Source organism: Hakea prostrata, chromosome 7 (genome assembly GCF_041222555.1).
Source record: "Hakea prostrata isolate BN-2017 chromosome 7, UWA_Hpros_2, whole genome shotgun sequence".
Lineage (NCBI taxonomy): Eukaryota > Viridiplantae > Streptophyta > Magnoliopsida > Proteales > Proteaceae > Hakea > Hakea prostrata.
This window is the reverse complement of record NC_142606.1, coordinates 62,798,341-62,932,577: the sequence shown is the minus strand read 5'-3', so window position 1 is coordinate 62,932,577 and position 134,237 is coordinate 62,798,341. Positions and strand designations below refer to the sequence as shown.

At 37.5% G+C, this 134,237-nt stretch overlaps 3 protein-coding genes, 1 long non-coding RNA gene and 5 pseudogenes across 9 annotated transcripts; 7 read left to right on the top strand and 2 right to left on the bottom strand.

Annotated features, from left to right (window-relative positions):
* The first annotated feature begins 18,140 nt into the window (after positions 1–18,140).
* On the top strand, positions 18,141–19,956 carry LOC149011638 (uncharacterized; annotated as a pseudogene).
* A 26,824-nt stretch (positions 19,957–46,780) lies between these two features.
* On the top strand, positions 46,781–50,043 carry LOC149011637 (uncharacterized). Its single transcript, XR_016174475.1, has 3 exons — positions 46,781–46,864; positions 49,290–49,386; positions 49,968–50,043. It is a non-coding gene; the product is annotated as an uncharacterized LOC149011637 (long non-coding RNA).
* Positions 50,044–52,295: 2,252 nt separating this feature from the next.
* On the top strand, positions 52,296–53,306 carry LOC149011636 (disease resistance protein UNI-like). Its single transcript, XM_089162709.1, has one exon. The coding sequence runs from the start codon at positions 52,296–52,298 to the stop codon at positions 53,304–53,306; it is 1,011 nt and encodes a 336-aa protein (XP_089018835.1).
* Positions 53,307–55,239: 1,933 nt separating this feature from the next.
* LOC149011635 (putative beta-1,3-galactosyltransferase 12) lies at positions 55,240–63,866 on the top strand (annotated as a pseudogene). Its single transcript, XR_016174562.1, has 8 exons — positions 55,240–55,619; positions 56,762–56,913; positions 57,041–57,123; positions 60,442–60,568; positions 60,657–60,770; positions 61,095–61,237; positions 63,112–63,319; positions 63,433–63,866. The product of XR_016174562.1 is annotated as a putative beta-1,3-galactosyltransferase 12 (transcript).
* Positions 63,867–68,517: 4,651 nt separating this feature from the next.
* Positions 68,518–79,302, top strand: LOC149011634 (putative beta-1,3-galactosyltransferase 12; annotated as a pseudogene). The gene is made up of 7 exons (XR_016174329.1): positions 68,518–69,167; positions 70,624–70,776; positions 70,878–70,960; positions 72,437–72,536; positions 72,624–72,737; positions 73,678–73,820; positions 79,213–79,302. The product of XR_016174329.1 is annotated as a putative beta-1,3-galactosyltransferase 12 (transcript).
* An 811-nt stretch (positions 79,303–80,113) lies between these two features.
* LOC149011633 (cardiolipin synthase (CMP-forming) / mitochondrial hydrolase fusion protein-like) lies at positions 80,114–86,319 on the bottom strand. The gene is made up of 5 exons (XM_089162708.1): positions 86,189–86,319; positions 85,886–85,957; positions 84,435–84,627; positions 84,265–84,348; positions 80,114–80,224 (listed from the first exon to the last, which is right to left on the bottom strand). Exons 1-5 carry the CDS (start codon positions 86,317–86,319, stop codon positions 80,114–80,116), a joined length of 591 nt encoding a protein of 196 aa, XP_089018834.1.
* Positions 86,320–86,350: 31 nt separating this feature from the next.
* On the top strand, positions 86,351–94,518 carry LOC149011632 (DNA topoisomerase 6 subunit A pseudogene; annotated as a pseudogene). Its single transcript, XR_016174612.1, has 2 exons — positions 86,351–87,724; positions 92,053–94,518. The product of XR_016174612.1 is annotated as a DNA topoisomerase 6 subunit A pseudogene (transcript).
* LOC149011631 (pentatricopeptide repeat-containing protein At5g02830, chloroplastic-like) lies at positions 88,373–97,666 on the bottom strand (annotated as a pseudogene).
* Positions 97,667–107,932: 10,266 nt separating this feature from the next.
* LOC149011630 (putative beta-1,3-galactosyltransferase 12) lies at positions 107,933–131,344 on the top strand. Of its 3 annotated transcripts, none has more exons than XM_089160741.1 (7): positions 107,933–108,498; positions 110,133–110,285; positions 110,384–110,466; positions 115,243–115,342; positions 115,443–115,556; positions 119,200–119,342; positions 130,706–131,344. In XM_089160741.1, exons 1-7 carry the CDS (start codon positions 108,032–108,034, stop codon positions 130,792–130,794), a joined length of 1,149 nt encoding a protein of 382 aa, XP_089016867.1. In that variant the 5' UTR covers positions 107,933–108,031; the 3' UTR covers positions 130,795–131,344. The 3 variants fall into 3 exon arrangements, with proteins under 3 accessions (XP_089016867.1, XP_089016869.1, XP_089016868.1); XM_089160743.1 differs by having other exon boundaries at positions 129,797–130,788; XM_089160742.1 differs by lacking the exon at positions 130,706–131,344 and adding an exon at positions 119,882–122,017.
* Positions 131,345–134,237: the final 2,893 nt, after the last annotated feature.

Genomic DNA, 134,237 nt, shown 5'->3' with positions numbered 1-134,237 from the left:
CCCAATTTGATGATTAGGGTTACGTATTAGTTGACTAGGTAACTGGCCAACCTCCCTTCTACTAATGGCATTAGCTAGTTGACCAAGTTGGATTTCTAATTTGTTAATGGACTGAGAATGAGAACATAACAATTGAATATTTTGCTCTAGTCCACTAAGCACTTTTAATACCTTATCTTCAAAGGATGAATTTTGTGGGTTGGTTTAAGACAAAAACAACCCATGAAACGTAGTGGCAACCTCGATACCCAAAAAATTATGAAGCGAACCGAGATCCTTTATGGAAAACAGAGTAGCTAATGCAGAAATGAAAGAATCCATAAAGCCCAAATCATTTCCCGTAAGAACAATATCATCAACATACAACAAGAGAAGAACAACACGTCCTTCATGCCGATAGACAAACAAAGAATTGTCAAAAGGGCTGCAAAGAAACCCAAATTCAAGAATTCAAATTGACTAAACCAATAAACCATGGTCACGGACCCAGCTTTAAGCTATAAAGAGAGCGTTGCAACTGACACACAAAGTCAGAGTGAGATGGGTTCACAAAACCTGGGGGTTGCTACATGTAAATTGTGATAACCATGTAAAAAAGCATTTTTTACATCTAATTGCTTGATTGGCCAACATTGTATGGTAGCAATGCTCAACATTAATCGAATAGTACCAGATTTAACAACTGGACTGAAGGTTTCTAAATAATCCACCTCTTCTTGTTGATTAAAACCACGTGCCACCAAGTGGGCTTTAAGTTGTTCTAAAGAACCAAGCCTTTAATTTTGTCTTAAAAATCCAATTACATCCAACTATATTCATATAAGGAGAATAGGGAACAAGAGTCCAAGTCTAATTGGCATACAAAGCTTCCATCTCCTCATGCATGGCATCAGTCCACCCAGGATGCTTGAGAGCCAACTTAACAGTCTTAGGCTCTACAAGAATAAGAGATGCCATAAGCACATATTTTTGGGTTTGCCTTCACATGACCGATTGGTGAAGGCATATTAGAATCCACACTAGGAAGGGCATCATGACTAGATAATCCACCAGGGGAAACACCAGAGTCATCATTTTCCAAAGAAAGTTGGCCAGTTCCTGTCTGTGGGTCACTTAATGATGTAGGAACAAGCAAACTTGAATTTTAAAAATGAGTTCATCACAGTTCCAGAATTAGGTATAGTTTGTGAATTAGGAACAGACCCTAATTTAGTTACAGTCCCAGGATTTGAAAAATTACAATTAACATCAGCTAAAGGATCCAAAACTATAGAAGAACCCTGTAGAACAAGGTTTTGCTTAGCATCATTCTGCACAACCAACACAGGCAAAACAATAGGAGAACTTGCAACAGAGGGAACCACAAGTTGAATAGAAGGCACACTAGGAACAACAACATCTAGGGAGGCTGAAACATCTTACCAGGTGTGAACAGAATAGAAAACTAGAACAGCCACAGGCATAACACCACTTCGGAAGCCGAGTATTCAATCCTCCCACTAAAAGTAGATAAATCCTCAACGGAAACACAATCAAGAGTGGCATGAGAAATAGTTTGCCAAAAAGGAAAAATAGATTCGTCAAAAATAACATCTCTTGTTAAATTGTATTGGGTCGGGTCATAACCCGTACCTAGGTAGAGAGGGTAAAACGGTGAAAATAAGTCTATAAATTGTGGATCATTGCAAAACCCTAAAACTTAATGAAAACAGCAGCCTCCTTTCTCCCGTGGACGTAGGCCTCTGGCCAAACCACGTAATCTCCTCTTGTTCTTTCTAGATCTCAAATCTTCTTCATTGATTTTATATTGATTATACAATTAACATGGTATCAGTCAAGGTTCTCGATCTATCTCTTCTTTAGCTGCTACAATTTTTTTCTGGGTTCATTGTCGAAGACGTCGTGGTTCCTTTGGGGAAGTCGTTGTCGCTCACCAAACAATTTTGCATTTGATCAATGATTCAAAATCATCCTGGGTGATCCATTGCAAAGAATAAAGCACAAAAGGAAAGATTATAATCTTCTATTTTATTCGGTTGAATCCCTTGCAAAGAATAAAAGACAAAAGATCTTCTATTTTATTCGTTGGCGGGAATTGAACCCGAATCTCCTGGGTGAAAGTCAGATATCCTAACCACTGGGTGCACGACTATGGGAGAAATTTCAAGTTCTTTGTTTTTTTACTTTGAAGCTGATTGTAGCCACACTTCTTTTTGGCTAGTTTGTCTTTTTTGGATTTTTTTTTTTTTTTTTGTTGCAAAAGATGAATGCTACTTTGGATGATTCTACATCTGCCATTGAATCCGATGATTATCATTCAACTTATTATCTCCATCCTTTTGATAATCCAGGTATCACTCTGGTCACTCAAATCCTCAATGGTGATAATTATCATACTTGGCGATGGGCTGTGCTGATGGCTCTCTCTGCCAAGAATAAAGTTGGTTTCATTACTGGCACCTTATCTAAACCTTCATCCCCACCTTCTGCAGTTGATGCTTGGATTAGGTGCAATGACATGGTTTTATCTTGGTTACTTAATGTTATTTCTCCAAAGATCTTATCTTCAGTGGCTTTTATTGATACGGCCTATGATCTTTGGAATGATTTGGCGGAGCATTTTACTAAAGGGAATGCCACTTGCATATATCACTTGAAATGGACCATTAGTAACCACACTCAAGGTCAATCTTCTATTTCAGTTTACTTTAATAAATTGAAAGCTCTTTGGGATGAGTTGGCCTCACTTTCTATCATTCCACAATGCTCTTTTGGGGCCTTAAGGGAATTGACAACATTATAGCACGCAGAGAAGGTATTTCAATTCTTGATGGGCCTTAATGATAGTTATTCTATTATTAGCTCCTAGATTTTAACCATAGAACCTTTTCCAAATATCAATAAAGTATTTTCTATGGTTCTTTAAGAAGAGCGACAACGATAATTGAGGATTACTCATTCTGTACCTACTCATCTTGATGTCGCTGCCCTTGCAACTACTCGCAATAATTCTAACCATGTGAGTCATTTTTCTGGCACTCATCGATCAAGGCCTAAATGTGATCATTGTGGACGTAAAGGGCACTTGAAGGCTCGTTGTTATAAACTTCATGGTTTTCCTCATAAAGTGTCAGATCCAGGTTCCTCCTCATCCAAGTCTGCAACTTCTACAGTGGCTCCTAGCTCTAGCCCATCTCTCACTGCCGAACAGTACCAGCAGTTTATGCAATTTGCCAATAATTGAAGCCATGAAAGCCCTCAACCTTCTGCTAATCTATCTGAAGAGTCTATTTGTTGTTCCTTCATTTTTTCATCTCATTGGATCATTGATACAGGTGCCACCAATCAGATAACCCACTCTTTGCATCTTTTAAATAATGTTAAACCTTATACTAATTCTAGACCTATTCGTCTACCCAATGGTACATCTATCCCAGTGACTCACAAAGGGACTGCTCCCTTATCTTCTTCTATTCAACTTCATGATGTGCTTTATGTTCCTGATTTTCATTATAATTTATTATCTGTCAGTCAACTCACCAAATCTCTGCATTGTGCTGCTATTTTCTTTCCTGATTTTTGTGTTTTTCAGGACTTTACCACAAAACGGGTGATTGGGATTGGTGAAAAGCATCTTGGTCTCTACTTTTATCGTGCTCATGGTCACTTTGCTCCCTTTGTTTCCCAAACTTCACATAATTTTGACATGTGGCATTGGCGATTAGGACATCCTTCTCATTTTCCTCACAATTTTTTATCTCAAAATAATTTTGATGTTACCATTTCACCTCAACATTATGATATTTGTCCTCTTGCTAAACAATCACGTTTACCTTTTCCAATGCATGTTGAACGGAGTAATTGTCCTTTTTCTCTTTTACATTGTGACATATGGGGTGATTTTTCTATTGCTTCTTTTTCTGGTGCTCATTACTTTCTTACCATTGTTGATGATTACTCTCGCTGTACTTGGATTTTTCTTATATGTCACAAGTCTAAAACTCAATGTCTTCTTAAAAATTTTATTGCCATGGTAAAAACACAATTTAATTACCTTGTCAAGAAAGTTCGTAATGATAACGGTCTTGAGTTTCTCTCTCTCTCTTCTTACTTTAATGAGTTGGGCATAATTCATAAACGTAGTTGTGTTGCTACTCCTTAACAAAATGGAGTTGTTAAACGTAAACATTGACATATCCTTGAGGTTGCTCGAGCTTTATGTTTTCAAGCACATTTACCTTTAACTTTTTGGGGGGAATGTGTTCAAACTGCAGTTTATCTCATTAATCGTCTTCCTACCCCCTTGTTAAAGGGTAAAACTCCAAATGAGCTTGTGACTGGTGTTTCACCTTAGTATTCTCATCCTCGTGTTTTTGGTTGTTTATGTTATGCTAAGAATTTAACTCCTCATCAATCTAAGTTTTCTCCACATGCTATTCCAGGCATTTTTGTTGGGTATTCATATGAGCAAAAGGCATATCGTATTTACAACCCTGTCACTCGTAAGATATCACTAATAGAAATGTCATATTTCATGAGACGATATTTCCACACCAGCATGCTACCTTCTCTCAATCCATTCCTTCTCCCCACTCCTCTTCCCCACCTATCCTTCCTTGTCCTGCAATTGATGATTCCGTATCACCTCCTTATCCTACTCCACCCCCCTCTTTAATAGAATCACACTCTGAGGATCCTAGAGTCCCTCTTCTTCATAGTACTCGTCCTATTCGCCGCCCTCCTCACCTCCAAGACTTTCAATGCAATGTTGCTTCACTACCTTCTTGTCCTTATCCACTCAATAATTACCTCTCGTATTCGGCTTTTTCTCCTACTCATCGTGATTTCCTTTCTAGTATTTCTACTAATTCTAAACCTCGTTCCTTTGTTGAGGCTTCCCACAATCCCAAATGGTGTGCTGTCATGGCTGATGAGATTAAGGCTCTTAAGCTAAACCATACTTGGAGCTTGCAACCTCTTCCCCCTAGCAAGGTTACTATACAGTGTAAATGGGTAACAAAATTAAATATCGAGCTGATGGTTCTATTGAATGCTACAAGGCTCGCTTGGTTGCCAAAGGATTTACTCAAATTGAAGGTGTTGACTACCAAAAAACATTTTCCCCTGTTGGGGTAAATTAGTCACAGTGCGATGCCTCCTTGGTATTGCTTCAATTAAAGGTTGGCCTCTTTTCAAATGGATGTCAATAATGTTTTTCTTCAAGGTGATCTAGATGAGGAAGTTTACATGTCTTTGCCACCTGGTTTTTCTCGAAAGGGGGAGAATAATTTGGTTTGTCATCTTCATAAGTCCATATATGGTTTAAAACAAGCTTCTCACAATTGGTTCTCCAAGTTCACTTCTACTCTACAACTTGCTGGATTCAAACAATCATTGGCTGATTACTCCTTGTTTGTATCTTCTAGTGGGTCTAGCATCACTATTGTTTTGATGTATGTGGATGATATAATTATTACTGGAAACAATCAAATTGCCATCAATGCTTTGAAATTGTTTCTTCATAGTTGATTTCATATCAAAGACTTAGGCACTCTCAAATTCTTTCTTGGCATTGAGGTTGCTCGATCACCTAAAGATATCTTCCTTTCTCAAAGGAAATATACCTTGGAGATGCTTAATGACACAGGTCTACTTGGATCCAAACCCATTAATTGTCCTATGGAGCTAAACTTAAAATTGAATAGTGTAATGGTGAACTTCTTCCTTCTCCAACAGAATATAGAAGACTTGTTGGAAGATTGATTTATCTCACTGTCACTAGACCTGATATTGTTTATGTTGTGCAAGTTCTCAGTCAATTTATGGAGAAACCCAGAAAGCCTCACTTGGATGCTGCATTTTGAATTTTATGCTATTTAAAATCTTGTCCAAGGAAATGCATTTTGTTATCTTTTGCTAGCGACCTACACATCAATGCTTATTGTGACTCCGATTGGGCAAGTTGTGCCACTTCTCGTCGTTCTACTACTAGCTATTGTGTTTTCATCGGATCAAGTCCTATCTCTTGGAAGAGTAAAAAGTAATCAACTGTTTCCTGATCTTCTGCTAAAGCAGAATACAGATCAATGGTCACCACAACTTGTGAATTGACTTGGTTGCGTTATTTACAGGGCGGGACAGAGCGAGATTTCAAACAGAGATTTCAAACATAGATCAAACAGGAGTTAACTATAAAATTAAATGTTTGGTTGAGAAGAAACGCCCAAAAATATTTGACAACGGATTTTTGTGAATGGCAAATGTAAGCTTTTGAAACGGTTTCCCCCTTACCCATAAATCTCGATTCACGTTTAGTGAAAGGTGAATCTCGATTTCATGAATCTAAAGATTTTTACAACCAAACAGGTATAATTCTTAGATTCATGAATCTAGAGATTTGAAATCTCTGGATTCATGTAACCAAACAGGCCCTTAAGGATTTAGGAGTTTTGCATCCAAAACCTATGGATCTATTTTGTGACAATAAAACAACTATACACATCGCTGCAAATCCAGTCTTCCATGAGCAAACAAAGCATATTGAGATTGATTGTCATGTGATTCGTGAAAAACTTCAGGCTCGGCAAATTCAAACAGTTTATGTTCCTTCTAAGCATCAAGTGGCAGATATTTTTACTAAAGCTTTGAGTCAAGAACAATATCATTTTCTTCTTAGCAAGTTGGGCGTTCATGATGTTCATGCTCCAACTTGAGGGGGAGTGTTAAATTGTATTGGGTCGGATCATAACCCGTACCCAGGTAGAGAGGGTAAGGCGGTGGAAATAAGCCTATAAATTGTGTATCATTGTAAAACCGTAAAACTTAATGAAAACAACAGCCTCCTTTCTCCCGTGGATGTAGGCCTCTGGCCGAACCACGTAATCTCCTCGTTCCTTCTAGATCTCACATCTTCTTCATTTATTTTATATTGATTATACAATTAACATCTCTTGAAATAAAAACTCTACTAGATGGTATATGATAACAATGATACCCCTTGTATCAATCACCATAAGCAAAGAACACACAAGCCAATGATCGTGGATCAAATTTATCATCCATTAAACGACGCAAACATGGGTAGCAAGCAAATCCAAAGACACAAAGAACATGATACTGAGGGGTGTGGCCAAACAGTAAAAATAAGGGAGATTGCATCGCAAGAATATGAGAAGGCAACCTATTAATCAAGAAAACTACAGTGGAAAATGCCTCAACCCAGAATTTCTTAGGTACTCCAATAGAAAACATCATAGCAAGACCCAATTCAACAATATGCCTATGTTTTCTCTTAGCTATTCCATTTTGAGCTGGGGTGTCAGGACAAGATGTATGATGAATAATACCACAATTTTGTAAATGATGCTAAAAAGTAGTTAACTCAAACTCACCACCACCATCAGAGTGAAAAACTTAAATCTTAGAAGACAACTGACATTTCACCAAAACTTGAAATCGTAAGAAATAAGCAAAAAATTCAGATTTCTCCCTCATAGAAATGTTCAACTAAACTGAGAAAAATCATCCACAAACAAGGTACAATATCTAAATAGTTGGACACTTGCAACAGGAGCCCTACCCCACAAATCACAATGAATACACATAATAGAAGCAGTAGAGCATGTGAAATAACTAGTAAAAGGCAAATGCAAACTCTTCTTCATTTGATAACTAGAACACAAAGCTTTACTCTTACAAGTAACATTGATTACAGGGGCGGACCCATGAAGGGCGAGGGGGCCAGGCCCCCCAATTTTAAATTTTGTACAAATGCCCATAACCTTGATTTTCCACTTTTTTCTCTTCCCATATGTGAAATGTCCCTATTTGGCCCCCCCCAAATATTGAGAATCTTTTTTAAAGGTAAAATAATGGGTACAAATGTCATTCCTAATTTTAAAACTATAATTCCCTATTTATTCTCCCCACTCTCTCTCTCATCCTTCCTATTTATTCTCTCGTTTATAAACGTGGTTAAATGAAATTTTAAAAACATCTTATTAGGTATTCAAAAATCAAAATGTCATTTATAATAAGAAACTAATCTCAATCCCTATTTATTATCCTCTATCTCCTCTCTCCTCTTTTCTTCTTCAATCCATATTATCTCTTCTATCTCCTCTCTCCCTTTTCTTCTATTTATTCTCTCTCCTTTCTATAAGCGGAAAAAAATCTACTCCACAATTAAGTACTCTCTTTCTTAATTATTATCGTTTCTTCTCCTTTTTGTTATTCTTTTATTTAAATATATATGTTTCACGAAATTGTTAGATTGTATTGTGAATAAAATGTCTATGGTTAGTAAGTAACTAATTGCCATTGGTTTGCATCTCACCTAAAAGAAAATTTGGTACACACCAAAGAAAACGCACATAACATGGTTGAAGTATTTGTATATATTTTTCTATATTGTTGCTAATACCATATGGTCGGGAAAAATTTCATTATTAATAAAAAAATAAAAATAGGTGGGCCCACAAAATATATTGGGTCTATTATTAATATAATAAAATAATTTAGAAGTAGGACCCAAAGAGCTAAAGGGCCCACAATAGTGTGCCAAACAGGCCCCCGGTCTGCCCCCTTACATCGGGTCCGATTGTTAACCTCGGTTTTTCAAAATTTGAGTTATCGGAGGGGCCCCAAACGCTGGTGCCAAACATATTCAGTAGCAGAATTACATCTAGAAGACAAACAACATGTCTCATGCTGATTTCCTGCTTAAATTTGAAAATCTCTGTGATCAATTGGCATTGATAGGTAAATTGGTTGATGATCAGAGGAAGGTTTTTCTTCTTCTCACCAATCTTGGTAATTCTTATGAGTCCTTTGCTACTTCCATGTTGAAACCCCCTATTCCGACCTTTGCCAAATTGATTCCATTTCTTCATAGCCATGATCTACGTAGTGAAGGAAATTTTCTGGAGTATCATATTCCAACTGTTCCCTTTTATGCTTTTGGCTCTCCTCATGGTGGTCGCAACTTTAATTTTAAGCAATGTGGTGGTTGTTCTGCTAGTCACAGAGGTGGTCATTCTAGCTCCTTCACTTCTTAGGGACGTGAATACCTACCTAATGCTGGCTCATTTGGTTGAAATAAGGAGAATCATTCTCCTAATGTTTCTTCTGTTAATTCGGGTGTTGCTTTGTCTTCTGGATCCAAGGGTGTTGTTTGTTGTCAAGTTTGTCGAAAGCTTTGGACATGAGGCTTTAAATTGTTGGAATCATTTTGATAATGCATATCAAAGTGAACCAATCCCTCAGGCTCTTGCTACTAAGCGACTAGATTCTCCACAGGATCAAACCTAGTTCCCTAATTCTGGTGCATCTTCACATGTTTTTGATGGATCAAATAAATTTTCTTCCCCGAAATCGTATTTTGGTTCTATTGGTATTATGATCGGTAATGGTGAAGCCTTGCCAATTACGCATATTGGTGATTGTTTTGTTTCTGTTGGTTATTCTTCTCTTTCTTTGAAAGATGTTCTCATTGTTCCTTTTATTAAGAAGAACATTTTATCAGTTGGTCAGTAAACTTCTTATATGATTGTATTTTTGAGTTCACTAAGGATGGGTTTGTTGTTAAGGATGCTTAGTCAAAGTAGATATTGGCCTCGAGGACTAAGATTGGTGGCTTGTACATGTTTGCTGATGATGCTTTCTCTACTGTTCATGTTGCTCTGATACCATATGAAAAAGTGATTTTCCTAGATTTTATTATAGAGTATAGTAACATATATATACAATAGATAGAACGTGTAAAATACAGGTATCACTAATCCTTATCAGTGGAATCATCATCGGCAAAAGATATACCTTGCATTCGAAAGTAAGAAATCAATTATAGCAAAACCAAAACTTCTTAAGATCTCTAATTATGTAATCAAACTTATCTTGAAATCACTCTTCTTCATCCTCAGCTTTCTCCATAGGGGGAAGAGGTTGCTCTGGTTCCTAATATTGCCGCACGAACTTTTGAAGTTTATGGTAGCCAACGATGTGACGATCACGATCGTGAATTGTATCGAACTTGTCCTTACAGAAATTCTGGTAAGTACAGGGGAAAGGACCCCCAACTTTTTGCAGTGCCTTTCGCTCGCTCTTGGTAAGACGTTGCATGGAATCATGAAATGATCGGCACAACTATGGAATGAAGTTTCAGGCTTATGTTCAAATCAAAAAAACAATTAAAGAAAAGAAGAAACAACACCTCTGTAAATCCTTAAATAGGGAGGAGTCTAAAGGAGAAGATCTAGTATCAATGTGATCATAGAATCAACTTCATGTTTGTTCTTCGTGGGAGACTAAAGAAAAGATTTTATTGCATTCTATCTTTAATAGATCCTAAATAACGTATATTTCATCATCTTGTATTATTAATATCTTAGGATGTTTTTTTATCAATTTATATGATTCTGGCTAGATTAATCTTGCATGTGATATCAGAGAAAACAAAGAATTAATTAAAGACCCATAAAGATGTTGATTTATGAATTTAGGACTCCAAAATCGAACCTTTGAATTTTGTGAATTTCCCCCCCTGAATTTTCTTTGAAATTGTATTTTTTTTGCCCTAAAACTTTTTTTATACAACAAATCTAAAACAAACACATCCGCCTTTGATGATCCACCTTCAATGGTTTTCGCTTGTATAGATGGTTTATCGTCTTCAACCACATACACAGATATCTATCCATGAGTAAAGCCTCCATCTTTAGCTTCCAAGGTTGTTGTTTGTTGTCAAGTGTGTCACAAGCTCAAACATGAGGCTTTAAAATGTTGGAATCATTTTGATAATGAATATCAAAGTGAACCAATCTCTCAGGCTCTTGCTACTATGCGATTGGGTTCTCCACAGGATCATGCCTAGTTCCCTGATTCTGATGCATTTCACATGTCTTTGATGGTTCAACTAAATTTTCTTCACCGAAACCATATTTTGGTTTTACTGGTGTTATGATCGCTAATGGTGAAGCCTTGCCAATTATGCATGTTGGGGATTATTTTGTTTCTGTTGGTTCTTCTTCTCTTTCTTTGAATGATGTTCTCATTGTTCCTTCTATTAAAAAATATATTTTATCGATTGGTCAATTGACTTCTGATATAAATTGTGTTTTTGAGTTCACTAAGAACGGGTTTGTTGTTAAGGATGCTTAGTCAAAGAAGTTATTGGCCTCGGGGACTAAGACTAGTGGCTTGTACATATTTGCTGATGATGTTTTTTCTACTGTTCATGTTACTCTGATACCATGTGAAAAAATGATTTTCTTTTATTTTATTATAGAGTACAATAACATATATATGCAATAGATAGCACGTGTAAAATACACATATCACTAATTCTTATCATTGGAATCATCATCGGCAGAAAATATACCTTGTGTCCGAAGGTAAAAATTATTAACAACAAAACCAAATTTTTTAAATCTCTAAATATGTAATCAAACTTACCTTGAAATCACTCTTCTTTATCCTCAACTTCCTCCACAGGGGGTGTGAATTTTTTTGAACTTGTCCTTACAGAAATTCTGGTAAGTAGAGGGGAAGGGACCCCTACAGCTAGCATCACACCCAGTTGGACAGTTTAAGGGCAAAGAGAAAGTAGGGAAAGCAGAAAGTAGCATCACACCCAGTTGGACAATCTAAGGGCAAACACAAAGTAGCATCCCTAGCAATAGATTCCCAACCCTTAGATTCAGAAGTTATTGAGAAATACCTAAAACAGATACATAATCTCTTACCCAATGAGAAAATGATCGTCAAGGCCAATTAAAGGCTTCAACCCTTGAGGGCATTACAGGTTAAATTTTAAATCATAAAATTCAATGTTGTATATCTAACATTTTTTGTGCTCACTTACAACAAAAAAAAAATTTGGCAAAAATTGGGATAAAAACAAATGAAGAATGATGGTTCTATTCCCAGAAGGAAAAGAAAAACAAGAGAGAGAACAACAAAGGTCGATGGTTCCGGAAATCCACATATGATATTAAGGTAAAAGAAGCTACAATTGACTACAAGACATCGTACTTCAACAAGAAAAAGACGGGAAGCTATACTTTTTTTTCTTCTTTTGAACAAAGATAAAAGATTCATCAAAAATACTATAAATTCAATAACAATTGCAACCCTCACTTAGAAGGCTGCTACCTTCTTCCACCGGTAATACAGGTAACTCCAAGATCCCGTTTACAATGTTCCACGCATCAAGCCATACATACATCCATCCGACCCGCCAAATCAGCTATGTGAGGGCAAACATTCACTAGATATTGTTTCCTTACTAGCTTCGCCAGTTCTTTATAACATAGAAGAGCAGTGACGCTACCGGACAAAAGAACAACAAACCGAGAGAACTGAATGAATGCATTCACCCACTTACAAAATCTCATATCAGTAGACGTAGGACTTACAACCATATTTCAACCGATCGCAAACAATTTTGCTAAACAAACTAGCCATGAAACTATTGGGACCACTCCCATGTGCCTGACCACTCGTCTTCAAGCCAAGATATAGAGAAGTCCCTATGGCTTCTACAATTTCCGGAGACGCCTTCCCCGATTCGGGGAATAAAAAACCCAAGGACACCATAGTCTGATTAAGACCATCCATGACAAGTCTTTTCCCGACAATCGCTTGGAAACAAAAGTCATGTACCATCATTGTAAGGAAGGGGGTGTATTAGTCAACAGATTATTCAAATGGAGTCGAAATACAGCCAAGTGCTTCGCATGCAAAGTGTAACAACCCCCGTATTTCTAACCCGGGATCCGTATTGCAGGTCCGAGAATCCAAAGGTCTAGCCGGGTAAATTTGTGGAGTGTCCGGATAGAAGTTCATGATCCATACCCTGAACCCATGGATCTGGATTCTCTTGATGAAGAGCCTGCCTTGCTTGGTAGTTGGACTTCTGGAAGGCAAGTGATGTCTAAAGATGTCCGGAATGAAGGTAAGACCTCCCCCATGTGTTCATTAGGGTTAGGTTGTACTTGGACATAAACCCCCTGAGCAAAGCACCCCCAAGTGGCGGTTGATTAGACCAAGCAACCACGACCGTCTAGTCCTGGTTGCGGGGTTTTGCCCTATTTTGCCCCCAGACTTCTATAAATAGTAACTCTCACCTATTTTACGAATATTATATTCGGGATTACTGTTTTTAGATGTTAGACGGCTGTGGAGACGTGTTGAAAGCAGATCTGAAGTGTTGTTAGAGTCCCAGAAGGTTCTACTGTCCTTCATAGTTGATCTGGTTGAGGTAAGTGATTTCCTGTTCACTCATACTTCACCACTTGCTATGATAAAAATATATTAGTGTTCCCCTTTGGTTGTTCTTGATCCTTCTATTGCATTGTTTACCTTTTTGATGATCTTGGTGAGATCAACTCCAAAACGAAACACCTGCTTTCGTAAAAAGGGTTGATCTAATCAAGAGGGAGGATTCTGGATAACCAATTTGATATCATTGGTTAGGTTTAGTATCACCCGTGGTTATGGGAGTGATAGATTTGAAATTCGGACTATGATCATTCAAAATTCGGATTGAAATCGGATGATCAGAAGCCTGAGTATCTGATTGAAACTCTTTGTTTTTGGGGCGGTCACTAGTGGCGGTCGCTCAGCCTAAGCGACCGGCTGGTTTCCAGTGACCAAATGACTTTTGGTTTTGATCCGATTTGATTCATTCGACTTATACCTTATTGTAACCCTATATATAGGTGTTCTCTATTTCAAATAAAAGTCTTATAATAGTTTCTGGATTGCAAGTTAGAGGAATTTTGCATAATTACAAAAAAGGACATACAATCCTATCTTTATGAACTGACTTAAACATGCTAGTCCAGTGTCTGTTATTACTGTTCTTTCATTTCATATGCTGCTGTAACCATGTTTAGTATGTTGATCTTATCATATGCTTGTTATTTGCGCTGTCTTTACTTATACTTTGTTGATCATGAATGTGTTTTGCTAATGTTGGTTGGTTTGTGGTTTTGATGGAAGGGGTATTCCATTGGGATATCCTAGCTTAGGATATCAGAGGGCCGTGGTATGGGACACATGCTCACTGATGTCTCTAGCACTATTATAACTACTAAATGACATACCTAGGTAGAGTCTAGAGTTGCATGGCTAGGTACCTCACATGCTACTACCCTTTCGGTAAGGGGTTTGAAGCCAAATGACCCGTGATGACAGTGATGTGACGATAGTCCACTGTGGCTCATATAAATGGTAGGGTTGCATATGTTAGGGTTGGGCTCATGGACGTCCAAAGAACGGACCGGGTGTCGTGAGAAATCATGAGAGCATTCCGCCCCAACAATATGTGGATGACCATAGGGTTATGGAATGGAGTCCAATAGCGGTAACCAGTCCGTAAGGGTTTTCATTCCTAGGTTGCGAAGGATACTGAACCGAGTTGGTTGGTGCCATAGGGGATGTATCTGGACTTCATGTAGTATGTTACCATTATGACCTGCATTGGATTAGAAACCCCGACATGCGCCAGTACTCATGCCAATGGTCGTGGTGAGAGAGTGTTGACTTAACCCCAGCCATGGTTTGAGAGCCAGGTGTGGACTTTCCATTTTACTTAGGATCCCTACAGAGGTAACCAGTCCTTGCCGGATCAGAGTGACTAGACCTCCCTAGAGGAGGGCTGGTGTATATCTTAAAGCATGTCAACTATTAGAGACTTGCATGGTTAGATCTTAGTGATATTCATACTTTGCATTCATACATATCATATATGCATTTCTGATTATTTTGACATATGGATGGGAATCATTGTTTGTTCTTACTAAGTTCTCCAGAACTCATTCATTTATTTGTCTATGTTTTATTAGCTTGTACAGATGGAGGATATACGCCGGAAGATGGATTGGTTTCTTATGAAGGAACCTTCCCGTATGAAGAAGATGTGGCACCGACAATGGGAAATGAAGATAACCCATGTGGGAGCTCCTGCGAGTGCATGGAATGCGCTTATAGCACCCATTGATGGGCGGAGGAGACAGGTTGCCAGGCAGTTTGCTCACCGAATGGAGAAAAATTGGAGAACCCCTCATCTTGATAAACTTGAGTCTAAGTTTTTAGCTTTAGAAAAAGAAACTGAAAAGAAACTTATTTAAACCTTTTGAATTGCTTCTACTGAACTCGTTTTCATTTTGATTATTTATTCTTTCCTTGATTATTTTATTGGAATAATTGGACTCATGTAATTCTCTTATTTAATTATTGAACCTTTTCTTGCTCATGATTGTCTTTACTTGCATTATTATTATTGATAGACTAGAACCATGGATCTTGTAACGGATCACTCCCACGGGTTGTCGAGCGGGTAATCGAGACCGGCGGGTGGGGTGTGGCACAAAGCCTCAAGGCAACGGCCATCAATTGAAAGGACATATTTCTTCCGTAACATGAGAAACCCAAAGGAGCTCAGAGAATGGTCGTTAAAATCAAAACAAGATGCTTGAATCTGAACAGAAAAGCCGATAGGAGATTGTAGATGGAATCTGAATTTCACCTGGCTCTCCACACTTCACAACAATAACGTCATAAAATTGAAAAGAGTCCATGCATTTTTCTAAATATTTCAAATCACCAGAACTCAACGATAGGACGATATCAACCTCCGAAGGTTGAGGTAAACATAAGGCGATAGACATCGTCAGAGAATATGACGATAGAAAGAACTGACAAGAACTTACAGTATAAAAGACTGATGAAGAATCTAACACAAACAATAACTTAAACAAACTAACGAAATAATCAAAATGAGAGGATAGACACACAATAAATAAACTATCACATAGACATTGTCAGAGAATACGACGACAGAAAGAACTGACAAGAACTTACAGTATAAAAACTGATGAAGAATCTAACACTGACAATAACATAAACAGACTAACAAAATAATCAAAATGAGAGGATAGATACATAATAAATAAACTATCACAACATTACTTATAGAAAAGAAACACACAGTTACGAATGCTAACAGCCTCGAAAAAAATTATTTACAATCAAAACATAAAAGAAAACAATTACTCTAATCATAACTCTAATAAGAATCAACAGAAAAGAAAACAGAAAGGACAATTACAATAGGAAACATATATAAAAAAACATAGTTACTCTAATCAGAACCAACCGCTTTCTACAAAGAACCAATAGTAAGAGTACAGCTAGCCCCTTCTAATGAGAAGACATTGACAGACAAGAAATATAATACAAAATATACACTAGTCTAAAACAGATAACTAACGAAATAATCAAAACAAAACGAGAACTTATTATCATCTTGTATTATTATTATTTTATGGTGTTTTGATCAATCTATGTGATTCTGGCTAGATTTAGGCTCTTTTTGGTATCAATTCTCATTATTTGTTATGAGATTTTTTTTAAAATTGTTTGGCATCTATTATCATTTTTATTTTTATTTAAAATAATAGAACAACCCAAAATCCATAATGGACTAAAAGTCCATTGTGGATTATGGTTGACAATTCATTCTCCTCATTTATTTGGTGGTATACTTGAAATTTAAAAATTAAGATGGGGGTATAATAGTAAAAACACATTATTTTATAAAAGCTCCTCTCAAACCCTAACGCAAGCTCTTACTTCTTCTCAACTCTGAAGTTTGAACAGTGGCTGCTCAAACTCTCTCTCGCCCTATTTCAAGGCTTCTCGCCAATGCTACTTCTCTTTTTCTTCTTTTCCTCCCTTATTCTAACAACAACAACTAGAAAGGAAGAGACATTCTGCTACTGCATTTGCCTGAGGTGTGTGTGTTCATTTCTTCATTGTGTTGTTTCTAATTATGGTTGGGTTTTCATTTTGTTTGTGATTCATCTGTTTTTGTGTGTGTATGTGTGTGTGTGTGAGAGAGAGAGAGAGAGACATGGGTTTTGTAGAGCGAGACGAACGAGGTAACCTCGAGCCAAGAGGTGCCTTAGTATGTGAGAGATCAAGTATGAATTCCCACCTGTGAGATAGACCAGTTTCCTGTCACTCCCCTTCATATTGCAAGCAATAGCATTGAAGCTCCCCCATGGCTTCTGGTTTCCACAGACTGATGATGAAGCTGCGATCGATGTCTCTAGTTTAGTTACCAGCACCGCCTCCCTGCAACTCTCCATTCTCCCCATCTCTCTCTCTATGTGTCGTCAAATTGAGGGAATGAAATGGCAAAGGAACTATTAATAAGAGCACGCGGGGATTAGAGGAGGTTGCTGTTAGGTGCACCGTGCTAAGTATGATGCATTCTTTTCTGTGCCTAAGACTTCAAGAATGTTGCAGAGAATATGATATATACTTAAAAAACTTGAAATATGAAGTGATCAAAATTAAATATAACTAAGGAACATTTTGTGGATCTTTGACGAGGATAAGTACAAGCTATAACTAAGCTACAATTCCAGAGAGAAGGATTGTAGAGCACCGTTCAGATTGTAGATTTAAAAAACTCTAATCTCACCTGACTAATGACTCATGTAAATTGAATTTGTTGTTTGAAACTTCTGAGAAGTATCCTGGAAAGAGTGACAGAACTAAGAAAGGGAAAAATCATTGATTGAGGATCCATTTGATCCAGTTAAAGAAAAAGGACGTGTGACTCTTCAAGGGCTTGCTTTCAAGTTTTTTTGGTGACTCTAAAGATCAATCTTGCAGTTGAACTTCTATTCTTCTATCTTTGTTTCTTATTTTTCAGTTCAATTTTCTCAGTTTCTGGTCAGTCCTATAATCCTCTTTAGTAGCTACCATGACTTGTGTATTCACTTGGTTTTTTTTAATATAGTTTTTAGACAGCTCAATGTGTTTCACTTAGTGATTGGTTGATGATTGCCAGCTACTACTCTGTGATGGCTAAGTGAAGTCAAACATGCATAATCTTATTTGGAAGGTGCTACTCTATTAGGTTTTCCTGGTCTGATAAAGTGTTTTCTTATGTCATGTGATTTGTGGTTGTGTGGATAGGTTTTGTTACTATCTGAAGCAAGTTCCTTACTGTGTTAGGTGCATTTCATATTGACTCTTTTTCTTTCCAACAAAATATTAGTGAGAAAACAAGTGATATCAAACAAAATTTTTATTTCTCGTACTCTGTTTCCATGCTAAATTAAGTAATGGTCTGGGTAATCAATCACTATCTTTAGGAGTCTTTGACTTTAGTTTTGGTTTGACATGATCTCTGGCTTGCTATATCCTGAAGTTCCTAATTTCAAGTAACTTTAGTTGCTATATTTGAAACTATTTGAAGAATCCTATGAGGTTGTATTAAAATGAATTGGTGCAAGCACAATATGTTATATATTAGGCCTAGTTATAAACTCCTATTGGCAATCTGCAGCCTTTAACAAAAACTAAATAGAGGGGGTGTGGGCTTTTCTGAAATATTTAGTATTGTTCATCAATTTAGTGTTGACTGTTCCCACCATGACTCAATAGTCAACTAGGCAATTGGACATCAAGGAAGCAAGCATTCTTACATGGGTATTTGCACACTCCAGTATAAATGAATTAGCCTTTGGGGTTCATTGATAGTTCAGCCCAAGGATGTTTGTAAATTGCATCGGTCATTGTAAGGCTTCTCCAATCACCAAGCCTTGTTCTTTTGGCTTTATGAATGATATGTTGATTTGTGTTGATTAGTTGTGGTATTTTTGTCTTCATATTGTTACTTTTTATTATGTTTTGATGAAGGGTTAATTAAAGTTGCTATGACGAGTGATTCAAAGGGTTTAAGAGAAACATATTGTTGGACTGAAGAAACAACCTATGCACACACGACAATTCACAGGTCATACTTGGATATTTGAAATGTTGAGATCAAATACACATCCTAGAAGGTTTTGAAAATTATTTCGTATGTCTAGAGAGCATTTCATTAAGTTGGTAAATGCACTGAAAGAGAGGTTTGATGGCAGATACAATGAACACCAAAGTAGAGGAACAATTGGCAATGGGAATGTTTGTTATGGTTCATAATGTTATAAATGAAGTTATACAAGAAAGTTTTCAACATTCAAGTGAAACTGTGAGCCGTCATTTCCATAATGTATTGGATGCATTGCGGACATTTTATAGGAAAATGATAAAACCTCCATCATTTGATGAGACAACACCATATATAAAGTCCAATAGAAAGTATTATTCTTTCTTTGCAAATTGCATTGGAGCAATTGATGGAACACACATAAGTGCATCAATTCCAGTTTCGAAACAAATGTCATATAGAGCTGGTAGCAATGTCAAGTTACGCAAAATGTGTGTGTTGTTTGTTCTTTTGATATGTGCTTCACTTTTCTTTAGGCTGGTTGGGAAGGGACAGCACATGATAATCGAATACTATGGAAAGCTATCCACACTCCTCATTTGAACTTCCCACATCCACCACTAGATAACATTTCAAATTTTTTATGATGTATTTATATATATTGTTTAATTTGCTAACATTTTATCATTGATTTTCTTGTAGGAAAATACTATCTTATTGATTCTGGATATACAAATGCACCCAGTTATATGGCTCATTTGAAGAATGTACAATATCATCAACAAGACTTTAGGCGTCGTCAACCTCGAGGACAAGATGAGCTATTTAATTTTACACATTCTTCATTGAGAACCGCTATAGAGAGGTCATTTGGATTGTTGAAGAAACACTTTCCTATTTTAAAGACAATGCCACCATATAAGTCCAAAACTCAAGTTTTGATTGTTATTGCTTGTGCTACTTTACATAAGTTTATTAGAAAACAGGTGGCTTTAAACTAGCTTTTTGAAAAAGCTGAGAAGGGAGAGTTTGATGGTGAATTTGAAAACAGTGATAGCGATGATGATGAGGTCTTGGACATTGCCGATATGATAGGCCGCACAGAACAATTACGATGGGAAGCATATCGAAAGGAAATTGCAAAACGAATCTTGGAAGTTTATTAGGATAGATGATAAATGTATGGATACTTATTTTCCTTATAAGAATTTGATGTAGTTTTAATTTTAGTAGTTGATATAATTTTAATTTTAGTAGATATTACATTGATATTGTAGTTCGTATTATTGTTTTCTTGCAAAACTTATGGTTTATATGAATATTGTTAAGCTAATATTTTGTTTGATACATTTTTTGGTAATTAGTTAATTGTTAATATTTAAATTTATATGATTTTTTTTTTATATTAATTTTAATTATTATTTTCTAACAATTTTTCATTTTGACATATCAAACTTATTTTTCATTCCATAATTTATTCTCGACAAATGTCACCAAACCATTTTTCATTATTTACCAATAATGAATTTTTGTACTTATTTCTTTTAAATAGACGTAATAGATAATGAGAATTGATACAAAAAAGAGTCTAAATCTTGCATGTGGTATCAGAGCAATCGAGAAATAAATATTTTAACAATGTCATTTATATAATTGTCATTTTTTATTATTATTATTTTATGGTGTTTTTGATCAGTTTATATGATTCTGGCAAGATTTAATCTTGCATGTGGTATCAGAGCAAACATAGAATTAATTAAAAACTCATAAAATTATAAGATATATTTCATTGTTTTATATTATTAATATTTTATGATGTTTTTGATCAATTTATGTGATTCTAGCTAGATTTAATCTTGCATGTGGTATCAGAGCAAACATTCACTGGATATTGTTTCCTTAATAGCTTCGTCAATTTTTTATAACATAGAAGAACAGTGACACTACCGGATAAAAGAACAACAGACCAAGAGAATTGAATGAATGCATTCACCCACTTACAAAATCTCATATCAGTAGACGTAGGACTTACAACCATAGTGCAGAGCATCAAAATCTAATTTTACAAAACAAACTAGCCATGAAACTATTGGGACCACTCCCATGTGCTTAACTGCTATTCTTCAAACCAAGATATAGAAAAGTCTCTATGGCTTCTACAATTTTAGGAGATGCCTTCCCCAATTCGGGGAATAAAAAAACTAAGGACATCATAGTCCGATTAATGCCATTCAGGACAGGTCTTTTCCCAACGATCTCTTGGAAACAAAAGTCATATACCATCATTGCAAGGAAAGGGGTGTATCAATCAAAAGGTTATTCAAATGGAGTCAAAATGCAACCGAGTGCTTCGCATGCAAAGCCTTAAAGGCAACGACCATCAATTGAAAGGAAATATTTCTTCCGCGACATGAAAAACCCCAAAGGAGCTCATTGAATGGTCGTTAAAATCAAAACAAAATGTTTGAATCTGAACAAAAAAGTCGATAAGGAGATTGCAAATGGAATTTGAACTTCACCTGATTCTCCACACTTCACAACAATAATGTTATAAAATTAAAAATAGTTCATGCATTTTTCTAAATATTTCAAATCACCAGAACTCTTCGATAAGACGATATCAACCTCCGAAGGTTGAGATAAACGTAAGGCGGTAGACAACATCAAAGAATACGATGATTAAAAGAACTTACAGTATAAAAGACTGATGAATAATCTAACATAGATAATAACTTAAACAGACTAACAAAATAATCAAAATGAGAGGATAGACACAATAAATAAACTATCACAACTACTTATAGGAAAGAAACACACAGTTACGAATGCTAACAGCCTCGAAAAAATTTATTTACAATCAAAACATAAAAGAAAACAGTTACTCTAATCATAACTCTAATAAGAACCAACAGAAAAGAAAACAGAAAGGACAATTATAATAGAAAATGTATAGAAAAAAACACAGTTACTATAATTAGAACCAACCGTTTTCTACAAAAAAACCAATACTAAGTACAGTTACCCTCTTCTAATGAGAAGGCATTGATAGACAAAAAATATAATACAAAATATACACTAGTCTAGAACAAATAACTAATGAAATAATCAAAACAAAATGAGAACTTATTATCATCTTGTATTATTATTATTTTATAGTGTTTTTTTTATCAATATATGTGATTCTAGCTAGATTTAATCTTGCATGTGGTATCAGAGCAATCGAGGAGTAAATACTTTAGTAATGTCATTTACCTCATTGTCATCTTGTATTATTATTATTTTATGGTGTTTTTTATCAATCTATGTGATTCTGACTAGATTTAATCTTGCATGTGGTATCAAAGCAAACATAGAATTAATTAAAGACCCATAAAATTATAAGGTATATTTCATCGTCTTGTATTATTATTATTTTATGGTGTTTTTGATCAATTTATGTGATTCTGACTAGATTTAATATTGCATGTGATATCAAAGCAAACATATAATTATTTAAAGACCTATAAAGAGGTTGATTGACGAGTTTAGGTTTCAAAATTGAAACTATGAATTTTATGAAAATTTTCCCGAATTTTAGTTGAAACTGTATGATTTTTGCCCTATAATTTTTTTTATACAACAAATCTCAAAAGACACATCCGCCTTTGAATGATCCACCTTTAGTTGGTTTTCCTTAGTACAGATGGTTTATCGTTTCAACCACATACACATATCTTTCCATGATTAAGCCTCCGCAAGCTTGGACATGAGGCTTTAAATTGTTGGAATCATCTTGATAATGTATATCAAAGTGAACCAATCCCTCAGGCTCTTGCTGCTATGCGTCTGGATTCTTCACAGAATCACGCATGGTTCCTTGATTCTAGTGCATCTTCACATGTCTCTGATGGATCAGATAAGTTTTCTTCCCTGAAATCGTATTTTGGTTCTACTGGTGTTATGATCGGTAACGGTGAAGCCTTGCCAATTCAAAATTCACCTTTGTTTATTCAAGTTACAAAAGATGAACTAGAGTTGAAACTGATCAGAAATTCAACGGCAGAGAGCAAAAATGTTACTCTATAAACTCTAACTTCAAAGAAGATTCCAAGAGAGAGAGAGAGAGAGAGAGAGAGAGAGAGAATAGGAGAAGTGAGGCTGAGCTATTAAATGAAATTCCAACCTTCTGTAGAGGAGTTGCACGATGCATCATGTTCACGCATGAGAATTCTGGTTCTCACATGCAGAGAGAACGCGCGAACTCCTAGATTTATTCTGGTAATGATTTTTTACAATAAAATCTTTTTTTATTATATTTTCTTTTTTATTGTAATAACCATTCTTAGTAAAATTGATGAAGCTTTCTCAATGTATCAAATAATAATTCATAATATCTAACAAATAATAATAAATTGGTTTTCTAAAAATAATAATAAAATGATTTTCTTATATATATATATATATAGGAGGGAAAATATTTTATATATACAAAACCGAAGGAAAAGACTTACAAATAAGAAGAAACATCCTGTTGAGGTGGTCGATCTCAATCTTGTTGTGTTCTGCATGAATTTTTATTGAAACTTTTATAAGATTAAAATCTTTCATACAAATGCACTTCAAGAATGTTTTCAAGCAAGCATCTAATAAAAAAGTAGGGAGAGTACTATCATTTGTAGATGTTACATGTTGTTTAAACCTAATGTGAAAGAATTTAGTCATTATCTTCCTTAATTACCATGAGTCGCAAAATAAATGCTTCTCTTGAAAATGTGGAGAAACACCATCTTCCAACGAGGGCATTCTTGTCTTTTTTTGCATCACAACCTAGCCTCTTGTGTTGAAACTGTAACTCAATTTTTTTCTTATTTCATTTGTTTTTCCTTTTTGTTATAGAAATTTTCTTTTCCTGTATAACCCCATGCATATTTAGTAGTCATAAATAGTGAAAATGTATAGAAACTGGAAAAGTTATTTCTTAACTAAAAATAAGGAAATGGAACAAAAACATTATCATATAACCCTTAAGTTACCTTTCATTCTATGATCCTAGTTCGCTTGCCTTATGAATCGAACGAGCATTGCATTTCTTCACTTCAGTTATCCCTTAGGTTGTGATGCTTATTGTTTGTTGCCTCCTATGGCTAATGGATCATCTATAATCACTGAATTCTCATTAGGATTGGATAAAGATACACATCCACCTAATGTGTCTGAATATTTTGGATTTGCCACCTCAATATATGTGGATCCAATGGCAAGCCTAGATTAGCAAATTGCTAAGGTGGTTCATATGTAGTATGTAACAAGGTAAATACAAAATTTACTTCCAACCTCAAACGTTTGGCTCGATTGGTAAAAACCAATGCCTTATAGTACGTATTTATGAGGTCAAAAGTTTAGATCTCCTCAAGACCAAGAATGAAAACTTATTGTGCTTAAAATGTAGTTGTATATCCATAAGTTGTCAACGTTGTATCTTGACATTTTGGTCCAAATTCTATTGCATAAAAGGCACTTTGAAATGCTACCCATCATTTTGACCTAAGGTTTTTTTTTTTTTTTTCTTTTTTTCTTTTCCACCACCCTGAGATACCTGAATATCAAACCACCCATTTTAGTTATCATATTATCATACTATCATACTACTATTATAAAAGTATGAACTCAAGGGACCCGGCTACATTTTCTTTTCCTCCAATACCCCTCTGTATCAATCAATTAAACCTTTATATTAGTAATAAATAATGTCTATAATAGTCGATTAAAATTTTAGAAATTTTTTTGAATTAATTTAATTCTCAATTTCTTTCCTCTCATTTTTTGAAAGAAACCATTAAACCCTAGGAATTAGAAAAGTTTTTTCTTAAAAACCAAGAAATGTTAATAGAAAAAGAAGAAGAAGAAAAAAGAAAAAAAAAAAACTGTATTAAAAACCTTAACCAAAATCACCCATCTAAAAGTGGTCCTTTCATCTACGGGGACAATAAAAAAAATTATTCCAAAATAACACCACCAAGAAACCAAATCGCTTGCTTTACCCAAAAAACAAAAACATTTGATCATTAAGAAAAAAGAAAACCAATTATTCATCCTTATAACACCACTAAAAGGCCATATCAATTATCTTGTCCTTTTATATTCTAATAACAGTATAATATTAATTACTTAAAAAAATTAATTGTTTGTTATCTAATAACTCCAATTTTTACGGCCCTCCAAAATAAAAGTCTCTGTTTCCAACTAATTATTAATTGCTAATTAAAACGAACTCTTAATTTGCATTCTCTTACCATAAAAAAAAAAGGTGGTTTGTATTCTTTATTCTTACCCAAAGACCATTTGAATTCTAAAGAAATGTCGAGACCAAAGTCACCAAACCCTACAAGTGACGTTGCGAACATGATAGAAGGCTTCTGCTAGCGATGATTGGCTCTTCACCCGTGACAAATCAGTCTTTGCGACCATGACAATAGGCTTATGTTCGAGATGATGATTGTCTTTTCGTCCATGACAAATCAATTTGGCGTGTACAGTGTCCCTCGTCACTGTCTCAGCGGTCACTCTCACTTCGTCCGAGCTGTGTGCTATCTGCCGATGGTCAGTTTGCTCTTTCTTTCTCCTGGGATGGTAGTTCATGTGTGGTAGCTCCTGTATTCCTCCTCTCTCAAGTTCTCAACTAATATTTCTTCTCTTCTTCCATGGCACCGATTCAATCGCTTCTTGACAAACCTCTACATCTCCACTGTGAGTGTGTTAGCCGTTCAAGCTTCCAAGGTTTTCAATTACATTTGTTAAGAACGATATCTATTGCAAACAGTACCCCCTCCTCCCGCAAGACAATTATTTTGGAACACTCTAAAGTAGAATATTACTTTGCAACAGAGGCTCACCTTTGATCATCTTCACTGCTGCACATAGTCCAGAATAGACGTTTACCAATGTTCCATCAAGGTTCATCTCCCACATCTGTTAAACTTTAGCACATTAGGTCCATTCAAACTGATATTTGTTCTAACATTTATGATCTCTGTGTGCATTTTTTGGAACAAAATAATTTGTATTAGATACTGGAGTCCAGTAAAAATTACAATACCCCCAAAGAAAAATCTAAAATTGAGCTGTTTAGGATCTTTTATAGAACTGGATATTACCTGATTAGAGTTCCATCTGCAACGGGACAACAAATTGATTTGTAGCTCTTGTGAAGTAAGCTTCGGGGTTGGAGAAGCATCCAAGCAAAAATCCTTTGTGTCAATTGTTAACAAATGGAACTTCCCTTGGTACTGCTTCTTGTAGGTTTCCGCTTCACCTCTACATCATCATGATACCATGAAATTCAAATTAATATTATAAGCAATAGTAATCATTTTAAGAAAGCTTCCATACAATGTCAGGGAAGGCTTTTTCTTGTAAACGCAAAGTGGAGGTTGTGTTTCCAGCAGATCTTCTCAATATTTTAATCGATAGCTTCCACTGCCCAACCTTTTGCCTTTGGATTCTTGCAGCTACTAAGACTCAAGACATGTCTATCTAAAGCATTTTCATCTTTCAAATTTCAACATTTGCAATGAAGAACGCATTTACTAGTCTTGAGATATTTCTTTCCGGTTGCATAAGGAAACTAAAACAGAAGAGGTAAACAAGTCATCATTAATTTTTAACTAATTATTCTCTTATGTTCCAGTTTAGTTTCTTGATCTGTTCTTGATCACTAGAATGCTATTTGCACTTTAAGCTGACTCTTCTGGAAAGGGCTAATCTGATAAAGGATAAATAGAATACCCCCATGTTATTTGTGCTAAAAGAATTTATTTTCAATAGCACAGGATTTGTGATAAGATCGTATGTGCTTTTAGCAAGTGCCCTCAGATCTCCTCCGAACATGAGAGGTGACTTGACCATGGACCATAGGTTGCAAATATTGTATCTTCTATATTTAGGGATACAGTTTCCTATCTGGCTCACTAGGGAAGGAGACCCATTGTAAGCATCCTTTTGCTATGGCCTTCCAATTTAATGAAATAACTCTCATCATCCTTCCTTTTGTTTTCTTTTAAACTTAATCCGTGAATGCTTACAGCTCTAGGTGTCTACATTTAATAACACATCATCTTTCATTTGGACTTTAGTAACTTGATGCCTGCATGCTACACTGAGTTCTATTACAAATATGTGTAATGGTAATGGAAAGTGAGTAATTTAGTTTAGGTATTCTGAGCACTGAGATTGTGATTTAATTTAGTCTCTCAAAGGTCTTTCAGTATAAGAGATTTCATATTTTTTATCAAATTGTTTGCAAAAATTGCACCATTGGATTATGTTGCGAGGTGTCCCATACTTATGTTGTACAGTTGGTTGTTAGGCATCTGAATCTCCTACATTTGTATTGTCATTCTCTTCAAAGGCATCCGTTTGCAATTCATTCTATTGAGTTGATTATTTGATATAATAAATTCCCTTTTTTTTTTTTTTTTTACCTAAAGACTAGAAAATTCTTCACTTTTACATCAAATATTATTGATGTTTCAAAAAAAAAAGAAATTCTATTCTTAAAAAAATATAAAAATTTTAAAAAAAAGCCTTTGTTGAAGTCCATGCCAAAACTTCCATTTGGCTTGATAAGAAAGAATCAAAATACAATGCTCTTATCCAATTATCAAGGTAAAACACACATTTGAACAATTCATCCCTCCCACCTCATGTTCATGTTTAATTTTTAATTATGATTTTCAAAGGAGGAAGAACAAAGTAAATCTTTTGATAATAACAAGAAGGAAATTTGAAATCAGATTTACATACTCCATTACATTTTCTTAAAAAACATAAATTCTCACAATTCTCCACTCAAAAGTACGTAACCCATTTGAATTCTTGATGCTCCATTTCTGTCTGTTAAACATTTGATTCCTAAGTCAATAAGTTTTCGAAGAAGTTAAGAAGTTAGATTATTTTGCATTTAAATACCATTATAACTTTCTTGAATCAAGTCATGAATATTCTATAAAAGTTCTCCTAACCTCATTTGGTTCTATAAGCTAGATTTCTATTTTCATCTTTTAGCAATGATAAAATTATTTTAACTGAATGTTCCTAATAATGGATTCAAATTAAAAATCTAGTTCAAACCATGGCTTGCACTCATGAATTTATTAATTTATTTTGTCTAAGATTTCAATATGCTACCATATACATCAGATAGAATAATAAGTTTGTTTATCAAATGTAACTAATTATTTGAAAAAAATATATGTATCTAATTTCATATTGAACATCACAAACCACGTGCATCTGCATGTGCGTTTTTACTAGTTCAATTAATCAAACAAACTCCCTAATACTCATACCGTTAGTCTCAATTAATTTTTACTAATGCATTTTCAATATTACCCCCCACATCTTAAATTTAACAATGCTTTTCATGATGCATATCTCTCAAACTTTATGAGGGTTTAGGATTGAGAAATAGAAAAGTTGTGGATAGAAGAGGGAGACGAAAAATGAGTCAAACATGTGCTTTTGTTCAAGGTTATTACTATCATTTTGAAATATTTAATTTACATACATGAGTACTTAACTATGATTTCTTTGTTGGGTTTGGATGTTTTGTATTCTATGGGTCTATGTAATTATGATTTTGATTGTATTTGTAATTAAAACAATATTTGGGTCAATTACTAATACTGGGGTAAAATTGTAATTACATTGGGATTAAGGTTTTAGGTTTCCCTATAAATAGTCTCTGTGGGATAACCTATAGGCATCGATCTCTGTAAGAGATTGTTGCATCAATTTTTATAAGAGATTGGGAGCAAGTAAATGGTAGCACTTTGTTGGTGTGAGAGTGGTGTGTGGTTTTCTAAAAATAGTGAAACTTATTTTTTCTCTGGTGAACGAAACCAGGGTTTTGCCCGAATGACATTAAATCCCTCTTGTGTGCACTCTTGTGTGTTTGCTTGTGTTTTTCTTTGTTCGTGGTTGCATCCATTATCCCTAACATTCTTAACAGTAGATGTTATTTTTAATGTCTTTTTTATCCTATGGACGGTTTCATTGATCAATCGAATAATTCAAAGGATAACATTAATTTTAGGGTTTCATCATGGGGTTTAACCTAACAGCAAAAATTGTTTTCAACATCTTTTTAGTCCAATGGGGGGGTTGAGATTGATAAATCGAATAATTTGAGGGGTTAACCTAAGGGTGACGCTGAATTTTTCGTGTTATAGGTTTTGAACTTCTGCGATGAATACAGCAGTCTTGGAAATGTTTAAACTTTTGAAGGAAGGCAGAAAAAAAAAATAAAATGGTTAAACTACCAAAACCGACAAACAAAGGATTGGTTTTGTTTCTGTGCCTGAGGACCGAACCCGGTCCGAATATTGAAATAAAATACCGGTCCAAATATAGTCTCAGAACCCAGTAACCAGTTTGAGTCGATTGGACGAACCCTGTTCACTTTCGTCGTCTCGTGTCAAAGACATTTCTAGGGATTTCGTTCCCAAAACACCCTGACGCTTGACGCTTCTTGTGGTAGCGACTGGAGACTCCATTGTTGCACCTTGGAAGGTCTTCATCTGCACATCCGAGTTCTTTCTGACGAAGTTCCCAAGATCATGTACGTTTTCTTCCTCCCTTTTTTATATACTGTAATTAATTTCCGTAGTCCTGGGACGCCTTGTCAAGCTCAAAGTTTTCAAGCCTGGTGACGCCACCTCTGTGTCTTGGCGCTCTCTGGACTAGTATAGGGGTTTCAAAAACCCTAACTCACAATGAGCATCATAGTGTATGCATTGCAAAAAATGGAAGATTTGCGGGTTCAAGTAACGGGTTTGGAAGGCCAAGAACACCACAACAACCACGTACTTACTCTGTTTCCTCTGATTGAGCTAATGAAATGTTGCCCTATGCTTCCATCTCTCTCTGTCAAACCAGATAATGATCCCTTGAAGTCATTCATTAGCCATTTGTGTTCTATATGTGTTGTTACTATAATATTGTTCTTCTTTTGTTGTTCACCCAACCTTGTCCATCAAATTATATTTTCCCCCTTCTGAGGTGCACTTAATGCATACGGAAAATTTGAATCAAATAAGGTTTTGTTGGACACCAGTGTTACGTTTTGAATTGTATGGATCACACACAACATAGTAAAAGTTTTAAGTCCCAGTAGCTAGGATTAGCAGGATTTCTAAGGATTGGGTGTCTTAGATCTGAAGTTTCTTTCTTTTCCGATATGGGAAGTATAATTTTATCCACCCCATTTTCTGGAGCATAGTAATTTGCATTCTTGTGTTGTGCTTGTTGATTTATTTCTCATTGGTTATGCTTGGTAGGGTCTATGTGATTCGTGATGGATGTGGATTCTGAGTGTATGTATCAGCCTTTAGAGTTAAACCCACTTGACCTAGAACTCACAGCTTGTGCTGTGATCCCAGGTAGGCAGCAACCAGTCAGCACCAAAAGACAATGTGGAAGGGCCCAGGAAGGCCGGACAGATCAGCCACGTCGCTCTCAGAGGAAGGGAAAGAGCCCTGCTTACCTGGTAGATTATAACCATTAGAGGACAAGTCACATGAGAGTGCTATTCAGTTTTGCTTTCAGTTATGCATTTCTGTTTTGATTTATTTTCCTTTTTGTTATCCTTTTGATTACTAAATATTCTCTCCTTTTAGGGTTAGCAATCGGATGAAAACCGTCATCTATTGTAAACCGGTGGATCTAGATCACAGCCTGTGCGGATATCCGCGTGAATGCAAACAATGCTTCCACTTCAAGTGGCTGCTGGAGTGATACTTGTCTCCAGCTCAGGGTCAGTATTGGGAATCTCTGGTTAACCTAAAACCCCCCTTATTCTTTTTTTTCTAGAGTCCCAAATTTGGAAAATAATATGTATTTTATGCTTCTAATTACATTGTGACTTTGAAAAATTGGCAATGGTATTAAACTTCTGTTTTGGAAACCTTCCCCCCCCCCCTCTCCCAACCCCCTCTCTCAAAGAATAGCATGAAAACATTGCCAAACATGTTCTTAGAGTCTTATCAGTGATGATCTTTTTGCTTAAGTTTTTGGAAAATAAAAATAAAAATATTAGAGCTCCTGAGGGATTTTAGTGATTATTTATTACTGCATATGAGGTATTTTAGAACATGTATGATCTAGATTTGGGGTCAACCTAATCTATGAATGAAGCTCCATCGTTAGCTGTAACACATGTTTGGGGAATTACTATATATTCATTATGGCCTGAGAGTATATCAATTGGTGCATGCAAGGTCCAACTTTCTTGGTATTTCTTCCCAGGTTCACCTGATGATTTTTTTTTTCTCTTTTCTGCTTTCTCAGATTATGTCAGGTTTATCTCTGTTTCTGGTTGATTAGTGTCATATTTTTGAATTAAAGGCTTAACTGTTTCATGTTTTGCTAGATTTGGATTCAAAATCAGATATGTAAAGTACCAGTACCTCATATTCCATTGAGTTTTATTGAATATCATAAAATGTTTGTGTGTGCTATTTGGCATATTTTAGATGTTTGACTGGCCATGATGATTTATGAATTTAATTTACATCTCTCAATTATATTTACTATGGCCCTGCATTTTCACATAAATGATTACTGATTTATTTAGTATAGTTAACTGTTAATTCTATGGCTTCATAAAAGCACATCTATAGGTGGTAAAGTAAAGGTTTGACACTATGACATGTTGAGGTATTTGAATTGGATTTGCTTCTATCTAAATCTCTCAATTGGATTTTACTTTCAATTGGTACAATTTACAAATCAAACTACGACTGTGTGCATTTGTAGTGTAGCTTTTCTTATTAATTTGAAAAATGGGTTTGAGAGGTGAGTTTATGAAAATTAAATACTGAATGTATTCTCTATCAACTCTATCCAATCTATAGAAATTAATAAAGTATTACCCAATTATTATTGGATCCAGATATGGTATTCCTCATATACCACAAAGAGGAGAAAAAAAACTTCCTCTGTCAAGACGAATCCAAGGGAAATCATTTCTTGAGATTGAAGTGTAGGTCAAAAATTTTGTTTTTAATTTTCCTCATTTACTGATGATGTTTGAATTTAATTTTGTAGCCCTGGGATGCCTTGTCAAGCTTAAAATTTTCAAGCTTGGTGACGCCACCTCTGTGTCTTTGTCGCTGTCTGGAATAGTATTGGGGTTTCAAAAACCTGAACTCTTATGTGTATCATAGTTTATGCATTGCAAAAATTGAAGAGATATCTGTGATTTTACTGTTTCCCTATCCCTCTTTTGGTTTGCTCTGATTTGGGTTGTTAGCCATTTTTAGAATTTCTTTTGTTGAAGATCTGTGGGTTCAAGGAACGGTTTTGGAAGGCCAAGAACACCACAACAACCACATAACTACTCTGTTCCTCTGGTTGAGCTAATGAAGTATTGCCCCATCCCTCCATCTCTCGCTGTCTAATCAGATAATGATCCCTTCAAGTCATTTATTAGTCATTTATGTTCTATATGTGTATTACTATAATATTTTTCTTCTTTTCCCGTTCCCCCAATCTTGTCCATCAAATTATATATTCCCCTTCAAGGTGCAAATAATTCATACGGAAATTTTGAATCAAAGAAGCCTTTGTTATACGGTAGTGTTAATTCTTGAATTGTATGGATCATAGACAACATAGTAGAAGTTTTAACTCATACACCAGTAGCTAGGTTTAGCATGATTCCTAAGGACGGGGTGTCTTAGATGTGAAGTTTTGAATATGGGAAATATAATTTTATCACCCCGTTTTCTGGAGCTTAACAATTTGCATTCTAGTGTCATGCTTGTTGATTTCTTTCTTACTGGCTATGCTTGGTAGGGTTTATGTGATTTGTAATGGATGTGGATTTTGAGTGTTATTTATCAGCATGGTTATCAAAGCGTCCGCCTAGGCGGCAAAGCGGTTTTTGAACCGCTTAAATTGTTGCCGCTTAACTAACGGTCTGATTTCTTGCCGCTTTTTTGCTTAGGCACTACCGCTTTGCCGCCTTTTGCGCCGTATTGCCGCTTAGATGCTAAAGTAACCACTTTTTTTACATTTTGTAATTTGTGCATATTATTTTTTCTTTTTTTTAATCATAATTTATTCTACAATGCCGTATATAAATTTAAATATGTGAGCCATTTCGGAATCGAGGCCCAATTTGCAAATGAACTCCGAGGCCCAAAGTGCCTGTCGGCAACAGAATGTGAAGCATGAGCCATATTCAACATTGATAATCAATGAATCATTAAATAAACAATGACTTGGAAATCGAAATAATGAGATCTAATAATTTATAATGTCGGCACTGTTTGATTAAAAAAAGGGAAAAATTGATACATCAATTCTGATTACTGATCTATGCACAAGAGTACAAGACACTTATTTGGCGTCACACTATCATAGAGGTAAGTAAAAATGTAAAATTACTATTTTCATTTTTCATTTTTCACATTGATTACTGCTATAGTACATACTACATAATTATTGTTATGAATCTTATGATGCTTGATGAGATGAAGTTATGTTTTTAATCTTTTTTTGGATAATTTTTCATAATTGTGATTCTTGAATGTTTTTTTTATTTTTATTTTTATTAATGTGATTGTTAGAATGTTTGTTTAGTACTTTAGTTTATTATAAATTTTAAAATATTTGTATTAAAAAGTAGTTATATTAAAATATTGACTAAACCGCTTTGGGTGCTTTATTGCCGCCTAAGCGCCGCTTAGTCGCCTAATCGCCAAGATGAAGCCCCAATCGCTTTGGTCGCTTTGCCGCTTTAATAACCTTGTCTATCAGCCTTTAGAGTTATACCTACTTGACCTACAAGTCACAGCTTGTTTTTGGTAGACCTTTGAGGATCATGACCATATGTTTCTTGCTCTTACGAGTTTGAAACTGTCACTCAGAGATTTTGTATATTTGCAGGCTATGATCCACATCCTATGGTTTGCAACACATGGGGTGGTTTTCCAAATCCGGCCTTCATCTGTTGTAAATCATGGGATCTAGATCATTTCCGTGTGACTGCAAATAATACTTCCACTTCAAGTGGCATGATAATCATCTCCAGTTCAGGGCCAGTATCGGGGCATCTTTGGTTGACCTAGGACCCTTCTTTTCAGAGTACCAACTTGGGAGAAGAATGTGTATTTAATGCTTCTAATTACATTATGACTTGAAAAATTGCATATTAAATTTCTGTTTCGGAACCCCTTTTTTTTCTTCTTCTCGTAACATCATTTTGCTTAGAAATGATCTTGGGAACAGGTTCAGAACAGGTTTGCCTAACAGCAATGGAAGAAACTTTAAATACAAAAACATAAAAAAGATCATTCCCCATCCCAAAGAATGGCACTCCCAGCATGAAAACATTGTCAAACATGTTCTTAGAGTCTTATCAGTGATGGTCTTTTTGTTTAAGTTTTTGGCAAGTTAAAATTAAAATGTTAGAATTCCTGAGGTATTTAGTGATTGACTATTACTGCATGTGAGGGGTTTCAACTTTCAAAACATGTCATGATCTGGATTCGGGGTTCAGTCTAATCTATATAAATGATGGTTCATTTGTCAGCTCTGACACATGTTTTGATAGGGAATTACTATATATTTGTGATGGCCTGAGGGTATATCAATTGGTGCATGCAAGGTGCAACTTTCTTGGTTTTTCCTTGTCGGGTCAAGCTGATGAATTTGTTTTCTGCTTCCTCAAATTAGGCCAGGTTTCTCTCTGTTTCTGGCTGATTATTGTCATATATTGGATTCTGTTGCTATTTTTTGGTAATTCCTGTGTTGGAAAGATGTGGTTAGATACAGCCAAAGCTCCCCAGATGAGAGTGGTATTTTGGAATTTAGTTCTTAATCCTAGTGTGACCTGAATTGTAGAATCAGAGGCTTAACAGTTTCTTGTGTTGATAGATTTGACTTGAAGTTCAGATATGATCATAAAAGTACGATCACGTTATATTGAGTTTCACTTGAATTTCATGATATTGTTTGTGCGCTATTCGGCATATTTCAGATGTTTGTGGTTAGCGCCATACATCTTAAATATCAAGTTGTTTGGGTCATGTTAAGTTGCTTTAAATTATTTTTGAATCGCTACTGTTCTTCTGTTCACAAGGCTCTCTATTCTGGAAGTAGTTTCTTATTAGTGGTTATCAGACCTTTGCTCACAGTTTGGTGTCATTGTTGCCATTGGCTGTCTTGGGAAAGTTTAGTTACTTGAAAATTCCAGATTTGAAGCTTGAAGATGTATATCTAAAAAAGTGGGAATCTAATGTAGTCCAGATCAATAGATGGTCAACTGGGATTCAGTTCTACCAAGATCCTGACCAGAACCAACTTATGGGGCAAAATAGGTTAAAGTGCAGGTAGGTTCAGTTATGGTGTATGGGATGGCTTTCTTTTGCTATGGTTTCAAGTAAGATCTTGTGAAGTCTAAATACATTGAAGGGGTAGTTTAGGTTAGGTTTTATAGGTTGAAGGGAGGTTTCTTGAAATAGGGAGAGATAGGGAAAACTTAAGTCATGTGTTTTGGTGACCTAGAGGTTTCAGAAACTGATGAAATTTGGATAGAGTGTAATTGATGCTCTTAAAGGTTGATAGAGTTTGGATGGCAGGTTATGAAATTGTGTGATTTCTCATCTTGGGTTCAGATATTAGGGTTTCTAGTAAAAACTGATGGATTCTACTGTTAGGGATGTTACAATGGGATGTAACTTGGAGGGGAATGTGGAGAATGATATAGGCATGATTTGGTTGGATTCGGATGGCTAAATTGAAAAATATGGAGTTTCTTGTTTTTGGGCTTCTATGGAGTCGGAAAATTTAACAAAATAAAAAAAAAAAGCAAGTGATGAGGTGTATGCCTCACGCTTACTTGTACGTGACTGTTGAGGAGCTGGAGTGGAGATTTGAAGGCTGAATCCTTAGCCCCGGCAGGAACATGGATGCTACCCACCAAGAACCTGAACAGAAATCACCTTGGATTTACTCGGTAAGGATTTAAGACTTTGGATTTTACTCACTAGAGAATCAATCCAACCTATTTCTGATCAGCCAATTTCAAAGAGAAAACACCTCAGAGCTGAAGCAACTCAAGATTCGATTTGAAATCTTCCCATTCGGTGGTATAACTTCACATTTGAATTTCTCCTTGGTCTAGAAGTTGAATACCACCTGAAACTAAGACGTACAACTGTGGACCAGAAGTTGGACACTTTAAAGATTGACTGGGCCTCTTAAATCAAAGAGGCTGAACTAAGGCCTGACATAATTACAAAAAAGATTGAAAATACCAGGAAGACATTTCTGTGCCTGATTTTAAGGTGGGTAAAATTACAATATATGCTGCTAGCCAAAATTACTAGTGGACTGAAAAGACTAGGGTATAAGAAAGACTCTACTGACTTGAAGTGATGCTTGGCTGTGCAAGCGCTTCACCTGGGCAGCAAATCCAAGAGTTTTAATCTGGTACTGGATTTATTTTCAGTTATGTCTGTGAATCCTTGCCCGTTATCTTTACCTTAAATAACATCATCTTGAGCACAATGGGTACATTCTAAGATGCTGTTCTTTTTTTTTTCAGACCCTCAATCTGATGCTTGCAGTAGTGCAATTAAACCATTGCACCGAGGCTTGCTGACTAAAATTTCAAACTATCTAAAACATTACAATGTAGAAACTAAGTCTAGAATTCAGGGAACTTGTCCAGCCCTTCTAGAGTGCCGTTAAAGTGTGTATATATATATCGGAAGCTTTAGAGATATCGCCAGCGTCATGACCAACATGATGCAACAGCAGGCTGCCCAATTTAATCAAATGATGACTGGTTTTGCTACCCTTCGCAATGAGAACCGTGCCGGAATTGGAACTTCTGGAGCCGCAGTCCCTCTTATGGGAAGATTCACTGGGACACCCCACACCTGTGAATTCATGTGCCCATTGCCTGGTTCGGCACACATTTGTTGAACCAGTACAGAAAAGTCGAATCGGTTTACCATACAAGATTCTGGTCACTTCTGTGCCAAAACGGGCAAATGGCACAGAATAAGTGTGCCAAAATCATTACCATACAACCCCTAATCGTCTTCACTCGTGTTTGTCTTCCTCATTCATGTAAGCTCTCTCTCTCTCCACCCACTGCAAGTAACATGTCTGGCAATGTCTATGGAGAAATTGCAGATAATCAAGTTTCAGAGGAGGCCGAGCTTAGCGAACTGGGTAAGGTTTGCCATCTTTATTCTTCTTCTCCTTTCCGAAGCAATTGGGGAAACTCGCACTGTACCGATACACCTAAGCAACCCACTGAAGATCCTCTTTTTGATCTGACCTCTCTCTTGGGGTATCCAAACTTGTTCATTATTCTTGGATTTGGCATGACTTGCGTACAACATTCTCGTGAATTGGATGAGAATTAGAGGAAGAAAAAATAGAGCAGAAACCCAAATAACTCTGAAACAGAACAGAGTAGAGTAGGTGATGACTAAGAAGGAGAAAATACAAAACAACCAATCGTTTAACCACATTATCTAAAACAATTGTAATAACATTCGTCTTAAATTACTTGACTTCACATGCTTCAATCTGAGAACATAATTTCTGGCTTTAATCTGAGTAGTAGACAGAAAGGAGGAAAAACGATTTGCAAACATAATGCAGAAGTGAATCAGTTGTGTCACATTAGATGAGAGAATCTACGGTTCCTGTCCTCAATTTTTATTTTCAGTTTTTACTGCCACCAAGTTTCAGTCTGATGTGAGTTTTGAGTTGGTACAAATGTAGGATTTTTCCCTTGAATCGATATCCATGGTATTGTAAAGAAAACAAGGGCCATTTTCTTGAATATATTTCCTAATATGAACTATTAGAGGGAAAGCATCAATGTAGCATACCCCAATTAGAGAATTCTCCAGACTCGTTGGGCTGTTATGCTCATTTTTTTTTTGGTAATGATGCTCATATTGTTTTCAGTTTCTCTGTGTGAGGACACCGAGAGCTTGACATCACAGGATTTCATCCATTTAATTTAGGGTTTAATTGGGGTTCCCATCAATCTCAAATAGAGCTGATTGGAGGGAAGGTATCCATGTAGCTGACCCATTTAGTTGGAGAAGGCTGAATTGCTTTTGGTTAGCAGGCCATAGATCTACGAGGTCTACAACTGAAAGATTGATACATTCTCGGAAAACATTGGCTGAATTGTTTTTGGTTTGGATAGTAAGTTTACTGCTGTTGGTTGATTGCACCATATTTCCTTGATGGTGATCTGTAGCTTTTTTGCTTGTTGTAATCCATACCAAATTGCCATGAGTGGTGCCTCTAATTCATCACCTTTAGTTGTTCTTCTATCACCTAAACTTAAGGTGTCCACTTCAGTAGCAACCCCCACACTCCAGCCAACCTTTTTTAAGAGATTGGTGATATACCCCTGCACACAATAAGACACAATAAGGTTGGTAAGTTAAAATTGTAATTCACATATAAATCATTACTATCTTCAGTAATAGAGAAGTGTTCAGAATTTGTTTCTTCTACCATCTCTAACAATCCTTTTCCCAATTTCAAACCAGTTATCCATGTACTAATATTGTTGAGAATCCTACAGGGATTTGGTTGCTGTTTTTTGAAAATTGAATTATTCATTTCTACCCAAATAAAATAGCATGTAATGATGAAATTGGACAAGCAACCGTTTTGTTTTGTAATTTAGTTGTGCATGATTTAGACCCATATTGCATTAGTGGGTGAGTGAACTTTGTGCTAAGAATTTTGTTTTCAGTCCTAGCTGTCCTGCCGCCCAGATCTTTTTGGTCCACTCGCAAAAAATAAATACATGCCATGTGGTTTCTTTTGATTTCCCACAAAGCTCATAGGTAGGGTCCATCGCCATCCATTGTGATAAAACAGCCTTAATTGGTACACCTGCATTCAGTAGATGCTGAAAGAAGGATTTAAATTTAGGATAGATGGGCAATTTCCAAAAGAATTCCACCATGTTGAGAACTTTGATAATATCATGGGTTGTTTTTGTTTAATCAACTTTGCCTTCCAGTTTGGCAGAGAATTCGCCTGTTGATGAAATCATTGGTACCCACTTGTCATCTGTGGAGGAAAGAGTGAAGTTACTAAAAATTGAATTGTAGTTTTGAAGAGAAGAGAGACACTCCCTGTTTGTCTAGACATTTTGGAGCATTTGTGCAATAGTAACATTGGTGTCCCATCTGTCCTTGTTAGGGTTTTGGTCTATAATAGTTGTGGAATGTGGTAGCCATGGATCATACTAGAAAGATGTATTTTTACCATTTCCAATTTGACGTCTTACCATTTATTGCAAAGGTGGGAAAAATACTACAAATGCTCTTCCAAGGCCATGATCCCCCCCCCTTTTTTTTTTCTAACCTTTGGGTGAAAGATACTTGTGTTGGAGAAGTATCTAGCTTTAAGAGTTGTAGCCCATAAAGAATGTGGTTCAGATAGAAGTCTCCATCCTTGTTTCAACAGTAGCTAAATATTTACATTCTCCATTCATTTGAATCCAAGTACTCCCACTTCTTTCGGTTGACAACATATATCCCATGACACCAAGGTTAGCTTTTTCATTTTGGTTGGGTGCCCTAGCCATAATTTTTTGCAAACTGAATCAATTTGCTTGCTACTAGATTTTGGGAATCTAAAACACTAGATGTGGTAAAGTGACATTGGTTGTAGGACTGACCTGATGAGCACCTCCCTTTTGGACAAAGAAAGGCTGTAGGTTTTCCATGTTGCAAATCTTGACTTGATTTTGCGCAAGATGAAATTGAGGTTCTTGGTCTTTGCTTTGCCTTGCAGCAGATTGGTACATAGACACAATGTTTCGTTTTTTTCATTTCATTGACTCCTAAAGACAGTAATTGGGATCGATTTTGCTGTCTGACGTTCTGACTAGAAAAACGCCACTTTTCTCAAGGTTAATCTGTTGCCTTGTGATGTTAGAGAAAAGTTCAAGAGCAACTTAATAGTCAAGATATCATCTTTTTTTTGCTCTGCAAAAAGGAAACGTAGCATCCGCAACAAAGAAATGCGAGATCTCCGAGGCTTGTCTTGCCACTTTAATACCTTTGAAAAGGTCTAGGCTTTTGTATCCTTGAGGAGTCTAGAAAGTATTTCCATGATTAAAAGGAAGAGATAAGGGCTTAGCGGGCATCCTTGTTGAAGGCCCCTAGTTCCTGAAAACCATAGGTGAGGATTTCCATTTAATTTAATTGAGAATGAAGCAGTCGACATTAGCTTATTCACCAAGCTACACCACTTTTGGTCAAAGCCTAAAAAAGAAAAAATATTACCAATGACCTGTCATTTGACATGGTCATAAGCTATTTTTTTGACATATCAAGCTTCAAGGCTACATAGCCTATCTTACCTTTGGTATGTGACATAAATGAAAGATTTTGTGTGCCAGGAAAATATTATCATATATTTGCCTCCTTGGAATGAACGCCCCTTGTAGTGGAGATATAAAGAGGGGTATGGCAGTGGTTTTAATCTCTGCTAAGATTTTGTAACTACGTTACAAAGGCTAATAGGTCTGAAGTCAGAGACTGATGTATTATCTTTCTTTGGGATAAAATAGATGAGGGTATGATTAATTCCCCCCCCCCCCTTCCATAACAAATTAAAAAGAATTGAAAAAGTGAATGATGTCATCATAAATCAAATCCTAGTGTTTCTAATAAAAGCATGCATTGAAATCATTAACCCTTGGGGCTTTGTATGGCCCAAAAGAAAACACTACTTTCTTAATTTCATCCTCATAAGGTGGATCAGCCATATTCTCAAGCCCCAAAGAAACAAGGGGTGGGAAAAGGCTTTCAACAAAGTTGGCATCAAGAGGATTAAAGGTAGTGTAAAGTTCTTTCATGTAATCAGTGAAAACTTGAGCAATTTCATGGGGTTGGGAGAGGATTAACCCATTGGATCCAATGAAAGTAATCCTTCTTCTAGAAGAAGGAATTTTGGAGGTCAAGTGATAGAAACGGGTATTTTTATCCCCCTCCGAAATATAGGAGTTTTCAGATTTTTTGATCCAAAAGAGTTCTTTAGCATTAAGAGCCCATGAGAGAGTTTCATTTTCTCCCTAATAGCATCCTAATTGGGGTCGAGCCCGATCCCATCAAATCAATTTCCTTTGACAAATTCCAAAATAACTGTGAAATGTTCCCAAGCTTTGTTTTATTCCAGTTTTGAAGAAAGTGAGAAAGATTAGCCAACTCACCTTCAAAAGATTCGCCATTGTTGGCCTCCCACGCCTTGTAAACAACCCCAGGAAAAAGTGGATGCAAATGCCATGCAATCTGATAATGTAAGAGTTTTTTTTTCCAGTAGAGTTTGGGGTAGCAATTGAATGTAGAAGGGGGTAATGATTGGAGCAGGTTGTGAGTAATTTTCTAACCCGCGCTTGAGAAAACAAAGTGACCCGATATGAATTTCCAAAGATATAATCTAGTTTTTCTTTTACAAGGGTGGGAGGTTTTGGCTTAGTACTCCAAGTAAAATAGGTGCTCGGTGCATATAAACTATTAGAGGTAATACAACGAGCATATGTGGTTAGCAGGAAAAATAACAAAGAACTCTAAGATGAGAAACGATTACTTCATTTTTTACTCACTTTTTTGTACCAACTAAAAATGATAGCCACGATTGAAATGAAATAGATAATACACAAGTCAAAGAATTCACTGAGTGATGGTAAGGAAAGACCTGGTGAAAGTGGTAGTTCTCAAATTATCAGCCTGAAAGGTTGGAGCAAACATTGGTTCCGCTGGTGTGTATCCGAAGAAGTTGTAGAAGATTAAGAATTGGGCTACAAGGTCAAGTGATGCTGCAAGGAGAGAGTTCAAAGCTAATTGGAATTAATCAAGAAGGTAGGGATGTCCTGAGGTGGAGCCAGTCTTGGGCATTTGCAACTATGGGTGTTGCCATCCTCCATTCCCAACGAGAAAATACCACCAGTAGCCCCACCGTTTAAGTCACCCACATTAGCATTTTCATCGCTTATGTCTTTCTCCATGCTTCTACCATTGTTCATGTTTATAGCCTGAATATTAAAAATTTGCGCATTACCATTGTCGCCTCCTTTTTTATTTTTCAGCAGCCCCAATAGTTTCATAATAGAGGGGTTAGCAAGGATCTCCACCTTTAGGTCTTTAGTTATCCTTTCATTGGGACCTCCTTTAACCTGGTTATTCCAAACCTGGTTGTGGTCCATCATCACTGTTGGTACCTTTGACTGTAGCAGTATTGTCTTCAAATTCAAGAACATCAGGAACGGGTTGGTCAAGAATTGTCGGGACCAAACACCTCTCTTGCACATTTGCAAGATCTTCATGACGTTGCAAAGCTTTTGCAACTCTACTTCGTAGTCGTCAACTTCCACAACTTGTTTCTCTTTCTCCTTGTTACGAACCAAGCAAGTATCCGAATCCTGTTCTGCAGGCATCTCATTGTTTTTTTCCAACTCAACATTTTCAACACTTTCACCATGGTTAGTGTTAACTTCAAAGTTAAGAGTACCCAAGTTTTCTTCTTGGGAATTTTCTTGTGATTCATATGAGAGGGACTTTCCAGTTTAGGTGAAGTCCCAAAAAAAGCATCCACAAATTCTACGTTGAAAATCTGAAGTGGTCCCGTCGGGGATTGAGGAAATCCACCTTGGGTTGGGAATGACACCGGCATAGGTTCCAGGAACCTTCATCCTCCCAATACCGGAGCACCCTTTGTATGGGATCAATGATAACATTTTTGTAAAACTCAGCTGAGTTAAATCCAAGGTTGATAGAGGGACACCTCTCATACAAGCTACAAAATTCAGCTTCGTGAGTGATTTTCCCACAATTGGTGCAAATAAACAGCAACTCGTAGAGTACACTCAGGCTAAACCATTCACCTTTCATGTTTTTAATAGAGGCAATAATTTTCATAGGTTGATTGATATCCATTAGCACTTTTATCCTTGCTCAGTTGATTAGCAAACCCAAGTCATGGAAATTCAGCTGAACATCCAACACGTTTCCAATCGCCAAAGCCGCGTTAAAATTAACACTGTTCAAAAGCGAAACAATCAAGCCTAACATCGCAAAGTTGTATCCAAACGACAATTGGGAGCAACTTTGCCTTCTTCCTATTCTTAAGAAAAGGTTCAATAGAGGTGCATGAGGTGGTTCTCAACCCACCAAGGAGACAAGAACAACACCTTGCTTCTAAGTTTATGAGTGGAGAAGGTAGCACGTACATTATCATGTCCTCCACATACAACAGTAAAAGCACCCATTTCCTTCCAAAACTCAACAAGGCTATCGCAGAGAAATGCCATAGTGATGGGTGGAAAGCCCAGTGCATATCCAAACAAGTTTTTTTTGAAGCAAGCCTTTGTGACTCCCTCCAGGAAGGTGCCTGACCCCTTTCAATCACTTTTGGCAATATACTGAGCCCAATAGAGCAAGACACCCTAGGCTGCGGTTGTCTCACTACTTTCGGTCGAGGAGAAGAGGATAGCTGATGCCCCATCATGCTTATGTTTGGATGGAAAAAACAAAGCAAAGCAGGAAAAAGCACAAAGGAAGGAGAATTGCTTATTAACGTAAAGACCAAAAACGGCAAAAAGAAAACAGCAGGTAAAGGAAAAGCAGAGATCAACAAGGTCAAGAAAATAAACAGAGCTTCATTCAGAGCTCAAAAAGTACAGTAAAAGTCAAAAGGAATGAGAAGCGGGTTGGGTAGGAGTGATAATAAATGCCATAAATGGCAAGATATGTGGATCTCACAGTAGGTAGGGCTTTAAATGGAAAATTTTGGAAACTTACCAAGAGCTAGCTGGAGACGAAAGATCTTACCTCTTCGTCAACACACTAGGTGCCCGAATGCTCTTCCCTTTCAACCAAAATGATGGTTCTTACATACATGCCCACTAGGTAGGGGACTAGCAGTGGAGGCAGAGAGGATTGATACGGGTAGGGAAAGTAAACGAGAGCACCGAAGAGAGAAGGAAGAGTGGGGATCTGCGAGTTAGAATCATTTCTCTGCAGAGGGGAAAAGACAGAAACCCTATTTCTGGTCTTAGCCTTCAGCAACTGAGCTGCTTGCTTAAGGACTATGAGGTTGATAAGCCAATTCCCCCCCCCCCCGCCCCAAAAAAATAATAATAAAAAAAAAAAAAAATGAAACACAAAGTTTGCAGTTCAGGTTCATAGAGCTCCAAATGAATTGGGGACTACTTATTCAACCATTAAGTATTGAAAAAAACTGTCTCCAATAAGTTACTATTTCATCCAAAAGAATTGAGTCTCATTAGAAGCTTCATAGGCTAATCTTACATAACCATTGAAACCCATCTATAGACACAAACAGTTTGGCATACACCTACCAAATCCAAGTTCAGTTCTCTATCTTAACATTATCCTAACATATATGAGCATATTTTGTCAGCGTTCAGACACCTCCCTCTTGAATGTGTGGTGGAGAGACATCAAGTAGCAGAGTCCTATAGCTACTAACCAATTCACCGGACCACGATTGAGAGCCAGGCATGCTCAATGGAGTTACTGTTACGGGTCACTATCAAATCTCAGTGATCACTGTTCAGGCTTTGGTAATCCTGCATCAACCCTGCTAATGTGGCCATCCCAGATTTTAAAGTACATGGCCAAGGGAAGAAAAAGGAACAGTACCCAAATGGTTGGAAGAAGCCAGCATTTTCTCCCTATTTTATGGCAATTATTATGTAACGTTATTTTTTGTGGTGTAAGCTTCTCTCCTTTAGCTTTAGGTTTATTAGTCACGAAATTCCTTACCACCTCCAGTAGTGGCAGGGGTTAGGAGAATGCTTCACCTGTCTTCTAGGCATCCGCACCAGTTCAATTGTATGTCATCTTCTTCTTCTTACCTCACCTCCAGCAGTTCCTTAATCATCGACATCAATGAAATGCTTACTAGGCGAAGCATTGGTGACTGGAGACAAGAAGTTGTCCGTCATAGTCATAGTCAAAAGCATCAATAGCTTCAAACTTCTTGGAAAATGGCTGCTTTAATTTACGGCTTGATCAAAAACATCCCAAATTTCATTGAAGATCTGCTGTTAACACACATTCCCTCTCCCTTCATTAATCCTCGTGAAATCTGATTACAAGAAGCTAAACGGTTCCTTATCGTGTTTGTGCTTATCTCAATCCCTCAGAACCCAAACACGCCCTTCTGAAACGCTTCTTCTTCTTCTCTATCCTCACATCTCGTTATAAGATATTCATTCCGGAGTTTAGCACTGTCCGATGAGCTGGTCTAACGGCTACAAGATGGAGAGTTCGACTGACGAGAACAAGCAATGTTCAGGGAAGGATCTAGTGATTTTTATGTCGAGACTCATGCTTTTAAAGTTCTTCTTTCGTTACAAAACCTTCACTGTTTAAGGGTTATCGTGTTGTTATTTGTGATTATCTGTTAGTTGACTTCAATTGTCCGATGACATCGCATTACTTTTTTTTAATTTTAACAAAAAATAAACTCTTTATTTTCGTTTTTTTGATTTTCGAAGTTTTTTGTTTACATTCTAAAATGAGAAATACGGAAGAGATTTTAGAATTTGGATCTTCAATCGGATGGTTAGGGCTGTGCTCCTTTCACATCTCAAAAGACTAGAAGACTAAAGTAAACCAAAATTTGAACTCATTAGCCTGAACCAAATCCAAAACTGAACCCAACATGAAAAAGAGAAAGAAAAAAACTTGACGGAGGGTGTTTGGTTTTCGGTGATTTCAACGAAAACCGAAAAACTTAAATGAAAATTGGCTCAAACCGATCAATTTACATCCTTAGATCAATTATAAGAAGGTGATATAATACTCTCCATATTTCTCAAGATTCGAAGCAAATTTAGGATCCATTTCATAACTCACCAAGTGTTTCTATTTTGAGAAACACCATAAATAATTTGAAGTGTTTCTACAAGTAGCAACATATTTTTAGGTGTTCGATAAAACTTGTTTCCGGAAGTAGAAACAATACTTGTAGATGTTTGATTAAATCAATTTCTTGAAACAAATTTAAAAATTGTAATAAAATTTATAAAATTTGCCATTGTTCTGGTTAGGGGGCTAACTTCTATAACACCTCTTCCAAAAGTGTTTCACTTAAACCCAACTTGCACCCAATTTTTTTCCTTTGAGAAATTTGTTGTTGCGTCGAAAGTGTTTTTCGAAGCAAGTATTTTCATAAATTTCTATTGGTGTTTCAAAACTCATGGAAACAAAACAGTTTTCAGCCAATTTTTCTGCTTCTTGAAGCAAGAAACACCATAAACTATTTTTTGATGGGTTATCAAACGGGTCCTTAACCTTCCCCCACCTTTAAAAAAAGCACAAAAAACTTTAGGGAAGTTGGTTAAACACCTCGGATTCCTAGGGTTTGCCACATGCATGTGTTTGGTTTGGTCAAGTCTAATTATGTTTTTACCAAAAAAAAAAGTCTAATTATGTTTCATCTTATCACATTCTCTCTATTAAATAATATTAATAAGAAAACAAATCCAACAAGTGAGAATGAATATCCATGTGTAATGCAAAAGGGTTCGATCTATACTTTGACATTAAAAAAAAAAAAAATTATATATATATATATATATATATATATATATATATATATATATATATATATATATATATATATATAAAAGAGAGAGAGAGAGAGATTGATTGGCTTCACAACCTTGATTATTCTTTACTCTTCTAGCCAAAGGAACAAGGCATCTCTTTTAGACAAGTCCAAAAGCAATCCATGAAATCCAAGCAAAGCATATTGAAGCCAATTTATTCCTTTGAAACAAAATAAGTAATGCATTGCTTGACATGGTTGAAAGCCATCCATGAGAATCCAAGCTAAGCATATTCAAATTGTTGGCCCATATGGTTATGAAAGACGACGAGAAAGAAATCACATGTCCCTGGAAGTTTATGAATCCCTTGCTAAATTGATGTCTCCCTACGAAAACCCATTGCTCCATTTTCCCTCTAGCAATTCAAACTACTTCACCATTGGCAACAGGTAATTCTTTTTTCTTCTCATCTATCACTTCACTTTTACTTCTTTGTATGATGAAGCTAAAAAATTTTGATAAGGTTTTCGGCATCGGTTTGTTTTTAGCAAGGCATTTGTATTGACTGGTTTTCTTATTTGAACATTGCTATTGGGAAGGCATGACATATATATTGATTTCCAAGACTTTGTGAGCGAGTTGCCACACTTAATCTTACTTGCATCTTCCTTTCTTCCATACTTAAATTGCTTTTTCAAAGACTTTCTTAATCATCATACTTAATTTTTTTCCTTCCATTGTTTGTTTCCTACTTCATTACAATCATAAATTGTTAGGTATTTTCTATTAGCAAGGTTCATGACATTTTTTTTTAATTTAATTTTAATTGTTTTTTTTTAATATTTCATTTCACATAACAACTCACTTAGCTATGTTACTTAATTGATCACCACTTGTATGTGTAGACTTCTTCACAACCAACAAATGCTTAAAGAAACAACTTTTTTAAGGGGTAGGATTTAGGAATTTTTAATTTTGAAATGGATCATTTCCTTACATGGGAAACTTCATGCATGTTTCACTTGTATAGAAGTTTTTACTTCCTCATATTAATGTTGTACCTTTTCTTTGCATTTTGTTCTTTACATTGATGGTGATAGTTGATCATATTCTTTAGCATAAATTGCATAATTCATGTTAATTTGTATTATTTTCTTAGTGTAAGATTTTGTAATTTCTATTAAGGTCATTTGAGCCCATTTGGCTCCTCTCCTTGGGGGGGGGGTCTCCCAGTGAATGCCCAGTAAATTATTGGATTCAACCACATGTAATATTCTAATCCAAGGAACTCATTGGATTTACCATAACCCTTGGATTAAAATATTCAACATGGTTGCATCCTAGAATTCATTGGGCACTCATTGGGAGAGCCTCTTCTAGGAGCATCCAACTCTTAAGATTCTGCATGCCAACAAACTAAAAAAAATTGATCATTGTCTATCTTTGTCTTCTTCTTTTGGAATAACATTTTTTTGACAATTTTCACGACCCAGAGCCCATGAGTTTTGATTGAAATCAAATTTTAATAAAATATATCATACTATCATACTACTATTTATAAAAGTATGAACTCAAGGGACATAGCTACATTTCGTTTTCCTCCAATACCCCTCTGTATTCAATCAATTAGACCTTTATATTAGTAACAAATGATGTCTATAATGATCAATTAAAATTCTTGAAATTATTTATTCAATTTCTCCCCTTCTCATTTTTCAAATAATCCATAAACAACCAAAGGAATATGAAGAGTTTCTCTCGAAAATCAAGAAATATTAATTGAAGAAAAAGAAACTACATTAAAAACGTTTAATCAAACTCATGCATCTAAAAGATAAACTTATTCTAAATTTTAACCTTAGTTGTTGTTAATAGGTTCACTTATGCATAGGCCATTCAACTTCCATGGCCAATACATAGTGATTGATAAATACCTCGTGCATTTGCACGTGGCACTTTTACTAGTGTATCTACATGTACATCTATATATATACATATACCGAAACAATATGGCCCTACCAAAAATGACAAATGTAAATAAACTAATACTAAACAGATGAAACCATTTTAGGGCACATGCGTTGCCCAAAAGGTTAATCTAGCAATCGATGACAAGCAAATTTGAGATACTGCCTCTCCTATGGTATCCAAAAAAGACCAATGAAAGGTTCATCTTCATACCCTTTTGAATTCTTTTTTCTTTAACTTACCAAATCTTGAACAGAGGTATAGGGTATCTACAATTCAGTTACTCCAATATCAAATTGTTGATACCGCATACCCCTTTTCAAGATTTGGGTAAGTTGAAAGGAAATCGAAATGGGATAAAGGAATTTTGATCATAAAAAAGACAGTTATCTTATTAGTTGGTCTTTTAGGATACCATAAGAGAGGCAAATGCAAAATATGAATTTTTTTTCTCCCTTTTTATAAAAAATGACTTAGGTCAAAGCTCAGGGGGTCCAATTGAAAACTACACCAGATTTTTCACCCCTCAAAGAGAGAGAGAGAGAGAGAGAGAGAGAGAGAATGTTACCCTAACAGTTAAACCTTGAGGAGGTATGACATTACCTATCTGGTTTTTCCCATTCAAAGGTTCATTGCTCTAAACCTTCAAGATTATGGAATCCCCTACTAAATTGGTTTGTCCCTATGACAATCCATTCCTCTCTTTTCGCTCCACCAATTCAAACATGTTCACCATTGGCATAGGTAATTCTTTTTTATACTCATTTATCATTTCACTTTCACTTCTTTATATGATGAAGCTAAAAAAATTATAAGGTTCTATGTCTGGTTTCTCTTTAGTTTTGTGCCTATTTTTCGTCCAAGTAGGTTTAGGCATTTCAATTTAACAAGTATATTTTCTTGAAGGTTTACCTCTGGCAAGGACCAACATATGGCAAGGCATTCTTGTTGACTGGTTACCCTATCTTGAAAAACTATCAGTTCAATACTTTCTTTTTTTTGGGTAAGAAGTCACCATATTTAATTCTTTCTTCCATTGTTTATGTTTTCTCCTTAATTTCAATCATAAATTGTTAGGCATTTTTTACTAACAAGGTTCATGACATGATTTTTGTCTCTTTTTTTTATTTATTTATTTTTCGCTAAAAGTGTCATTTTATAAAGCGAAGAAGAAAAAGAAAAAAAAAATACAGCAATTAGAACCTTAAGAGGAACCAACCTCGCTCACCCGCAACAACAGTTGCCCCTAATACACTTTTCCTCACTGATTTCTACTCACATTTGATAACAATTAACCCATTAGAATTGGGCACTTACTGACATCCACTTTTGGTTCAGTAACACACAAAATGTTTAGTTGATGAGTCATTAACAAAAGTTTAAAAGCCCTTCTCTCAGACGCATTAAATATTCTAAAAGAAAAGCTTCATAGTAACAGTTAAATAGCAACATTGTCTTCTCCCAATGAGAGGCTCTTATTTACTGTAGATACTTTCTCTAAAGTTGCATCTACTTTCTTGAATTCCTTTGCCATAGAACCTTTTTTACTTGTTAACACTTTCTTCACTGCATGAACCTTCTTAGGACGACCAGGCTTTCGACGAGGAACAACTACTTCCGATTGCAGCGTTCCATCACTTTCCAGCTTGGCCGAACTCTGATGGGTCCCACTAGATTCCAAATCATCCTCCTTATTTGCCACATCAGCCCCCATTGAGCTCCCTCTTAAACACTTTCCTTCATTGGCAGAATTTCTAATTACCTTCTTAGCTTTGGGTCCCATCAATAAACAACCCAAAGAAAGGTTTTCAATTTGATAAGAACTCTTACTCGCAGCAAGGACTTTTTGAAATTCAAATGAATTGGTTGAACCACAAATTTCATTCTTATTTGCGGGTCCCACTAGTGAATTCTCCAAAAGAAAGTCACCAACTGATTTAAAATTCTTAGCCACATCTAAGGATTTTTCAAATTCAAAAATGTTGGCCGAACCACTAACCTCAAATTCATCGTCGAGGGCCCACATGAGAACTCCCCAAATGAAGGTTACCAATGTGAGTAGAACTCTTACCGCATCAAGGACTTTTTGAAATTCACATGTATTTGCTGAACCACAAACTTCATTCTTATTTGCAGGTCCCACTAGTGAACTCCCCAGAGGAAAGTTACCAATTGATTTAGAACTCTTAGCCGCATCTAAGAATTTTTTAAATTCAAAATTGTTGGCCGAACCACTAACCCCCAATTCATCTTCGGGGCCCACTTGATAACTCCTCAAATTAGTGATTTATATGTCACATTGACAACTCGCTTTTTGTTTCAAGAAAGAAAACATGGAGGTTAACATTGCCACATAATTATGTTATTTTCCCCCCCCTAAAAGGTCATTTTATTAAATTAAGAACGGGAAAAAGAAAACAAGAAAAAAGGGGGGAAAATCACTAAAAATTTACATTTCAAGAGCATGATCCTGCCTTCTACCTCACACTCTTGATATTCCAAAAGAATATCATCAAAAAAAACTTTATGATAGGGAAACCCCTTTCGTATCAGAAGAGCAAATGACCTAAGTTTGATTGTTTTATCCCACTATTTTCTTTGTCCGACAAGAGTCAATCAATTTTTGTCATTGCTTCAAAAGCTATCTCCCTTAGCCTACTTTTTGAGATCTCCATTTTTTCCTCTAGACCCGTATACATTGAGTGATGTTGCTTCATTGCTCCTTGCCCACCATGTTGCATTGTTTTCCCCCCACCAGTTAATCCTATAATTTGTACTAGAACGTCATGGCCTTGTTCCAACACTACCGAACCGTTGGGTCAACCCTTAAGTCATCAGACACTTTATCAATGGCCAACTCACCCTCCATGTGCACCCCCCCCCCCCAATTGAATGCTCCAAGTTCTCTTCATAAACTAAATTTTGAGAATCCTCCTCTCATGCAAATTGCTTTATGGGTCCCCTCTTTTGGTACTGTATCTACCACTCTATCATTTTCAAAATTTTCTGCATTTTCAAAATTTAAAACTTTGGAGTCCACTTTATAATCCTTCTCTTCCTGTGAATTATTAGAGTCCATCTCAACTAAATTAACATCTTCCCTTGGATTAGGTGATAAGGGAATCGAGGTTTTCTGTAGAGGATGAACTATGACGCCCCCTTATCCTGAGGAGTGTGGACCCCCTTAGTAAGCAACAACTCACCCACCTCTGCACTTTCCACCTTATTTAAAATTTTAAAATTTGACTCACTTGAATCCACTTCATCCACAAACTCCTCTTCCTGGGACCCAACCAAATTAGATGTCTTCAGTGCATCAAAAGATTTTGAAATAATTGGAGTTTCCACCAAATTCTCCTCAGTTAATTAATTGAAACTTGTATGTGTAGGTTTTTTTCACAAGTGTTATACCTTACTTATGTTTGAATATAGGCCATTGGATTTGTTATGATCCAACGATGTAATGGGCCTTATGGAAGAAACTCTAGACCTAGTTTTGTCTATAAACTAGTTGGAATCAACAATCTTGGTTCCAACTACTATTCAGGGTGTAATATTTTAAGCAAACCTTGTGCTTAAATTCAAACCCTTAACACGACCAAGGTCACTATTACCAGAGAATTGCACTCTAGACTCTTATTTTTATTCACAAGCGTTTGTTAGTTAACTTTTCTTACTTGCTTTGTCCATGTAGGGTGTAATATTTTAAGCAAACCTTGTGCTTAAATTCTAACCCTTAACACCACCAAGGTCACTATTACTAGAGAATCGCACTCTAGACTCTTATTTTTATTCGCAAGTGTTTGTTTGTTAACTTTTCTTACTTGCTTTGTCCATGCAGGGTTGATGTAAGTTGCGAGCTTGATTCAGATTTCAAAGTTCAAACTCATTATCTGAATCATGAACATAATAATGGAAGCTGCCATTGGACTGGTCAAGCTTTTAGTTCCTCCATTTCTGCTTCATCTTGGTTATCTTGTTCACCACAGGAGAAACATCAAAGAAGAGGTGAAAATTTGGTTAGCTAGAGTTGATGCCGGACAACGTGAGGTATCAGCGATGTATGAAGAACTTGAAGCAAACAAGGGATGTCTCGCTTGGAATGTTCATTATCAAGTGGGCAAGGAATCAAAAAGCAAGATCGATATAGTCAACAATCTCCAAAGAGAAGGTCAATTTGATTTCGTCTTGATTCCTCCTCCACCTCTTCTTGGTATTAAATCCATGGACAATCCTAATTTTCAGCTTTATGCACCCACCAAATCGGACATGAAGCAAATCTTGGAGGCATTGGAGGACAAAAGGCTAAAGTTGATCTATGGAATGGGAGGGGTAGGAAAAACAACCTTGGTCCAAGAAACCACTAAACAACTGAAAAACAAGGGGGTCTTTGATCGAGTTGTGGTGGCCATCGAGTCTCAAAAGTGCATTTTGACAAAGATTCAACGTGAAATTGTAGAGAAATTAGGATTCGAACTTAAGGAAGGGAACAAATCTGCAAGAGCAAGCCGTTTGTTAGAAGAACTGGATAAAGCAGAGACACAAAGTCTCACAATCTTGGACGATCTATGGGAACCACTGGAATTAACCAAAGTTGGAATTTCTTATACTCATGGGGTCAGATTAGATGGCAAAGGCCACGATGGAAGGGAATGCAACTGCAACATCATTATCACAACAAGGAGCCAAGAAGTCCAAGAAGTCTGCAATCAAATGGGGACCCAATCCAATATGGAAGTAAAGGTGTTGCCCAAAGCAGATGCATGGAACTTATTCAAAAGGAGTGCAGGTAGTCATGTCGATTCTTTAGAACTGTATGTGGTGGCTAGGGAAGTGGTTAGAGGATGTGGGGGTTTGCCAATGGCACTCGTTACAATTGTAAGGTCATTGCAAAATAAGGACCTAGTGATATGCAGAATGTAGCTTCGCAACAGAAGACATCGACAGTCTCACCCTCAACAATTCTAGGAATGGAACAAAGAATATTTTCCTCCATAAAATTGAGCTATGATTATCTTGGAAGCAAAGAATCACAATTTTGTTTATTGTTATGTTGTTTATTTCTGGAAGATCATGACATTCAGGAAGATAAATTGTTTCCTTTTGTGTGGGCTGAAGAGGTATTTGAACACATTGAAACCCTGAGAGAAGCGAGGGATAGATTACATACAATGCTTGATAAGCACATTTATGTGTGAAATCTTATAGCATAAAGTATACATTTTACACACTTAGAGTGAAGCTACCTTGGGTTTTATGTTGTTTTTGTATATTTTAGGATTTTTTAGGATTTGAGGAAATATTTAGAGTTTTGGGTATATGAAACATGCAATTTTACATGTCAAGAGGTCCATTCAAATTCTCAAGTGCGAAATGGGCTTGATTTGGAGCATGATGTGTCACACCACCCATTTCAACAACATAAAGAAATCAAACCATTTCGATTGACTATTTCTTAGGACTCAATTGCTACTAGGAATGGCATGGAACCTCATTATCTCGCATTGCTATGGAAGAAATCAACCTCATTATCTTGCCTTGCTATGGAAGAAACCATGGGTCACGACATTTGAATTTCACCTTAACTGGATCAAAAAGCAACAAATTGTAGACAAACTAAGGAAAGGGAAGCTAACAATTTCTTGAACATTTATCTCACCCTAGCTTTCTAGAATACTAGTATATTTAGTTGGGATTCCTCTCGATATCGAGGGTTCATCCAAGTACTCGAGATTCCTCTCGGCGTTGGATTGTCAAGATGTGATTCCTTGACCTAGCACTATACCTCGAGCAGTGAGTTAGGATTTGCACTTTGGTATAGAGCTTGTAACATCAACCTGCACAGTTGCCCATCGACATCCGACATGTCAGGCTAGTTGCCATTGACGTCCAACTTGTCAATTAGAGTGAAGATTGGGACTAGCAGGGAAGATTTGATGGTCCTCAAACCTCAAGTCATGCTATAAATACTCTCTAGCTAGCTCATCTAATACTAATGCTCTATCACCCTTCCTATTCGTTTTAGCTATTCAGTTTAGACCTTTAAACACCCAAATTTGAAGGTGATGGTGTTATCCAATCGACTTGAACAACTGGAGGCAAGCTTTCGACTACCTTTGTTGGTCCACTCTAGTTGTTTGCTCTTGTGGACAAGTTTAGCCCTTCAAGTCAACATTGAACTATGATTCAACCAAGGGTTACTTTGATTGCAACAACCCCCATCTTAGCCTACATTCCAATAAAATTAGGATTTATCCCCCAAACTTTTTTTTTATATTTTTAGGTTCATTTGGGTCAGTTGCGCGCACCTTGACTACATCCTCAAGAGAGAACACAAGTAAGGGCATTTCCATGTTCTCCCATGGAGAGGCAAGTCTATAAGCCGTACATCAACTGTGCATTATTTGCCATAAAAGATTCTATTCTAGTGGTTACACAACCAGGTTATACAAAATTGTTTTTTTATCAACAAGATCTGTAGCAACTAACGGGACATCCGCTTGGGCGTCGCCGCCATTCTGTATGACTTGGATATGAAAATATCCCAATTAAGTGCTTTTTGCGTTTTCGGACAACTCAAAATCTCTCTCTCTCCACCCCATTATCTGTGGATCTTTGTGGGTCCGACCAGAGCTCAGGTGGGGTAGGGTGACTGGTGACGTGGATCCAAATTCCAGATTTGTGGCAGTATTTCTCACTTGCCGCCACACGCCTTTCATTTCCATTCCATTCCTCGTAGCTCCTCCAGTGTCCTCTCTCTGGTCTCTACACGAATAGATTTCTTTTCTTTTCTTGTGACTGACTAGATAGATTCTTCAAAGGAGGAGCAGATCCAAGAAACTCTCACCAGCTCGAAATGACGATGCGAAAGAGAGGAGAAGCTTTTCTTGTAATGCCGGATCTTGAAATGCAGCTCGGCTACGATGCTCCTAGTTCTTACCCCCAAGACGGCATTCAATATGCCATGTCTTGCATTACTTGTCTACTTCTCGCCTTCTCCGCCTTCTCCGTCGGATTCCTTTTGGCCATGATCTTTGGCGTATTTGATTCTGAACAAGACACATACCTGAGTCTTCCTCACAATTTCTCCAATAGTACTTCACTACCATTGTATCCCCAAACCGGAAGCCACAAACTCCTCGGATTCGTTGGGGTTCAGACTAGCTTCTCTTCTGTCGATCGCCGAGCTGCTCTGCGCTCCACTTGGTTCCCTTCCAACAGCGACACCCATCTCAGGTAATTAATTAATCCCAATCGTTTTATACTCATTCTTGCCAAGTTTCAGAAGCAACACTATGTTAAGTTCTAATTTAGTTTTGGATTGATTCAATGCTGGAAGCACGTCATCGTGTTAACACAGTATTTGCGCTCTTGTCAAATTAATCAATATTCTGAATTGAAAGAAAATCTAAGCAATGTTCATCAAGACCTGCTACTCAGTTCTTGTAAATCGCCCATATCGATAACATAGCTCGTTTTCTAACTAACGAATTTTTTTTTAATAATAGTTGTTAGAGGTCCCCACGACTTTTCTTTTGTTTTTCGGTTAAACGTCAGAAGTCCCCCGTTATTGAAACTGATTTTACCACGTGTACCCTTCAATAGAGCGCCCTTTTTTCTTTTCTTTTTTTTTTTTTTTTTTTTTTTTTCGTTTTCGTTTTCGTTTTCTTTTTCTTGATGGTTATTGCTTTTCTTGGTAGTATCGATCTCTGATTCTGCATCTCCTTCCTTAGTTAGTTTCCATCACTTTTTTGGTCATCGAAGTTCTTGCCTTTCTTTTCTTTTTTCTTCTTTTGGATCCTCTCATGGCTTCCTCACCTACACGATCTCTGGTTCTGCATCTCCTTCCTCACCTATGGTGGCTCGGCAGCAGCTTTAACTTCATATTGCAAATTTGGATTGCCAGTGTGTGAAAAATAGAACTGAAACATGATTACTTGCCAAATTAAATCAAGATGCTTCGTATCGGAGTGTCAACACCTTTACTTAAGAGCACATACAGTACAACAGAATATTGTAGGAGTCATTACCTCTACGGAGGTTTGGCAGCACCTTGCTCTGCTTTTATGTTAATGTGTAAATATATTACTCAGTTACTCTGCTTAATGATCGGGCAACTAAATTTCTTTTCTATGCTGAATCATCTCCTGGAAGCAGCTGAGTTTCGCGAACTTTTATGGCTGGCAGTGTGAAACTCAGCCAGATCAATTTAATACTTACCTTGAAGTTGGATATTTCATGATTATTGATTTGAGGGCCTCAGTGCTCAAAGACTGATGTCCTTGACGCTTGTTACAGAATATCTGTTTGTTTTTTCTACTCATAGCACTCTTTTCGTCTAAAGTTATTGCATATTAACTTGATCTCAACCTATGCAGTTTGGAGCAGGATACTAGATTAGCTTTCCGTTTTGTCATTGACGATCGAAAGATGCAAAAGAGATGGCAGATCTTGAGGAGGAGATAAAAAGATACAGTGATTTTCTGCTTATAGATGTTAAAGAAGATTACTTAAATCTGCCAAAACAAACGTGAGACTTGAAACTCTGTGAGGCTGCTCTTAGTTTTTCAAATTTGTTGCTTGCGATCTTTTTTTTTTTTTTTTTCTTAATATATTTTATTCTAATTTTTCGTCTTCTCATTTCATATTTATTGAAGATTGGCATTTTTCAAAGCAGCCTATGATCAATTTGAAGCAGATTATTATGTCAAAGTTTGTGATAACATCTATTTACGACCAGGTAAGTGCCACTTTTGCATTGCAGATTGCATTTAACTGATTAGTTTGTTCATTAAGTTTTTGTTGAGGTCTATGCCTAGTAAGTTGCATATCTCAAAAGAATCACAGTGGCTTTAACTTCTTTTTCATTTACCCTCACCTTGTCCGTGATAGGCAATGCATATAGGTGTGCTATAATTTGCATGGTGTAAAGAAATAAACATATAGGTGTTACTTTGAAGGAGTATTAGTTGTGCTTACTATACAAGATGCTTAAATTGGTGTAGGTTTGGAATGATTGCTTGGCTGATTGAGTAGTAAGTTTTACTTATATTTGAGTATTAATTCCACCTAAAAAATGGGATCCTTTGCTTATAATTGGGGAGTATTAATTCTATTTTAATGATATCGCTTAGTTGCATCAGTCAAAGAGTAAGGAGCATTTGTTAATTCATCTAAGATTTGATCGGTAATGTTGAAGCATTGCGCTTTATATGCCAGCTCATCAGTTACCACAACAACAGACAGCTGGTTGCAGCCTGAAGAGTGTCCCTTAGCTGTTTGGGTTATCTACAGCTCGGTGTGGTTGTTTTCTTTATCTGAAACTCCTAATAATTCTCTGTACCCTACAGTTCCATCTTATCTCAACTACTTTACTCAAATGAACCATATACGTGTATATATATATATATATATATATATATATATATGAAGTGATAAATCTCTTCTACAGGACTTGAGAAGCCTTTCAACATTTTTAGAGTTTTTACTTTATTTCCAAGTGATGTAGCCTCAATTGAATGAGGGCAGAACTGTCAAGATCTTCAGGTCAGGCATTATTTTTAGGCTCAAAATAAAGGGTTGGGGTGAACTTGTTTATAGCCTCTGGGATGTCCTCTGGATGGTGATCCTTCTTGGGTTTGAACTAAAAGAATTTCTGAATCCCCTGATTGGGACACGGAGGTTGTCATGGTTTGCATGGGGTGATTTTGAATGGGTTTGAAGGGTTTAGGGGATGTTTCAAGAAGCACCAAAATAGGGTAAAGGGGGAATTTCAGATAGGTTTAGGGGACTTAATGGTAATGGATTGGGATGAAACACGGATTATACCTAGTGCTGTTACCAAAGAGATGGCTTTCCAGGTTCCATCAAATTTGGATGGTGGGATCTCAAGTTATGGAGATTCTTGACTTTGGAGGAAAAAGAGTGCCAAAATCAGGAAAATACTGATCTGTGGATTGGTAGCATGTTTTGGGGCTGCATGGGGGTTGAAGGTAAAGGGTATGGTGGTGTTATGGTGTTTAGAGTTTGGTTAAATTTTGATGCAGCATTGCAAAGATCTCATTATTCTTGATTGGTGGAGAAAAGAAGGGATCAAGCCTGGGGATGAGGTATTAAATGGAAAATAGAAGGAAATGAGAAAGGGGACAAGGTAGGCTACCAGATTCCTGGACAGGGTCAGATAGAAGTTTGACTTGAGTGGAGATGAAGTTGTAGAACACTGTTCTTCAGCCACAGCAAGAAGCCTGGCTTGACTTCACCTTGAACTTTCCAAATTGATTAAACTCAATTGCAGCAGCAATACTGACAAAGGGGGACTTGAACTGAGAGTACTTTATTGATAATCTGAATTCTGAATTAATACCTATTAATGCTTCCCATTGAGTTTGTGTGTAAGATTTTTTTTTTTGGTTTTTATTTGTAACAATAAACTGAAGTTGTTCAGTAGAACTTCTAACTAGCCTGTAACTGAAAATAGAAACGAATCTGACTCAAAGTAGGAAAAGAGAAACTACCTTGCTGGCTAATTTGGTCTTTATAAGTCAGACCAGTAGATGGTCACAAATTGTGGGATTTTAATGACACATAAATTAATTTAAATAATAACCAAAACACCCTCTGATTGGCAGAATTACTGAACTGGCTTTTCCCAATTGAACAAGCTAAAAGCATGAAAAAATATGTTTGTGCTGCTGAGCAGCAAGCCTTGGGGCTTCTTGGCCTTTCAGTTGGTGTGGGGAGCCTTGGCTCTGCATTACCTGGCCTGGGACTTCACAGCGTTCTACTTGATCCCAACCTTCGCAATTCCCTCTTGATGTAACCCTAGGTCAAGGACCAGTCTTCAGGATCAATTCAATCGAATTAACAATAAAATTAAGGTTCCTCAAACCCTGTGGTTATGGTGATGTGGCTGATTAGGGTTGTTAGGGTTTAGGGGATATGGGGATCCTTTGTGATATGGATTGTGAAGTGATGATGTCTTAAGGGGAAAGGTGGTTAGGTTAATGTTCTGTAATCAAATATATTCTAAGGATCTCAAGGATACATAACCCATCCTATGGGAGTTATTGGATAAATTCCCTGAGATGGGAAACTGAGGACTACAGGTGTCACAACAGGTTGAAACTTGGAGGAATTAGATATAAGGATATGATCCCCCAAGTTTGGTGGGGTTTGGATAGCTAAGTTAAAAGATATTGAACTTCTTGCTTTTGGGGTTTTGGGAAATACAAATATTCAAGAAAATAATTACATCTTGGATTCAGACTGCCAAAATGGGATTGGGATTTGAGGTCACTAGAGTTGGGGAGGGACGAGGTTCCTAAAGTTTGGGACAGATCTAATGGTTAGATTGGTGTAGATGTGACCTTGAATTTTGGGTCTCTAGAAAAATCTTAAAATTCAAGAAAATAAAAAAGAAGGGTGCGACTTAGGGAAAAGGGAAGGCTAGGGATGTCTGCTTTACTAGTTTAGGAGGCTGTTAGGGATGCTAACTTACTGTTTTTTCGAGGACTAGAATACTGAATTTGTGAAACTTAAGGCCTTGTACTAGGTCTGGTCCAAATTGGAATCTGTGTTGCTGCTCTCACTCATACATATACCATGCAGACATGTCTTCAATTATCTGCACTCAGAAAAGGACACATCTCTGCAGCAATTACCTTGGGCAAGACTCTTGTTAACTCATCTGCTGCTATTGGTTAGCCTCTTGCCGATGATGAACTGATTGGCTGCATTCTATGTGGGTGTTCAATCCTATTACCTTGAATGACCCCTCATTTATGGAATACTTGTAGTCATTCCTTAGTAGTCATCTCTTAAAACTAGGTTTCATGGTGTTGAGAGCTGATACATCCCTGTTTTCCAGTTGTATAATTTATGAGACTTTCTGCTTTGTACAGTACCTTATACCACCCCTTTGAAATCTGTTACAAACTGTCCGGACAGCTGTTCTGAAATGGATGAATTTTCATTTTCTTCTTATATTATGAATTAGTTAAGTATGCAATTGTCCCTGTACCTAGCAATTTGAATAAATGATTCATCCTTCATTTTTCAGATCGACTTGCAACACTTCTAGCTAAGGAACGGACTGATCCAATGACTTACATTGGCTGCATTGATCCAATGACTTACATTGGCAGCATGAAGAGAGGGCAAGTGATTACTGACCCAAAGATGATATGGTAAAGACCTTGTGTCATATAGTTTATGATGAAATTTGTTGGTTTTATATTCAATTTGTCATGGGACTTTTTCATCTGGAACTTTCAGGTTTGAGAAGTCAAGAGGTTCAATGGCAACTGAGAATTTCCTTTATGGTTATGGTTCGATATATGTTCTCTCAAAAGAGATTGTGGCAGCATTGGCAGTTGCAAAAAATAATAGGTCTGCATTCTTAATTTATTGCACTTACAATTTTGATAGCCAGATGACTTATGGTTTTCATTCTTTCTTAAAATTAAGAAAGAATTAAAAGAAAGCATTTTTCACTTAAAATTCTTTGTATGATTTTCATTAGAATGTTGGCTCTTTCTTTAAATATATTAAATGATCCTATTGCTGCAGTAGTCACTAAAATCAGTCTCTTTGACGACTTTTTATGATTAATTATGAAAGATGTCATCGCTGAACATTATGGTCAAATTTCAAACTGTATCTTATTTTAATCCTAAAGTTGTTTATTGTTTAAATGCCATATTCCTTTTTCAGTCTGAGAATGTTTAGCAATGAGGACGTCTCTGTTGGATTATGGATGCTAGCCATGAATGTCAACCATGAAGACAACCAAGCATTATGTGATCCTCAATGTACACCTACATCTATTGCTATCGGGGATTTTCTAGGATGTTCAGGTATACAAATTTATTGATAGTTTCCTTCTCTTATTTCAGTTATTGTTTCTCGTTAAGGCAGCTACGGTTTAGAAGTGCATCAAAGGAAATTTGGGGCAAAATATCAAGTGCATAAAAGCGAGGCAGTAAAAGTTAAATTTCGGTTACTTAACCAAAAAAATTAAAAAAAGTTTAATTTCGAAGGTTTTATCTTTAATAACTTCTTACTGGATTCAGAATCTAAGAGATCAATTTGAAATTGCATTTCTTATTTTACATTCCTGATGGGGTCATATCAAAAGGCTGGTAAGTAGCAGGTCTTAGACCTAAGATAAACTCTGTCAGCAGTATGCATCTTGACTTATGCTTTTATCATTATTAAAAGATCCTGGTTTTCAAGATGAGGTCCCAGGGTGTATGTTCTTTGCCAAATGATATCATATTGGCGCCCTGATGGATAAGACAAGCAGGAATTAAGCAGAGTTAGAGATTTGGAGATCATCCTTGGAAACAAGAGGCTCTAAGATTAGTAGAATAAAGACAAAGTATATAATGATCTTAGGCATGCTGCAATTGATGCTGACATGGTGCAAATTGAGGAAATAGAGATGCCACAAAGTCACTATTTTTAATATTCCAGGGCAATTATAAATAAAGGTGATATAGAGGATGATGTTTGACAAAGGATTAAAGTGGGATTGATTAATTCGGAAGGTGTATCTAGAGTGTTGTGGTATTCCTTAAAAGGAAAAAGGAAAATTCCATAGGGCTGCTGTGCAACCGGCTGTGATGTATGGGCAATTAAAAAATGTAATATGCAGAAGCTATGCAAGATGAAGATGTTAAGATGGCTGTGGGGCAATACTTGGAAGGATAAAATAATGAATGAATGTAAGATCTGACTCGGGAGTTGCCTCAATCAAAGACAAGCTCTGAGAATCCCTTTAGGTAGTTGTATGGACATTGCTCATCGAAGGCCTAGGGACACTATAGTGAGGAATGACATAATCCCTACTGAAGCATCTGACAGAGCTACAGGCGGGCCTAGAATGACCATGAAAGAAATTCTGAGAAAGCACATGCATGATCTAGGTCTTTTTCCTAATATGACCTATTAGAGGGCAAGCATCCATGTGGCATACCCCAATTAGAGAATTCTCCTGACTTGTTGGGCTTTTATACCCCTCTTATTTTCAGTTTCTCTGTGTGAGCTGGAGTGAAGCCATTAAGGTAGGGGTGTGTGGAGTGGTGCTTCCATGAAACCAAAGAGGACACCAAGAGCTAGTCGCAGGGATTTCATCCATTTAATTTGGGTTCAACTGGGGGTTTCCATCAATCTCAAGTAGAGCTTTGATTGGAGGGAAGGTATCCATGTAGCTGACCCATTTAGTTGGTAGAAGTCTGAATTGCTTTTGGTTAGCAGGCCATAGATCTACAAGGTCTACAACTGAAACATTGGTACCTTCTCAGAAAAGATTATCCCGAAGAGAGGTTCCAAAAAATTATCCACTAGGAAGTTATTGACAAATAAATATCCTTTCTTTTAATACTTAATTTGCAAATCTCCAGCAATAATGTAATTTTTGGTTTGTGATGATTATATCCTATATTGGGACTCTGAATTTACTCTGTAGATATCTAGTGCTGCTCATCTAAATGGATTCCAGATCCTCTACACCACATGAAGGTGGGGTTCCCACCTTTGAGATCTGATAATCCCCACTCATTGTGTGGTGTTGTAGTTGTCTCCCCTCCTCCCCCACAGGGTAGGTGATCCAAACTCATGATCCTCCTTTTGCTCTTCTATGGACTATAGTGCCCACTACCTCCTGAGTGATTAATATGATTAGTTGATCTGTAAAATGCTTTACACTGAACTCTGGAAAATTTCTCAGGTTTATGGAACCCAGTTAATAGGCTGAAGGAGCTGCACAACATCAGTATGTGCTCCAAAAGTCCAACGCTGCCATCTGATGACAGGAAGCATTTGCGTGGGATGCTACCTGATATTAAGAGAGCAAGTAAAAATGGAAGAGAACGAGTCAATTCCTACAATTGGTTTCTGAATCCACTATGATAACATGCAACTTGTTAACAAGGCAAGTATGTATCCTTTCCCTTCTCTTCCCCCCCCCCCCCGATATTTTGTCTGCATTTTTGGTTTAGCTTTAGGAATTTGAGCTCTTGAGTCTGTAGCATTTGATGATGACAGGCAGCATCTGTATGGCTTCTCACCTGACATTCAGAGCAAGCGAGATGAATTTGTCCTCATTTTGTTATGGAGAAATTCTGTTGCTGGTTTTACCAAAAGAAAGAATAGAACGACTTCCATTCCTGGGGACTACAATCAGTTTCTGAATCTACTACCGAAGAATGGAACAACTTCTATTCCTTGGGACTACAATCAGTTTCTGAATCTACTACCGAAGAATAGAACAACTTCTGTTCCTGGGGACTAGTATCATTTTCTGAATCAACTACTTTCATGTGCCTAATATTTTCCACATGCAACTTGTTAACAAGGCTAGTATGTATATTTTCTTGCCAAACATTTTGTCTGATTTTTGGTTTAGCTGCAGGGATTTGAACTCCTAAGTCTGTAAACAGTACCAATACGTACAATTTTTATCCAATACTTCTCAGTTTTTACTGCCACCGAGTTTCAGTCTGATGTGAGTTTTGAGTTGGAACCATCAACCATGTAGGACTTTTCCGTCTTGAAGCATCCAAATCCTCTGCACCCAATTTTCCCTCTCATGCTGGCCTATATCAGGTGGACACTGAGAGGAAAAGTTTGGGTGCACCCGGGTGGAGGAAACCCAAATCCAATCTTGAATCGATGTCCATGATACTATAAAGAAAACAAGGCAAGATTAAAGGAACAAGCATATGAATCTACAAAAGGGTAAAATTTGGCGCGTTTGATAACATTCTTAAAAACCATTTTTTGTGTTATTCTATTCTTTGGGAACGGAAGAACGGGTTAGAGGCGTTTGATAAAACGGTTCGTTCTTCTGTTCTTTAAGAATGGACTGGTCAGAAAAGTGTTCTAAAGAACGTTTTTTGCAGAACATAAAAAATATGTTTTTACCAAAGAACAGAAACAGAAATGATAAAATTGGTTCAAATTGAAGCCTTAGAACAAGTTTATCAAACACCAACTTATTTTTCAAAACCAAAAAAAGAAGAAAAAAAAAACACCGAGATATTCTATTTATTGTTCTAAAAATATTTTCAAAACGGATTTATCAAACGCCTATTTTCAAGCAAAGAACAGTCTTTTAGCACGGAAACATTAAAAAACGGTTTTGCATAAGAACTGGTTTCTTAGAACGGAGCGTTACTAAACGCATACGGATTTTACAAGCCTAAAGGGCGAAAAATGAAACATACGGATTTTGAGTCTTTTTTACCCATGGCCACTTAACAAATTGGCTTAACCACACTTAACAAATTGGCCTTGATTTTGTTAGGGGCTGTTTGGCTACATGAGTCTGGAGATTTCAAATATCTAGAGATTTCAAATCTATGGAGTCATAATTTATGAAATTAACTGTTAGGTTAATAATTTGTTATTTTTGTGAATGTACAAATGTTTAGTATTTTTATAGTAGGAACCATACCCATAAATCTACAGATTCATGTTTTTAGTGTAAAAAGATGAATATCTAGATTTCATGAATCTAAAGATTTTTACAATCAAACAGGTTATAAATCTCGCATTCATGAATCCAAAGATTTCAAATGCCTTAATTCGTGTAACCAAACAGGCCCTTAAGTAATCTAAATTTTAAAAGTGAAATGACAAAAACACCCTAAAGTGTTGTGTTTATGGCTAAATTACCCCCTAATTGTCATTCACACTCTCCCTTTGGATGAAGAGAAAATTTCCCTTCACCCATCTCCTTCCTTTATTTTACTTGCTAAAAATCACCTACCACTATTGGAACCACCACCACCACAACCCCTAGCAGGAAACCACCCACCGAAGGAATGGATCCTGAAAAACCATTGTTGAATAAATCAAGGGTTACAAGGTAAGGCAGATTTCAGAAGGAATTGTCCCAGTCAAATTGTTACTAGATAGATTCGTACCCAAAAAAAATAAAAAAAAATTGTTACTAGATAGATCGAGGCTCTAGAGGCTTTGGCATTATTGCAAAGAATCTGGCTTTGGCATTATTGTCATCAATGGGAGAGACAGACCAATGAGGCGATTCTCCCTTTCATTTGAACATGAAACATCAACAAATTTTCAAGTGTAACTTTTGGCATTATTGTCATCAAATGTCTTCTTTTCTTTATCAGAAAGGTTGGGCTCATTAGATTAAAAAAAAAAATTCTCGAGGAAGGCTAATAATCGGATTAGAAAATCTGCAATTAGCAAAATCGAATATTTTATAATTCATCCCACACCAGCATATGGATTTATGGTTTTTTTTAGTATATAGAGCCAAACAGTTGAGTCTTCAATCCCTGCAGCAGCAACAACAACCTTCAACGTCACATATCGCTTCTCGTCCGATGGTAGAAGGCTCGATGCCTAAAGTTAAAAGATTTCTATGGAGAATATGCTGGGAAGGTCTTGCGATTGGTTCAAACTTTGCGTGCACGACACTTATCGTTCTCAAGTAATTGCCTTCAATGTGGAGAGGAAGAGACTGTTGAACATATTTTTTTGGGATGTCCTTACGCTTGCTTGATTTGGTATGGAAGTGGCATGGGCTTCTCACCGCCAAAGGGTTCATCTCCATGTGTAGCTGATTTTATAGCATTGTGGAAGACCTTTGATAACTTATCAAAACAAGTGAGACATTCTATTTGGATTTTTCCTCCTTTGGCATCTTTGATTGTCTAGGTATGCACTAGTTTTTTCTCACAAGGATATGCAGCCAACAATTGTCATTCAAAAAGCACAAGTGGCATCACATGAGTTCCAAATGGCTTGTGGTCATTCAAGCGTGTTATAGGTTACTTCAGTGGAACCAAGGGAAACTGTGCTTTTGAACTCGAGGACCACACAACCATATGCTTGGAAAGCATATGTGTTTTGTGATGCAAACCCTTAGTCATGGTTCAATTAATGGTGGTGTTGGTTACTTAATTATGGAATTGGATGGTTTGGTTTGTGCATGTTCCTTGTTGTTGAAATTTAGGGATATCCAAATTGGTGAGGCGGTAGCTATCCAAGAGAGTGTTCCTGTTGCCATTGATCGTGGTTATCGACATATTCAAATTGCTTTTAGATAATGCAACTTTTGTATTTCTTAATTCTTACCTCTTAGGGTTGGACAACACTCAATCTTAAGATGCAAATGATATTCTAGATGATGTATTTGTTTTAGGTTATAGGATTGATGTTTGTACTTTTGTAAAAATTTCATCTGGACCCCCTGAGGTTTGGTCTATGTCATTTTTAGTCCAAAAAAATTGAAACTTTGCATCTGCCTCCCCTGTACTATAGAAAAAGTCAATTCAAGGACAAATTATCACTTTCATGACAAATTTACCCTTTTTTAAATTTAAACAAGAACATAGGAAATAAAAATGAAAAAAAATAAAATTTATGTTAATATTCATTTGTGATTCTCGAAATCCAGTTCTTCAGAACTGTAGCGAAACACCACAAAGCAACCGTCTAAGAACATCAAACACTTGAATGTTTCTTCATTCAACTCATTTAACTTTGAATCCCTAGCTTAAAGCTCTCTTGCTTCACCGGACTACTTTGGAAAACTCAGGTAAGTGGAAACAAGATTCAAGGATTTGAAAAAGGTAAATTTTCATTAAGTGACGAAGAAATCCGAAGAGAAATAAAAAGGGAAAAAACCCTAGTTTTGAAAAAAAAATTATCTACGAATTGCAGAAAGGTTGATGGAGCGTCAGATATGAGAAACCATGGCTAAAGTCGAAGATGTTGTGAAGCAATCATTGGGGATTTGGGAGAAGCTGTTGTTGGCATGTGCCATTAACCGTCATGGAACCGAACCAATAGCTGGGACTCTGTGGCTATGGAAATACAGAACCGAAACACTTATCTTCATCTTCGACGCCCGCGCAAACGAATATCATGACCTCAAACACCGGTTCATGGCGAAAGATGATAAGAAGACAAATCTGAAACGTCCGACGATAAGAAAGATGTGATTCCATGACTCGAAGATAAGACTGTGTCGGAGAAGACAAATCTGAAACTTTCGACGATAAGAAATATGTGATTCCATGGCTCGAAGGGTTAAGAAAACTTCAAGTGGCCGAGCTTCGACGCGAGGTTCAAGGGCATGATGTTTCGATTTTAAACAACTCTTTTGATTTCGAATGGCATGATGTTTTGATCTTAAACAACTCTTTTGATTTCGAATGCTAACAATCGTATTTCTCTGGTTCAAATATTTGAATTTGAATTTGAATTTTTATTTTTCATGTTTTGTTTAAATTAAAAAGAAAAGAAAAGAAAGAATAAGGACAAATTTGTCATAGAAGTGATAATTTGTCCTTAAATTGACTTTTTCTTTAGTACAGGGGAGGCAGATGCAAAGTTTCAGTTTTTTTGGACTAAAAATGACATAGACCAAACCTCAGGGGGTCCAGATGAAAATTACCCAAATTTCAAGGGCTTCAAATTCTTCTTTTGATGCTTTGGCTAGAAAGGCCGTGTCCACACTGTGTAGGACATTTTGGTCACGTTCCACTCCCTGGTTGCAGGATCTTCCTCAACTAAGTGTATAATACGACTGGCTTAATATATATTTATGTTTACCAAATAAAATAAAATAAATAGAAAACCCTGTCCCAACAGAGTTTGTGACATTGAGACTCGAAAACTCATGATATGAATTGGAATCCTTTGCCACCTTCATACCCCTCCTAAACCTATCGTAAAAACACTAATGAGGAAGCTCAACCCATAAAGGATCCGGTCGAACTCTATTTGCAGTCAACTAATAACTAGGTGGGGATCCCTTTGCAATTAATAACTCGGTGGGGGTACCCTTTCAAAACTGAGTCATGGTAATCCCCAGTCTGGTCGTCAGGTTTGTGTCAATAATATTATTTTATCACTTAGATTTGGATTTTGTAATTTGGACAACAATCCGTAGGCTGTAGCAAGCAACTAGCGAGCGAGACATCTATCCGCACGGGCGTCGCCGCCATTGTCTGGATTTTTTGTGGGTCCCACCAAAGCCTCAAGTGGTGTGGTGGACTGGTGACGTGGGTTCAAATACCAGAATACTAATATTTATTTCTTGGAGAATCTCTCATTTATAAATTGCTGCCACACGCCTTTCCGTTCCCAGCTCCTCCAGTGTCCAGCCTCTCTCAGGTAGTCTCTGCACGAAGAGATTTCTTTTCTTGTGATTAGATTCTTCAAAGGAGGAGCAGTTCCAAGAAACTCTCTCTAATTGAAATTGGAATTGGAAATGACGACGCGCAAAAGAACAGAAGCTTTTAGAATGCTGTGGAATCTTCATCTTTTCGCCATCGCCAATCTGTTCAATGGCCTCATCAGAAGCCCTCACTTCCAATCCGACGATGCGGTGGTGACTCGCCTACCAATCTTAGTCATCAATCATCAACAAATACCCATCAATCGTCGTCGTCGTGAATCTTCTACTACTATTGCTGCTGCTGCTGCTGCTGCTGCCATGTCTCGCATTCCTCTTCCACTTGTCATCTCATACTCCTTCTTAGCCGGAGTCTTTTTCTGCTTATTTACGGGACTTAGTCTTAAAACACTCCCTGTTTGCCGCTCTGATCGCGCCCAAGAAGACTACTCCATTAATTCAAGAAAGCTTGGCTTTGGCAACAACAACAACAACAACAACGATAGCCAAATCGAAAGCCCCAAATTCGTCGGATTCGTCGGGGTTCAGACTAGTTTCTCTTCTGCCGATCGCCGAGCTGCTCTCCGCTTCACTTGGTTCCCTTCCAATACCGACGCCCTTCGCCGGTAAGTTTAATTCCAATCCAAACTCGTTCTTGCCAACTTTCACAAGAAATATGTAAGTTTTATTCTCATTTCTGGCATTTATTTAAGTTTTAGACTCAATGCTGCTATTTACGCTTTTTGTCAAAAATTAATCTTCCTTTTGAGTTGAAAGAATATCTCATTCCCTCATGCAATACATATGGAGGGATGGGATATCCTGATCGAGCAAGTTCATCAAGACCTGCTGCTCAGTTCTTGTCAATGGTCCAAATCGATATATTGAAAAATTCGTAATTCTTGTTAGAGATTCCACGATATTGAAATTATTTCTATCCATCATTCTATCTTGTGATAGACGTCTGTGATCTCTCAGATGGTATCAGGTTGCTTTAGGTCGTTCTTTCCTGGTTCTGACGCTGGTCTACTGTCTCCTCCTCTTTTCTTTCGTCTTCTTGGTGGTTATTGTTTTTTTTGGTTGTATCGATCTCCTTATTGAGTTTTCATCCCTCTATAAATTAATAATAAACATCCCTGATGACACTGGTCAACTGTCTTCTCTTTCTCGTTTTCTTGGTGGAACTGATCCCACTTGATATTGTAACTATTTTACCACGTGTACTCTTCAATTCTCTATAAAATAGATATCTCTGTTGAGATAAGAGGTTCAGTTCTCTCTTCAGTTCTCACAATACTATCGGTGTTCGCTTTCCAGAGCTGAGGCTTTATATTTTTTCAGTATAGATCATTGTGCTTCTAGTGAAAGTTTAGTAGAAACTGTTGATTTTTAATGCCAGTACGGCATGAAGCTCAAGGAGCATGGTTTTAGAGTACTTGGGTCTAGAAGTAATTACACGATGGCCAGTTGAATATCTATAATTACCCACATTGCGACCAGCGAGATGTGTAAGCTGGACGACTACCTTGTTTCCAGCCAGTGGAGGAACTACTGATTCAATGGTGTATAGTGAATTTTAACTTCATATGGTAAATTTGGAATGCCAGTTTGTGGAAGTAGAACTGAAACATGATTACTTGCCAAATTAACCCTAGATGTTTAGTCTCAGAGTGTTAACTCTGTTCGTTAAGAGCACATACAGTTTTATCTTGATATCACTTTAGCAGAATATTGTACTTACTGTGCACCATTTAAGTTGTTCTTCCCTGCTTTTATGTGAATTTGGAAATATGTTACTCAGTTACTCTGCTCAATGATCGAGCTACTACATTTCTTTATATGTTGAATCATCCCCTGGAAGCAGCTGAGTTTGACAAATTTTTATGGCTAGCAGTATGAATCTCAGCCAGGTTGATGTAATGCTTTCCTGCAAGTTTGATTTTCATCATTATTGAACTGAGGGCCTCAGTGCTCAAAGTCTGATGTCCTTGATCCTTGTTACAGAATATCTATTTGACTTCTCTACTGTTAGCACTTCTCTTCTACAGTTTTTGCATATTTACTTGATCTCAACCTTTGCAGTTTGGAGCTGACTACTGGATTAGCTTTCCGTTTTGTCATTGGACGATCGAAAGATGCAAAAATGATGGCAGATCTTGAGGAGGAGATAAAAAGATACAGTGGTTTTCTGCTTATAGATGTTGAAGAAGAATACTTAAATCGGGCAAATAAAACGTGAGACTTGAAACTCTAAGACGCTGCTCTTAATTTTTCAAATTTGTTACTTTGTGATGATTTTATTTTTTTTGGTCTGTTCATTATCATATCTATTGTAGATTGGCATTTTTCAAAGCAGCCTATGCTCATTTTGAAGCAGATTATTTTGTCAAAGCTGATGATGACATCTATTTACGGCCAGGTAAGTGCCACTTATGCATTGCAGATTGTATTTAAGTGATTAGTTTGTTCATGAAGTTTTTGTAGGGTCTATGCCTAGTAAGTTGCATATCTCGAAAGAATCACAGTGACTCAAAACTTCTTTTTCATTTACCCTCACCTTGTCCGTGATAGACAATGTATATAGTGCACTATAATTTGCAGGGTGTAAAGAAATAAACATATAGGTGTTACTTTGAAGGAGTATTAGTTTTGCTTATTACACAAGATGCTTAAATTGGCCTAGGATTGGAATGGTTGCTAGGCTGATTGACTAGTAAGTTTTATTTATATTTGACTATTAATCCCAATTTGAGGAATATTAATTCTGTTTTAATGATAAGGCTTAGTTGCATCAGTCAAAGACAGAGCAAGGAGCATTTGTTAGTTCTTCTAAGATTTGATTAGAAATGTTGAAGCATGGACCTTTATATGCCAGCTCATCAGTTACCACCACAACAGCTAGCTGGTTGCATCCTGAAGAGTGTCCCTTTGCTGTTTGTGTTATCCACAGCTCCATGTAGTTTGTTTATTTATCTAAAACTGCTAATAATTCTCAACTACTTTACTCAAATAAACCATATATATATATATATATCTATGAATTGATAAATCTCTTCTTGAGTACTTGAGAAGCCTTTCAACATATTTAGAGTCTTTGCTTTATATCCAAGTGATATAGCCTCAATTGAATGGTGGCAAAACTGCCAAGATCTTCAGGTCAGGCATTATTTCCAGGCTCAAAATAAAGGGTTGGGGTGAATTTGGTTATGGCCTCTAGGATGTCCTCTGGATAGTGATCCTTATTAGGTTTGAACTGAAAAAAATTCTAAATCCCCTAATTGGGACAGGGAGGTTGTCATGGTTTGTATGGAGTGATTTTGAATGGGTTTGAGGGGTTCAGGGGATGTTTCAAGAAGTACCAAAAAATAGGGTGAAGGGGGGAATTTTAGTTTAGGGGACTTAATGATAATGGAATGGGATGAAACATGGATTGTACCTACTACCTAGTGCTGTTACCAAAGAGATGGCTCACCAAGTTCCATCAAATTTGGAAGGTGGAATCTCAAGTTATGGAGATTCTTGACTTTGAGGGGAAAAGAGGGTGTGAAAATCAAGAAAGGGCAGCTGTTATTACTTAACTACTGTACTCAAATATGTCTATATCTATCTATCTATAAATACTTTTGGGGTCTTCAACATATTTGGAGTCTCTTCAGTTGACAAAAACTGTATATAGGTTTAAAAAAGATTTTCCAGTTGTATCATTTATGAGACTTCCTGCTTTATACAGTACCTTATACCACCCCTTTGGGATCTGTCACAAACTGTCTGGACAGCTGTATTGTAATGGATGAATTTGCATTTTCTTCTTATATTATGAATTAGTTAAGTATGCAATTATTGTCCCTGTACCTAGCAATTTGAATATATGATTGGTTCATCATTCATTTTTCAGATCGACTTAAAACACTACTTGCTAAGGAACGGACTGATCCAATGACTTACATTGGCTGCATGAAGAGAGGGCGGGTGATTACTGACCCACAGATGACATGGTAGAGACCTTGTCTTATATAGTTTATGATGAAATTGTTGGTTTTATATTCAATTTGTCATGGGACTTTTTCATCTGGAACTTTCAGGTTTGAGAAGTCAAGACATTTAATTGCAAATGAGAATTTCCTTTATGGTTATGGTTCGATATATGTTCTCTCAGAAGAGATTGTGGCAGCATTGGCAGTTGCAAGAAATAATAGGTCTGCATTCTTAATTTATTGCACTTACAATTTTGATAGCCAGATGGTTTGTGGTTTTCATTCTTTCTTTTGGATCAGTAACTATACTGTTCCATGAACATTATATTTAGGGAAAACTACATCTCCCTCCCCTGTACCTTGCCCTAATTAAACTTTGCTACCCTTAACATTCCATCAGTACTCCTGTATCTCCTACAGTTTACAATAAGTTACTATTATGCTCATGCATCAGCTGTAGTATATTTTTAATCCCCAAAATAACCCTGGGTGAGTGTAACATCAACCTACTACCTGTGGCTGGGGGGGGGGGGGAGCATCCAAGCTTCCTGTTCAGAGCCTCATCTTCTCCGGAGGAAGTCACTTCTGACAATGATCTCCCTCCTGCTCTGACTCTGTCGAAACTGAGATCCCTCTGCCTCAATGCCAAGTACGAGAATTCAGGTCACACATAACAGGACATGATCGGGATGCCAGTCAGTCCATCCTCTGAATTTTCTGCCCGATGAGGTTCCAAAGCTGATTTTGATGGAAAATACTTCAGTCGCATTTCTTTTCCATACCACCAGCTGGTACTATCCACAATTGGTAGATCCTCCAGATCTCACACAGAGAAGGGGAATGGCCTGTACACATTGCCAGTCACCATTCTGAATGATCCATGATTGCATTTTTTCCTTGTTTCTACATATGGAGTTCATTGCAGCAAACCTCACCACTGCACCCTCAAATGAATAAAAGAAATAATTTTTCTTTTCAAATTCTTTGTATGATTTTTATTAGAATGTTGGTTCTTTGATGCCATAGTTACTAATCAGTCTCTATGACGACATTTTATGATAAATATGAAATATGCCATCAATAAACATTCTGGTCAAATTTCAACCTGTGTCTTGTTTTAATCCTAAAGTTGTTTATTGTTTAACTGCCATTCCTTGTTCAGTCTGAGAATGTTTAGCAATGAGGACGTCACTATTGGATTATGGATGCTATCCATGAATGTCAACCATGAAGACAACCGAGCATTATGTGATCCTCAATGTACGCCTACATCTATTGCTGTCTGGGATCTTCCAGGATGTCCAGGTATACAAATTTATTGATAGATTCCCCTTATCAGTTCTTATTTCTCATTAAGGCAGCTACAGTCTAGAAGTGCATTAAAGGAAAAGTGGGGCAAAATATAAAGTGCATAAAAGTGAGGCAGTAAGAGTTTAATTTTGATTCTTACCTAAAGAAAAAAAAAATAGTAGAGTTTAATTTCAAAGTTTTTATCTTTAACAACTTCTTACCTGGATTCAGAATCTAAGAGATCAATTGAAATCACATTTATTATTTTACATATCTGACAGGATCATATCAAAAGGCTGATAAGTAGCAGGCCTCAGACCTAAGATAAACTCTGTTAGCAGTATCCATCTTGGATTATGCTTTTGATCATTATTAAAAGAGCTTGGTTTTCAAGATGAGGTCCCAGTATACACTCTTCACCGATGATATCATATTGGCCCCTTCGTGGATAAGACAAGCAAGAATTAACGTGGAGTTAGAGCTTTGGGTCATACTTGGAAATAAGAACATTTAAGATTAGTAGAATAAAGACAATAAGTATATGATTATCTTAGGCATACTATGACTGATGCTGACATGGTACAAATCGAGTGTAGAGAGATACCACAAAGGGTTTGTTCATGACAGTGACTTAGGGTCAAGTTGGAACTGATACATAATCTTGTTTCTCACAAATCTAAGGCCACCAGTGTGTTTTGAAGGCCTAGATAGGTTAAATACCATGAATTCTGCCCAACCTGACTAATAAGGGACAGATAGAGAAGAATGAAGGATAAGAAGATAGGGGAAATAAGGGAAAATCTAAGAAGAATTAGACTTGAAGAAGGGGAAGGAGAAGAACATCTATGAGAAGAGAAGAGGGGGGAGAGAGGGGGCTGCACTAAAGCTTCAACTCATCTTTTTTTTCTTTCTCCAAATGTCTTTTTTTTATTTTTTTTATTGCAATGTAAGGTCTATTTATACCTTGGCTAAAGCTTTACAAGAAATAAAAACCTAGTAGATTGAAAATAGAAACTAATATCCTAGTAACTAATTAAAACTAGAAACTAAACTAAGGTCCTAAATCTCGCAAGAATAAAATCTTCATGCAAATCTGATTTTGGGCTCACAAATCCTCTATGAAATATTCCTAATATGCCAAATAATGGGTTGTGACACTATTCACATGAAAAGTGTTTTGGCTTGTTTTTTGCCTTCTAAAAGACCATCTGAACTGAAGTGGCTGGCTTGAGCTGGCCTGATCCATTGCTGGTTCACTTGGTCTTGGTTTCATGCTGGTTGTCCTGCATCACTGATCCTAAAAAACCCTCGAGATGGACCCTCGAGTTGGCCCCAATTTTTTACCATAACTTGGCCAAGTTTTTGTTCTTCAGATACTGCAAAGAAAGGTCAAGGAGCCAACATATCACTGTTAAACCCAGGTACTTCAAATTTACAAATAGATCTTGCTCAACAGCAGTAGCCCTCTATAATTCCTCACAATATTGCTAAGTGCACTGGAGGAGAGGAAAAGGATCCCAAGGAAAATATGGAAGATCAGATGCCTATTTCAGGAATTAATCTGGCTCAACACCAGGAGTGCAAGAAGGGTTATGATATCATAGCATCTTTACTGACATTTCCATCTTTGGATGAGGAAATTGCAAACAATTCTTTCCCATGGACGACTGTACATGTTGATGGTCTTAATTCACAAGGTAGAAAGAAGGACTCGACTTTCAGTTGGAAGGTGTGATGAAGAAGAACCACAAGTCACCTGCAACAATAGAAAAATTGGAGGATGAGAGTGTTAAAGATGAATTGTTGGACAACCTTGAAGATACAGATGGTAGAGAACCTGAATCAAGTAATTTTAAGTTTAGAGAGGAAGCACTAAAGATTTCTCTAACCAAGCCATATTGCTTGTGCTGTCCCACTTGTAGAGGTCACAATGATGTTCTTGCATATTACCAAGCCGTATTGCTTGTGATGTTCTTGTAGTTTCTGAAGTCCACAAGATCCTTCAAATTGTTGGTGATGCCACTGATTTTCCTGCTTACACTAACATGGGGAAGTTCAAGGAGGGGACAATTCTCAGGAAGTTTGTTGTTGTGGACACTGAATTGGTATGGTTATGCAGCAAGCATGTGAAGATTAAGCTTCCGTCCGGACCTCACCCCAAGGACAATGTTCGATTTCACCTTGAGGGCAAGGGGAAATGAAAGGGGGAGAAAATTGTTTAGACACCAACATTGAAGAAATGTTGAAGGGTGTCAATTCCAAGCATGGTGAATAATGTGTTATTATTATTACTTCTTTTTAATTACTTTCAAAAGTGGACAGCATAGAAGCCAAATAGATTTCTTCCTAACTAGAAGGACTGATAGATTGTTGTGCAAGGATTGCAAGGTGATACCGGGGGAAAGCTTAACTGCACAACATAGACTTGTGGTCTTGGATATGTGCTTAGTCCCAAGAATACATAAAAGGTCCAAGGTAAACTATCCCAGAATAAGATGGTGGAATTTGAAAGGAGAGTACTCTAAATCCTTAGTTAATGAAGTAGTCAAACAAGGAAAATGGGATTTTAAAGGGGATACCAATGCAATGTGGAATGAGATGGCTATGTGTATTAAGAAGGTGGCTAAAGATGTTCTAGGTGAATCAAAAGGAAAGATCCATTCTTATAGAGAGACGTGGTGGTGGGATAGTGAGGTTCAAGCTGCCATTAGGAATAAAAAAGTTAGTTTTAAGACATGGCAAAGAACTAAGGATGTTGAGGATCTTCAAAGGTATAGGTTGGATAGAAATGAAGCTAAGAAAATTGCGGGAAAAGCAAGGGAAAGGAAGTATGAAGAGTTATACAATAAGTTGGGCACAAAGGAAGGGGAAAAATCTATTTATAAGATAGCTAAGATGAGGGATAGGAAGAGTAGAGATCTTAACCATGTTAGATGTATTAAAAATGGAGATGGTAAAGTATTAGTTTGTGAGGAGGATATTAAGAAAAGATGGGAAACATATTTCTCTAGTTTACTAAATGAGCATCCTTCAAGTACTTATGTTTCGGACGATTACACTTTTCACCAAGGCACCAATGTCCGAACTTATATACGTAGAATTTCAATGTCCGAAGTAAAAGAAGCTTTAAGGAGGATGAAACTCGGCAAGACACAAGGTCCTAATGAAATCCCAATTGAAGTATGGAAGAGCTTAGGAACCCATGGACTAGTTTGGTTGACTAAGTTGTTTAATAAGATTATGAGCACTGGGAAAATGCCAGATGATTGGAGGAGAAGTATTGTGGTTCCAATTTACAAAAATAAAGGAAATATTCAAAGTTGTAATAACTATAGGGGCATTAAATTGATGAGCCATACGATGAAATTATGGGAGAGAATAATAGAAACCCGTTTGAGACACTTAACTATAGTTACGGAGAACCAATTTGGGTTTATGCCGGGAAGATCTACAACGGAGGCTATTTACTTAATTAGGAGACTTATGGAAAGGTATAGAGAATGCAGGAAAGATCTTCATATGGTATTTATTGACCTAGAAAAAGCTTATGATAGAGTCCCTAGAGCGTTAATTTGGCAAGTACTAGAGAAAAGAAGTGTTGCAAGTAAATATATAGATATAGTTAAGGATATGTATGATGGTTCAGTGACTAGTGTTGAACAATGGGGGGACAAAGTAATGAATTCCCGATAATAGTTGGGCTACATCAAGGGTCAACTTTAAGCCCATATCTATTTGCACTGGTAATGGATGAATTAACCAAAGACATTCAAGATGAGGTCCCCTGGTGTATGCTTTTTGCGGATGATATTGTGTTGATTGATGAGACCCAAGTGGGGATTAATACCAAATTAAAATCATGGAGATTAGCTTTGGAATCAAAAGGCTTTAAACTTAGTAGATCGAAGATAGAATATTTAGTTTGTAACTTTAGTCATGATCGGGCAGATGATGAGGTGGTGATACTTGACGATAAAGAATTCCTCAGAGTGATTGTTTTAGGTACCTAGGTTCAATCATAAGTAAAAGAGGTGATTTTGAAAATGAGGTTTCCCAAAGAATTAAAATAGGGTGGATGAAGTGGAGAGGTGCGTCCGAGGTCTTATGTGATCGGCGTATTCCATTAAAGCTTAAAGGAAAATTTTATAGGACCGTTGTTCGATCAGCTATGATGTACGGTGCAAAGTGTTGGGCTGTTAAAAAGAATCATATAGATAAACTCAGTGTAGCAGAAATGAGGATGCTAAGATGGATGAGTGGCAAAACTAAGATGGATAAGATAAGAAACGATCATATTAGAGTTGGTTTGGGAGTTGCTCCCATAAGTGATAAGCTTAGAGAAAGTCGTTTGAGGTGGCACGGCCACGTTCAACGGAGACCTATAAATGCTCATGTACGGAGAAGTGATATAATTCATATTGAAGGAACTAGAAGAGCTAGGGGTAGACCTAAGATAACCTTAGGAGAAGTGGTGAGAAAGGATATGTATAGCTTAGGCCTTGTATCTAGCATGGCCTCGAACAGAACTGATTGGAGGGCAAGAATCCATGTAGCCGACCCCATTTAGTTGGGACAAGGCTTATTGTTGTTGTTATTGTTGTAGTTGTTGTAGTTGTTGTTGTATTATTACTTCTTTTTAATGAATAATTTGGTAAGATTGTGCTGGGGCTATATTAAGGGGAAGAGAGGGACTAGGAAGGGGGATCAATTAGTGTTCTGTTTGGGGCAAGCTTGGTTGCTGAGGGGTGAAGACCCTCGGTTGGAGCATCTTGAAGGGTATATTCAGGTTTGGGGAAGATCATTGTAGCAAGGTCTTGCTTAATCAATTACAATGGTTGAGTTTAGTGCATCAATCCTTCACATTTCATCTTCATCCTCTGTATACGCCATTCAGTTGCTTTGTGTGAGTTAGAGTGAAGCCATTAAGGCTGGGTTGTGTGGAGTGGTGTTTGTGTGAAACCAAAGAGGACACCAAGGGCTAGTTGCAGGGATTTCATCCATTTAATTTAGGGTTCAACTGGGGGTTCCTATCCATTTAATAAATATCCTTTCTTTTAATACATAATTTGCAAGTCTCCAGCAATAATGTAATCTTAGGTTGGTGATGATAATATCCATATACTGGAACTCTGAATATAGTCTATATGTGTCTAGTTGTGCTCATCTCAAAGGAGTCAAGATCCTCTACCCCACATACGGGGTGGGGGTCCCACCTCTGAGATCTGATAATTCCCACTCATTGTGTTTTGCGGAGTTGTCTCCCCTCCTCACCTACAGGATAGGTTATCCAAACTCATGATCCTCCTTTTGCTCTTCTATGTACTATAATGCCCTCCAACTCCTGAATAATTAATATTATTAGTTAATCTGTAAAATGCTTTAGATTTAACTCTGCATAAATTTTCAGGTTTATGTAACCCAGTTAATAGGCTGAAGGAGCTGCACAAGATCAGTATCTGCTCCAAAAGTCCAACACTTCCATCCTGATGACATGTAGCATTTGCATGGGATCCTACCTGATATTAAGAGAGCAAGTAAAATGTATTTATCCTCATTTTGTTATGGAGAACTTTTATTGCTGGCTTTACCCAAAAAAGAAGAATAGAACAAGTTGAATTCCTGGGGACTACAATCAGTTTCTGAATCTACTGCCATCAAGGGGGCTATATTTTCCACATGAAACTTGTTAACGAGGCAAGTATACATCCTTCTCTTTTTTGCTTACCCCAATATTTTGTATGCATTTTTGGGCTCCTAAGTCTGTAGAATCTGATGATGACAGGTAGCATTTTTATGGGTTCTCACTTGACATTAAGAGAGCAAGCAAGCTGTTTGCTGGTTTTACCTGAAGAAAGAGTAGAACAACTTGTATTCCTGGGAAGTACAATCAGTTTCCCATCAAGAGGGTTACAGTTTCCACATGCAACTATGTATCCATTCCCTTCTCCCCCCACCCCCTCCAAAACCAAAAAATAAAAAATAAATCTTGTCTGTGAACACAACCTGTGCCAATACGTATTATGTATCATATCAATGTATTGATAAATTAAGGAATTAGATTCTTAATTTAGATTCTATAGAATGTTTTCCCATTATTTTGGAAAGCGCCACTGGGAGATTAGTAACACACAAAGATAAATTTTCTTACAAGATTTCATCAACGCTGCCAGGAAGTCAGCCATGGTGTTAATCTCGGACGAAGGTGCAGTTTCTAAAACTGTCCACAAATGGCTTGTATGGAGACCAAGGAATCTAATTTGATATCGATGTTGGGTAGCTTCAGGGTTCTTGCTTTAAGAAGACCACTTCTAATCACAGTAAACTCCACGCTCTGCCTCCATCAAGATGCACACTCTTGGGAAGGGCAATCTGCTACTATCAGCAAGACATATGGGTTCTCCCAGTTTGCTTGCAATCATCTACAGAGTTTTGGTTCCCCAAAGATGTTGTTTGAGACCATCAAACTTTACCCACGGTGGAATTTGTAAGAATCTCCTCCTTAGTGAGAGAGAGCCCTTCACCCAATACCTTGCGGCTTAACTCTTATCTCTTAGGAACTTGAAAACGAAGATCCTCTTCTCCAATTTGTAAACTTATACTTCACCAGCGTATGCCCATTTCTCCTCCACGAATCGCTTCACTGATAAGTAAGAGGTTCTGTTGTTACCGCTGAAGATGTATCCAGCAAGGCTGACTTCGATCTCTCTATCTCCTCTGCTACGTCTTCTTCTATGATCACCACAACATTCTCGCCATCAATTACTTTGGGTTAGGTGTATGAGAGGCCCATTTCTCCATTGCGAAATTGTTATTTTTACCAGTCACGCACCAATCAGTCCACGACCGAGGAGGGTCTCCATTCCATACAACAAGGATATCAGTCCACCATCAATTGCGTGTAAGGAGCTTCAAATTCTAATTGAATAATTATGTACATTCCCAACATAGAGTAGATGACACCTTCAAGCTTCCAAAGAGATTGTTGACAATGTTAGTAAGGTGTTAGCACCTTCAGTCAATCGGACTTCTTCACTCTTAACAGTTTTCTCTTTATTGACAAAGCATCCTGTGAATCATAACAATGGAGGAAAAATACAAGAACAACCTTGGAAGGTGAACAAAGAATCAGAGTTTAAAAAGGGAGACATGGTTCATGTAGTACATTCCCTTTGCAATATATTGACCTGATGATGGTTGTTAATCGCTTCTTTTCTAATTTACTCGCCCGGGGAACCAACAACTTTATGTGTTCATTCCTAGAAGGAAAACCTAGGCGAGTGCGGATTTAGACCAACGCCCGCAATGAAGCATAAAATTTGGCTAAGGTACTGCCCGAAACCCTCCGCCAAAATAATTTCCCCTCTTCAAGGAGCCTTTGTCCCTCAGAAACAAATCTCGGATAATATTTTCTTGGCACATGAAATATTCCATTTCATGAATAGAACCAAGGGCAAGAGTGGTTTTGTTGCTTTGAAACTTGATATGTCTAAAGCCTATGATAGGGTTGAGTGGTCGGTTATTCGCCACCTTTTCTCGTTCTTGGGATTTGACCAAGCCGGTGCAACCTAGTGGATAGGTTAGTTTCTTCCTCATCATTCTCAATTAAAGTCAATGGCAGCCCTTACCTTAATTTTTCGGAACTAGAGGATTGAGACAGGGGTGCCCCCTTAGCCCTTACCTCTTTCTCCTTGTCATGGAAATCCTTTCCGGACTTCTCAATGAGTATAGGACCTTGAACCTTTTCAAGGGGATCAAAATTGCAAGATATGCACCGAAATCTCTCACTTATTTTTCGCAGATGATACGTTTCTTTTCGCAGAGCGGAGAAGGAGGACATTCTTGCTATTAAATGTGTCGGATCTTTTCTCGATATCACGGGACAAGAAATTAATTTTGAAAAAGTGGGGCTTTTTAGCGAAATGTGGGGCACTGGTTGGAATCAAATTTTACAAATGTTAAAATTTCGAACTGAAAAAGATCTGTATATCCGGGAACCAATCTTTTGCAAGGGAGAGGAAAGGTTAAGAATCTAGCCTTCTTAATCGGAATTTCAAGGCAAGATTTGCATCTTGGAAAGCGAACACCCTTTCCTTTGCGGGGAGGGAAGTTCTCATTAAATCGTACGACCCACTCTCTCGTATCACATGCAGACTTTCCAATTTCCAAGTATTGTTTGCAAAAACTTGGACTCGATGTGTCGAAATTCGGCTGGGAAACCTAATAAGAGTAGACAGCTAACTCTTATATCCTGGGAAAAATGTTGCCAACCTAAGAGTTTAGGAGGACTGGGATTGCGGAAACTTGAGGACATCAATTCTTCTCTTCTTCTTAAGCGAGGATGGCGATTAATCAATGAACCCTCAACACTTTGGGCAGCAACCTTGAAAGCAAATACTTTCCCAAAACTAGTGTATTTGATCCAAGAGTAAGAAAAAGACTGGATCGTGGACATGGAAAAGTATTTGCGTATCTTACCACAATTAGAACAAATGGTTTTGAGAAAGGTGGGAAATGGTAATGACACGCTCTTCGGTTTGACCCATGGAGGCTCACGGCTCGCGCAGATATCTTCAACACACCCTAAAGAAAACTTTTGGTTCCATGATCTTCCGTGCGAAATGGTCGAAATGTTCGGATGAACGAGGAGTATCTCTCACAACTAACAAACTCGAAAACATTTCCTCCGAATTATCCGAATTATCTCTTTCTGTGTTCTGGGATGGGTATCATTACTTGGATCCAATGGCGAGTTCTCTCGCAAGTCGGGCGGGGCAAGCATTGTTGAAACAAAATACCCAACGGTCAAAATGAGTTTACCTCGTGGTGGAGATTTTTCGAAACCGCCGTTACACCCTAAATTTAAAAGCTTTTTGGCGTCTTGTGAATGCGGGGCTACCGAGTTAAGAGTGTTTTATCCAAATGGTCGACACGAATCCTCTCTCGTGAATTTTGCGGCAACAAGGCGAGACGGATTGGCATGTTTTCCTCTCATGTGAATGGACCAAAGGGTTTGGGCGCGGAGCGATTGGATTAAGAACGAACATTTGACCCAATGTTCAATTCACACCTATGCGGAGTATCTGGCTAACACGAGCTAGACAAAAGAATGAAACAGTGGTTCTTTCTGAATTTTATAATACAATGTTATTTTATTTGGAAAGAGAGAAATAGGGTTATTTTCAAAAACAAAATCCTAACCCATACAACATCTTAACCAGTGTTAATAGATGGGTAAATGAATATAAGCTGTGGAACAATAATCTCTATGATGTAGGACGGGATAAGGGGCCCGAGAATTTGCTTATGTCATGCCCACCGATGGAATATGATTTTCGTCTTATATCAAAACTATCCACTTACCCACTTTGTTATGTGCGGGGGTATCTAACAAACTTCGAACAGATCGGGATGGTGTTTGGGGATTGTAGATAGAGGAAATCTTTATCGGTGACAACAAGGAGATTGAAGGCAATGAAGATGAAGGCATTGTTAGGGGCAATTCAAGAAGGCTTATCTATAACCAGATATGGCTATAACACCACACGAAACGTGCAACTTGGAAATGGTGTTTGAATTGTCTGCCTAAACCGTGCCAACAACCCCGGCCAATGCACTTGACATCAAACTTGATTAGTATTTTGACTAACTATCATGGAGCAACTTTTTGTACTTTTAAATCCCATCACTTCTATCAAACTGGACTCGTTAGCATCATGGGCTGCATGTAGCCATAGCAGCACTAATGAATTTAGTAGTGAGCAGACAACTACATATCTATTTTAAGTAATATATTTTCATTCAACAAAAAAAAAAACAAACAAAAAAAAAAAAACCAACAAACAACCAAAAAGACAAAAAAAAAAGGTGCACAGAGAAAAAAAAAAAAAAAAAAAAAAAAAAAAAAAAATTGTGGGGGGCGAAAACAAGCCCACCCCGCCGCGCGCCACCGGCGGCCAGCCCGCCACCCCCGGGCAGTTTTTATATTTTTATTGATTGTATTGCCCCCCCTCCCCCCCCCCCACACACAAAATAAAAAAATAGATGCGCTCATCCCTATCAATATGGAGAAATAAGATGCTTTGAAGCACTAAAAGAAAAAAGGGGGGATGGTACACTGATATGCATAACTTAGGCTGTGTATTTGCCTCAAATAGAGTGAGGTGGGAAAATTGGCATGCCACCTCAGCCAACAGTCTTATTTTTTAACGTATAGCTCGTCAGGTAATTGCCAACCCCAGATAACCAAAAAATCAGGCTCTATGGTTTTCCATGTAAAAGTATCAATTTCTCTCACCCTTTTTTTTCTCCCACACCATTTATCTCTAGCAAACAAATGGTCGGTTAGGTACTTTCAGTTCCATATAGAAAGTTTTCCCCTTCTAATCAAAATTAAAAAAATAAAGAAGAGAAAACACTAACATATTAGCAAATGTATTTGTCATTCATTGAATCAACATACCAGATCTGCCGGAAATTCTGGATGATTTCCCTTGCCCTTAAAAACACCTGTCCTTGTCAGTATAGAAAACCAGGGATGTCCTGCCTGAAAAGCAAATGGTCAAACTTAATCCATCATATAGAGTCAGTAAATAACCATTTGTGACAGAAAGTGTAGTGTGAGGGACACACCTGCTGTGCACCTTTGATGTCAACTGAAGGATTGTCTCCTATCATATACAGAGTTTTGAAAGGATGAGATCCTGTGTTTCCATCATTGACAACATCATAGTTGCAGTGTGATGACAGTATTTCTTCTGCATTCTTGAATACCAAGGGATTTGGTTTACCAAAAGAAGTATACTCCAAAGTTGAAGGGTGAATTCTGCATATATTAGACACAGAATGAGGAAATGGACCGGGCAGTTTAGTTTTTCATACCAAAGCATGCAACATATGCAACTTGTTCCCAACATCAATGCACATTGTAATTTGAAGGCAGAGGGCCTACTCTACAGTTTTCTTCACAGGGAGCTGCAGTAAAATGATGCCTAAGCCATATTCAAATGCATGTCTTTATGAGATCATAATGTGCTGACACAGTTAACTGTTAAGTAAACAAAGCATCTTATGCACCATGAAATAGTAAAGGGGTGTTATTTGATAATCTCAAAGGGGTTTTGTGGTCATACAGAGGCATAGAAACACAAACAGGAGCTGTTGGTCTCACAACTTCACTGACCCTATCAACCTCTATGAATCTGACAATCAAAATGGAACATCATAACTGTTGCAAACTGCACTGCAATGTCAAGTATTGCACCATCTAATGGTGATGAAGGCATGAAAGGTATGTACCCTGTGAAGATCTTATAATAGCTGTTAGCAATTAAACTTTCAAGAGGACGTAATGCTTGTAAATGAATTTGATACTAAAATATATTTTTTTCCTTTCTAACAAAGCCTGTTAACAAGGGTTTTATGGACTTTCATCACTAGGAACTGAGACAATAGCATGAACTTCCAAAAAGTATTGCAGCCTATAGACAAAATTATAAAAGCCACTGGCCTTGAATAATTTTACATATTTGCACACAAGCTACAATCACACAATCCCACATAAACCTTGTAACTTTGCTTTCTGGCAGGAGGAATCCATCATGCCTAGAAAATTGCCATTCATATTTCTTTTGGTCACCCCCCCCCCCCCCCAACCCTTATTGTGTTTCTCCCTTTGTTTAACATTTAGAAAACATCCAACTGAGTCATCTGTATACTTCTTCCAACCCTGGAGAGGGTAGAAGTCTGGTAGATGAGATATGGCTTTGTGATCAGGAAAGAAAAAAACAAGGGAAGGTATAGAAGTTGGAAAGTTACAAATTCAATGCTAGATGATTCTAGGCTCTTATTTATTATTAAAAATTAGGTAACATATCACTCGTCAGGTTTAAGTTAAGATCATCAAATACATGCAAAGTAATTAAGCCATATACGTATTTGACCTGTACATTGGTTGCCAACATGCCTCTCAGTCAACAAAATGGTTAGTCTCTTTGCACTGGTATTCTTTTCTGAATACACAATCGTTTTTTATTGATCAAACCAAAAGAGGTCATCACTGTATGCCCAAGCACAGTGCTTACCTGTTGAAGATGCCTTCTAGTGCAATTCTAAATGCACCCATTCCAAGACGCTCAGAAGGAAATTCAGCCTGCCTGAGTGATCCAAATCAATTGTAGAAACAGGACTACTCACCATAGGAGGTCAGTGGTTCATATTCCTACATGTCTCACCAAAATTAGCAGACCAGATCAAGCAATTAAGGAGAAACTAGGAAGTCCCAGTTTGACACAGTGAAGAGATGTTTAACTACTTCTTAGAATATATGCCCACATTCTTATCATTCAAAGATCTGCAATAATGGCACAGTACTCTATCATATCTACCATCTCCCAGAACAGTATCCCCAGCCAAGGTGGTAAGAAAAATAAAAAGTAAAAAGAAATTTACCGTTACCGTTACCGTTACCGTAACCGTTACCGTTACCCTTACCCTTATACGTGACCACAGGTTCCATGATATTTAGATGCCCTAAATATAACGTTCGCATTTCCCGCCTCGTAGTCTGCCTTCTTCCGCCATTCTTCTTCTTCTGTGTGAGAAGAGATTTTGCAAATGGTGGACAAGAAGAAACGGCAGCGAACTGGTGACAGCTCCGACGAAGAAGATAAAGTCGGAAATGAGACCCTGCCCTTCAAGAATAAATTGAAACCAGACAAGGTCATCCTCTCAAGCCTTGCAAAGCTCACAGAATCTCATCGATCGAATGCTTCCACCTCTCAGAAAACCCTAACCCTCTCGGACCTTGATCTCCCCTTCACCTGCCGTGAAGTTGCAGACCTCGATCTCCCATCCGTTCAAGACGCCATCGAACGCCTCATCCTCCGCATCACGCAATCCATCCTCTCCGGCTCCGGCTTCTCCTTCGACATCCCTGCCCGTGGCAACGCTAACCAATTGTACATTCCTGAGCTTGATCGTATCGTTCTCAAGGACAAGACCTCAATCCGCCCCTATGCGAACGTCTCCACCGTCCGCAAGACCACCATTACGACTCGTATTCTGCAGCTCGTTCATCAGCTCTGCCTCAAGAACATTCATGTCACCAAGCGAGACCTCTTCTATACTGACGTCAAGCTCTTCCAAGACCAAAGCCAGTCTGATGCCGTGCTTGACGATGTTTCTTGCCTGCTTGGATGTACCAGGTCCAGCCTCAATGTGCTCGCTGCAGAGAAGGGTATCGTTGTTGGAAGGATTATTTTTAGCGACAATGGTGATATGATCGATTGCACCAAAATGGGTATGGGCGGAAAGGCTATTCCTCCCAACATCGATCGGGTAGGGGATATGCAGAGTGACGCTCTCTTCATTCTTCTGGTAGAGAAGGATGCTGCTTACATGAGATTGGCTGAGGATCGCTTCTATAATCGATTCCCATGCATCATTGTTACGGCCAAAGGGCAGCCAGATGTGGCAACGAGGTTGTTCTTGAGGAAGATGAAGACGGAACTGAAGCTTCCGGTACTAGCCCTTGTGGATAGTGATCCATATGGATTGAAGATTCTATCTGTGTATGGGTGTGGATCAAAGAACATGTCGTATGATAGTGCGAATCTTACTACACCTGATATCAAGTGGTTAGGAATTAGGCCAAGTGATTTGGACAAGTATAAGATACCAGACCAGTGTAGGTTGCCCATGACAGAGCAGGATATTAAGACGGGTAAGGATATGCTGGAGGAGGATTTCGTGAAGAAGAATCCTGGGTGGGTTGAGGAGTTGTCTTTGATGGTGAAGTCCAAGCAGAAGGCAGAAATTCAGGCACTGAGTACTTTCGGTTTCCAGTACTTATCAGAAGTGTATTTGCCCCTTAAGCTACAACAGGAGGACTGGTTATGAATGAAAAAGGAAAGCGAGAGACAGTAAGTTGTGCTGTATTAAAACAAATTGCCACCCTCTTCTTGTTGGGAATTGATACTGTTTTTGCTCACTTTATACATCTGTGTAATGTAAGAACGACTGAAATACATCAGATTGCATTTTTGGTGTTCCTCTGCTTTTGCTTCCTTACATCATATGATATAGAATTCTGAAATGGTTGTTTAGATTGGAAATCAGAACCAACATGAGTTTTATATATATGCACATTTTGTTTGAGTGAGTTTGAAACAAGAACGGTGGTGCCTAGCATCTCATATTATTAGCATTTTGGCACTCACTGCATGTTTGTGCAGATATTACACCGAAAGCTTCAACTTCAACATTGTAATAGAATATCAGCAAAACTAGATGTATTCAACCTCTCAAACGAAGAAAAATGAAACCTGTACATCTATGAATAATTTAACGAAGAGTAAAGAACAAGCGAAACCGTGGTCTTTTTTCTTTTTGTTCAAGAGCAAAACTGATGGCACACTATGAAGTGATGTTCAGGCTAATGCAATTGTTTTTCAAAACAATTTGAAGCTGCTAAGAGAAGAGAATAAATATTAAATAAAAAAGACCCAAAAAAGAAAAGTCAGTTTTGACTTTTTACTTTGCATCAGCTGTACAAAATATTTCCAATTGACTCATGGCATCTGTACATGTTGTAACAAAAGCACAAATTTACAGGCAAAACTGGTTTTGGAAGCCGTGTGGTACTTATCTTTTAGTGTGACACCCACTCTTCTCTGTAACCATTGATACAATGACTTCCTTGTAACCTTCAGCCTCTGTAAAACTACAGGTCTTCTGGCCAAGGGTTCCAAGTCAATAGGCAGCTTGTCGTTCATGTCTAGGTTGCAAGGGCCTCCAAGAGCATTTCTAGTAAATGGATTTCTTGGTCGTTCCAGGATGACATCTAAGCCCAGTTCATCTTGCAGACGCTTGACCACTGCACTCTGCACCTCATAAACATAGTTTTCGAGACCTGTAGCTTGTCCCTTGTTTCCCAGAATGAGGATCATGTCATCTTTGATTGGATTTCCTACAACCAAAAAAACTGCTTGGTGAAAGAAGATACTAAGATGATAGAACATCAGTACATGGATGATGTTTAATTATGATAAAATTATAAAGCACATAAATCAGTGATACTGTCAAACTTTCTTTAACACAGCGGTCAGGGAAGAAGGGAAGGGTGTTGGGATTTGGGGCCAAAAAAGGTAATGTCACAATCTCCAGACTAACAAGATGCATGCAAAAAGAGGTGCTTTCGGATCATGCACTCATGGAGTCTTTTTGGAATATCCCATCAATATAAGTTCCTGTATGTGAAATCAGATAGGCTCAAAGGTTGTTCCAACACTATACTGATTTACACATAGCCCAGGGTTGATTTGGCATTTTTGCTAGAGTGTTTGATTACATATCACCAATACAACTCGTCACCATGTTCAACAAACTAAATCAGCCTCTGCTTGGATTTAGGTGGTACAACTTACGCGTAAAGAATCCAAGCCTTAGTTTGGCCCAGCTGTGCTACGGTTTGGAAATGCCCGTGAGGCTTTTGTGGGCTAGGGTTGGCCCCAGCTCAGGTTACAGTCCTGTAATCTAATATACATGCATAATACTATAGATGGATAATTGCATGCAAGCAGGCTTATATTGTGATGGTAGAGGCTGCAAATTTGCCATCTAGAGCTGGGGTTAAATGCTGCAGAAATCTCCGCTGCAATATTGGTGCAGGTCCAGGATGGTCTGGGATAAGTGACTAGAGCTGGACTGGGTTTCTTCAAAAATGTCACCTAGCTGCTGAACTGCACTCTTACTTGGATCCAAAATTGACCCACGTAATTTACATTCAATGTCCAGCCAGAGAATATATATTATATCCAACATTAGAAAGCAGGAAGAAGAAATCTACTACCAACAAAACAAGACTTCTTTTTAACTTCTCTTAAAATTTGTCTGCATGATCCTGCTTGTACATATCTAAATGAAAACCCTCACAATATCTGCTTGGGATCAGACCCTTCAGTTCATTACAGACAAAGCAGAAAAAGGGAACTCCATCACTCAAATAGGCCGTGATGACAAATCTAGGCCATAAAAGACTTGGTGTGGTAGCAATTTGAACTGGATTTGCTATATATCCACGAGGTACACAGTGCAGGTTCCATACTTTATATCTATTCAATTCTGTTTTGAGACATTAGATTTCCTTCTTTATGTTCTGTTGTGTTAAGAAATTAAGCATTAATTGGTTAATGCAACCGCATAAGTAATTTAGTCTTACATAATTTCTGTTTCACGTTTATGCTTGATTTTGTATAAGGCAATGGTAGCATAGCCTTTTATAGCAAAAGGATGCTCGATATTATAAATACCTGTATTACTACACAAATACAAGGTGCTTAACCCAGGACAGTATGACTAATTGATACTGTATTTCTTTGATTTAGTTAGCGTAAATGAGTCATGTGACGAATTGTTTGCTCATTCTCTTCTCTCAATCAAGGACAATGTTCTGGGTTTGTGGGAGAGGTGTAGGATGTGGAGCTGGTTGAGGTCACCAAATTGGCCAAGCCTTACAATTGTGTACTCACTGCAACAAGGTCAATCTGATGTTGATAAAAGTGGGATAAAAGATGGCAAACCCCAATGGAGAGAAAGATAATTGGCAAACACTTTCCTGACTGATGGGATTCTAACGCTATGTCGTCTAATGATTACTAATCTAGCTATCTAGCCTGTAGGTATTCAGTCAACTTATGCATCTAGTGATGATCTGGTTAGTCAATTATTGAAACGTCCAACAACTTGAGTCATTCACTTCCTCATTTACTGGTTTGCTGCTATATTGTTCGTTCAGAACTGCTACACTTTTTACCTCTTTATTTCCTACAACTTGGGTTAGTCATTCATGTGCTTTAACAAATGGTTACCAGGTCAAATTTACTTTCTTCCCTTAAAAGTCTCATCATCTTTCTAGAGTCATTTTCACTTATGGATCTTCTACAGTTCTACCACAATCTCTAGTCTTGGTGTTGTGTCTCCTCCTTCCCAACTTCTTCACTTTATCTAGATACTTCATGTACCTTACTTGCCTTTGAATCTTCTCCGCAAGTCAAATAATCAAGAAACCAAATTGTTATATCACCTTGAATCTATCTTCTTGTGTTTTGGGCCTGAGAATCATGGGTTATACTACTTTGAAAGTGATTCCTCCTATGGTTGACACTGCAACTTGTGTTTCTCCTCATTTCACTGACATTATAAATAGGAACGTATTCCTTTAAAAGCTTAAAGGAAAATTCTATGACAACGTTGTACGACCAAGTGCCATGTATGGTGTAGAGCATTCGGCAGTTAAGAAACATCATTTAGTTAAACTCAGTCTAGCAGAACTAGGCAGGATAAGTTAAGATCATATCAGAGCTGGTCTAGGAGTAGCTCCGATAAATGATAAGCTATAAGAAAGTTGATTAAGTTGGCACAGCCATGTTCAATGGAGGTCATTAAATGCCCTTATATAAAGAAGTGATTTAATCCAGATTGACGGAATTAGAAGAACTAGGGCAGACTTAAGATTAACCATAAGAGAAGCGGCGAGAAAGGATATGCATAACTTAGCCTTGTATCTAGTATTGCCTTAAATAGAGCTGATTAGAAGACAGGGTTCCATGTAGCCAATCCCATTTAGTTGGGACAAGGCTCCCCAAACTTCCACATATGGTTCTCAGCTGCAAGTTTCTTGTATTGTGTGTGGGGTGTGTGAGCTTGACAAGCATCATTGCCCTACTTCTCCCTCTCATGATTTCTTAGGAGTCGTTCAACTTTACATTTGGGGGCTGTTTCATATTAAGAGTTACTGGTGTTTTTCTTATTCTGTGACCTGCGCAGATACTCATGTTTATACGAAATGGTATATTTGTTAAGGATAGTTCTGACTATCGGTTAATTTTTATTTTTTTTAAAACAATTTTATAATGAAATGGAAACTCAGCTTGGACACTCAAGTGCAAAATTCCTTATCAGATCAATTGCTGAAATACTGCCATACAGAATGACATTAAGAGCGGAAAAAACAAGCATTTACTGGAAATTGACTCATCTTGAATGTTTGATGAATGTCCTAAGAATTTATCAGGGAGATGTTGTGTTGACTGCTTGCCATCTCATCGAACATATGACATCCTTGGTTCTTCAAAAGTAGTCCCCATTTTCAGCTATTCTCCAAATTCCTAGTTTATATTACCTAAAGTTTTTGGCTGCCCTTGTTTTGTTTGTGTGCTTTGTTATGGACTAGATAAATTTTCTGTTGCAGGTACTTTTCTTTGGTTTTGGTATTCTTCTCCTATAAGCGGTGTTATGATCTACTTAACAACTTATCAGTGATGAAGTATGGATGGCAACTTTTATAAACTACCTCGTATTGTTCTAGAGTCATTGTTGGAAGCTAAATTACATAGTTCTACTCCTAATCCTGCTATATGCCCCTCTTGCTGATTCGTCTGCTCCGTTCTAGTCAGCACCACAATTGCATGAAACCATCAGAAGCTGATTCCACCTGTTGCACTACTCCTGCACTGTCATCCCACTTTCATCTACATAATCAGATTCTTTGCCTAGGGACCCTCCTCTATGTGTTGATCTATCTGTGCTCTCCCAGAAAGTACTTATCTTGTACTCATAAAATCTTTTATCCTATTGCTCTATTTTGTGTTCATCATCTTCCTACTTTGCTTTGCAAATTTATCTTGCCCTTATCTACCCATAGCATACCCAAAAACCAGCACGAAGCATTTCCTCCATTTGGTTGGAAATCAACCAATGGACGATTGATTTTTTGTCCAGGTAAGAAACTTGTGAAATATTGTTGGGTAAATTCCATTGAGTATAATCCTGATGTTTCAGTTGAATGATATACAGCTCACTCGTTTCTAAGGGATACGGGATTTAAGCGGAAAGCCAATTAATTTCAGGGTAGGTGGCATTAAGCAGGTAAGAGGTGGTTATCCTTAAGTTCTATTAATATATTTATTTACTATTCTTTTATCCACTGAACTCTAATTGAATTATTAGCCATATTCTGAAGCATAAAATTTTCTAGTGAGTTACCATCCAAATACTAAACCATAAAATTCATATTCTTATATCTTGCAATTTGAATTTTCCCAACCCTGTACTGGCCTACATCAATCTCCTAAGCCTCTATCATTGACCAAAACAACAAAACCATGGTGGCAAGGTCAAGCTCTGATGCTGAAACAATGTACAAATTGTAGGCGGAAGAGCACACAACATAAAAAATACATATAACTAAAGGAAGCTCAAATTTTGTGACACTGTTGATAAAACACATTCATGCACCCTTCTGTGACATGATTCCAGACCAAGGAGGAGTTGTTAGTATTAATTCATGAAGCATACTAGTTGATTGAGCAATTGAGTAACAAACATTTGTATCTAAGTAACGTGTAATTAAAATAGTTCAGACCTAGAGTGCAGCTCTCTCTGATCATCCACAAAACTGCAAGAACAACAATACGAGCTTCAACCTGTTGACATATGATGCAGGAATAAATAAGAAAATAACAAGAGCATACATCTGCCTCCTTTGGAACAATCATGAAATAAGCTACACACAATTATATAGGTTATTTGGGGGGAAATTGCCAAGATCTACAAGACAAAAAAATGAATCACAAAACAAGTAGGTTTTACTGTGTTGGAAACCTACTTGTTTTGTAGTCCTTTTTAAATCTGAAAATTTGCTCCTTTTATTCTCATCATAGACCAGAAGTGATAATTTTGTCTGATCAAAGAAAAGCTGCTTTGTCCTGTCTGTCTCAGTGGACATAAGTAAGATCCCCAATTTCCTACATCCATGCTGAACCCCTAAATGCATCATTAGTGGTATTTCAACATAGACTGACACAAGATTATTGTCACATTGTTAGTATACTACTTTGTGAAATTTTTATTACACTTATTTTAACAATTTCAGATCACTATTTCAGTAGGCTGTGAATGCTATTTACGGTAATTCAGAATATTACTATTTCAGTAAGAAAATTTTAGTCTAAGATAACCTGGGTCTTAATTTTGTAGTAAGTTAGACTGAAAAAATTTAGCATCCTGTTTTAGGTTGGAGATTTAGCACTAATAGTTTTAGTTGAGGATGGACCTCGGCATTATGGTAAGGTTGCTCCATTGCAGCCTAGAGGTCAGGAAACAACCTCCCCAGAAAGCTGGGGGTAAGGCTGTAGACATCATGAGCCTCCCTAGACCCTACAGTGTCAGGAGTGTCATGCATTGAGACACCCTTTGTTGTTTTAATGCTATTACATTTATCATCAACATGCTGGTATCATCAAGCAGTCTAAGGGGTAACATCTGGAACTTGGATCTGACATTGAAGAACATGGCTTTTCAAATCATGTTTAGAAAACAAGAGTTGGAGATCCATAGTAGGTTCCACTCCAAAAACTGCATTAATTGAATATATTACAGAACTATCATGATCTGCATTTGGCTTGGTTAGCAAACACGTTATGCAGCTACGTTCCATTTTCAACAGTAGTCTAAGATGATGTTTTGGTTGCTTAACTAAGTCTGAGTTTCCCTTGCACTATATATATCAAATGTACCTTGGTAAGGCCCTGAAGATCCATCACAAGATTCTCAGCAATTCCTTTTGCAAGTGACCAGCAACTTTTTCAAGAAGAAAACTCTGAGGTTTCTTTAGATCAGTTCTGATGGAAAAACTTCCTGAGGCCAGGACTCGATTTTGATTACTATTGTGTATTACTCCTTCACACCACTCCTCAATTAATTGCTTGAGGTAATAGTCATTGGAATTGTACCTGCACATGCATGTTTGCATTAACCATTGCAGCTTCAGACAGAGACATTAAGCTATTAAAGGGAGTTGAGACAGAAAAATAAGTGCACATATAGGGTGCTATCAGCAGCTTATTTTCATACACTGCTATTTCCTTTGCTTCCTGTGAAGATCTTGGATCTACATTGAGGATCCCCGGATTACTTTACTATCATGTATCAATTGAAATTTTGTAATGTACCACAGTGGGGTTTCAAAATTTTCAAAGACACCAAATTTTGTTAAAAAGGTTGACCTATAGAGTTTTATTTAGCATATTATCTCATGTATCAAAGTCCAACTGCATTCAATTTGAGAAAGAAGAATATGTCCATTTATTAATCTTATTTTTCTTTAGTTCCAAGAAGACTTTTTTTTCTTCACTGGTTTAAGGGGGTTAGTCAACCCTTTCCTTGCAGAATCATTGACCCAGCCAATCTAGATTGGAAGTTGATTTTCTTCAGTGCAGTAACTGAGGAATTTTTTAGCTGATAAGTCTTGTGAAAGGGTCTTGACATCAGTTATCTTTGAGTTGATTTGCACATTTATCAAGTCCTTCTGAGTTGTATGTTGTACTCCCTGCCACAAGCATTCCTGAACAAATGTTTTGGGTCTGTTGGGCTCTTTTGATTGCATCACATGTTTATTTGCAACTACTGGATGGGACCAAATCAATAGTAACATGAAAAACACATTTAGAGATGCTCAACTCACCCTGCTTTCCTCATATCTTGATATATAGCCAGGCATTGCTGTACTTCGTGTACAGAACCATATCTGCTGCGGGCTCTTAGAAGTGTATTATATGTCACCTGAAATGACAACAGGCATAACTCTTCTCACAATGCTTTTGTTTTGTCTTGTTTTTCTTCCCTAGATGCATCTCAGGAGATGAATAAAATCCGTTTGTGTAATTGTATGTGATAGCATGCAAAAAATAATTACAGTAGCCTCTCCATGCACCTCAACCCACCGGAAAAAGAATGGGGCAAAGAGGAAGAGCATATCATTACTTAGTTTATCACTATTTTGTGTTTGTGAAGGAGATGCATTGGTAATATGGAACTCTTTTTTACATCATAATGTAGAGAGAGTGGGAGCTTCCCTTTTTCTTTTTCTTTTTTGGGGTGGGGAGAGTGCTTCAATCTTTTGACCATATCCAACATAAGATTATGTCTCTTATTTAGAAAGGAATTCAAACATGTAAGTAGCAAATAAAGTATGTGTCTTTAACATATGAAAGAAATGATATGAGGTTAGGAGGCATTTGCAGCTCACCAGATTTGGTTGCACTCTATGTTTTTTCATTTCTTCGAATAATGAAAATGCTTTCTTCAAATTTTTGTTTTCTACACAAGCCTGTGAAAGAAAGAGCAGGTACTGTCAGCTTAAGGAACCAAAGATAGTGACAGAATGTAACAACTTTACACGTTAAGGATGGCCAAACATTGATCAATGAACTGACTTAATTAGTCATTGTCGAGTATGGGGAAAATTAAACCTTGATGGCTGCCGTGTATGCAACAACGTCGGGTCGGGTTCAATTCCGGCATCTTGCATAGTATTCAGAGCCTAAGCAGGAGAAGGTGGGACAATATATCAGTTATGAAAAAGACCCAACATTCATATGCAAACCTTTCAGATGAAGATTATACAACAACATAAAAAATGAAGGGAAAAGAAGTGCAGGAACTAAGTAGGCTACCAAATGCTTGATGATTTAGCCATGTGAAACGACTCTGAAGATTATCAAAAGATAAAGCAAGAATCAAAGATAAGTGTTTAAGTAGTATTATGTTATCATGCATGATGTGTTTAGGCCCACAGGCTGGAGGATGCAATTGTTAAGAAAACGCTTAAATCGAAATGAAACACAGCTGAAAGCCAACTCCTTCAGGAGGAACACAATATATATAGTCACTCCCTGAACAGCATGTGCCACCACTACCTTCAGCCTGGCTAAGGTATGAAGGCTTCTTTGCAAGGCAAGAAAATGCCAGAGTCTTCCATCTAGATATCTGGGCAGCCCAGCCCTCTCATATATAGGAACATCTAAAATTAACTCTACAGTATCATGCCTCAATTTTGCTAGACAAGAGGCTCAGTTAAGCATGGTAACAGAAGTAATTTATTAGTACTTAACTCCAAAGCAGAGAGAGACATTTAGTTTTAAAAGGTATCATCTATATTTTAGAATTTCATAGCACAATCAACAAGAAGTCAAAAACAACAAAGCATGCTCACCTGCATAGCGCCCCCAGCAGTTCCAGTGCTGCTTCCACCAATATTAATCAATATCGACCAGCTAATGTGATTGGGAGAGAGACCTGCTGTCCTCATCTCCTCCATCAAAGCTTTGGCACGGTAGTAATCAGTACCACAGGCCTTCATCAAAATATTATATGTTGAAGTTGTAGGTCTAAAGGGTACCAGTTTAATGAAGTTCGAAGAATGTGGATCAGAGACACCACCTGGCATATCATTATCTTCAGTTGCATGACCTGTCTGCATGGTAACTAGATTGTGTGTCTTTCCATTGCTGCCTTTAAAATCACAAATCTTCCAGACTCCACTCTCCTTCCAAGACTGGAACATACGAAAAGCTCTGTGATACTGACATGCCTCAACACTTTCAGAGCCAAATGCCACATCTTTGCTTCTGCAAAGACCTGGAACTCAATGAAATAATGCATTGAACAAAAGCACCTCCTCAGAAAATGAATCTCAACTTCCACATTGAGATCGAGGGAATAATATAGAAATATTATGATAGTATACTCTCATGCAAAGATGCTTTTGATTATGATTGTAACATCTGACAAAAATATATAAATGCATACCTTAATTATTGTACTGTATGTGATGACATCTAATTTCAGTGCCCCTTTTAATGCCATATGCTTTATTTCTTTGTAAATGTCTTGAGCCAAATCAACCCTCTCAGCAAGAGAGCATGCCTAGCTTTAAGACGATATTATAGGATATATGCCACATCTGGAATAACACCTAGGTTCTGAATATACAGAATTAACGAATCAGATTCACAATATACCATGTGAAATGTACATTAATTTGTTCAATATTCAATAACTGCAATAAAAATAGGCATATGCAGCAGCTTTAAACTAAATGATTAATTGAAGAAGCTTTGTAAAAGATACATCCATTAGTTTAGGGCTTGTATAACAATTCTGCACTTGAGCATACAAGATAAATTAAAGAGGCATAATTATCCAAAGCCAGCTGCTACAAATTAAAGCACCCATAATGTTAAGTTTCTCTAACATGTGGAAGGAAACATCCACAAATAACTTCCTCGAAATTTCTAAAGCATACAAAAAGTTACCTCATAAATGTATATATTGAGATCTCAGAGATTGAGTCACCACAAACATCAATTATAGTGCGACAAACAAACATACATATTAGGCTTGTCTGACTTGCTCCTAGAAGCTTCATATACAACTAAAGCTAGCAGATGCCAGATCCCGTCTCTTTCCAAATTCATGAATGATGGAATTGAACAAATTAAAAAATGTGGATTTGGAAGCAAATCAGTTGTCTGTCGCTGCGGCAAATGTAATCCGAAAGTAAATCAGTTGTCTCTCTCTTTATAGTTTCTGTCGACCTCAATTTTGATCCAATAGATTCTCGATTTTCACTGCCACAAAGTTTCGGTCTGAGGTGAGTTTCGAGATGGTATTACGTAGGATTTTTCTTTCTGGTACTAGTGCATGCTCAGATCTTGAATCGGTGTCCATGGCATTATAAAGAAAACAAAGCGGATTTGAAGTCCTGCGTTTTCTGTAATACATTTCCAACCCAAGTCTTAAATCTTAATAGATTGTAAAGATTGTAGTTTACAGGGAAGACGACATGAAGTTGAACCTGAGGAATTATATTGAACCAGTGAGTACTGCAAATGAGTTCATCGGAAAGGGTTCTAAAAGTCATAAAGCTTCAAATCTGGGAGGTCGAAGCCGCCACTCATTCATTTGTTGATTCATTAACGACGACGACGACGCCGACTCAAAGTTTGAAAGATCTTGTATGACATTTAAATGGCCCCACAATACAGAATATTCCAAGTCGGTTAACTGTTCATTGAGTTGCACTGTGCAAGTGCAAGTGGAAGCGGCTTTTCTTTTATTACATTCAAGTTTATTAGCAGATATTAAGTGTTTAATTGACTTTCTTGCCAAGGGCTCTAGAGTCTGTGTTTATCTCCACTTATTTGTATTGTAAACCCCTCCTTGCTTCTCTCTAATCTTTGATTTGTGAAGTTAATATTATTTCAGCTTTGTTAAAAAAAAAAAATAATATGTCAATGGTGGATTAGTAAAGCGGTTAAAAGCCCAGCCTCCCACGGGGAAGTCATGAGTTCACACCCATTCAGCGGCACCTATATTAGTAGTATTCCCCCACACCCTATATATAAACTCTTCGGCTTAAAAAAAAAATCAAATAAAATCAAATAATAATAATAATAATAATAAATGTGTAATCTAAAATGATATAATGAGATACAGAGAATTGGATCTCGGTAAAGGAGACCACAACTGGCACCATCTGTTGGTCATGTTACTGATGTGCAAGCTTTTGTTGTTTCCAAGTATGTCAAAATGGTAATGCAATAACACGCATTACCAAAGAACATGCAGTGGATGGATCTGTAACTTGAGAACATGACTCGTTTGACGAAACAACATTTTATTATTCTAATATCTCATAGATTAAAATTTTAAGCGAAAATTTCAATAAATCTAACCATAATCAAGGAAAGTCATGGAAGATAGACCTTTAAGAGAATCCAATACCAGACAATTAAGTAGAAAGAATGAATTATTAGAAAGATAAGATCAAAGCAAAGAATGGGATGAATTATTAGAGAGATAAGATCAAAGCAAAGAATGGCACAATATAGGTAAAAGAATTCTAATATGTAATTGAGAGGCGAAGAACAAGATGTAGAAGACAAAAAAGAAATAAGAAGAGAGAAAATCCTCCTTCAAACAGGAGAAGAAAGAAAGAGAGAAGAAGGTAGGAGAAAAGATACGTTTAAAGTCAATTAACGGAAAAAAGTGAAAAATAATCAATTTTCATAAATTAAGTGAGAAAAAAATTTAATGATAATTATTAGATTGGAAAAAAACCAATGGTTGAAAAAAGTAAGGAAAACTAATATTTTATTCTATAAGTATTCAAATTATCATTATAATAAACTTAACCATTCTAATTTTATACAATAAGTTATTATCTAAAAAAGTAAGGAAAACTCTTAGTGAAGAGGTCAACCGTGAAGGTTTATAAAGAGAATCAAGTAAGAAGCAAGTCTGTTTAACTAACATCCAAAAGATTCGAAAGACCAAGCGAGATCTAAACCTTCTCCGCGATTTGAGAGTTCTTCACCACCAACCACATGTACTCTATCTCCCAACCATCCATAGCAACCTCCACAAATAAAATAATATGAAATTAGGTCGTGGATGATTATTCATAGAGAGTCGGGGGTAACTCAGGGTTTAAAACTCGACAAAAAGACCGACCGGTCTCTTGGGGCAGCTGGTTGGGTCAATTAACCACCTTAAGCAACCACCCCTTAGTACTTTTCAATACTTTGGTGATTTTCTTATCTGGTTGATCCCTGACATCAAACTGAATTGAACCAACACGTGGGGAGTCCTTACCTTAATCTCAAACATCCTCAAACTCGACTTGTTTCAAGATAGAGATCTGGCTTCCCAGTCCATCAAGGTTTCCACTGGATCTACTTTGGGTTCCTAGTATGGCAGGTTCTTCATTGGTAGAATCCAAATCCATGGGCTCAGGGTATGGATCATGGGCTTCAATCCGGATAGCCCACAACTTCTTCTAGCTGGAATTTTAGGTACTTGGACCTGCAATACGGATCCTGGGTTAAAATTATGGGGTTTATTACAAAAGCACCAGCATTCAATCCCTCCTCAAGAACCGATTCTCAGTCGGAGTTCAAAAAATCCCCAACATCCTCCACCTTTGGGTCAAGAAAACTGGAAGGCCAACTGCCTTGTCCAGGTGAGGGATCTTCAAATCATCATTGTTTCAATTTCTCCATGTTCAATCCTTGGAACTTTCCAACGATGGTAGAACATGTGTACCGCCAACCATAATTGAAGGTCGAGGTAGCAACTTTTGACATAAAGGTTATGCACTTCGTCGTACTCACCCAATGGCGGATCACCTCGTTTCGGAGTTCATTTGGAATATCTTCAAAGGTGATAGGGGACTTCTGGGCAAGTTGGTCTTTGAGCTTGTTAACCTCTTTCCTCACTGCAGAATTTTGCTTCCACACCGCCTTAGGTTTCTTAATTTTTTCTACCAGGACTTGTTCCTCCTCCTCCAATTGTTGTTGTAGGCTCCCTGCAAGCTTCTCGATGGATTGAGACTCACCCTTAACTTGGCCACCTTGCCGATGAGCTTGACCTCCATACCAACAAGCTGCTCAGTGGTTGACAGCAACCCAACCAACTCTACTTCCTTCTCTTTTAAACTTTTCCTTAGGCAATCCAAGGCTTGAGTTAGCCCACAAAGCAACCTCGAAAGAGGATGGAAGGGTGATTAGATATTATAGCATTGTTACTTATATAAAAAAAGAGGGTGATGAAAGCAAAACACACTCAGTTGGCCATAATGTCATGGGTCCTAAGAGGACCAATCCCATCTGGGAGTTTTTGGTTGGCTAGTAGAAGCACATCGGGAGCCAATCCTTGGCAACGCTGGTACAAGTATATTGGTTGTTGAGCATGTACGACTCTATGTTCAACTACCAAAAAGAATGGAGCAAAGGGGGTTCTAGAGCTGATGAGCTAGGTGGGGCAAATGTGCTCGACAAAGGTCTGGTAGCTCGAGGAGTAATGGGACTTTGTGGCATTTGAGTGGGGGACTCAAACAAATGATCAGGTTTTCTTTCTTGTCAGGCCTTGGAGGAAGTTCGGACAGCACTCTAGATGAGTTGCCCCTCTTAAAAAGGTGCTTTTGAAGGTTGACCAGTAGGAGCACCCTTCCCTTTGCATGACCTTGACCTCTTTGACTTGGTCGGGTATCAGGCCTCAACTTCTTTGATTTCCTCATTCACCTCTCGAGCACATTCAGCTAGATTGAGCAACATTGCAAGGCAAACAAGTCACCAACCAAGGTTAAGTGATATACAAGTAAGAGTAAAAAGACCAAAGATGAAGAAAGGCCACAAGGGGGACTCACCAGGAAGAAAACCCAGTGATAGAATTTTCGAGTACTTAGGGCAGTGGCCATTAACAGCGTACAGGTTCTTGTGTTCGGACATCAACTTGAGGATTGGCCCCTTGGCTCTCTCCTTGGCGTCACTCAAAGTTAGGAACTCATTCAATCCCTTGGCCAGCCCTTGCATCCAAAATATGGGGAAGGTGGGTTGGTCAGATGGACAGACGAACAAAGAAAAATTTTGGACACCAACCTTTTGTGTTCGACAAGAGTGTGCCATTGCCGAAAAGTTCACATCCCAACCACACTCAAAGGGCATGCGCTTTGAAACGTAGAACCACCCATTTTGTTCCTGCTTCTTTGCCATGAAAAAAATGAAGAAAAACTGCTTCGAACAGCCTCACTTTGACATCCTTCCCCTGGCAAAACACCCAAAAGCAAATCACATCTCGCCCAGCTATTCAGTGCCAGAAACCCTAGATGCATTTGGAAATGGTTTAAGATCTCTATGAAGAGGGGTTGTGCGGGAAGTCAGAAACCACTCTTGAAAGCATCTTCATAAATTGCAAACTCTTTTGGTCAAGGGTGTTGGCTCGTTCATCACTGATCTAGATACAAAAGACATATTGGGGGGAGAATCTCGTATTTGTCTCGGATGTACTCTAGTAGGTCATCAGTCATACTAGAAGGTTGAAATTCAAGTTCAAAGGTGGACTAATCAAAGTCATAATATGATCAGGGGTAAGATCCTTTTTTTTTTGGCCAAGTACTCCAAGGGAAAGGCTTTCTCTCCACCGCTTTCTCTTAGCTTTGAATCGAGCTAGGGCACTCATCATAGACTTTCCTCGGCCACAGATAGGCACCATTTGTGGAGGGGACCTGTGGTCAGATTTCTCACTCTCATTACCTAAAGAGTCCCATGCAAATACAAATGTGGTTGGGTGTTCGAACTGGTCACTTACAGTGTCACACCCCACCCGCTAGTCTCGGTTACCCACCCGACAACCCGTGGGAGTGAACCGTCACAGGATCCACTATCTTACCATCAATAATAATAAATGCAAGTAATAGATAATCATGAGCAAGAATAAGTGCAATAATTAATAGAAAGATTACATGAGTCCAAATACTCCAATAAAATAATCAAGGAAAGAAAAAATGATCAAAAGGAATATGAGTTCAGCGGAAGCAAATCAAAATAATTCAAATAATCTTCTTTCCAGTTTCTTTCTCTACAACTAAGAACTGAGACTCAAGTTTAGCAAGGTGAGGGATTCTCCAATTCTTCTCCGACGATCAGCAAAATGTTTGGTAACTTGTCTCCTCCGTCCATCAATGGGTGCTATAAGCGCATTCTATGCACTCATAGGAGCTCCCGCACAGGCTATCTCCATCTCCCATTGCTGGTGCCACATCCTCTTCATACGAGAAGGCTCCTTCATGGGGTACCAATCCAATTTCCGACGCATTTCCTCCATCTGTATAAGATAATATAACATAGAAATAAAGGAATGAGTTCTGACGAACTCAGTAAGAACAACATAATTCTCATCCATATGTCAACACCATCAGAAATGCAAATATGATATGTATGAAGTGCAAAAGTATGAATGCCACTAAGATCTAACTATGCAAGTCTTTAATAGTCGACATGCTTTAAGTTATACACCAGCCCTCCTCTGGGTAGGTCTAGTCATTCTAATCCCGCAAGGACTAGATACCTCTATAGGGATCCTGGGTAAAAGGGTAAGTCCACACCTGGCTCTCAAATCATGGCTGGGGTTAAGTCAACACTCTCTCACCAAGACCATTGGTAATGAGTGCCGGCGCATGTCGGAGTTTCTAATCCAATGCAAGTCATAATAGTAACACACTACATGAAGTCCAGATACTTCCCCTATGGCACCAACAAACTCAGTTCAGTATCCTTCGCAACCTAGGAATGAGAACCCTCACGGACTGGCTACCGCTATTGGACTCCATTCCATAACCCTATGGTCATCCACATATTGTTGGGGCGGACAACTCTCATGACTCTTCACGACACCTAGTCCGCTCCTTGGACGTCCATGAGCCCAACCCTAACATATGCAACCCTACCATTGCATGAACAACAGTGGACCACTGAGTCTCCGCACGGACTAGTTACCGCTGTAGGATGAAACAGAGTCACATCACCATCGTCACGGGTCATCCGGCTTCAATTCCCCTACCAAAAGTGTAGTAGTATGTGGGGTACCTAGCCATGCAACTCTAGACTCTACCTAGGTATGTCATCCAGTAGTTATGATATTGCTGGAGACATCAACGAGCATGTGTCCCATACCACAACCCTCTGATATCTCAAGCCAAGATATCCCAATGGAATACCCTTTCCATCAGAACCACAATACATCAACCATCATCATATCACATTCATAATTAATAAAGTATATGTGAAGACAATACAAACAGCAAGTATATAATAAGATCAGCATGCTATCCACAGTTACAACAGTATATACAATTAAAGAACAGTATTGAAAGACACTGGACTAGCATGCTCAAGTCATTGCATAAAAATAAGATTGTATGTCCTTACCTGTAATTAAGTAGAAGTCTTCTAGAATGCAAACCAGAAACAATTATAAGACTTTTAGTAGAAACAGAGAACACCTATAAATAGGGTTACAAGGTTATATAAGTCAAATGAGTCAAATTGGATCAAAGCCAAAAGCCACATGCTCTCTAGAAACCAGCCGATCACTTGGGCCAGTCGCTTGGCTCAAGTGACCGCCTTGAGCAACCGCCCCAAAAACAGAGAGCTTCCAATCCGAAACTCAAGCTTTTGATCATCCGATTTCAGTCCGATTTTGAGATGATCTCAATCCGAATTTCAAACTAAACACTCCTATAATTGAGGGGTAAAACAAAACCCTAAAAATTAACGCAGACCAGTCACCCAAAATCCTCCCCTTGATTAGATCCATCCTTTTCACGAAAGCAGGGTTTCGTTTTCGAACAAGATCTCATCAAGAACATTAAAAAGGGGAATACCGTAATAAGAGGATCATGAACAACCAAAGAGGGGACACCACTACACTATTCAATAGCTGAAGAAAGGAAATGAGTGAATGGGTATCCACTTACCTCAACCAGATCAACAAGAATAGGAGGGAAAAGATTCCAGATCACCAGCAGCACTTCACTCACCTTCCAGCACAACACGTCTCCACAGCCTCCTAACCACTAAAAACAACAATCTCGAATATAATATTTGTCATGTGGGTGAGGGTTGCTATTTATAGAATTCTGGGAGCAAATTAGAGTATTTTCCCGCAAGCAAAACCAGACGGTAGCTTGGGGTAGTCGCTTGGTTCAATCAACCGCCTCAAGCAACCGCTCCCTAGTATATTGCTATACAAGGGATCTTTGCTCAAGGGGTTGAAACCCAAACACAACCTAACCCTCATTAACACATGGGGGAGGTCTTACCTTCAATCCAAACATCTCCAGACACCACTTGCCTTCCGGAGATCCAACTTCCAAGTAAGGTAGGTTCATCATCAAAAGAACCCAGATCCATGGGTTCAGGGCATATATGGATCATGGACTTCTATCTGAACACTCCACAAATCAACCCGGCTAGACCTTCGAGTTCTGGGACCTGCAATACGGATCCTGAGTTAGAAATACGGGGGTTGTTACATATAGCCTACTCGGCATGCAATAACCTCTCACTTACAGACTCACTAGTTGCCCCTGAATCAGAGTGATTTACTTCAATAAGGGGTTTCCGAGGCATCAAGACCACTATACTAGGGCTGAAGACCAAGGTACAAAGGGTCTATTGGGCTTCTAAGGAGCTCTAAGTCAAGGGCGATAACAACATTAATCCATCCATATCAAGAAGAAAAAGTAACTAAGCCAAGAAAAAAATGAGAATGACAAAAAGGCTATAGTGAGCATTCCAGGTAACAAATGGAAAAATCAATGAGAGTAGTAGGAGTATTCACCAATTTTGGTCATGAAAATAAAAGGGATGTATCCTAAAGACGAGTTCCAGCAAAGCAATGAAGCTCTAAGCATAGGATTCGGTTGAAACTTGCGAAATTTCAACCGAAATTTCCCATTTTGGGAACCTTGAAAAGAAAAACTAAGGGACCGGGAAAAAATCCCAAGTTTTGATCAAATTGCCGAATTTTTGTCGAATACCTGGTTCAACCTAGCTGGACCAGCTATTTCATGAGGAAAAAAATTAGTAAATTTCGTGGGAAACATGGGAAAATTTCTTGGAAACTTGGAAAATTTCGTGGAACCTGATCACAAATCTAAACTGAAATCTTTTCCTCATTTGTCTCTTCAAAATCATATCTTGTATGTACACTCTCATAGCCTTTTTGATATTTTCCAATATGTCCATTTAGATCACCTCCTAAGATAATCTTTTCTCCTTGACAAATTTCTTACATTAATCCATCCATATTTTTTCAAAATTCTAACTTTAGACTTTCATCTTATCCTATTTGAGATGCATATGCAAATTATATTTACATTCTCTTTCTTTACTACAAGTTTAATAGCAATAATCCTATCACCCATTCTTTTAACATCTACTATATCATTTTTAAATATTTATCAATTATTATATCTACTTCAATTTTATTAGTTTTATCCCTAGTATACTAAAGTTTAAAATCATGGAACTCTTTAGATTTTTACCCTTTCATCTTTCTCTTGTTTGCAAGCTATATTAATTATTATTTTCCTCATAACATTTATTAATATTAAGCTCTTACCTGGTAAAGATTATATATTTCAAGTTGCCAATAGTTATCAAATTATTTTTATTTTAAAAAATAAATTCTTATATTTATTTATAAATTAAGTAAATTGATATGTAGAAGCTTGAGAGAGCCTTTGATGGATTCACATCCCGTGTAATTCCTTTACCTACAATTCCCTCTTAGAATTATGCCATGTGACATTAAGTAATCTAACGGTTATCCAATTCAAAATAAATTTGAATTTTATTTAAACCCATATATATATTTGAATTTTATTTAAACTCTAGCTTGAATTATGTGACCTTGATTGCTTATTGCCACATGGCACAATCCTAGGTGGAAATTATGGGAAAATGAATTACACGGCACGTCCATTGTATGTGGATCCGCCTTTGACACGCGCATTTTTATTTGCGGCAGCTGCTGCTGGCAGCTGCCGACGGTCGAGATTCGACCAACTCATCAAAAATATGTTGAACGGTCCAGATTAAAAATAAAAATTATTATATATAAATATGGTTTTCTCTTTTTCATTTTAAGGTTTTAAAAATTTGTTAATTTACAAACTCAGCCCCTGCAACGTAGTAGCCGAATCGGAATCTCTGCCGGCTGATAACCCTCCGTTCACCTCTTCCATCTCTTTCTTAACCTCAAACGCAACGAACTGGAAAAAAAAAAAAAAAAAAAACAGATCTGAGCAAGAAGAGGGTGGATTATTAGCCGTGGGCTTCCGATCCAAGGGAGCTCATACTCATGGGAAGAGGTTTGAGTCCATTGCAAAGAGGAGATGAGGAATATGGAAATCAGTAAGGTGAGTACATGGTTCAGGAATCTGAACATCACGTCTGTGAATGTTCTTCGACGACATCCCAATCACACCACCTGCTATTCCTGTTTGTTTCTGAGAAAATGGGAAAAGAAGAAGAAACCCTAGATTTGCAAGAAACAAGCCTTTTCGCACTTTACAGGAGTGCCTTCGAACCAAGACTGCTCTGCTTGCGATCATTCCTCACACAGTCGCCTCGACGCTGCCTGAATCGTCCCACACAACCTCTGCCGAAACTAAATTTTTATTTGCACCTGAAGGTTGAGTTCGTCACGGGGTTTGGATTCCCCTACCGAGAGGGGCTGAGTTTGCAAATTTATAAATTCTAAACCTTAAAAATGTAAAAGAAAAAATTTATATTTTAATATAATATTTTGGAGTTTTAATCTGGACCGTTCAACATATTTTTGATGAGTTGGTCGAATCTCGACCGTCGGCAGCTGCCAGCAGCAGCTGCCGCAAATAAAAATCCTTGACACGCTTTTACCTTCTTTTACTCCAATGTCGAGTCTCTCACCATGGAAAAGATTTCTTTCCCTGTGAGTGGATTCTTCCGGAAGTAATTCACCAACTGCGAACGCGGAGAGCGAAACTTGACTGAAGCAGAGAAATGCAGCGAACTCTTCGTCTTCTTTCCTTCACGAATCGTTCTGCAGCAACGCCTAACAGTGCCAGCAGCAGCAGCAGCAACAGCCATTACTCCAAGGACGATAAGTTGGTGAAGAAGCACCTACCTGTTCTTCCTCAACCTGCTTCGTCTCGCATTCGTCTTCCACTTCTCATCCTCTCCGCTTTCTGCTTTCTGATTGGAATCGCCGGAATCCTTTTTTCGGTCATTACTTTACTTCGTCCGAAACCACTCCCTGTCTTCCGCTGCGGTCGTGCCCAAGACACATTCCGAAGTCTTCACCATTCCTCTACTAATTCAAGGAAGCTTGGCATTGGCAACAAGGATCCCTTAATCGAGCGCCCCAAACTCCTTGGATTTGTTGGGGTTCAGACTGGTTTCTCTTCTGTCGATCGAAGAGCTGCTCTCCGCTCCACTTGGTTCCCTTCCGACCCCGACGCCCTTCTTCGGTAATTAATCCCAATCAATACTCATTCACGCCGGCTTTCGTAAGAAATATCTAAGTTTCTCATTTCTCTCCTTTCTTTGGATCAGTGTCATTTTAGTTTTGCATCTAGTGTTGGAACTAGCTCGTCACTGTTTTAACCCAGTATATACGTTTTGTCAAATTAATCTTCTGAGTTCAAACAGCTCTCAATTTTATTAGTATGCATCATTCCCTCCTTACATTTGGAGAGATGGGATATCCTGACAAGGTTCATCAAGAACTGCCGCTCAGTCCTTGCCAATGGTCCAAATCGATCGCTTTCTACCGAAAATCTGATATCACTTGTTTTGCTTTTCTATATATATATATATTTTTTTTTCACTATGGACCCGGTGTGCTTCTAGTGAAGGTTTGGTAGATGTCGAATACCAAACGAGGACCTTGGACTCCATACCAACTGGGATTTTCCAATGCCAGGAGCTCAGGCATTAGTAGACCTGTAAATGGATCACATTGGGCTCGGATGCACCAATATCCGAACCCAAATCCGATAAGCAAAACCGCTATTAGTATCTGATCTGATATCCAGAGAAATTGGCCGAAGATATCCGAATTTGAGTCCAGAACTTTATTGAATATCCGTTAATAGTCCTATCTGATAAACTATCCGATTACTGATTTCTTATTTTTCGAATTCCATTATAAGCCCGATTTAGAAGAAAAAGAATTTGTTTAATACTTTACTCTAACTTGATAAATTTTTTATTTGGATATTATCTTATTTGAAAAGCAATAATCCGAGTCGGAATCCGGTTGCTTATCAGATGGATGCGGATATTTTTCGGCAAAAAAAAAATTCCAGATTCAGACAGCCTTAAACGAATACGGATGCAATGCAGATTTGGAGGTGGATTTTAACTATCCGTTTACAGGTCTAGTCATTAGCCCTTTGTGTATCGCATGAAGGTCAAGGAGCATGGTTGAAGTGGACTTGGCCCCATAAGTAATTATATGATGGCGAGTTGAATGTCTATAACTACCTACATGACTACCACTGATGTGTAAACTGGACAATTACCTTGTCTCCAGGCCCGGAGAAGCTGCTGATTTATTGGACAAATAACATTCTGTGCAGAGTATTTAGTGAACTTTTAACTACATATTCTAAATATGGATTTCTGGTTTGTGCAAGTAGAACTGAAACATTGGTAGTTAGCTAAAAATCCAAGATGGTTCCTATCAAGTGTCAAGACCTTTGGTTAAGAGACATGCTGTTATATCTCAATATCACCATAGCATAATATTGTTTAAACACAGCACCATTTAAATTGTTCTTCCCTGGTTTTATTTGAAGGTGTAAATATATTACTGAGTTACTCTGGTCAATGATCGGGCTACTAAATTTTTTTATAAGTTGAATCATCACCTGGAGGCAGTTGAATTTGACAAACTTTTATGGCTGGCAGTGTCAATCACAGCCAGATCGATGTAATGCTTTCCTGCAAGTTTGATTTTCCAGTGATTATTGAACTGAGGGCCTCGGTGCTCAAAGACTGATGTCCTTGACACTTGTTACAGAAAATCTGTTTGACTTCTCTACCCATAACACTTTTCATCTACAGTTATTGCATATTCACTTGATCCCATACCTTGCAGTTTGGAGCAGGCTACTGGTTTAGCGTTCCGTTTTGTCATTGGACGTTCAAAAGATGCAAAAACGATGGCTGAGCTTGAGAAAGAGATCAAAAGATACAGTGATTTTATGCTTATAGATGTTGAAGAAGAATACTTAAAGCTGCCATATAAAACGTGAGACTTGAAACTCTGTGAGACTGCTCTCAAATTTTCAGAATTGTTACTTGTGATCATTTTATTTTTCTGCCCGCTCATTTTCATATTTATTGTAGATTGGCATTTTTCAAAGCAGCCTATGATCTTTTTGAAGCAGATTATTATGTCAAAGCTGATGATGATATCTACTTACGACCAGGTAAGTGCTGCTTATGCATTGCAGATTCTATTAATTGATTAGTTTGTTCATTAAGTTTGTGTTTAGGTCTATGCCTAGTGATTTGCATATCTCAAAAGAATCACAGAGGGTCGTCCTTCTTTTTTCTTTCCTCTCACCTTGTCCATAATAACTGAATGCATGGTGCATATAGTCTGGATGTAATTTGCCTGGTGTAAAGAAATATAAATAAAAAACATGTGTTACTTTTGAGGAGTATCGGTTGTGTTCCTATTCAAGATGCTTAAATTGGCCTAGGAATTGTAATGGTTGTTAGGCTGATTGAGTATTTTATTAAGTTTTAGTTATATTTAAGTATTAATTCCATCTTAAAAATGGAAACTGTTGCTTATATTTGGGGAGGATTAATCCTGTTTCAAAGAGAGAGATAACTCATCAGTTACCACCACAAGTCCACAACAGAAAGCTGGTTGCAGCCTGAAGAGTGTCCCTTAATGTTAGGACCCTAGGATGAGGCCATGTGGAGGAGAGAGAGTATTAGGGTTAGTTGAGGGGTAATAAATAGAGGGAGAATTGAGCAAAGAGGGTATGGAATGTTTTTGGAGAGTTTTCTTGGGCAGCCATAGGCTGAGGGACACCTTTGGGTGTGGGGGTAACTGGCACCATTAAAATCAGTTCTATCTTGTGTCAGTCACCCCCACACCCAAAGGTGTCCCTCAGCCTACAGCTGCCCAAGAAAACTCTCCAAAAACATTCCATACCCTCTTTACTCAATTCTCCCTCTATTTATTACCCCTCAACTAACCCTAATACTCTCTCTCCTCCACATGGCCTCATCCTAGGGTCCTAGCACTTAGCTGTTTGGGTTATCTACTTATCTACAACTCCTTTTTACTTTTTGGTAAAGGTTATCTAGAACTCCTTGTAGTTGTTCTCTTTATCAGTAACTTCTAGTTACTCTCTGTACTATACAGATACATGTTATCAACTACTTAATAAACCATATGCAAATATATATGAAGTGATATATCTCTCCTTGAGGACTTGAGAAGCCTTTCGACATATTTAGTCTCTACTTTATATCCAAGTGATGTAGCCTCAATCGATGAGGTTGAATCTGCTAGGTTAGGCATTATTTCCAGGCAAAATAAAGGGTTGGGGGTGAATTTGTTTATTGCCTCTGGGATGTCCCATGGATGGCGATCCTTTCTGGGTTTGGACTGAAAAAATCTCTCAAACCCCTTATTTGGACAAGGAGGTTGTCATGGGGTCTAAATGGGATGGATTGGAATGTGTTTGAAGGGTTTAGGGATGTTTCAAGAAGTAGCCATAGAAGGGTAGAAGGGGGAATTTTGAGAGAGCTTTCTTGAGATAGGCTAGGGGACCTAGTGATAATTGGAATGGAATGAAACATGGCTTGAACCTAGAGCTGATTACCTAGGAGATGGCTCACCAAGTTTCGTCAAATTTGGATGCTGGACTCTCAAGTTATGGTGATTCTTGATTTAGAGAGAAAAGAGGGCATCAGAATTAGGAAAGGGCAGATCTGTGGATCAGTAGCGTGTTTTGGGGGCTGCAATGGGGATTGAAGGCGAAGGATCTGTAGGTGTTATGGTGACTGGAGTTTGGTTGAAGTGTGATGGAGGGTTGCTGAGATATGATTATTCTTGATAAGTGGTGAAAAGAAGAGAGCCTGGGGATGGGGGCGTTAAATAGAAAATAAAAGCGGATGAGAAGGGGGATGGGACAGGCTATCAGATACCAGGACAGGACCATGTAGAAGTTTGACTTGAGTGAAGATGGAATTGTAGAGCTGCAGCAAGAGTCAAGGCTTGTCGTCTCCTTGGACCTTCCAAATTGAACCAACTCAATTGCAGCGTCAATACACACAAATGGGGGGACACAAAGTCACAAACTGAGAGTACTTTATTGATAATCTGATTTGGTGCCTTCACATTTGAGTTTTTTTTTTTTTTGTTTTTTTTTTTTTTTTTTTTTTTTGGGGGGGGGGTTCATTTGTAACAAGAAAACTGGACTTGTGATGTGAATAGAATTCCTAGCTAACTTCTCACTGAAAATGGAAACTAATCTGACTCAGAATAGGAAACTAGAAACTAACTTGCTAGTATTTGGTCATTGTAAGTCAGACCTGTATGTGGGTTTGGACTCTGGACCTTCAATGACACTTAAATTGATTTAAATAATAACCAAAGTACCCCTCTGGTTGGGCAGAATTACTAAACTGCTTCTGCTTCATTGAAGCTAAAAGGCATGAAAAAAAAATAATAGTGTGCTGCTGGGCAGCAAGTCTAGGGCTCCAAAGCATTCTTCTTGATCCCAACCTTTGCAGTTCCCTCTCTTATTATGACTACTTAGGATGTCATCATTTTTTCTTTTCCTAACCCTCTAAATCCTTTGTACTTCTTTCAAGCTTCCAAGTAAAAAGTGCCCCCTCGTGCACTCCCAATTTCTTCCATTTCTTCGCACATATATTCTGGAAGGTTATATCCCGTCTCCACTGTTTCTTCCAGCATCTGTTGCAGATGGCAGCACTTTTTGTAAGATATCATAAGGTGGGGTCCCCTTGATGTTCAGTTTCTTCCCTCCAAAACCCAGCTTGCTGACACTGTCACAAAGCTGCTGCCTATTGCTCGATTCAGCTACTGCATGACAAGCTCAACATTGGTGACCCTGAGTTTTGCTTGTGGGAGACTGTTGAAGCAACTGCCCTTTATATGCCACCTCATCAGTCGGCACCACAACAGATTGATGGTTATAGCCAAAAGCACATCCTTGTTTGAGTTGTTACTTAGCGTTTTGGTTTATCTCTAACTCTTTGTAATTTTCTGTACTCTCCAATTCCATCTTATCTCTTAACTACTGTACACAAATAAACCATAAACATGCATGTGTATGGTAAATGTATATACATATACATATGCACTAGTAAAGCTCTGATGTATTGTCATTTTTTTAATTATAAATTAAAATATTGATGTATTTTTTGTTATATTAGAATTTATTGAGAAAAAAGTTACAATTTTAAAATTACTACATAATAAAGTTATATTAGAATTATCGAAATATTAGGTTAATAGGATAGTAGGACTCTAATAAATTTAGACAGTTTTTAGTGTTTATTGGCACCTTTTTTTCTATCTGTTTTTAGGTTGAAGAGCCAAAACTGTGTTTTTCTTCCATAGTAGTGTGCAAGTACATTACTCTATCTCCTAGAAAGGTGGAGGAGAGAGAGAGTGACTAATTAATTTATTATGATATAAGGAGTATATCAAGAAATGTTTAGGGTTACCAAAATTATTAGCATATATTCAATTTGAACCTCGAATTAAGGATTATGAGCAAGTGCTTACCTTATCTCCTTACTTGAGGTGGAGTAGAGAAATAACCAATTAATTGAATATAAAGGGAAGAATTAGAAGAAGCATATCCAGAAGCCTCTAGGGATTACTGTAATTAGTTTACATATATTTAATTTTTAACCTAGAAATTAAGGGAAAGGAGATTTTGTGGTTATATATTATCTTAGAATTTGAGACCTTAAACTGATAGAGATGATTAGTATTCATTAAAATTTTAAACTGAAATTTTAAACTGAAATTATATGAAAAGAAAGTCAGTGCTTATCAATTTATTATGAATTCTTGAATATGGGTTGCTATTAGTATTACTTTTTATTATATGATGAAACAACAACAACAACAACAATAAGCCTTGTCCCAACTAAATGGGGTCTGCTACATGGATTCTTGCCCTCCAATCAGTTCTGTTCGAGCCCATGCTAGATACAAGGCCTAAGCTATACATATCCGTACAGGAGCATTTATAGGTCTCCGTTGAACGTGGTCGTACCACCTCAAACGACTTTCTCTAAGCTTATCACTTATGGGAGCAACTCCCAGACCAACTCTAATATGATCGTTTCTTATCTTATCCATCCTAGTTTTGCCACTCATCCATCTTAGCATCCTCATTTCTGCTACACTGAGTTTATCTATATGATTCTTTTTAACAGCCCAACACTTTGCACCGTACATTATAGCTGGTCGAACAACGGTCCTATAAAATTTTCCTTTAAGCTTTAATGGAATACGCCGATCACATAAGACCCCGGACGCACCTCTCCACTTCATCCACCCTATTTTAATTCTTTGGGAAACCTCATCTTCAAAATCACCTCTTTTACTTATGATTGAACCTAGGTACCTAAAACAATTACTCTGAGGAATCTCTTTATCGTCAAGTATCACCACCTCATCATCTGTCCGATCATGACTAAAGTTACAAACTAAATATTCTATCTTCGATCTACTAAGTTTAAAACCTTTTGATTCCAAAGCTAATCTCCATGATTCTAATTTGGTATTAATATTATATGATGAAACAAATTTACAATTTTTGAACAGTGCTTATCAATGTTTACAAATTGAATGATTTAGTATTTTTAAGAAAATGGAAATGTAGCCATGCCTTCTGAGTGTATGCTTATATATACATGAGAAACCATTCATTATATTTGGAGTCTCTTCAGTTAACATAGCTGTATCACTAGTAGGTTTAATCAGCATTTTCCAGTTGTATCATTTATGAGACTTCCTTCTTGGTACAGGACATTCTTCCACCCTCATCCTTTTTGAGATCTGTCACCAACTGTCTGGATGGCTGTTTTGTAATGAATGAATTTGTGTGTTGCTTCTTATATTATTAATTATGTAAATACGTTATTGTCCCTGTGCCTAGCAATATGAGTATATGGTTAGTTCATCATTTATTTTTCAGATCGACTTGCAACCCTTCTGGCTAAGGAACGGACAGATCCAATGACTTACATTGGTTGCATGAAGAAAGGACCAGTGATTACTGACCCAAAGATGAAATGGTAGCTGACATTGTGTTATATAGTTTATTTACTTTATTGAAAATTTGTGTTGTTCTAGCATTCAATTTGTCATTGGACTATGTCATCTGGAACTTTTCAGGTTTGAGAAGTCAGGACATTTAATTGGAAATGAGTATTTCTTGCATGGTTATGGTCCCATATATGTTCTCTCGGCGGAGGTTGTGGCATCATTGGCAATTGCAAGAAATAATAGGTCTGCATTCTTAATTTATTGCACTTACAATTTTGATGATGCTTTATGTTTTCCATTTTTTCTTTTGGGTCAGTAATGACACTGTTCCATGAACATTTATTTAGGGAAAATTACATTCTCCTCCCCTGTGCTTTGCCTAATTAAACTTTGCTCCCCTCTACTTTCCATTATTACTCCCGTGTACCCCAGAGTTTACAATAAATTACAATTATATCCATGCCAGCAGCTGTAGTATTTTCTCCATCCCCAAAATAACCCTGGTTGGGTGTAAAATAACCCTATTAACCTGGGTGATGTATACCAATTTAGGGGCTGAATAAGGGCCTAGGGTAGCTTCCCCAAACCTCACGGCCCTCTAGTACCAGCAGGGGTATTTTGGTAAACTTTCACTTTTCTTTGAGTCCAAATTAGGGTATAGTTGGGTCCATTATGTTTGGGGGGCCCTAGATCTACTTTTGTTTTTGAACTTGAGTCCAAATTTGTCTAATTATTGAAGAGTCCTCATTAGGTTAGGATTCCTAGGTTGTGAAGGGGTCTTCTAGTTTTGTCCTACTTCTTGCAAGGATCCTGTATCTACTCTTAGAATTCAATTTGGACTCTTCTAGAGTGAGATATGAAGGTTCCTTGTGTGAGGAAGAGTATTTTAGTTAAGTAAGAGTTTCAATTTAAGTTGTTTTCTAAATTAGAGCCCTAGTTTGATTTATTTCTGATTTATTTCTTAAAGTTGAGTCCTAATGTGAGATCTCTCATGTAGGCTATAAAAGTATAAATAAGCCTCTCTAGGTTGTTACAGATCCATTTATGATTAATGAAATAAAGCTAAGATTGAAGGAGCAAGGATTAGAGGTCGTGGGTCCCCATGGAGGGAACTTGTAGCAGCTGAATGAAGAATTTTGCAGAATTTGGAAATTCCAGCTTCCTTCTTCTTCTCCATACTAAGCCCCCCCAACCCAACCCAACCCAACCCAACCCAAGCCCTACCCCTTCCTCTTCTTTCTCTCTCAATCCGCAGCCTCCCCTCATCCCCCAAAACCCTAAAATCATAATCCTAATTCCCATATCACCCTCTTTTCTATTTTTCTGGAATTTTCTGGGATTATCGGACTTGTATAGAGACTCAAACTTCAAGGTAGATCTATGGCAATCTAATCGTTATCTTCCCAGCTTTAGAAACATCATTCCCCTAACCTTAGTGAACTTCCTTCCCAATTTCAACCCAATCAGACCATCCCAAACCCCTAGTGTAATCCTAATTCTTTTGCTGCCTAGATTTTTGAAACCCTGGACCCTAACCCTACTTTCATTCATGACTTTCAGACCACTTATTCAAACTCTAATTCCTTTTAGGATTACCTTCACTAATCCCTCCTTGACCTTCGACTATGACCCTAATCCTAGCCATTCCCCTAGAAACACTAGAATTCTCAAAAACCCTAGCCTTCGAATTCCAATCTGAAAATAAAATTACAGCATTGGAACCATGTAGGAATTTCAAAACCCTAGCCAAATCTAACCCTACCCTTCTCCCAATTCTAAAACTCCTTCACCAGCCTATTTTCTTCAACCGTTGGGCATTTTAAACCAAGGTTGTCAAGGTGGCAAGGCGACCAAAGCGATTGGGGCTCTTCCTAGGCGATTAGGCAACAAAGCGGCTCCCAAGCAGCAATAAAGCCACCAAGGGTTGGTTCAAAAATTTTCAATACAACTACTTCCAATAGTCACATTCATCCAAAAAAGAAAGCAATCAAGAATCATAATTATAAAAAATTATCCAAAAAAAGAACACAAACATAAGTTCATCTCATCAAGCATCATAACAATGACTATGTACTAACAGGGCCAACACGATAAATTAATAGATCTCATTATTCCGATTTCCAAGTTATTGTCCATTTAATGATCATTGATTCTCGATGTTGAGTATGGCTCACTTGTCTGAATTCCTTCTGATGGAGCAATTTGCCTTTTGATTGAACTGATTACTCCACTTCTTTTCCTGCATAAGCTATAAGGTGTTACAAATATCATTCCTTAACTCACCTCCGTAGGCTGTTGCTGGATCCACTACAGCTACATTGCAGGCAAAGCCACTATGATCCAACAGTAGGCCCTAGGAATTCTGCAACTACGGGCAGTATGAATGCCATGTTTCTCTGCAGAAAAATCTTCCTTACTATTCCAACCCTCTATAGTGTTTAGGGCTATACACTTGGCCTCAACATCCTCAATGATTGCTGCTACCAGCTGCTCCTTAGCTCTCATTTTATCTCTTAATATTCTGCAATTTCTCTCAGTCCAAAGCTGCTGGATGGTTGCAAAGATGGCTAACTTCCCAATTATCCACATTGCTGCCTCTTGCACCTATGTCATGAGGTTTCTTTCCTCTTTTAGTCTTTCAAATATATCCCCGTATACTGAAGAGCTCAATGTGCACTGGGGAAAACAAGTAATCCCTGTTTTCTATTCCTGCGTAATTGAAAATACAATTTATTGGCTCCTGGTATTCCTTCTGGACAAGTTCTGCCTAGTTGGGAGTGCATCCTAAGACATCTCCAGGTGGTGAATGAATGCCTAGGGAGACATTATCAGGAACCCACTCTGCTGCGCACCAGTCTGTTCTCTGAGATTTATGCCTGATGAAGTCCCAAGCTAATTTGGTGGAAATAGCTCTGTTGCATTCCACCATCTGATACTGTCCACATGTGGTGGATCCCTCTGGATGTCACACAGAGAAAGGGAACATCTTGTACCCAGTTGCCAACTTGCTATTCACCATTCTGAAGGAATGCATGCTTGCATTTGTTCCTTGTTTCTACGTATTGACTTCATTGCAGCAAACCTCATCCGGACTCTACTTGTTTTTCTTACAAAACCTTTCTTTTTTGGGTATGCCACTCTGCTCTCTTGCTTGCATTCATGTACACAGGAAAAGAGTCAAACCATATCTCACTGAAAAATCTGACCGAATGAGGAAGAGCTCTTTATGTGGTCTCACTTTACCACCATCTGAAATGCGCGAAACTTCAATTGGTGGAAGCCTGTTGATGAAGATTCTCCCTTTTCTTACGTTCAATTCCCCTAAGACTATTGAGCCTTTTGGAATTGCAGTCAACGTTTCGATCAATCAATGCTAAACCTTGATGCCTGGGATAATCCAAGCCAAACCTTATGCTCAACCAAGTGTGGATACGCGAAGGAATGGATTTTAACCTGGGACCAGATTGATAGAGCGGCGGGGCAGCTGCTTGCGAGCCAAAGGGTCGCTTTCGCCCAAAAAATGAAACCAGCCGTTGGCAGTGATTGTAGATCACCAGAACAACAAAGACAAGCCCAATATTGAAACAAGACAATTGATTCCTAAAAAAGAGCTCTGTTATGAATTCCAGGTTTATGTAGATGCTTCATAAATAAAAAGAGAGAATGTTCATTTCAATTTCTTTCTATGACTTTCATTAGAATGTCAGGTCCTCCTTTTGATATATGAAATGATCCTTTGCTACCGTAGTTACTAAAATCAGTGTATTTGACGACTTTTGGGATGATTTAAACTATGTCATCAATAAGCATTCTGGGTCATATTTTAACTTGTTTCTCGTTTTAGTTCTAAAGGTTGTTCATTGTTTAAATGTCTTTCTTTTTTCAGTCTTAGAATGTTTAGCAATGAGGACGTCTCTGTTGGATCATGGATGCTAGCCATGAATGTCAACCATGAAGACAACCGAGCAATATGTGATCCTAGATGCACACCTACGTCTATTGCCGTCTGGGACATTCCAAAATGTTCAGGTACACAAATTTATTTATAGTTTCCTACTTTTTTCCGTTTACTTCAATTATTTTCTCTCATTAAGGCAGCTGCAATAGAAGTGTATCAGAGGAAAGTTTTGGGGCATAATATCATGTGCATAATAGTTTGGCAGTAAGACTTTTGACAATTTTCTTCTTACATTGCTTTTCAATGAAGGGTGTCAATTTGGTATGGTATCGGCTACCGTACCGAATAAATTTACCTCATACCATTACTGTATCAATACAAAAAGGTACAAGTATGTCATACATTACTGTTTCCATATTTTTCATTACAAAACAGTTTGATATTTGGTACGGTATTAGTGTTGTATGGTTCATTTGTGTCATGTTGTCCATACCATATCAAACAGTATGACTTTGTCTTACCAATACCATAGTAGAATTATTTAATTCGGTATGGTACATTATAGGTCTTGGTTTCGGTTTTGGTTGGGGCATGGTATGAATTGACACCCTTATTTTATCTGAAAACAGAACCTAACAAATCAATTGAAATTGCATTTATTATTTTACAGTTTTGATCGGGGCACGGCAAAAGGCTGTATAAGTAGAGGTTTCAAGCTTAAGATAAATTTTGTTAGCAGTATGCATCTTGTATTATGCTTTTTATATTATTGAAAGAGCCTAGTTTTCAAGATGAGGTCCTAGGGTGTATGCTATTTGCCGATGACACTGTATTTGCACCTTGGGGAATGAGACAAAAGCGAGAACTAATGCCAAGTAAGAGCTTTGGAGGTCAACCTTGGAAACAAGAGGCTTTAAGATTAGTAGAACAAAGACCGTATGTAATGTGTGATCTTAGGCATACTGTAGATGCTGATGTGGTGTGGGTTGACAAAAGAGAGGTACCACAAAGTGACTACTTTTGACATTTGGGGTCAAACATAAATATAGGTGACATAGAGGATGATGTTTGGCAAAAGATTAAAGTGAGATGGTTTAATTGGGGAAGTGCATATAGAGTGTCGTCTGGCCATCATATTAATTCAAAGGTTAAAAATTCTACTGGACTGCTGTACGATATATGGGGCAGAATATTGGGCAGTGAAAAAATTTTACGTACAGAAGCTATTCATAGCCAAGGATAAGATGCTTAGATGGATGTGGGGCAAAACTAAGAAGAATAAAGTAAGGAATGAATATATTAGAGCTGACTTGGAAGTTTCCCAACGAATGACAAGCTCTGAGAATTATTTGAGGTAGTTTGGGCAGTGTTCATTGGAGGCCTAGGAACACTCCAGTGAGGAGTCATAAAATCTCTATTGAAGCATCTACAAGAGCTACTGGCAGGTCTATAATTACCATTAGAAAAATTGTGAGAAAGCACATGCATGGTCTAGGTCTTGTTCCTAATATGAAATTGGGTCAAGCCTATTGGAGGTTACAAGCATCCATGTAACAAAATCCCATTTAGAGATTCTCCTGACTTGTTGGGCTGTTCTATTCCTCTTCTTTGCATCATTTTTTTGTCCATCTCTTTTTTTTCACTGTCTCACTTACCTGCCCCTCTTTTCCCATTTCTACATCCCTTCATGGTTTATTTTGATCCTTGTAGCTGACCCCATGAAGTTGGACTGTTGTCCATCATAAAAGGACCTAGTTTTCCTTCACCTATGGGTTCAACATTTGAGTGGGCCTCCTAGAGTCGCGGGGAAAGCATTTCAAGAATGTGTCAAGTAGGGAGAGGGGGAGTAATTATTGCACCCTAAAAAGGGCATACCCAGTGCCGAAGCTCCCGCACTGTGGGGTCTGGGGAAGGGACTTTCTAGGCAGCCTTACCCCTGCTTTTTGCAGAGAGGCTGATTCGAACCCGCGACCTCCAGCACACAGTGGAGAGACTCCACCATTGCGCCAGGCCCGCCCTTCTAATTATTGCACCCTATTTGTCACTCTTTCTTCACCTATGGTGAAAGAAACTTTCTCCTTATACTGCAGGATGAAATATGAGAGGCAAGTTTTGTTTTAAGGAAGGTTGGTTCATGGTGTAGCTATATGTATGGCTGTTCGTTTTTTCTTTACACATACTTTGTACATACAGCTCCTTGATACAAGTAATCATCTTTTCTTGATTAAAAAGGCAAATTTTTTTTCTGAAAATCAAATCCCCAGAACAAGAGTGTTATTACATATTATTCCATTTAATGTGAAGATCTGTGGCCACACAATGGTCATTTTAAGTTACAGCTGATAACCTTTGTTAATTTTAATGCATTGAACCTGACTAATTTGGAACTAGAACATAAATAATTTTTCTTTTTAAGTAGGGAGTATCTGTAGAGTCAAGATTCGTTATGTGGGATTTTTTGGCACATCAACCTTTTACTTATACCAGGGTCCTTTTCTTGGCTTGGTTTCTTGTAAAACCCACACTTATTCCTCTAATAAGAATTCCTTAGTGCTTACTATCGGCAAGCTATGACTACATAAAAGTGGTGGTTCGGATTGATAAATAGTTGTGTGTGCTCGAACATGGAGACATCACCATATTGGTTATTTTAATTGGGATAAAATGATTTGAGAAAACTGTGTTCAATTGTTCAAAGTCTTCCGTTGAAGACATGTTGAATTTCTCTAATTTCTCTGCCCGCTTTATATTTCTATACATCATGGGAGTAGTAGTCCGGAGTTTGTTACTACTGGATCATTCTATAGAATGGAGAGGGGGGAAAAAAGGGGTGGGGAGTGGGGAATAGAAGAATAGGTTTGATGTTTTTTCTCTTCTTTTTTAATACTTAGTTGTGGTGTGACATCATTGTCTTTGTTAAGGGAGGAAAGGAAAGGTAATACGGCTTTTCATATATTTGTAATGTCGGATGTTGATGCAACAGGATGGTATTCTTGTTGATGCTCTTGTTCGATGAGTTGTTTTGTTGTCCAAGAATGTTTATAATTTTTTCCTTTGTTAGCCTATGGCATTGGCTGAAGAAGGTGATGTAATCTCTTGCAATTTCATTATTGATTATAGCGGAGGGCTTTAACTGGAATAAGTGACATAGTTTTTCCCTTTCAACTTGAGAAGGTTTTATGTATTCTTTTTGCGGTGTGTTATTCGTATGCATATTTTGTTGGGGTATTGACTCTTTTGCCCTTCCATTACTTTTGATGGCCACAAACACATAAAGTGATAAAAACAATCTACTCATGTGAAAGTTATGAAAGTTTTGATATACTTGGACATATATGGACAAATCTATCCTTTGTGTGCAATGAATGAAACCTATATACATGACAGTTAAGCCTAAGAAAGTGCTACAACCGGATGGATACCTTCCATGATCTTGTCTCACAGGAAGACATCCTTCAAGAGCAAAGAACTGAAGATTTTACAAGCTGCTGAGGCACTGCATTTAGTCCAGGACGCTTGACATGTTGTCATGCATAAAAATGTACTTTCGTTCATGCTTTGAGCATATGTTTGAGCTACCAGTGGGTCTGACCTTAGAATTGTTGACTATTTCGTAAATGTGCATTAAGGACCAGGTTGATAACTCACTGAAAAACAGTTTCTGGTGTTTGTTGCTTCAAGAAACAAAAAAATTTGCCAAACACTGTTTTATAAATCTGTTTTGTTTTTGTGATTTTTGCAACATAAATTGAAATTTATGAAAATTTCTGCTTCAAGAAACACTTATGACGTAACAACAATTTTTTGTTGCGTCTGTTTTTTTAAGCAATAGTAAGGTGTGGACTAGGTTTAAGTAAAATAGTTGTAGAGAGGGTATTCATGGAATTTGGCATCCTAAACATGAGTACCCTGCTAAAACCCTCTCATGTTGCGATAGAACTCTTCTATTCGTTGCTTCTTCAACCCTAACAATGGGGATCATCGGTTCTTCATCTTCTCTATCGCCGATGAAACCCTAACTTTGCCAAAGAGGTCCTTGTCTTCTCTATATCTAGTTACTGTGATAAATGCCTGTTGATACTGTTTTTGCTTCTAGAAGCAAGTTTTATCAAAGGCCTATAAAAGTGTTTCTGCTTCTAGAAACACTCAAAACTGTTTCTGGTGTTTCTCTAAGCAGAAACACTTGGTGGGTTATCAAACAAGTTTTGAATTGCCTAATACAAGTGATGCTCAAAGTGCAGGTCAACCGTGTATTCATTTCGTTGTATCAATAGTCAGAGTTAGTAGCTTGACAATTGCGACCGTCAACCTGACAGTTGATCTACAAATCAATCATCAAGCAATCACTGGCTTATTTAGCTTCTAATGGCTAGTTTTCCTATGGCTAATTGTGTAGGTCAACTAACACATTGTTTAGGTCGACTGTTCGGGCAAAAAAGGTGACTGACTGTTTGATGGAATTCATACCAGTGCCACATTTCTCTTAATGACCCTCTTAAACATCTTTAAAGAAGACACTAGTTAGCCTCTCATTCTTGCTTGTCTCTGTCAAGCTTTTCTCCCTAGGAGTCCCAATTCCGTTGAGTTCAATTGCTTTTAATTAAAGATCTTGATGTCAAGAACTCAGTTGATGAGGCCATTGGTGCATTGCAACATAACTCATATCATCGTGCACCGTCTTCACTCACTCAAAGGGTATGGTGTCACACCCTTTAATAGGTAACATCTTTTACCAATCCTTTCTTCTCTAATTTTTTATTGTATTGAGACTGTATACTCGATTTTAGAGTAAGGGACAAGGACTCTCTCATCCTCAAGAGGTTGATTCCTCTTGTTTGGTATCAAGATTGTATGAAGGTTCTCTTGTCCTTAACAAAATTGTAAAAGTATTATTTCTTCACCTATTGTACTAAAAGGAAATAACTAGTAGAATTCTCTATATAGTTAGAGACGAGTGGACATAGACTCAATTGAGTTGAACCACAATACCTTTGGTTGGAAATGCGCAAAAGAATAGAGAAGGAAAGAGGATGGCAGTAGCTCCGGTGCTATCCCATTGGCAGCCGGTAGCCGAGTCTTCATTTGCACTTCTTTATGATGAGAGAGCTGACCCCGAATTGATCTATTTATCCCCGATCAAATTATATTTCTTCGATACACTATTGTCAAATCTGAATATTGAGTTGTGCTTATCTTTCTTTGTTGAATTGTTTTTAATCCATTAGTTTCTAAAAGAGGTAATGTGTTAAGCCCCTTGTATCTAGGGAAGGAAACGATTGGAAGCAAATCCCTAAAATCTAGGGAAGGAAACGATTGGAAGATCGGAAGAGTTATATTACATTCAGGAAGATGATAATAATAATGGACAGGATTCAAAGAAGCCCTGAGGTGTGAGTTTAGCGACAGGAGACAACCGATATCAAATCTGGAGTTAGACACCAACTAGGTTGGATCATAGTATAGTAGTATCAATGGGACTGAATCGCCAAATCAGGCTGTAGAGATGGTTGAAAGAAGTATCGAATGGAGGATGAAGTATGGCCGGCTACGGAAGTCACGCATCACCAAACGTGGAGCAGACAGATAAAGATAGGATTAAGTGAAGATACCTACCGGACCAGAGTGGAGGAGCAATATTCTGCTATAAAATTGAGATGCAGTGAAGTGAAGAAGCACAGGAGGCCAGGTACAGTCGGCGGCAAGTTGCAGGCGGCGAAGACTTCGGTTTGCAGGAAAGGAAGAAGACGATGGAGTTTTAGGGTTTTTGGGGTTGGTTCAGTTCACCTCAAACCGGTTCGTGGGTTTGGTCCAATCCCTATGAGCCAAAGATTGTGTTAATTGGGCCTCAGTCAGTTATGTTTTGTCTCAAACTTAGGGCCCAAACAAACCCAACACAAAGACTGGGCCGCTAGACCCCCAAAGAAACCCCCTTGGGTCAAGCCCACTCCATTAAACCCCAGCCCATCTTATTTCATTAACCCAATATCCAACCCATATTCCTTAATCCACCATTTTAAGTGCTTAGGCCTAACCCATTTATAAGACCACCCTTGGGCCCAACACATTCCATTAACACCAAGCCCATCTCGTTTCATTAATCCATATTTCCTAACCCGTTCAAAAGAATTATTTTGGGCCCAAAACCCACCTTTTCTCATTATTACTTAGGGCCAAATTACTCACACGAACCAAGCCCCCAACCCAAGACCAAGCCGACTCAACCAAATACCAAAGGAGCGGTCCAACCGAACCAGAAAATGGGGAGCCATCGTCTTCAACCTCTGATGTAGTCCCACTTTCCAGATTTTCACCTTGAGGACAAGGTGAAACTTTTGGAGGGGAGTATTGATAAGCCCCTTGTATCTAGGGAAGGAAACGATTGGAAGATTGGAAGAGTCATATTACATTCAGGTTACTTTTTAAGATTAAGATTTGAAGAGTCATATTACATTCAGGTTATTTTTTAGGATTAGATTTGAAGAGTCCTATTCGAATTGGGATGATTTTGTTGATTAATACTGTAGGAACGTAATTGCTATAAATAGGGGGAAAGAAGAGTAGAAAAAAGGAGGTTTTTGAGTTATTGGGGAAGTTTAGGTGAGAGCTATTGCTCTTGGGTAGCCGTAGGATTCACCTACTGCGAGTAGTGTGTTTTGTTTCTCGTTCAACTTTTATTCAAAGTCCATTATTATTATCATTTTCTTGAGTTATTCAATCTTTGTTAAGTTGCCTCATTCGGGTACTTATCATAATGCCATCTAGTTCAACCTATTCAACCCCCCTTTAGGTTGGTTTTTATATTGTTGGAATTTCAGCACCTGCAATTAGCCTAGGGACTAAATTCAGAGAGAAGAAGAAGACTGAAGAAGAAGAGAAAAGGGAGAGAGCTTGCATGTATATTTTGGCTCTCCCTTGGTACTTTATTTATAATATAAAATCAAATTGAGTTACAGCAAAAAGAAAATTACATATTGCATAGAATCTTCCAAATCTATTGAAAAGGAAATTATCCTAGGGAGATTATTGGTTAACCAAGCAATAAGAGAAATAGAAAGTGACTAAAATAGAAAGTATCCAAAAGGAAACTCCAGACTACAGCTCCAAAACTTGTGCACCAAGGCAGCATCTCCAATTCTCCATAACTTGCGCAAATCTCAACACTCCCCCTCAAGCTGGATATACACAAAGAAAGTGCCTGCTTGGACAAATAAGAATAAACTTGAAAGGCAGCAGCACAAGTCTTGAAATAATAGGAACATATACTAAAGCTCCTTGATCTTGAACATAAGTAGATATAGTAGACGCCGATTAACATTGAGAGAACTTCACCCAAGAGATGATCAACATCAACTTTGAAAAAAAAATCTTTAATTCTTCATGTCGAACAAACCATCCAATAATGAGAACAGTCGGTGATCTATAAGTATAGCAACATAAAAGGCACCATCCAAATAATGCCAGTAGTAGGGAGGAATCTCCACACTAACAGATAAAATTGTAGCTCCAATGTCTACACATAACCTCTTGCAAGAAAGCAAAGCAGTAACCAAAGGTATGGGTAGGTAAAAGGCAGTATAGGTCACTGCAGACCATGTAGATAAGTAAAAAGGTAGTGTGGGTTACTGCTAACCAAGTAGGTAGACAAATGACATTATGGGTTATTGCGGACCAAATAAATAGGTTATTGGGGACCAAGTAGGTAGATAAAGGTAGTATAAGTTACTACAGACCAAATAGGTGGATAAAGGTAGTATAGGCTATTATAGACCAAGTAGGTAGATAAAATGCAATGAGTTATTGCGGACCAAGTAGATAGATAAAGGTAGTATAGGTTACTATGGACCAAGTAGGTAGACAAAAGACTACAATCTCCCCCTCACGTGTAGCATTACACGTGGACGAATAATGACAACCAATATCCAGTACAGGATGATCCCAAGTAAGAATCTGCAGTGTGCCCTTTTATGGTAGATATAGCCTTCATTCTTCTAGCAAGTCTAAGTTCCAGAAATGATTCTTGAACTCTTCTCATAGTAGATTATAAGATGCATGCACTAGATTAATAGGAGTCCATCAAATAAATGGTTAACAAATCTCCCCAATGGCAATTCTGTAAATTCTGACCACAAAGAGGGATTTGCCTTACAAAATAACCCTAATGTAGTTCTATAAATTCTGTTTTTTTTGGTCTCCAAATAAAGAATGGCATAAAAAGAAAGCTAAATAAAGAGTGTCAAGTAGCATGAGTTAAGCAATGACCAAGTCATGAGAAATATACTAAATAAGGAAAAGAATACTTATGCTGGAAACAAAGGAAACAGGTGGAGCACTAATAATGGAAAGAGGGGCTATATGGAGGAGTAATAATGAGAAAACAAATTTGGAATTAATTATAAACAAGCCCAAATAGATGAAAGAATATCATAGGACATGAGCAAATATGGAATAAAGGAAGAAAATTTATGGTAATTGAGTAAGAAAAGCTGAATTCAGATAAAGTAGGTAAGTAATGTGATAATCTTCATCCCTTAATTAGGAAAACAAACAAATTACCAAATAGAAAAAGGAAAAACAAAAGAAGAGGTTTTTGAAGGAAAATGGAAAAATAGAAGGTGACGTTCAACCTTGGTTACCAAAAATCAGGGAAGGAGGCAGCAGTTCTTCGGTCTTGCAATCATGGAACGCAGTTTCGGCGAAATTCGCCCATTTCGCTAGAGGGCGAAATAAAAATGGGAGCGAAACCGACATTTCAATGACGATTTTCCGGCGAAACCACGATTTCAGACGATATTTGCAAACTTTCGCCGGAAAATCGACGATTTTCCGGCCAAACTTCAGAACTTTTTTTTTTTTTTTTTTTCTACTGCTCTTTGAGTCTGAGATGGGTAGCAGGCTGTTAGCCTCTGCTATTTCTGCCGGAGAAGAAGAAGAAGAAGAAAGAGAGAGAGAGAGAAAGAGACATCTGCTCCTTGAGTCTGAGGTGGGTAGCAGCCGTTTTTGCCGGAGAAGAAGAAGAAGAAAGAGAGAAAGGGAAAGAAAACAACAAGTGGTCGTTACTGCAGAGCTCCGCCACCGAGAGTGAGTGAAACCCTGCTTTAACCTAGCAAGAGTTGCAGTCGCTGCATCCATTTTTCCTTCCGAAATGGCCGCTGCAACATCGAGAAAAGATTGTTTCGAAGAACCGGAGGCTGAAGAGGAGGAAGACGAAGAAGATGAAGAGGTTGGGGAAGGAGAGAGAGGCTGAGGCTTTTGGCTCTGGTTTGGGTTCATCGCCGCCGAGATCTCGCCGAGATCTCGGCGATTTTTCGCCATTTCGCTCGGTTCGCCGGGCGGCGAACCGAGCGAAACCTTCGAAGCATTGTTCCGTGCTTGCAATAACCAAGAATGTGTTCTCAATATTTTGAGAGAGAAGAAAATAATCTGATTCAACAAGGCAGGAACCAAAAGCTGAACTAGAAAATCCCAGCAAAACAGTCTCTGCCAGAAGCAAAGAGGGCAGTAGGATGTGGTAACCAAATCACTCGAAACGTCCTAGATTGTGGTTGAGTTTCCTTCTAGGTAGATATAATGATCCCTCAAAGTTTCAGTAGCATCAACATCAATTGCAGAATGAGGAGGTAGCATATCCATCATAACCCAGATGAAAAAAAGAGAGCAGATCGATCCAAAAAACCAGAGACTATCATGCAAAGGTTCAGATCTCGTTCAATAAGAACACATATCACCCTAGGTCTCCAGCAGTAGGAATGGTAGTTGACTTCATATGTGTAGTTGGAGAAGTTGCTACCACATAATTATAGTAGCTACAGGTGGCTGTGCACCAGGTAGGAAAAAGCAGAGAAAATTGAGAGAGAAGAAGCAGTCCCTAGGCTGATTAAACAGCTGTGATGCCATGTTAGAATTTCAACACCTGTAATCAACCTAGGGAGTGAAAGGAAGTTCAGAAAAAAGAAGAAAAATAGAAGAAGAGGAGAAAAGATGAAGAGAAAAGGGAGAGGGAGCTTGCATGTATATTTTAGTTCTCCCCTAGTACTTTATTTATAATATAAAATCAAATCTTTGTTTAGGAAAGTTTCCTGAACTGAGTTACAGCAAAAAGAAAATTACATATTGCATAGAATTTCTGAGATCTACTGAAAAGAAAACTATCCTGGAAAGATTACTTGTCAACCAAGCAATAAGAAAAATAGATAGTGACCAAAATAGAAAGCAACTAAAATAGAAACAAAAAAGAAAATAGAAAGTATCCAAAAAGGAAACTCTAGGCTGCAGCTCCAAAACTTGCAGACCAAGGCAGCATTTCCATATCTTGTGCAAATCTCAACATATATTATTGGTCATCATTGTGTGTCTCCATTATCCAGATGAACAGTAGTTTTTTTTCGCAACAAAATGGATGCTCGTGCTACTTTATCTACTGTTCTTTAATCGTTTGCCCTTATTTGATATTGCTTTTCTTCTTTACCCCCCCCCCTCTTTGAATATTCTTTAATTGCGTCCAAAGTGTTTTATGTTGGTGTATTCGATTAAGTTTAAAGAAAGTTTTATAGGGCAGTCATAACATTGGTTATAATGTATGGTGCAGCATGTTGAGCAGTTAAGAAGCATCATGCAGACAAACGTTGTCACAGAGAGAAGGATGTTGAGATGCATGAGGAGAAAAAGTGGGAAAGAGCTAGCCTATGTGTTACTCTTCCTAACCTAACTTTCCAAATCTTGGCCACAACAGCCCTTCCAAGTTGCTGATCAAATAGGGCAACTCAGAGTCTCCAATAAATTCAGAAACCCAATCCTAAACTTTAGAATGGAAGAAAACAGAAGATGGTTTCTTTGAATGTTAGGAAATAGGCATGAGAAGTCAAACTGGGATTAGCTCCGAGATATGTTGAGTATGAGAAATTCATTGAAGGTGGCTTTGTCATGAATAATGGAGAGGTCTTTGGATGTGTTAGCATGGAGGAGTGGTTCGATTCAGATTGGATGAACTAAATGAGCCAAGGGTAGACCTAATCTTGCCTTAAAAAGTTTGTGAGGAAAGATGTGTTGGATAGGCCTATATATCTGACTCAAATAAAGCTGATTGGGGCGAACAGCATCCATGTTGCTGACCCAATAACTTGGTACAAGACCGAATTGTTTTTGTTTAGCATCCAAAAGATCTATGAGATCTACAACTGAAACATTGGAGAGTTTCCAATCATTCTCAAAATTATTGAGAAATAAATATCTTTCCTTTCAGTGAAGAATTTGCAAAAATCCAGCAACAATTCTTAGGTTTGTGATGATATATCATATATTTGGACTTGGAATCTACCCTGTGTATTACTTATTCTGCTCATCTTAAATGAGTCTGGATCCTCTTATCCGGTGATCCAAACTCACGATCCTCCTTATGCTCTTCTGTGGACTATAATGCCTACTACCTCCTGAAGGATTAATATTATTGGTTGATCTGTAAAATACTTTAGACTGAACAGTCTGGAAAAAATTTCAGGTTTATGTAACCCAGCTATTAGGCTGAAGGAGCTACACAAGATCAGTATGTGCTCTGAAAGCCCGACACTACCATCTGATGACAGGTAGCATTTGCATGGGAGCCCACCTGATACCAAGAGACCAAGCAAGAATTTATCGTCTGTTTATGTTACGGAGACCTTCTACTGCTGGTTTTATCCCAAAAAAGAGAAACAGAACAACTTCCATTCCTGGCCTGGGGACAACGATCAGTTTCTGAATCTACACCATCAACAAGGTTATATTTTCCACATGCAACTTGTTAACAAGGCAAGAAATATCCTTCCCCTTTCCTTTTTCCAATAGTTTGTCTGCATTTTTTGTTTAGCTGTAGGAATTTGATCTCCTAAGTTTGTAAACAACCTGAATCTATATGTACAATGTAACATATCAATATAATTCGAAATTTCAGAGGTAGGTGCTACTGTGGCTGTATGGCATGCTTTGGTTCTTATCTGTTGCTTGGGCAAATGTAATCTGATAAATCAGTTCTCTTTAAACTTTAAAGAGTCATAATATGGAGTATCTACAGTTCCTTTCATCAATTATGATGTTATAGATTTTCGATTTTTACTGCCATAAACTTCCACTCTGATATGAATTTCAGCCTTCAGCATTGGGTTCGCCCATTTTTCGAACCATGTAAGATTTTTCTGTTTGGCACCACTGCTCAGATCTTGAATCGGTATCCGTGGTACTATAATGAAAATAGGAGGATTTCAGGTCCCCCATTTTGTTGATTATAGTTCCAACCCCCAGTCTTATTTCATTGCTTGTAGATTGTCTAAGACTGTAGCTTACAGCAAAGATGACACGATAATGAACCCAACCTGAGGAATTATATCAGACTGGTGACTGGAAATGAGTTCATCAAAGAGAAAGCCATAAAGCTTCCATTGTGCAATGTCGAGGCTTTTGTTTAGAATTTGGTGTTACAAAACTACTATATGTTGAAAAATGTTTAAAACTTAATGTGTATTATTTTTATATAAAATATGTTTTATTTACATCGTTTTATCTCATGATTTCTGTGACGGAACTTTAATCCCATATCGGATGGTAGGGAGCTAGTTATTTGATTTATATATAGTAAAGATTTATGTAATATATCTTTGGGGTTAAGGATTGCAATCACGTGGTTATATAGCTAGAAATTAATTAATGTTATTATTTTTATATGACTTGGGACAAAGGTCGTGGGTCGTAGGCCTTGATTCAGAAAGTCTGTTTTGTCATGGGCCTTAATCCAAGAAAGTCCACACTTAGGTGGAAGTGTGGAAATGCCATTAAAGAAATACTTTCTTTAAGGAGGAGGTCAACTAACTAAATATCTTCTATCAGAGAGGTGAGCAAAATAGGTACCCTCACAAAGTCAACTCCTTTCCCCTACAGCTTTTGGGGCTCTATATAAACCCATTTTCAAGTTCAATTTTTATAATGAAATTCTTCTTTGTCTTTCTCCCTGTTGTCTTTCTGTTAAGTAATGAATAAAACTTGGTTACACTTTTAAAGTGATCTTTTTTGGAGGGCAACCTTAAAGATTTGAGTTGACTGATATTGGGGGTGAAACATTTGGTGCCCGTGTTGGACAAACCAAGATGTCTAAATACCTTAAAGAAAGTACATCTAGTACGTTTCAATTCTAACAAAGTTTGTGGTTACTATCATCTTACAAGTGTTTCGTATAGATTCCTCAACAAGTTTTCAAAACTCTAATTTTGTGAGTGATTGAAGCAAACACTCCAATACCCCGGAACAATTATACTGATCAAAGAAAGTGAATCTGGCAATAGAGTAAAATTTTGGATTCTACAAACCCGGAAGAGCCAAAAATGAATACAGATAAAGAGGGAAGTGGAGAGACCATAACGCAGTAACATGCAGTGAAGACTACTATTAAGGAACACATAAAGATAAAGCACAACCAAATAGAAATAAAGTAATAGAATGATCACGAGGAGAAAAAGTACAAAGAATGGGAAGGGAAACATGCAAAATGACTAATGAATCAGAACTTGTGAAAGTGAATCATCCAATGAAAGGTCACTTAAAAAGGATGTGTTTGGTTGACAAGAGATGGAGAGTTTTGACAAGAAAAAACTATTTTATTAATCTAATTTCTCATGGACTGAAAGTGTATTAGTGTTTGATTTGACTAGTAAAGGTGTCACCCGCAAATGCACGAGGTATTTATCAATTACCAGTATTAATCATGGAAGTTGAATGGCCTATGCATAAGTGAACCTGTTAACAACAACTAATGTTGGAATTTATTTTTTAAATGCGCGATTTTGATATAATATTTTTAATGCAGTTTCTTCTTCCTCAATAAACATTTGTTGGTTTTTCGGTTTTGGAAAAACTCTTCATATTCCTTTGGTTGTTGATGGTTTCTTTGAAAAATGAGAAAGAAAGAAATTGAGAATTAAATTGATTCAAATAATTTCAAGAATTTTAATTGACCATTATAGACATCATTTATTACTAATGCAAATGTCTAATTTATTGAATACAGAGGGGTATTAGAAAGAAACGAAATGTAGCCGTGTTCCTTGTAGTAAAAGTGTCACGTGCAAATGCACGATGTATTTATCAATCACCCTGGCCATGGAAGTTGAATGGCCTATGCATAAATGAACTTGTTAACAACAGCTAAGGTATGAATTTGGAATTAGTTTGTCTTTAAAATGCATGATTTTGATTAAACATTTTTAATGCAATTTCTTTTTCCTCAATTAATATTTCTTAGTTTTTGGGAGAAACTCTTCATATTTCTTTGGCTGTTAATGCTTTCTTTGAAAAACAAGAAGGGGGGAAATTGACAATTAAAGTGATTCAAATAATTTTAAGAATTTTAATAGACCATTATTGACATCATTTATTACTAATATAAAGGTCTAATTGATTGAATACAGAAGGGTATCGGAAGGAAATGAAATGTAGCCATGTCCTATGAGTTCATACTTTTATAATAGTAGTATGATAGTATGATAGAGATTATTCAAATAGATTTTGAGTTTTACCTTGTAAGTGGTTAAATGACATTCTCATGAAATAATCTTAAAATCATATCTTATTTTTTTCTCATACCATTTGTCTTTGGGAGTTGTTGTGGGGGTGGATAATGTCAGTCTTTTGATATTGATGTTCTCCCTGCCAAGGGGTGAAGGTGACATCCCACCTTATATTTAAATTATAGAACAACTTGCACTCACACCCTAAAATGAAGGCCTTAAAGCATTGACATCCCACTTTATTTTTGAAAAACACAGATACCTCAAAATTGGATTTTCATTGGATACATTAGTCTAATTTATCACTGAAAACTATTAGATCACTGTTTATTCTTTTTCCTTCATATTTTGATAGGGATATATTTTGAATTGAATGACAATAAACAGTGATTTAATGGTTTTCAATGACAAATTGAACTAATATGTCCAATGAAAATCCAATTTTGAGATGTTTGTTTTTCAAACTTAAAATTAGGTATCAGTGCTTTAAGGCCTCCA

What these genes read in the sequence shown, in the direction of transcription:
- LOC149011636 (XM_089162709.1), top strand. Translation starts at nt 52,296, where the DNA reads ATGGAAGCTGCCATTGGACTGGTCAAGCTTTTAGTTCCTCCATTTCTG.
- LOC149011630 (XM_089160741.1), top strand. Translation starts at nt 108,032, where the DNA reads ATGCAGCGAACTCTTCGTCTTCTTTCCTTCACGAATCGTTCTGCAGCA. An exon ending in TGATATCTACTTACGACCAG is followed by an intron (nt 110,467 to 115,242) that starts GTAAGTGCTGCT and finishes TTTATTTTTCAG; the next exon opens with ATCGACTTGCAACCCTTCTG. An exon ending in GGACATTCCAAAATGTTCAG is followed by an intron (nt 119,343 to 130,705) that starts GTACACAAATTT and finishes AAAAAATTTCAG; the next exon opens with GTTTATGTAACCCAGCTATT.
- LOC149011633 (XM_089162708.1), bottom strand. Translation starts at nt 86,319, where the DNA reads ATGGAACCTGTGGTCACGTATAAGGGTAAGGGTAACGGTAACGGTTAC. An exon ending in GGATACTGTTCTGGGAGATG is followed by an intron (nt 85,958 to 86,188) that starts GTAGATATGATA and finishes TGGATCACTCAG; the next exon opens with GCAGGCTGAATTTCCTTCTG. An exon ending in CAGAATTTCCGGCAGATCTG is followed by an intron (nt 80,225 to 84,264) that starts GTATGTTGATTC and finishes AAAACTCTGTAG; the next exon opens with ATGATTGCAAGCAAACTGGG.